The sequence below is a fragment of the Rhipicephalus sanguineus genome, chromosome 2, assembly GCF_013339695.2.
Source record: "Rhipicephalus sanguineus isolate Rsan-2018 chromosome 2, BIME_Rsan_1.4, whole genome shotgun sequence".
In the NCBI taxonomy this organism is placed as follows: Eukaryota; Metazoa; Arthropoda; class Arachnida; order Ixodida; family Ixodidae; genus Rhipicephalus; species Rhipicephalus sanguineus.
This window is the reverse complement of record NC_051177.1, coordinates 86,432,553-86,576,731: the sequence shown is the minus strand read 5'-3', so window position 1 is coordinate 86,576,731 and position 144,179 is coordinate 86,432,553. Positions and strand designations below refer to the sequence as shown.

The window sequence follows — 144,179 nt, the reverse complement described above, 5'->3', positions numbered from 1 at the left end:
ATCGGGTGACCTGGCCTTGTTAAAACAACCATAGTCGAGTTTCCAGTTCCAAACAAAATATATCATCGACTAATGACTCTTCTATAAAATGGTCATAGAGCAATGCCATCAAACGTTTTCTTTCGTGAGAACATTTTGCCATTGGTCAATCCTATCCCTGATATTCCGTTCACTGCACCACTTGTTAAAGTGTTTTTTTTTTTTTTTAAGTGAACCACAAAAACGTATATATACAAGGTCACTCGTGAATCAGGCCGTACTCAGAAAAGACTCTTACGTATATAGTACGGCTCGTAAGCGCAAATTACGGACGCTCCTGGTACCCGGTATATGAACAAATTCTAAGCATATTGTCGAACGGAATTGAGGAAAAAACTGTAATGACGCAAAGAAGACGGGGACGAAGCGAAGACACGAACAGGCAGACATGGCGCCCGTGTCTGTCTGTTCGTGTCTTCGCTTCGTCCCCGTCTTCTTTGCGTCATTACAGTTTTTCCTCAAGTAATGAACCAACTAGCTCAGCAACAAGCCCTGTTGTCGAATGGAATCTTTGTGTGAAACTTCAAGCGTGCTTTGCACGTGTGTTGGGAGAAAAAAAAGAACGTCGCTTTGTTGACACGGGTTTAATGAATGACACTGAGGAGGGCGACTGACGTTCAAATGTTTGTTTGCTTCCGTGGAGTAAATAATTCCGGGACAAAGCGGCACGCAGTTGCATGCAGCGTGACACCGGCGCGCATTGCGCACCCATGCCGCGTTCGCTGTCGCATATCAGGGCCAAATCTGGCACCGTGCTGATTCCGTTTTCGTCGTTAACCTCGCGGTATAGCGACATCCGACGCATCTTAAAGCGCGACCATCGCTGGGACTCTTGTGTGTTTTTTTGTTTGCTCTTGTGTTTGTGTGTGTTTGCCTTCCTTGTGAATATATATATATGTCAAATACGGATAGGCTGACGTCTTCGTTCTTTTAACACGAAAGTGTTTTATGCCGGGGTCCACCACGGCACCACTGACGCATTTCCGTCACGGATATGACGTCGTAAAATATAAAGACTAACATCTGGGAAAGAAAAAACTATAAGAAAAAGTTCCGTCACCGGGAGTCGGACTTACGACCTCTCGATCGCCAGCGCGCAGCGCGAAACGATTCGGCCACAGGCGGCATGTTCTCTGTTATGCTAACGGCGAGCTATTTATGTACACCATTTGCCGGTGGCGGTACTCAGAGATCGGCGGTACAGCGTGTTTTCGTTATCACTAGCGAGATTGCGCGAAGGGCTCGAAGAGCGCACTTTAAAAGTCGTCCCCCACGCGGATTAGCGCGCGCCTCGACAGGGCGTGGTCGCTCGTGCGGGCGCTTATCTCGTGATCTCGATGATGGTTTGTACGTCTTGTGCTCTGCCTGCAAGTTTCCGTTGAGAGCACGAAGGTCACCTCGTTCACTGCATCGGCCGCTTTTGCGAAAGGAGTGCGCTGCTCACACAGAAATAAGTTACAACTATGACATTTCGCGCTCATCCTGTGTACGTTCCGCGCGTCCTTTCTGCTTGAGCAGCGCATTGCAGGTTTCGAGCGGCTTGCCGTTCTTCGCGTAACTTTACAATTTGATGCTGTAGCATTCATTCTTTCGCGCTTGGGTCGAAAGAATGCACAGCAAACGCTCAACTACGTCTGTGAAGACACGTTTCACTTTCGTGTTATACCGATTCCCATGACAGAGGGATCAGCCAAGGATTTTTTTTCAGCATTAACTGATTCTTCTTTAATGGAGGCTGTTGAGACGGAACCTACTTTAATGCTGAACACATCGGGCGACGTGGTCTATATGTAACTGAAAACGCGTCGTCGCTTTCAGATACAGCGGCCAGCAAACTTCTATAGAACAGTTCGTGTGTATGTATACAAGAGACGCTCAATCACATCGCGACAAGGAGCAGAAATGCGCTTATAGTAAGTCGTTTCTCGGAACACTGCACTGTTTCTCTATACGCGTGCTTTACAGTACAGAGACCTCGAGAAAGAAGGAAGGTGGCGTGGAGGTGAAACCGACATTCGCGCTTCACACCTATCACGCATTGTTCACGCTAGCAATCACGTGACTGCGGCGGCCAACACTCCGTGGCGCTGAAAGAAGCGGCGCCTCCTACGGAGGAGAAAAGTGATGAAAGATTTTCGCGGCTTTGAGCAGATTCGGCGCGCTTTCTTTTTTCTTCGTGTTTGTTGCTTTTGGGTCTTCACTTTCCTTTGTCTTCGTTCGTGACCGACGTGAAAGAAGCAAAAACTGAGGCAGCCATATATACTTGCGCGTTTTGAAATGAGTGATTTCTTTCACTTTCGTGAGAGACGCAGGCGATGGAGCGAGTTCACTGTGAGCCGAAAAAAAAAAAAAAGAGATGAATTTATCTGTGTGCGTATGCTGCCGTATACCAAAGGCGCTATAGAGAGGGCGTGTAAGAAGTAGTGCGAGCTTATTGGCTAGGTCATAGGTGTGCGCTCGTGTCCTGCGGCTGCGAAGAGCCTGACGATTTGTCGAATCGGCTGCTGACTCGCGGACGCCGAGGTAAAGAAGGGATAAAAGAGCCTCTCCGCAAAACTGCCGTGCAGGCTCGATATAGGTTCCTTTCCAATCGTGTTCTTTGTGCGTAGATATATAGAGCGGCGCCGCTTACTGAGCGCGCAGGAACCCGATGCGTGACTCCTTCAAGTTTGGCTCTCGTGACCACGTAATGAAGCACGGAAAATGGCAAGCACTGGTAATGTGTAACTATTGTTTACTATTCCTGCGGTACTTGAAAAAAACTTCATTGGGCGACCGCCTGTGAAACTCAGCACTGTGTGTGTGATGTGACATGTGTCTATCCTTCTCTCTCTCTTTTACTCCCTTATTCCTCCTGCCCATGTGTAGGGTAGCAAACCGGACGCATAGTCTAGTTAACCTCCCTGCCTTTCCTACATTCCTTCTCTCTCTCTCTACTATGCGATTCGCGCGATCTAGACATTATACATGGTAGACCCTACGGTATTACGACTTAACGCCACAGGTAAAGCAAGTATAGGGGAGTAAAAGAATAGGAGCGGAGATAGGAGATTGGAGTTTGAACCAACATGCGGGAGCCAGGTGTACGCACGTCGGCGACCTTCACCGACAAATCGACGAGAAACCTAATGGGACATCACCTCGGAGTGCAGACGCTCGTCTTGTATAGTGCTGTATAAAAAGATAAGAAAATTAGAGTGATTGTGATGATGATGGCGACAATTAGGTGTAGTACCAAGACTTTGTGTCCTTATAGGGGTATTCAGACGGGGGAGAAATGCTCGAGGGAGACGGGGGGATTGCGAATCACGTGACCGCGACGTCACGGATTAGCGAGTGGGCGTGACCCCCCGCGCCTCCTCGGGGGAGACGGGGACCTTTTCCCCGAAAGGACAAACGATCCCCCGGCGGTGGGGGATATGGCGGAATTTCGGGCTCTTGTTTGACCACATTGTTGCACTTGCTCCTGCAGAGAGCGGCAGCTGGTGCATAGTCTGCAGCCGCATGGTCGTCTGCAGCTCGTCGTCAGCAGCTCGTCAAACGGGTGGTGCAAGCCACCAGAGTAGTCTAGTAACATTGGTCTCCCCCTCCGTTCGCCTCGTCCGTGTGAGTGGGGGGCATTTGTGGAGACTTCTCCTCGCGAGCTGACGTCACTAGGCTCCGCCTTTACCCCCCGAGCATTTCTCCACCGTCCTCCGTCTGAATACCCCTTAACCGGCACAGATCTGCCATTTACACTGAGGGCGAGGAGTGTGCCGTGTTCATGCAAGTTTCTAGCAGCGGTGGTTGTACTCTGCAGCGTTGCGCCGTGGCTATGTCGCGTGTTCGATTCCCGACCACGGCAGCCGCATTTCGATGGGTGCGAAACGCAAAAAACACTTTTGCACTTATGTTTGGGGTTCCTGCTAGAGAATCCAAGGTGGTTAAAATTAACCCGTAGTCCCGCATCACGGCGTGCACCTCGTAATCATATCGTGGTCCTGGCCCGTAAAATCATGGAACCCCGGACTTAGCACGCGTGTCTTGCGGTTCACCGGCTGCTATAGCTATACAGACTTGACTGCTGACCCGAAGGTCGCGGGATCGAATCCTGGCCGCGGCGGCCGCATTTCGATGGAGACGAAATTCTAGAGGCCCGTGGGCCTCTAGAATTTTAGGTGCACGCTAAAGAACCCCAGGTGGTCCAAAATTTCCGGAGCCGTACACTATACGGCGTCTCTCATAACGATACCGTGGATTTGGGATGTAAAACTCTAACAATTAGATATGCATATATAGCTTTACAGAGTGCGAAAACAAACGCAACTCGCAGCGCCCGTCAGCCCTCGTCTGATAACACGGGAGGTCCACCGCTTTGCACAGCGCAGCTGTGCAGTCCCTTCAGCTTCCTCAGGCTTCGGGTGCGTGTGTACTTGTAACCCAGATGCGGTCACAAACAAACCTTTCTCGCGCCGTACATTCAGCGCGAGTGGGGCCACGCCGTGTTGCATGCGTTCACGATTGTCAGCTTTGACGTCAAGGCTGACGCCTCCTGACACGCAGACGCGCGCGCGAAAGAACGCTTTGCGAAGACGGCACTGGACTCTCGCGTGAAGGACTTGCAGTGCTGCCGCCGCCAGCGCAGCCGTATACGTCCGCCCGCGTGACATTTTGTTTGAAAACACCCATGACGTCACGGGACGTAAGTGTACTTTGAATGGCGGACTTGCGCACGCCGGCCTCGCCCCCTCGGCACAACCTCGTCTGCCTCTTTGATCAAGCCGCGCCGTCGCTGCGGTCTACAGAGCGTGATTAAATTTGATTTTGTTACGAAGGATCGCGGACTGCTGTCTGGCCCCATCATCGAGGAGTTAACCTTTTAACTCGCCTTTCACGAGTGTCTTATAGCCTCCCTTTTAACTGAGCGCGTTTGCGCCATCCAAACTCTACACAACCTCGCGCGTGAGGTCGCGGGTTTGTATACTCAGACGTCGCTGAATGACGTGCGAGAGAATCGAGATGATTTGCATAAACGTACGTCGGGCGCATGGTGTGTGCTCAACGTGACCATGTTTTCTCGAGTTCTACGTACGCACGGAAGAGCGCGAAAGTGACCCGAGACGCTTGACTACATAGAGCTGAACGTGCGCGTATATTGTAAATATCGGGACCAAAAAAAAAAAAAAAAAGCGTTGCGTTTCGCCAACAACTGATTGCCCTTACACGAGAATGATTATCGTTGATGACATACTTAATGGTTCACAGTTGTACCAAGCGGAGCAGTAATTACCTCAATTTACACCCCATTGAAATGCGAAAGTCACTATGGTAACCCAAGCCGCCACTATGCACGTATTCTGAAGCAGAATGTCAAAACAAGAAAACTTCATCTGTAGGAATTACGCCTCTACGTCTCTATAAATATCGTTCTTCGAATATTAATGTATCTGAAACGCTGCATACTCTTGATAACAGTGGCTCTTGCAATGAAACCCAGTTCCAAGTACTTATTGTATGCATTGTAAGTGTAAAAGATTCAAATAATGTGTGAAACGCCGCTATAGTTAAGTAAAATCACAATTTTCGCAAACATTTCCCACTTGACAGACTTCAGACGGGCACCTACCCATGCCCGGCGTTCCTGCACAAAATCTTTCCGGACGCGCATCTTGACAATGCGTGCCGCTTTTGTAAAGAAATAGCCAGTCTTGCTCACATGCTCTGGGGTTGCCCCCTGGCACCGGGGGCCAGGACCACCAAGGAAGAGTGGGACCGAGCTCTACGCAGCTCGGACCTTGAAGCACAGCTCTGGGCTGTCCATCGGGCCCGCGACGCGGCGGAGGGGCAAGGCCTCTCTGTCCCGACGTGGGAGCGGCCCGCTGCACGCTAATCGCGCGCACCGAAGGACTAAAATAAAGTTGTTCATCCATCCATCCATCCATAGCTGCAACTGAACGAGAGTTACTGTATAAGCTACATTTTGTTATGCGAGGGTGTTGCGGCTCACAATTCCACCGCTTGTGTCGGCGGAATCAGAATATACCGTTTCTTCTTTGGGCTCGCTCTGACGTAACATTCAGGGACGGCTAATCTCTGTATAGTTCACATTGCGCCACGCATTTCTCTTCTGCATTGGCGCTGCTGCCAAGATTTACCCAACCTCACGACTGTCGTCAAGGCATAGATGTGCGCCACGAGCATTTGCTCACGATTGCGCATAGACTAAACTGCAAGCATGTTTCTTCTGCCGCTCCATTCCTCCATAGCCGCGATGACATCTCAGTTGCGTGCAGTGTAATCTACAGTGTCATCCCAGAACTATGGAAGGAAAACGGGAGAGAGGAAAGACAGGGATGTTAACCAGTTTGGCATAACCGGTATGCTACCCTGTACAGGGGGAAGGGATGGGGGAGATTGAAAGAAGAGTAAAGAAAGAGAGAAAAAGAGGGAAACACACACTCACGCACACAACTTCACAGCGCAGAGCGGCAGTCTTGTGCGGTATGCGGCATCATTAAAAGGTCTACAGCCGCTCGTGTAAGTCTGTTGTCCTTAGGAATTTGAGCAATACCTTGGTTGCTTGAATTCTCGATGACTTATCAGGATGACATTAGAGAATTGTTTCTAGTGTCAACGGTCTGTTGTGAAGATGAGCGAGAGCGAATATCAGGGATCGTCTCTGCGCAGCGTAGCGAGGACAGTCGCAGAAGATATGCTGCAAGGTCTCCTCGGTGCCGCAGGCGTCGCAAAGAGCGTTGTCGGCCATCCCTATTCGAAACGAGTATGACTTCGTGAAAGCCACTCTTAGCCATAAGAGGCATAGCAGAGTGGCCACTCTTCGGCGGAATCCAGATGGTACTTGAAGTCGCCGCAACTCGTTTAGGCTGGTGCTGCCAATAGTTTTGGCTTCTTGAGGTATTCAGTCTGATGCTGCTGCCATGCTTCAAAGGATCGCGAAGAATATTTCGCACTCAACACTGAATACCCAGAACTATGACTGCAGATATGCCTTGCGCGTTGCAACCTCATCGAGTGCGATACCGAAACAGACCAAGTTCAAAGCGGAATTGCCCAGTAAGTCTGAGGAGGTCGTTAGTTGACGGCAGCTTTCATAAGCTGCTAATATATCTTACAGATGCCTCCTTTGTACGCGAAGGTACATTGTCATTTATGCCGTAGCTGTGCGTTTTTACCATCGTTAATTTATGCATATAGTTCTGCTCTTACCTGCATTTTTTCCCTTACCGGTCGGCCTCGTGAATCATCGAACCGACATTCGGAAGGCCGGAGAGCTACTCCGGTGTTAAGGACTCGAAGCCGTGTCACACACGAGCCGTTAGTTAGCAAACTATACGGCGTGCCCTGACGTGAACTTGGATGACGGCCAGGCGCGCGTAAGCTGCGCTCTTGCACATGTACACGATGATATGCTTCCGTATATTATTTCAAACGTGTATAAGCTTCAACTACTTGCCTCAGGTCGTGCGTGTCGATGGAAACCACACAATGACACCAACCACGCGATATACCTATCGTATTTCTGTCGTTTTCGCGGCGTGGACGTCGCTCGACGTCGGCGGGTGCATACGTTGCCATACATCATGACAAACACGCGGTAAACGCGGGCTGAAATTCGTTACATATGATTATCGATTAAAAAGAATGAACTGTAGTACGCGTCTACACCACGTGAGTAGCGCACAGCCAGTAGCGTCGACGCCTTAAGTTAAGTTTACTCCTGAAACGCGCTTTCACGTGGTTGAAGCTTCAGAGGACCCGCTCTGTATATGCACGCCGTTCTGCATATGGCTGACACGAAAATGACACCCGCATTGTTAGCTGCAAGCGTGCTCGTGGCTTCTGGGAGTTCGTGCGTTAATCTTCCGTACGCGTTTACTGCTGCCGGGAATCGACGCTGCCAGGCAGGCCGTCTGCGGCGGTGCACAACGAGGGAGCGGCGGCTAGCCGAGGTCCTCCGGCGCTAACCGGCGGCTCAGCGGGAGAAAGGAAGCCGACTGTGAAACTCTTTTTCGCGTTGTTCTTTGTCCTCTTTCTCTTCTCTTCTCCCTCGGAGCGGCTCGAGAGACAGAAAGAGAAAAAGCCGCCGCCAGCACAGCCCTTCATGCAGTTGGACGCCTTCCCGGTTTTCTCGAAACCGACGAGGAATCCTCTGGCTTCTCTCTCTTCTACGCCACGATGCACGGCGGGATAAGAAGGAACCCCATCGCTCTCTCTCTTTCTATCTCTATCTTTCTTTCTTTGTCACGAGAAAGGTCGTATTCACGCCAGGGACGAAAATACGCTTAGCGCATGTTATACTGGCGACCATTAGACAGACGTACGAATACCGAGGTATGAGGCATGTTCAATGACGTCTGCTGTCGCGATAGTTGGTGCATAGCTAAGAAGGAATTCATAGGCGCACACCAAGAACATGGACGATAGAAAGGACAAGAAAGGACACTTGTGCGCACGTCCGTGTCCTTTCTGTCGTCCATTTTCTTGGTCTGCGCCTATGAATTCGTTCTTAGTTGAGGTGTGTTCTGTATACGTTCAACGAATAAGCGACGACTCTCGCGCACTTGCTAAATTTTGTGATCACCGCTGCGCCGCATTGTGTTATAGAATAATAAAGCGCGTAAAGTGTTGGTGGTGTTGTTGATAATGAAGAATATGACGACGACTATGACGAACAGGAAGATGATGATTGAAACTGGCAGGACTGTAGGGTGCGTCAGTCCGGGCGTCAATGCATATGCTGGGGAACCTGGATCTGCCTAGTCATTCCTACTATCCTCTATTCTTTTTACCTGACACTAGCACCGTTATCAAAGCAATGATAACAAATCTGCGTTGTTCGTTTGTTTTACCTTGTTGCTAAAAGCTAGCTCACGCCCTCGTCTCCACACAGCACTGTCATGTTTCGCTTCTGTAACCGCGACGAAGCTCGACTACGGGCGAAGGAAAACGCGTGACAGCCAGACAGGGATATTTTTATTTATTTAACAAGATCTGCCACCGTGCTGCCCACGCGCGGTGAGAAATTATTCTCCGGTGCGCAGGGTATCTCTCTGGTGCGCCACTGTAAAACCACACCGCATTTCTCGCTGCGTGCTTCAGGCGCGCGTTGATATTTGGCCCGACGCTTGCGCGCCGTGTAAGGTGTGTTCAATTAATTCAAGGTCGGCGCGACAAGACAGGCTGAGCCGTCTGATGATCGATACACTTCCTGAGAGACGACGAAGTCCTCATGGATAGCCTTGATCATGGGCGAACTGTCTTGATCACGGTTAGACGGAAAGACACGGTCCGCCTCGTTAATAACTGGAACTGGTCAGTATGCATATAAAATGGCTCGCTAAGCAATCCGGTCCAACGCGATTGTTTCTACAAGTCTGGCCTCGAGTGGCTGATTAGCCGTCTTGTTACGCAGTCACTTCGAAAATAACTTAAAAAATGTAAAACAAAGGCAAGAAGCTTCGGAGTTTTATTTCCAACGTTATACTATATAGGCCGTGTGATTAACGGGTAAAAATGGCAACACAAGCGCACAAGTACAAGTTACTAGTACTGGTGTAGTGTGATTTTTTTTATTAAATGTGTAAAATGAGAGGTCGGTGCTAATGCGTGGCGTCGGCTACTCCTCTTCTATTGCACAATAGTTGTCGTCGCAAATTAGAAAACAAACACGAGGCTACGCAAATAGGCACGTGGACTTACGCTCACGCACTTAGTTCCAATTCTTCAATACAAACAACTGTCCACTCAACAGAAAAGTTCACAAAACACAAATATTCACACAAACGAAAGGTCAACACACAGCGTAAAAGTTATCCAAGATGTTGTCACAGCCGATCATTAGGCACTTGTAAATTGTCTCTGAAGTGCCGCACTCTAACTGCAACAGTTATGCTTGCGCAAACATATATGCTGCACAAGCACGAACAATTGCCTCTACAAAAAGTACACGAGCACATGGCTTATATGCTTACGTGCGCTCCGCATACGACTTTCTTTTTTTCATATTATCAAAAAAAAAAAAGTTCATTGTCCGCGGACCAGTCTTCCGCACCAGAATCGCATGAAAATATCGGTAAATTTCCGTAAAAAGCGGTCGTTAGCTCACTCGAAACGATAGCCCGGCAGTGACGTCAATTTGTACGGCTACATGACATGCAAACAATGCCGGTGAAAGACCTCGCATAAGTTATATTCGCATGTTTTTTTACTAACAAGACATGTATGGATAGTTAAGCAATCGATCGACATTGCCAACCCAGCGCTATCTGCGCATGCACTTACTGGAATGCGGTATTGTGCTTAGAAGAACGATGCATATTTAAAACAGTAGGCACGTTTGCATAAGTGAATAAACCTTACTTTGTAGAGATCGAGCTCTTGATGCGCGGAGAGGGGCAGACACCTTTATCATTCCAGATAGCCGTGAGTTTGTTCCGATAGCCTATAGCCCTGTTCACCAGCTGTAGCTGGTCCGAGGGACTTCAGGACATTAGCTATAGGCTTCCCACTTATCATCTGATGGTGCTCGTTGGCCGTGAGTTCTTGCGATATGGTGCAGGGCAGGGGCGTAGCCAAGGGGGTGGGGGGTGGGGGTGTTCAACCCCCCCCCCCCGAAATTTTTCAATTTTGCTTGCGCATATATACACGCACACATACAAACGCACGCACGAACATACATAAAGTATGGTTGAAATCCCCCCACCCCGAAAAAAATTTCTGGCTACGCCCCTGGTGCAGGGTGTCTGGCATACCGCATAATTGTGGAGGTAATTGCCCACTTCGCGTAGCCTCAGCATGACGGCTTCTTCCCTGCATTTCAAGCTTGCGCCATAGAAAATGACATAGAGTTAAATTAGCATCTTACATAGTCTTTTCGGTGAAGTCATAGTGACGTACTTGCACTCGCGTTTCGGCGCGAAATGCCGTATCATTAGTGAAGTTTGGTGGTGCTTTCCGGGTCAACGCCCCATAACGTGAAATTAAGTACGATGTAGTTTTGTATAGCTAAGGACAGTTTATTAGACTATACTGATTTAATATTCATCTCTTCAGCACCTCTGTTATAGGAGTATGAAGAAACCAAGGTCCAAGACATGTCATGGAAAGAAGTCAATGAACGCAGGCCGTGCCAACGAAGGTGAAGGCACAGAAACGCGCACGTGGATGCACTCATGCAAACAATGCGAAACTTTTTTTTTTCAAACACTGTCGTCTCTACCGCTACTGTTTCGCGCGTGAAAGCTTTCAAACATAAATTCCGCTGCAGCACATTTGTGTTTTACAGATCACTATAATCTGACCGCGTTGCCGTCAGTAACGTCTGAACGACACAGAAGGAATCATTAAAACTAGCGTCTCTTTTTCATTTTCTATCTCTTTTATGTCCCCTTCAACCCGCGCTGCCTTTAGTTAAGTATATAGTGCAAGAAGCTCACCTAATATCGACTTATATTTCGAAAAATGAGCAACACGTGTTTTTCACTGATCATGGTTTTGATCGACAAATGAGAAAATAGGTATTGAACAAATTCTTATTGTTCCGCAAAATGATATTAGTTTAACACTAATACCTGAATATTCGTATGCGAAGTATGATACAAATGCAGGTATACGCTTTCTGGCCCTACTCTCTCCCGCTTAATTCGCGTTATCACCAATTGATTGAACAGCGTGGAAAAATTTGACAAACGCGTCGTGTGACGCACAGAATTCGATATCATAGTAAGTTTTGGAGATTCGTCCGTGAATTAAATTCCCAGTAAGACATCGCCAAAGATCTTCCACGGGGTTAATTACCAAGCGTAGTCAGAGGCAACGCGACGTGCTTGAAATGTAATTTGTGGACGCGGCTTTGTAATGAAACCTTAGCATTGTATTTGCTACGCAGTATTTAAGGGACGGTACGCGAGAATGCCATTTTCGACTGATATACATGAATGAAGAGGCTCGCTTGTAAAAGTTAGTGGATATTGTTACGACGTGGATCGCCAACTTCCGTTCGCTATTACGCACTGACGCACCCCTCGTATTTACGATCGTGTGTCACATGACCCGCCATTCACATGCACCGTTGGTCTTCAGTGTTCGCCGCTTGCGCCTTCGAAATAACAACAAAAAAATTCCATGTCGCACATGTGTACGGCAGGGGAAATGGCTGCGCTACGAGTCCAGGTTCATCTGCCGTGATGCAACTGGCACGAAACACCTGTGACGAACTGGCAATGTACGCAGCGATTCACTGGGTCGACGTTAAGCCCTGCTCTCATAGCTCGTCGCGACTTCAAAAAAGAAAAAAAAAGGTAGTGCTCGTGCGCATCGTGCCGAGCGGAACTTTTTAATGAGACGACGTCTGGGTCTCTTGGTCGCTGCGTCGGTGTAGTACCTGTACAAAAGGCGCGCCGCCTGCCAAGAACTGCGGCGAGAAGCACGTGACTTCGAGCTGAGCACCTCCGAAGTATAGAGGGCCTCGCTTTTATTGACAGCCCCGCAGTCGGCGTTGTACGTTACTGTCGACAGCGACACACGTCGGGTCCCCGGGAGAAAGGAAGAAAGCAGTGGTGTTGTTCGAACAGTGCGCCTTTGTGACGCCGCGAGACGACCGCCGCAGCCTCGAGTACCCAACGCCACCTTCTTCGTGTGCCGTCGGCAGTGGACGTCGTCACGGCTGCATTAAGCGAAGTCCTTGTGAGCTAGACGGCAAACGTCGGAACATCAAGACAGTAACCGCAAGCGAGCTGCTGAAAGTTGCGCCATGCTGCGAGGCATACCCCAGTACTACTTCCTGAAGTCCAGCACCAAGGATGGGGACGAGGCCGACCACGAGCCGATGCTGGAGGTAATGCGCAGCGGCTGACTCCGCGAACAGGTCGTCATGTCCTGTTTGGATACGTAAGACTCGGTATGCAGTTTAGTGCGCCGTACATTGCTCGAATGGAGTGCAGCAGCAGGCAAGGTTTACGCTTAGGGCGTTGCTTTCGTGGGTATTCGCATTGTCCCGCTAACATCTTGCGGGAGCGTACGTGCGCTTGATAGTTCATATACCGCAGTATCCAAGCGCTTGAGTATTATTCCATTAGGGTTCCAGTAAAAAAAAAAAATCCGGCAGATCCTACTCACTGTGGGAAATAGATGTAATGCGAAGCAGCCAGCAAAGAGCTGCATACATCGCCTTGTTCGTCTTTGAGTCAAATGAAATCATTCATGCCATGACATCGAGTTCACCATATATCGCATGTTTCCCATGCACGCATGCATGCACAATCTGGTATATACCATGCCAATGAAACGTGTATTCTGGTATATACAATGCATGACCTGTCATTTATGTTCATCGCGCACTCCTGTCATGCCATACCAATTTTGGTATATATCCAGCTAACAAAACGGCCGGAAGCGCACCATGACAGTGTCATGTAAATCACACCGTACATGACATGCATAACATGATTCGCATGTTAACCACTGTCATTTATGTTCGTCATACAGTCACATCGCGAAGTACCAATTTTGGTGTATATCAAACGAACGAAATGGCCGCGAGTGCACCATGAGGTTGGCATGTAAATCATGCCATATATGACATGCATATCATGGTTTTCATGTTACCACCTGTCACTTATGTTCGTCATACAGTCACATCAGGCAATACCAATTTTGGTGTATGTCAAGCTAGCGGGAAAAAAAGTAATCAATAACGCAGTAGGCTATGATGTTCGTTGACAAAAATTTCTGCATTTGCTATAAAAATGTAGCGAGGCTTACCTCAAAGGTAACGTGCCTTCAAGACAACGTCCTTACGTGTGTGTTCCTTGGCTCAACACTTGCGTGTGTTGAAGGAAGGACAAACACGTATTTAAATGCTTTGTGCTAACAGCAATAAGCAGTGAGCTGCGACAATACGTTTTTGAAAGAAATAAAAAAAAAACTTGCGGCAGCGTGCAATACCTATATGGTATGCTCACTCTTGCACGAGGTGTCACGCAGATGAGCAGTTGGGTCAAACAAGAGAGCTATTGCTGATTTTGATAATTAACTACGATAGTTCCTGCAGCATTTTTTTTTTCGTTTTACTCGTCTCTACACCGGAAAGCGACTGCACTTTGAAGTATTGATCTTGCAGCAAAAGAAGAACTCTCCCTTCAATATTATTGTTATCAGTTTCCCAAGTTAAAAGCTCTGGCTCTTGAAGATGGGATGTACCGAAACGTGCAGATTCTCGTGTACTATAGGCTTTTCAATTGTATCACAGTAATGAATCAGTATTGTACGAAGTGTGCTGGATGACTTCCATGTTAGACTGCTCATTTCTTCATCTGTATGATACGTGTTCCGGTAGTAGTGATCGCTTAATTGTTGCTTTTATCACATCAACTAGGATTGATCTGTAATCGACAAAGGCTGCAACAGCCTGCTGCGAGAGCCGGTGAGCAATATTCCATGTGCGCGTGAACCACGTGATTTACGAAGTTAGAACGCGCTCGATTCAGTTTGTGCATTGCATAGTGATATCAGCCTAAATAGGGTGATCTCACTAAGAACCTGAATGAGAGTGCTGCGATTCGAAATCGAATCGGTGATACCGTGACTCACTAGCAGAACACCATGGTCATTGTTCCATCGAGGTGGGAACGTACTTCTTATTCCATTCCTGCACCTCTGTGGAAGCAAGGTTCGCTCTGTTATGGATCGAATGTGTCACGCACCTCTACTGCATCTTGTCAGCGATGCGAACAGTTCACATGACCAGACTTCTCGCATTCCTTGTACCTCACGGTTGAGTAACCCGACGTACAACTGCGTCATTTTTTCTCCTCAGCTCGATTGCTTTTATTAATGACTCGCTGTTTAACATACAATGCTTATGTCAAGAGGAGCGAGCAATCGAGATGCAACGATTAGCCAACTATGACAACCGCTTCTAGAGGATTCGCGTGCCTAAGCTCAGAAACATTTCATTAGGCACGCGCGGTACCGAGAACCGCCTCCACATTACGCGCGCCGTTTCAACTCCACTCTGCTGTTGTTCGATTAACGTTTGCACAACGAATGCATCGTAACTGACCGTACGACAATGTCAGTCAAGGTTAGGCGCGGCGATAATCATTTCTTCATGCCTGTAAAGTGATGTTGCTCTTCGTTATGTCACCTTGCGCCCCACTGTTACCGCTTTTGACAAACGACGCCAGACTCTACAGTGTACCTTGAGCAGACCCGATGATCGGTCTTCAAGGAGAGAAAGGATTCAGGGAGCCCGACCTCACAGTTGATCAGTGCAGAGAGTCATACGAGACCTTCTGGAATACTTGCAGACGACTGTCTTAAGTGCTAATCTGTGGCTACGGTGTGCGATGCGTGTGAATAGTTTAAATTCATGCTCTCTTCGTCTCTCCCACTACATGTTTCCTCTCTCCGTGTGTAGGGTAGCAAACTGGACGAAGTCTAACTCCCTGTCTTTTCTTCATTCCCACTTTCTTTCTTTCTCTCTATCCCCCCCTCTCTCTCTCTGTCGTCGTTATCTATCAATCGACGTTGTCATAGTAACGGCTTCTTTCTCCTTTTCCATGCAGCAGGCTAACGGTAACCACCACCACACCGTGGCGTTGCCACCGCCCCCGCCGGACATCCCCGAGGTGATCATCACGACCACGCGGGATGTGGACGAAAACAAGGAGCGTGGCAACTGGTCCTCGGGTGTCGAGTTCCTGCTGTCGTGCCTCAGTTACGCCGTCGGTCTCGGAAACATATGGCGGTTTCCTTACCTCTGCTACCGCAACGGAGGAGGTGAGAAAGAGCCAATCACTGCTTGCGCTTCCGGTTTCGCCTATCCTTCTTCTTCTTGTTTGCGTTACTCTCCACTTCTACAGAAATTTAGTGGCACAGAAGCGAAGAGAAGAGAAGAGAGAAGAAATAGTAGAGAAGGAAAGGCAGGGAGGTTAACCAGTATAGGACAACCGGTTTGCTACCCTACACATGGGGACAGGGAGATGGAGAGGAAAGAGAGAGAGAAAGATAGAAAGATAGCACATGACACAGCACACATAGAATCAGTCGGTCACTCTTGCGTGGTAGCATAGCACACATAGAAACAGTCGGTCACTCTTGCGTGGTAGTTGGTCACTCCTGCGTGGTACGCGACATTTCTGTCACAGGCGCTTGGCCAAGTTCGTCGCTCTCAAAAACCTCAGCAGTGCCTTCGTCGCCTTCAGTTGTGATGTCTTCTGTTGAAGTGCAGCTTGTTATAGGCCGCAGTAAAACTTGCAGACTCTCGTAACCTCGACCCTCTTCATTTGTGTACCAGCTTATGCCCGCGCGTACTCATGTCGCAAGTGTAACGTTGTCCTTATAGAGATCTCTGTCTGAGAATTTGCGTATAAAAAGACTGCTTTCTGCTTGTTCCTTAGACGCCACTTTTATAAGTGAATCATTTGTTTTCTGGGCATCTTCGCGTTGCTCTTGCTAAATGCGGCTCAGAATTGAGCACTGGTAGTCCACCGTTGCATTTGATTATGTAATTGCAGGAACGAAAGAGGGGGGATTTTAGGAGCTACAAGTAGGAGTTACAAGAACAGAAAAAGGAGTACGTACTGACTACGTACATACTGCATATGCCTACCGCGTATTGTTTTGCAGGCTGGTCGTCTCACTTTCCGTCATCGCTCACCTCGTATAAGTTTCCGTGGGAGATAGATCCAAGGGATCGTGGTCGCTTCAGCTTTGCATCTGTGGCGATTCAAAGTTCATGTTTCCCATATCTACAGTTGTCCCGCTATTTGTACGAAAATACTTACCTTTTTTTTGCTCAAGTTAATGCTGATACTAGTAAACATACGTTTTTTTTTTTGTTCTTACTCATTGAAATGGATGCTGCAGATTTCATCTCTCTCCTACGACTGAGCATTATTACTCGACCTTTGTTTCCAGTAAGCTAACTTATTGTTGATGTAATTTTCTGAGCAGATATGCCAACCGCAATTGAAGAAACCTGCCTGTATATTTGTATATATATTTTTTGTTTGTATGTCTAAGCAATACAGTCAGTGGTATCTTGCAAAAGCTTTCCTTTACAGGGTCAAAAAGGGCCACTAGCAAACTTTGGCTCGTAGTTAGTACGCGCTTAACTGCGTGCACAAATATAATCTTCTCTTTATATATTTCTTCGCGCAGGTGCCTTCCTCATCCCGTACAGCGTCATGCTGCTCTTCGTGGGGCTGCCTCTCTTCCTCATGGAGCTGTCGTTCGGCCAGTACGCCAGCGAAGGACCGATTACTATATGGAAGATATCGCCCTTATTTCAAGGTATACCACATCACTACTCATTCTCGTTAAATATCTTCGCGTTCAAAATTCCACTCAAAATAACGCGTATGAAAGGAACATCGCGTTGTCTTATACGCGAGGCATCATTGCGCATTGTAATTGGCGAGAGGCAACAATCTTTTACACCCTGCGTTCGTGGTCATGCAGTAGGTCTTGACTTCTCGCGCTACATAAACCGCTAAGCGCTTTTTCCGGAATCGAGTTCGGTAATCAAACACCTCCCTGTACCGTTACATACGCATACTCAGTGACTAACCTAGAATTCAGTTTAAGTTCACGCCCATGAAACCTCACTGAATTCGGGACACTGTCGAATTCCGCCATATTATCTAATTTTGTAATGGCGGCATTTTAAGCCAATCAGAGGCTCCGTAGCAGCCTTCTGGGCCAATTAGAGCCGACCAATAATGGTGGAATTCGGCAACATGTCGGAACTTGACAATGTCCAGCATGGCACTCTCGGTCTCGGCGTTCACGATCATAAACGAAGTCGAGCGAAAGGTACGCGGCTGATTTGAACTTATTTTGTTCGTCTCCGCTGTGACGACCCAGAAAGCCAACGAGTGTGATTGGATGACGCATGTATATGCACAAGGTGTCTGCGCTGGACAGTGGCGTTGTTGCCATTGACAACCTCAGCAGGCACGTAGCCAGGATTTTTTTTCGGGGGGGGGGGGGGGGGCCAAGGCCTAACTATTCGAAAGAAAGTCTTTTCATGGCAAAAAGAAAAAAATTGCCCGGGAACATAAAAGGCTGGACGAATTTCGGGGGGGGCCCGGGCCCCCCCGCCCCCCCCCCCCCCCTTGCCTACGTGCCTGAACCTCAGCATTATATACTTAGGTTGTCGCTTACTATTATTATTCGTGATTCTTTCACTATACTGCATATTATTGAAATGATGAGACATTGATGAGCGTTCGGTGTGCGATTTCTTTATAAGTTGTACAGAGCATATGGTATTACTATAAAGTGCGTATGAGTATGAGGTAGGTGTGGTGTGGAGCACCGCCTACTTTTCACAGGAGTTAATTAGAAAGCAAATAATGCAAGATCTTGCCAAGAAGCCACTATTTGTTACCAGTAAGAATGTTGATATGTAAATTCCTGTTGAAGTTCAGTATTTCTCTTTTTCCCATTTGTAGCTGTCGAAACAAAGCCTAATGCTTAATCACCTTTGCACGCGGTTTTCTACAGGAATTGGATACGCCATGTTCCTGATGACTGCGTTGGTAGGAGTGTATTACAATATGATTCTGGCCTGGTCGTTATTCTACTTGGGGTCATCTTTAACGACTACGCTGCCGTGGAGTTCCTGCAGCAACTGGTGGAACACTGATGGTAAGCTTTACGATGGTGCGGTTAAATGAGGTCGTTTTTAGGCTGTAAACAGAACGGACAAAGCTATACAGATGCATCGGAAGTATCGTTCATCTAGCGTAGGGCTATACCTACGCCTAATAGGCGACATCGGCGGGCTAAAAATTAAATAAATCTTTTTTTTTAAAATGACACCGGTGTTCATAGAATTAAGCGCACGTCTGCGTGCTAATAACACCCCCAGGTGGTCAAAATTAATTCGGAGTCCCCTATTGTGTATATCCTTGATTGTTCTACAGACAGGTGAAGGATAACTGTTTCCTGTCACAGACCTTCCGCCCCCTTGAGGGATTCCACAGAACTGATTTGGCAAATGCAAACAGGCGCGTGCGGGTCGCTTTTTGTGAAGCGTGGAAAATTAGTATAACTTGCCATGAACAGAAATGTAGTGTCTCTTCTGTTATCCACGAACTGTAACCCGCGCGTGACAACGAAAATTCATTTCACCATAGAAAGATATCGTTGGTTATAAGGACAGCGCGTCATAAACGAAACTCGGAGGGAGCAAACCGCAGAGTGAGCGCTGGTGGAATTACTCTTTCTGTGCTCATTTCTTTTTTTCTTTTCGAGCTGAGGTTCACTTAAAGAACTGTACTGGCTAACCCAGCTTTTCACCCTGCTTATATGAAGAAACTGAAGTGTTGCTGTCACAAACTCAATCGGTGATAACCATCAACAACAAACTCAATCTGCAGCGTGCCGGAGGTTCGACACGAAGAACTGCACGGCCCAAGGAGGAGTCCACCTGGCCAACGGTTCGTGCATCATCCAGAGTGAAGTGGACCCCGCTGTCTGGGATTCGGTCAAGAATTCTACGGACAACACGAAGATGGCCAGTGACGAATTCTTCCAGTAAGCGCCGCTTAACACGCTATCATTCTCACAGCAGTTCATCGCAGCAAGATATGTAGTGCGGCTACGGCTTCACTATATAAACTGATAGGGAGGTGCCGTGCGCGTTTTTGTTGGAATTTATGCCAACAAGAAATGCCTTGTTACTGAGACTAGCCTATTTTGTACATGAAATCACTTTCACCATTTTTATAAGGGGATCATGTACTTGCTAGCTCACCTAGCTGCAGTACTGAAGTTTAGCATGACGGTCGCCTGCCTTTGGTATTGAGTTCCAACGCATGTGAAAATAGACTGGGCATCCTTTTAGAGGACCGATTATATACACATAGTAGGACCTGCGCCACACGCATTGCTTTTTTTTTCAATTATTAATATATTTGACGCTTTGTCATTCCCCAGCCATGATGTAGATGGTTTTGAGTCTCTGTTTTCTTTTCTTTTTTTTTTTCACTCGCTTTTCTCACCATTGCGGCGCCAAATTTTCGTCCTGCATGCCACTTACCACCTTCGTATTCAAACGCCATTTCGCATGATCCTATTATTATCAAACGCGGCTGTTTTCGTAATTCCACAGAGCACTCAAATAATGCGTTATTATTACGAGCGACAAAGGTTTAAAAAAATGAAGAAGAGTGTGAGTTTGTGTCAACCCTATCGAAATGACTCACTTGATTCCAGCACCGTTGGCTATCGAGGTAATCGTAGGTCATTCTAGTTAGTCAAAGGTAACCACAACGCACTTCTGTCGCACTTAGCATAAATCTCAACCGAATTTTATTTGCCTATTTTTTATTCATTTTCAACCAAATAAGAATGTACGTCGCATTTTTTTTTCTTTTTTTCTGGGCGGTAAAGCACTTCTGGCACATAGCGGATGCTATCTTAGGTTTCCTGGAATGCGTGGACGTTGACTCTCGGCGTTCGCTCATTGCTATTCGCAGCAACTTTGTGCTGGACCTGACCGAAGGGCTGCACGACCTCGGCGGAGTGCGGTGGCAGCTGGCCCTGTGCCTTTTCGTCTGCTGGGTCATCGTGTTCTTCTGCTTGTACAGAGGCGTCAAGACAATGGGAAAAGTGAGTGCCGGCACTCTCGTTCTTACGTGTCAACTTAACTGGTTAGCGATGCCTAACGGATACCTCCACCGGTTACACTATACGCTGCTGCCAAAGCTATGCGGCTTGAGTCTCGGTCCTCCAAAACTGTATTACAAATCGATTCGACCCGCCGATGGGTTAACATTAGGAGTGTAGAAGTGGAGAAAAGTGTATGAAGCCTCGCGTGATGCGTACCACATTTACTCGTCTAATACCGGCGCTGTCATTAATGACAACGATCAAAGTAACTGAAGGTAATTAGAGATAAAGGTAATGCTAAAGCACTTCTCTCGCATTGACCACTAAATCGCCGCTTAATTAGTTAAACATTTCGCAGAATACAGTGGACTAAATGATGAACAAACGTTGACAGTCAGCGCTGCGTCCCGTTGTTTGTGTACCTTAACTTTTTCCGTCGTCCGTGTCACGCTGTATCGAAATGAACCAGTACTAACTATCCCAATTCACTGTGCTCCCGAACGTAAATGTTTGGGATGCGGGTATTAACTTCACCGAACCAAGAGATATCTTCACATTCCATGTATTGATGCCAGGCCCGTAGCCAGGAGGGGGGGGGGGGGGAAGGGGGGCTAGACCCCCCCCCTCACACCAAAATTTTGATGGAGGGGGTGTTTTACCGTAAATAAATGATGAAAATAGGCGTTTTTCTCAAATATTCAAGGCCTTCAACAAGTGCCCACCCCCCCCCCCCCCCCTCCAGAAAAAATTTCCTGGCTACGGGCCTGACTGATGCGTCAAACATGCTCGGTCGGGAATCGGCATCACTTTGGCGCTTGAGGCTTCAGCGCGAGCTTACCGCGATCTTATGTTTAGGGCTGTCTTTCTACTCCGACGTTTCGTCCGTTTCTTTCTTCTTCTTATGTGCTACGTTTTTTTCTTTATCTCGGTTTGCAGGTCGTCTACTTCACAGCCTTGTTTCCATACGTTGTTCTGGTCATTCTGCTGATCCGAAGCTGCACTCTCGAAGGCGCTTACGACGGCATTATGTTTTATCTGACGCCACAGTGGGAACGACTCATGGAAGCTAGGGTAAGACATCTCGTTTTGCTTTATACGTGCGTGTTTTCGCGCGATTTCTGAAGCCTCACGCTCTTTTAGAAATCGCGCGAACTGTACCAGTGATTTCTGAAGCCTTGCGAAGTAATAGCTTTGTATATCATTTCCAGTCCTGATTTTATACCTTGCTCTTGTGCTTGATCGTTAGCTTACATGTGAAAACTTTTAACACGTCAATAAAAATATCTTTAATAAACCGGCTTCATATCGCTGCAAACCTGAACAATAATATATCTTGAAACAAGCTTTAAATCAAAACTATCTGGATAAGGCAAAGTGTATCAGATAATAATAGCTCCTTGTTGTTGTTCAGACACCAGCATACGTTCACCGGAGCTTTTTCTTTGTGCTAGCTTTCTTTCAGTGTTTCTCTATATATTCTTTCTGAGACTGTTAGTGGCGCACCTGCAACTAACTGCTTCTTTTCAGGTACATTGGGTAAGTCCAGCGCGTTAATGCAAGTTCGTCGCTGGTGCGGAGTTTTAACAACTATAACTTGTCAATATAGCCATCGACTAACTCACCGTAGACACATTGCGACATAGCTGTAGATAAGGCGCGTTTCTCTCGTCCACTGAAAGAAACTTAAAAAAATAAAAGATAAAAAAAAAGAGAGGCTCTCACTTCCTTCCTGCCTTGCACAAGGGCACGCGAGTCTGGCGATGGCGCGCGAACTGCAGACAACCCTATTACGACTGCATAGATTCTTTTCCCTGTATCGTCTCAGGTCTGGGGTGACGCTGCAATGCAGATCTTCTTTTCCTTGTCTCCGTGCTGGGGAGGCCTTATTACTTTAGCCAGCTACAACCGTTTCCATAACAACTGCTACAGGTAAGCCACCTTCACGTGTAACTGCACGACTCTATCCTTCTTTTGTACTCCTTTGTTCCGCGTGGTGTGTGTATCATGAAGAACTGTAGTGTGTGGCGCAGCGCTTGTGTTTGATCTTTACCACGTGTGTCGATCTTGTGTTGAAATTGCCGTGTGTTCTTTGCATATCTCGCATTAGTCGCTGTTGAGTGACGTGTAGTTTTGCCTTTGTATTGCGATCGTGCATTGGTTGTTGGCGCAATGATGCGGTTGACACGATGTGTGCTTTTTGCTTCTCTTTGTGTGTTTGTGCTGGTCTCTCTACTTGGCAGGATCATTAGGCGGATCAGTGTGGGTTTGGCTGACCACCCTTCTCGTTTCTTTTGCACCTTCTCTTCGCAGGGACACGCTGTTCATCTGCTTCGGCAACTGCGGCACCAGCTTCTTCGCCGGATTTGTCATATTTAGCATAGTCGGTTTCATGGCACACAAGCTGGGTGTGAACGTGTCTGAAGTCGCTGCTCAAGGTAATTGCTACTCAGAGACACTGCAAACCTACTACTACTGCTATGCGTGTGCCTTTCGTTGTGACGTCCCGCAATTGGTCGTGCCGGCTGCTCACGCCAAAACAAACAAAAGCGGAATCGCATTGCTCAATGTCGTGATCGTTGAGATCGACGCGCCACCTGACGGGTGAGCGAGCGCACTTTGTGGTTGGCCCAGGGGCGATTGGCGCTGTAGCTACTCTGTGGAACACTGGCGGAAGTTGCTTTTCGTGCGCAGCACCTGCGGATCCATTGGTGGATGCCAGGCACCAGCTTAGCTGGGAAGCAGTGTTCTCGCTGCTTTCGCAGTGGCTAAGAGAAGTTTCGATGGGCTTTTCTCGCACCCCAGTCGTTGCCCAGGCCGCGACAGCTCACGAAGCTTCTGCGAACAGAAGCAACAACACAATGCCCACAGAGATCCAAATTCTCTCTCGTTCATTGGTACTAGCACACCTGTAAACGCCGTCAAATTTCGCATGGCAGGGCATGCACGATCGGAGAGAAATTTACTCTCGCCCGCTTATGGACGGCGGTGCTGCTCTAGAAAACCAAATCCTGCTATACAGAGAGTCAGTAAGAACACGTGAGCACGAAGGTAAGTCGCCGGCTAATATTTATAAGGCACGTACGCGACACGAGCCAGCAGAAGACAAGACCTGAAGATGATGGACGATGGAAGACATCAAGTGACCAGCAGTTCTGGCTCGTAGGGCAATGGCGCCCACGATCGAGCCAGTTATTATTTTTCTGATTTTTTTTTTGCCACGTCTGTATGATTGCTGAAGGTGATTAAAACTCTTGTTGTTCCAGACCGGCGTGTTTGGAATGATTTGAGTGCGCCCGATTCAGATGGTGATGAGAGCGTTGACAGCTTTTGGGCATCGATTCTCTGTCGTGTGTGTGTGTGTGTACGTACATGCGCTGGCTGAAAGCATTAAACTTTGTTCTTTCTGGCGATGTGTACTGATTGATTGCGCGCTTTGAAAGCGCCGAACGAAGCTTTCTGTTGTATCTGACAGAAGTATGAAACGCAAGGTAAGTGCCGGAAGTGACGGGTTATGGTTTCTCGAGTGGCACTGATTACCGGTCCACTATACTGCTTAAACTCTCAAACAGGCTTTCTATGCGGCCCTTTCTCCACGTTGTTAATGTCTGTGCTCATTACTTCATAACTGATGCTTCTGGGGCTCAGTGAGTCCTTCGTGCGCAGTGAACTCATCCGCTTTGTATCGTTTTAAACAGGACCCGGACTAGCGTTTGTGGCTTACCCTGAAGCGGTGACTCATTTACCCCTGCCACCTCTCTGGGCGTTCCTATTTTTCTTCATGCTGATGACCCTGGGAATGGGAACTCAGGTAATACTGTCTTCCACGCTACCCTTGAATGAATTACCTGGAGTTCAAATTCGCGATTTTCCAATTTGCGTTCGATTTACGACACGGGATGCACTTGAATTTTCACGTGGCCCTGGCTTACTTTAAGTGATGTTGAAATCATTTTGTTCTTGCTGTCTTTATCTCTGCTGTGCAGTTCACGATTATCGAGACCGTCGTTACAACCATCGTGGATACCTGGCCAGAGAAGCTTCAGCACAGAAAGCCTCTCGTGTTGCTCGGCGTCTGCACGACACTCTTCTTCGCGGGACTTATCATCTGCACAAACGTGAGTGATCGCCGAGTGATTTCCCCCCCAAACAATACATTAAGTCGCACGCGTTCCTGTTCTTGTGCTTATCTGTTTCGTTCTGCGCCGCACCTCTTTTTCTTTTATGGCGATAGCTATTATATGGACACCCTCAGCGCGGTTTTGTCTTCGCCGTTGGCGTCGGCACCGCCGTGATGTTCCGTATAAAGTCCAAATCGATAACGTGGCCCCGCGCGTCGTATGTTCTACGAGCGGGTGAAAGCGTGTGAGGCCAGGCGACGAACGCTTATTTAGCGAAGAGCGAAATACGGTGGAGGAGGGGCGGCTCTGTCGCTCCGCACTTTGCTCAGCCGGCACAGTCGCGCGCGTTTATCGTTACGGGCATCAGTACACGGGCTTATACATTTGTAAATGCTGGTCTCACCGCTAGGTTTGCGATGAATTGATCGACAGCACGAAGGTCGCTTCGCTCGCTGCGGCGGTCGCGTTTCCTCGCGCTGGCGCTTTCTTGAGTTACGACAGACTGGATGCTACAAGAGCTAGCCGCTACTTCGTCTAACATTCCAACGTGTTGCTGTCGCTTTCACTGCTTCTCTGTTGCGGCAAAACTTTTTGGTGTTTGGTGGTTTTTGATGTGGAAGCGTGGGGTTCAGCCTCATATCAGAAAGACATTCAATCAAGCAGCGTCCAAATAGAGCTGTATCCAACAACGCACGAAGTACACAGGAAGCAATTACTTCTCCGTCACTGTTTCACCTCTTGCTGCCATTCAGCATTGTTCAGACAGTGGTTTCTTGGTAGACACTGATGGAACACGTGAAACGGCAATTAAATCATTCCTGGTTCAGTGTTTAACTAAAACTAAGAGTCTTCCAGGCCCTCACTAGGTTCAGGAATAGAAACTTGTCGCTGTAGTCGATGTCATTATTGGCAAGGACTCCTCCCTCGGCATATTGCAGTAGATTACATTTTATAATTGAATTAAAATACAGCTTTTCATCTACAATGTTTTCGTGCAATGATGAAAGTACTTAGAGGGTTACAAAATAGTCGCTTGAACTCTCCGACGAGCACGTTACGCGTGTATATTGAGGCACAAACAATAGATCACAGTACGTCTCGCTCGCACCGTTGTTAATACGTCGTCCTTAACATTTTGTAAGAAACATGCACAACGACAACGTAAAAGATATGCCGAGTTTGTCATAACCATAGGGATATGGCATTTTATGAATAACTGTCGGATTGGCTGATACGTTCCCAATGAATGCGGCGCTATCCTGTCCCTTGTTCCATAACCGTTGACTAGCAGTACCACACTGGCAAACTAGTTATTGGTTCAAATCAGTGTGTTAGCTGGACGAGTTGTAAAGGATGCATACTTAGCGCATACGTCAGCGCTTGTGCTGCGCCTTTCTTCCTTTGTGTTCCGTCTTCCTTTCTTCATTTGCGTGGAAATCGGGCCTTTATCTTGAACAGTGCCTGTTTGTAATTTTCTGTTTTTAGGGTGGCATGTACGTGCTGCAGCTGATGGACAACTACTGCGCCAGCTTCTCGGCCTTGATGATCGGCTTGACAGAGATCATCGTGATAGCCTGGGTCTACGGTGAGCGACTGCACCCTTATGTCATGTTGGGCCTATAGTACAACCTTGTAAAATTTTGGTCAGTTAACAATAGCGTAGCCAATACTGCATATTATGCTCAAGCATTTCTGTCCGAGTGAATTTGTAGCAAGCTGTGACAATGGCAAGTATCGAGGTTTATTCTAATGCCTGCTCTGCGCTATGCGAAGGCAGCGCAGTTCGCACGCGACCAAGTTTCACATTTAGGTAATTGTACGTGAAGCAAAGCAGCTGTGTGAATAATAAAATCTCAGAAATTATATATCGCTCATTATTTATAAAGCTAAGAGACACAATGTTTCGGTCGCCGAAAACTTGTTTTGTGCACCTCTAAACAGGACGCTGTTTTCTGTCAGTTGACTTGTCGCGAAGCTCATTCTCGTTCTATTTTCGCAGGTGTCGATCGGTTTATGGAGGACATCAAGGTCATGTTGGGTCACTATCCTTTCCCCGTGCACTACTGGAGGGTGGTGTGGAAGTACCTGGTGCCCACGCTTATTTTGGTAAGCCGTTTGATTTGATATCTTTGCGAATACGCAAATACCGATAACAGACGATGCGAACGATCTCAATCAATAAGCGCCACTTTACGCCGACGAGAAAAAAATGGTGTTCACTTCGTGCGACTTGGCGTGTCACTACTACCTATAGCCCATGAGGTCTGTAACCGCTGGTCTCTCTGGCAGCTCACATCATTACAAGTGCAACCAACATCTGGCCTCGCTTGATTTTTATCCAGAGGTTCGTGGCAAAAACGTGGAATATACTTGTCGGCACGGATAGCTTCTATCAGCCGATACCTTGCTTCTATTATCGACGGACAAAGCTTCGCACTTGCGTTTTCGGCGTCTGTACGACACTATTCTTCGCGGGACTCGTCATCTGCACAAACTTGCCGTCAGTCTTAAATGACAACTCCCTCAAGAAAAACAAACTCTGTTGAGGCACGCGGCTCTCCTCACGTCGAAATGCCTAAAGCAACGTTATCTCACCTATATAAAATCAACTATATATTATGAGGAATCGCTTTATTCGAGTCGAGCTCGAGCTGACACACCTTTGATGATGACATATACAGATGAGGAAGTTGTACAAATGATGATTATATGTCCAGTTGACAAACAAGAGTCAGTGACCTGCGCTCACATTAATTCTCTCTCTCTCGCTGGAAGCGGCCGCCTGGCCGCGCGACAAAGAAGTGTGTCGTCTATACGGCTTCAACCGAGAAACATGCACGATTTTTGTCCCACGGCAACGGTGGTCGGAGGGAGGCCTAAGCGGTGAGACACGGTAATGAACGGGTGATGTTTGCTCAATGACCGTGTATAAGGTCCAATAAAGTGACTCCATGAATTTTTTGCATAAGCCGGGAACGCGCACCGGAGTCCGAAGAAGAAATTCGTCCCCAGGGGAAAAGGTGACAGCACGATGAGTCAAGTCGTAGTGAGATTTCCGAGCTTCCTGGAGGATCCCGGTGTTAATTTGTGCCAGGTGACGGCAGTGTGCGAGGCGAGCCGACAATTGTTCGGCTGAGGTTGCAGGAGCCGAAAGGAACGAGGTCTGCAGAGCGAAACTCGGTGAGCGACCATGGCCGACCTCACAATATATAAAAATATTACTCAATTGAGAAAAAAAATTACGCTTTTAACTAAATTGCAGAAACGTCACACACAGAGACAAGCAAAGAAAGTACACACATTGTAGTGTGTGTCTACGCTAGCCTATGGGCGCTGATATGGCGCCCATAGCCGCGGTGCGCACAGTCAATTGCCGCGATGTCCCCGTCAGGTCGCGATTGAGAGGTCCCTGCCTTGTTCCTTGACCACGTGTTCGGCGAAAGATAAACGCATTCAGGACGCTGAATTAATCACGTGACCCTCCGGTCGCAGGCCATCTTGGTGTTCTCATGGATCGACATGCCCTCGACCAAGTACGGCGACTACGAGTTTCCCGCCTGGGCCACCGCTGTGGGATTCCTCTTCTCGTTTGCCTCGGTCAGCGCCATCCCGATCGTGGCCATCATGAAGATCTACAACGCCAGGGGAACGTTAAAAGAGGTGAGTGCTATAGTGAATGCTGGCATTGTTCTACAAATAATAATGTCACGCACTCGCATATCAACGACAAAAAAAATTAAAAAATAAAGAATGCGTGATAGTTTTCTACAGCGACTGTAAACACGCTTTAAATGGACACTTAAACGTAATCGAAAGTTCATCATCATCATTTTCAGCCTATTTGAGTCCACTGCAGGACGAACACATCTCCCAATGATCTCGAACTATCCTGTGCGAGCTGATTCCATTTTATCCCTGCGAATCTAAATCTCTGCCTTCCTCGACTGTGTTTCGCATCTTTTGGTAACCATTCGGCTGCTCTTACTGTCTACCGGTTGTCTGTCCTACCCATTACATGGCCAGCTGAGGTTAACTGGTTAATCGAAAGTTAACTTGTGTTATCTAACTCGGCCTATAAAGATCACACGGTGAGAGTAGGCTCGGTAAGCAGGGGAAAACGCAAGAACGTAATACGGGTGGCGACGCCATCTTGAGGTTCCCACAGCTCGCTTACGCCATAAATTTTGACAATGCCTACTCGCGTCGTTTGGTTTATTGCTGGTAGATAAGAACCGATTACATTTCGTTTTAAAAGGCGCAAGAAGCCCAACGTGGCAAGTTTTCATAACTTTCTGAAACCCTCACGAATGCGGGCGAAAAATGCGCATGTTCGATACGTCACTTTGACGTAACAGCGCTAAAGTCTTGGCTTTATTTTTTCTGTTAGTTATTAAGCCGTTAACCTATTTCGCTAAAAGAACATAAATAAAGAGTTTTAAAGTAAAAAGTTCAACCAGTACAACGAACTTCTCTCTAAATGTATATTCTTTTATTATTATTCTCGTTTTCCCCCTCACCTTTCAATACCCTTCCTCGGTGCAGGGTAACCGACAGTGTCAAGCCTTGTCACTAGTAGTACCAATTGACGGAACGTTGCCACAACGTTGGGAATGTTGCTGTAACGTTGCCCCAACGTTGTTGCTACAATGCATGCTACTAGGGTATATATGTATTAGAATCTCTACCTTTTGCTTATGACTTTTCTCTCTCTCTATCTCACTTGCTCGTTCGGCCACACATACTCCTCTTCATGCAGCGCATCAAGATGCTGTCCCAACCAACGGCCGAGTGGGGACCCAAGCTGCAGATGCACCGAATGGAGACGCACAGCCCCAAGCACACGGACTCTCAGGTGCCTCTGGCGCTGCCCAGCTACAACCAGGACGGCGACGACGACGACGTCTTCCCCGTCTACTACAAGCCCGACAACGGCGACTCCGAGTCGGAAGCCGGCGGCATCAGCCTCAACATCCGGAAGAGCTCCTACGAGACGGGCCGATGAGGGCCGCCGTCTTGGGCTGCAATGCACGCAGAGAGCGCCAGCCACGGGGCCGCTCCGTGTCGCGACGCGGCCCCGACGTGTCTTCCTCCGCAAGTGCCACAGCAGCACCGTCTTCCACGGAGAGATTCGGGGCCGGCACCTCGGCTACCCAGACAGCCGGAGGTCGTTCACACCCTGTAGCTGTACTTGTAGCCAGTATCTCAGTTCTGTTTTTTTGGCTGCGAGGCGTATATTGCACGCCAGGCTGAGGTAAACCGAGTCGCCTGCCAAACGCCTGTTGTTGATAAGAGGCATTGGGGATTATCGGGACGTCGACAATACGACGTCCTTCTTTTCAATCTCCCAAAAGATCTCGCCTCCCAATGCCGAGGTGCAGTCTCGGCCGCCGTAGACTGTTGCCATGGGATCGATCCCTACCGAACCTAGAGTGACCAGTTGAAGTTCGCAAGAACAGGTTGACCTCTCCCATGTTGGGTATGTCGACGTCGATGACGTCATGCTGACTTCATCGACGAAAGCATGACGCTGTACCACATCGTCAGCTCTCACGTTTCTAATGTCTCGTGAATCGAACTTGCTGGACGAAGGGCAACTTAAATGGCGTTTATCGGGCGACTGGTTTACAGCTCCTGGACAAGAAACGTAACAACAGAGTCACATTGCCATCGAAGTGTGACGTAACGGCTCGAATGCACTTGGCCCTTAGGCTGATCGCGACCTGGCAATTGACACCAGCTCGCTAAGTGCCTCGGCCTCGATAAGTGCTAACAGGAACGAAAGGAAACGTTAACTTCAACTTTGTTTCATGTACAAAATCGCTTTGCAGCTACGTTGCAGTGAGCCTTCTTTATAATCGAGAAGCCGGCTGAGATCCGCCGGTGTGATAGGCAAGCCAAACCTGAGTCCCAAAGGATTTAAGTACTGATTGTGTCAGCTTGTTAGCTAGTATTGTGTACCTTGTAACAAGGTAATGCGTAGCCTGGGGAAGCTTTCGAAAACGAAGACGTTTTTTTTTTTGCTTTCCGAGTTTGCTTCTCGCAAACTGGTTACGTCATAGAAATGCGTGAGTGCGTCAATAAGACGACGCTTAGCAGCTTGACGCCGCAAGTGTCTATTATGAAAAAGAGAAGAAAAAAAAAAACATCTCTGGCATGGCCACACGACACGCGCATAAGCTGAGTATATAGTTCGGAAGTCGACATATTGCCGGTCCTTACTTTATCTGAGACGTTTACTTTGTTTCAGCCTGATATCTGATGCTGACATCTCTTTTTTAAGGAAAACTGTTGCAAATAAGGCCACGGAAGCCAATATGTGATAGGAAAATAAGATTAATTATGCAGCCTTAGTAGTAAAAGCATTATGACAGTAAGTGAATTGTTAGCAGGTTTCTGATTTTTAATGACAAATTTCGGCGAAAATTCAAACTTGCGAAGTGCTTTCTAGAATAACATAATGTTTCCTTGTCAAAAGGCAACAAAAGTCTCAGTGTTAGGCTGAAACGAAGTACACTCCTGCGAAGATGGTGCTCTGGGCATCTGTGTGTGTCCATGTATTATATAAATTGTTTAGTATAAGCGAATCCGTTGTACCAGATACGGAATTTCACTGATCACGCAAAATTCAGCTATTGTACATTGCGCTTATTGTATTGTTTGCAGGTTTGGTGCAATGGAAGAAAAAATTCACATTCACACACACACACACACATAGAGGAGACCTGTTTATACATAGAGTCACACATATCACTTTTTTCCCGTACAGTTTGTTTAGAAGTGAAGTCAACATTTTGATGGCTGCTGCACGTCATGAGTGTAAAAAGCAGATTCACGCATGTCAGCAACGCAACTAGCATAATATTACACGTGGAATGTGCAACACCTTTTTTCATGCACAAGATTGCGATTTGTTAATTATGCTTATTCTTCATGACATGAAGGCATAGGAAAAAGGGAAAGAAAGATGGCAAGAGGCCTGTCATGCCCGTCATTCGAAATGGCAATTCAATGCGCAAAATTAACTTTCCCACGTAAAACTTGACCATGCGAAAACGCTGCTTGGTATTTTGGTGTAATAATGGTACAAAAAGAAAGAAAATTAACGCTGTCTTCTCCCTAGGCTTTGTACTCCATGCAATTAACGGGAACTATTGCCATATTAATTGGTGAACAATAGATTCTCACTTTCCTGATGATTTTATGGCAGCATGCCTGTCGAAATACATGTTTTAATCAAAGCGGTGATTGCAGGAGCTGTTTGTTGAGGATATTAAGACCAACTTAGGTCGTGTTTGACTGGTTTGCACTGTTCACGAAACATTTTTCGGGTTATAACGTCCAGTTAATCGTTTATACTTGTAAACCATGGATTACAGTTCCCTTTTCGATTAGTTTTGAAGAGAGTGCAAATACATTTTGTCATTTTCGCAGTTCGTGACGGTGAAATGAGTATGAAATGTGAAACGCGTGCCGCACCTTTGCACGCTTTTCGAACGCAGTTTATGAGCATTTCTAGAGTACACACATGAACGTGAAGAGTGACGAACTCTAGCTGTGATGTTGCTTGCTCACGTCGTTGAAGAGAGATAGGAAATGTAAATTTATGAGAGTAGGGTGCGAAGGAAGAAGAAGAAAAAAAAACGTGCATGTGTTCGTGTCTTCCTCTGTCTGGCTTGGAACAGTATCCAGAGAGCAGTGATCAACTTTGTACATAGTCATACGTGTAGATTTTGTCATGAAACCGCATGGTTTGTACTTACACGTACCACGTCGTGATGTTCGCTTCTTTTCGTCGTCATTTCATTTACCCCCCATTATTTTGATCCTGTTGCTGTTGTTGCTTCACGCACGCTCTTTTTTGTTGCCGGGATGTTGTTAAGATGGACGAATGTGCTGTTCGCTGTCTGTCGTGGCGAGAGTTAGTGTACGAAGGCTTATCGATTATATATTGGAGTTGAGTGAAGAGAAAATTAACTGCTCTGACGTTCACAATAGTTAATTAGAACCAATTAACCTATATGTTGTAAAGAAGCAGTACAACAGGCAGAGATATAGGAGGTATTGCTTGACACTTATTGACCATTTGTCGTTTCGTAAATAGACGCCTGCAAAAATTTTGAACTCTAGTATGAACGCAGAAGGATGTCCAGAACTTTGCAGATCGTAACCCTCTTGGTTAGTTCCTGCTCTAGCTTGACAAAAGCGCCCTCTGTCGCTTCTCTGCTGGTCACCTAATGCGACGTTCAGCGTGTTTGTTCGTTCAATGCGAGTACTAGGGTGGTACCTTTAAAGGTATACTCCGTTGTCCCATGAATAACACCTTTATCTTTGCTGCTATAAAACTTTTATTATAAACTACAGCGAGCTCTAACTACATGTACGGTGAGAAAAAGGCGTCGTTAGAAACTTTGCAATGATTCTTCTGTCCACCTGGTATGTCCGGAAATATTTGGCACGAATAATTTGGCGGCGATAGATGCGAAAGTTTATTTTAGTATAAGTATAATCGTTACTTTCAATTAAAAGTAAAAATTGAAATTTGTTCCTACCCGCGATTCGAGCTTACCCCTTAAACGTGAGGGTGTTAGTCATGGGACAACTAAACACCATTTTGACACTTATAGGGGTGTTTTTAGTGTGTATACTCAACCCGTAAAGGTGCACCACGAATGTAATTGATCGAAGCTTACAAGAAGAAGCCGCACTGTAAAGTTGTATATACATCTATTTACACCGACGATTTTAGAGACACGTGACTGAATCCCCCTTTATCGTTATTTCTTTTTTGAGAGGTAGAGAGGGAGGGTCGCGAACATCTGTTGCGGCTACAGACAGGAAAAAACACACGACACGCGAGGATCGCTTCAAACCTATACACCGACTCTTGCGGACTTGTGCCAACTGGGACCCGGCGACTGTGTGTCACGAGTTTTTTTTTTGTTGTTGTCGCGTGTTGTTAAGCGTGGTTGCTAGTCATTTTAATGCCCGCGCGGCGAGCGCGTTCCTGTTGCATAGCAAGATCTGTCGTGCTCACGGTGTAGGGTCGCAACTGTGTGTACTTTCAATTCACGAGTCCTAAACGAGCCACCCGGCGTTTATAAACGTTTCGCAGTCGACGGTTATCGGAAACAAAACGAATATGGCACTACCTGTCTCAGTTTCATTTCATTAGATGAAATGTGCAACCTGACGAACAATTAAGCTGGTGTTTTATACTAACGAGCGCTCTCTCGCATTCTTGTGCCTCGGCTCGTATAAATTCCTGTAGTCAAACAGCTGAAATCCTTCGAAAGCACTGTTCTGTTGTAATCTGACTTCCACCATCGCTGCATTGATTGCTGGACAGTCTGCTGGTATTAAGGACGTAACACGGTTTGCCTTGCGCCGCCAAGGATATAGTCACATAAAACAGTGCTTTCGCTGCTGATAACATCTAACGTCGTTTTCCTACACCGTCGCCATTTATTAACTCCGAGCTTTGTAGAGGTAACTGGTTTCTGTCGCAGTGAATCCTTTTGTAAAACGTTTTCTACCGTTCACGTTTAAATTCTCACGACGTGCCGTGGTAATGATGAGAGAATGAACCCGTGGTATATATATATACATGACCAGAGAATCAGCTGAAGGCAGCTTCACTCTAGCCATATTCTAGCTTTTTGCAATTTAGGCTAGTGAAGATCACAATCGTTGTACCACTCACACGAATCCCTCTGTTTTAAAGGGATTTTTTTTTTACGCCCTTCGGGTTTTGAAACTTGCGCTATACTACATACGGGTCGTGATACCGCCATAAAGAAAGCTAGTGGAATAGAGTACGGTACTCTAGATTGTGCACGGTATTTCAACAATTGTACAAGCTTTCGTTTCTGTGTACAGTTGCGCGAACATGAGTTCGCTACAGCGATACGCTAAGTTCGAGAATTTCGTAGTTGTTACAGGCTTATTTCCAAATGTTCCTTCTCGCAATACTTTGTTTTGCAATAACCCGAGCTCCCGGCGTTCTCAACTGAAGACGCGCGAGACTACAGGAATTTTTTTTGTCATCCATCTGTTTTGTATAGCTTGATATAACCCAGCAATCGGTACTCGCAGTATACAACACCGGTGTCTATGCGCCGAATAACTGTCTGCTCAACGAAGTGTTTTCGAAAATGTCTCTTCCTTTTTTGTACATATACGTAACATAGAATGACTCATCACATTCATCCAGGTCCTGAAAACGTGCTTTAATGTTTTTTGTTTGTTTGTATGGCTTTCATTTCATCAACTCACGGCATTGAACTTGTTGCATGATTACATAATAAACATCTGGTGAGAACATCGTCTTTCTTCTTTATTTAATAGGTACGCTCGAGCCACGTACCAGCGAAATGTAGCGCGCTGCCTTGGCTCGGCTGCAGAGATGATTAAGCGGAATGGAAAGGCTAATCTTCTGCTGCGCCCAAACGCGCTGCTCGCCTCTGGAAAGCTCTTAACGTTTCACGGTCCGGCCGCGAATGCGCCGTCGATAGCAAGATAGCATGGCAACGCCAATCACGAGAACGCGCCTTGAGTGCTCATACAGTTTCTATCGCCATAAGATATGCAAATGTACACGAATACGCCTTTTTTAAACATGCGTAGTACTAAATGAACGCACAACAAACTAATAGACATCGTTGACGTTTCCTTTTTTTCGCAATGGACATCTCTATGCAAAGAAGCCCGCTTCTGTTTTGCAAGCGACTGCGCCGTTAGGGCTTCATCGGTTGTTTAATGTGCTTCGTGACGCCGTATGCTGACGAATGGCGGTTTTCGCATCGTCCAGCTACAAGGGACGAATACAGGAAGCTTTCAAATCGGTAAGAGCCAATTTTCATTGACCGGACAACCTTGACTAATGTTACGTTCGCTGTCTCGACTTGTCGGCGACCAGTCGAGCGTAACAGAGATTGTGAAAACGCAGAATAGCTGCGCAATCGACGGTGCTTCCAAAAGATGTTCATCGTGGAAGGCAATCGTGTAACGTGTACTTATCGCTTGTGATTGTCGAGGTTACATATGATGTAGGAAGGGATATTTCGCACGCATCGAAAGCAATCTTATGTGTGTCGAAATTCGGGTAAAGCCATTGGATGCGAACAGAGTAAGTATGTAATATGGCAGAAGAGAACGCTGCGGCCTGCCGCAGGAAATTCCGGAGGTTTCTTGGTTATCGCACAGCCATCCTACAGCTATGACAAGATAGAAAAAGCAGACACTCCTACGGCGGTACCTCTAGTTTCACCGCTCCAATCGCAATCAGCTTCTCACTTTTCAATACGTTAAGTAAAATAAAACCAAAGTGGCACCGTCTCTGCAATGGTAACCTCTTCAGTAACTCTAGAAAAGTAAGTTAACGAATCATAAGGCCTCCTATAATCACCGACCACCGACGACAGCATCAAAACCACCACTTCAGGAGGACTTTCACACAAGGTAACTATACAGGGTGATTCTTTTAGAACTGACCTATTTCATTGGGCTGCAGTTTTGTTACAAAGTGTCCGATTTTAATACGGTTTGCGGCGAAACATTCAGGGAGGACGAAAATTCAGTGGCCTGTCCCGTTTTCTTACTTGCAGCGCAAAGATACAAGAAGAGCTATGAAATAACGAAAACCGCGCGAAATGCTATACAGGGAGAGATGGCTTGTGCCCAGGGGCGTAGCCAAGGGGGGGGGGGGGTTGGGGGGGTTCAAACCCCCCCCGAAATTTTTCAGTTTTGCTTGCGTATATATACACGCACACATACAAACGCACGCACGAACACACATAAAGTATGGTTGAACCCCCCCCGAAAAAAATTTCTGGCTACGCCCCTGATAGCCTGCGCCTAGCCATGGTAACTGCTTTTTTGGGTGAAAACCGATCACATTAAAATAAAGTCATACGGTCCTTTATGCATTTGCCTCACACGACTGGAAGGTGAAACCCACAGTATAGTTTTAACGCGATAGCGTTAAAGAGCTCGTTTCGCAGAAATTCCGGTGTCAGCGTTGTCGGCTGGATTCCGAGGGGCCGCGGGTTTCAAACCCGCGACCTTCGGGTCAGCGGTTGAGCACCATAACCACTAGGTGACCGTGTCGGGTTGTTTACAATATAGCAAAACCTAGCTACAACGTAGCAAAATCTAGTTAAAACGTAGCAAAATTTACTTTCAACATAGCAAAACCTAGCAACAACCACTCACACTTAGCACCAACCGGCGCAAGCCTAACGACTTGAGGATCGACTAGCTTCGCCGTGCCAAGCGTTGCGCGACTTAGTGCAAGCTTCCCGCGTTTATTTCTTAACACGAAAGTGTTTTATGCCGGGGTCCACCAAGTCTTTGATGACGTATTTCCGTCATGGAAATACGTAAGCAAAATGTACGCGATCAGATGGAAAAGAACTTCCGTTGACGATTGTCGAATCCACAACCTCTCAGTCTGCGGCGATAACTTGCGGGTGTTTAAGCCACTGCGATAGCGTCGACCATATAAAAGAGGCTCCACGAACGCGTCTTTTATATCTTACACTTTCCTCTCGCAGTGCTTTTCACTCGTGGGGTGGTGTCACCGTCTGGAAGTGGATGAGTGCGTGGTCCCGGCAATTATCTCCGCCAACACGTTGTTGCTACGGCCGTTCCGATCGGCGTGTTTTCAAACGGACAAGTGCAACTTTGTCAATGCCTTAACACACTGCGAGGTGGCGGCTTTAGCCAAAGCCTCGCTCATAGCATCCGTCCTTACTAAATAATAGCTCTCCGACGCTCGCCTGGCTGTCACACCGCGTACCCCGCTCGCCCTGTGAAAAATCACGGCCAGGCTACACTGTAAAACCAGACCGTTATTTTTACGCCCAATATAGCGTAAAAAAGGCAGTGTCGCCATCGTAAACGTAAACTACGGTATTCTCACCGTATATGATTCCGCGCGCATGCGCATTGGCTTTTAGGAGAGAAGCAGGGGCGTAGCCAGAAATTTTTTTCGGGGGGGGGGGGGGGGGTTCAACCATACTTTATGTATGTTCGTGCGTGCGTTTGTATGTGTGCGTGCCTATATACGCAAGCAAAACTGAAAAATTTCGGGGGGGGGTTGAACCCTCCCCCCCCCCCCCCCCTTGGCTACGCCCCTGGAGAGAAGAATGGCAAGAGTAAAGAGGAGGAGCGGCGTCACGCGCTCGCCTTTCCTTTCCCGCCACTCCTGCCTCCTGCACGGTCCACGCGAGAAACCGGGCATGCGCAAAGCGGCGCAGATACGGCAAGGAACAGACGGCTCGGCGCCCGATGCATCACCAGTCTCGCCATTTTCGAAGGCTCTGCAATCGGTGCTGATTTGGAAGCAGTTAAGCCAGGTTTTGTACACCCGCTGCAGGTACGTCGCATTCTTTTATCAAAACTTAATCGCGCAGTGACGCGTGCGAATGATATGTGTGCTCTTGAAGTATCAGAAAGCCATTTCGTTTTACTGGGCTGGATTTCGTGCACTTGCTCGCATTACTTTCTTGAATAGACGTCTTGCTTAGTATTTGTATCGCATGCACTGCTGTATACTTCGCCTTGCATGAGTACGCGCCTACCAGGGGCGTAGCCAAGGGGGGGAGGGGGGGTTGGGGGGCGTTCAAACCCCCCCCCCCCCCCCGAAATTTTTCAATTTTGCTTGCGCATATATACACGCACACATACAAACGCACGCACGAACATACATAAAGTATGGTTGAACCCCCCCCCCCCCCCCCCCCCCGAAAAAAATGTCTGGCTACGCCCCTGCTTGTGCCTATAAAACGTTAAACAGTCTGATTGCAATGCGACATGTCAAACGTGACTACTAAAGGTCTGTAAAAGTTATATAGGTCTATAATCACTTATCCTATAGACAGTAGATGTTGAAATGACCACCTGAAACGTCAAACTGTTCTGAGTTGGCAACAGTATGCAGTCTCTCGTTGTATGCAATTTTCGCGGAAATGCGCGGTTTTCGTTAATTCTCATTTATTCTTTTTTTCTGCAGTGCACATCAAAAGACAGTGCTGGCCATTAAATTTTCGTCCTTCGTGAATCTTTTGCCGCAAACCGTATTGAAATCGGATTATTTGTAACAAAGGTGCAGCCCAACAAAATAGGTCAGTTCTGAACGAATCACCCTGTACAATGTCGAAACCAGCATGACATGCGTTTTCTTAGAGCAAATCCGCGGCTGTTTTGCCTTGTATATTAATACCATAACCCAAGCAAGAATTTCATTAATGTGCTCTCGTACGAAAACAGTTTTGCTGGTATATGAGCATGTAGAGGATGAACTTTGTCGATAATGCTCGAGGGTCAGCGTAACAATCTCTCGAAGTATCACGTAAAAAGTGCTCGCTGCTTGCTATTGTATAGACCAGGGGGTTCTCAAAATCTTTGGACTTCGGGAACCCCAACGGCTTTTCAAGAGTTCCGCGGAACCCCTAACTTTTTCTTGAGCATGGACACAAACGAAAGCAAAAAAGAAAGGGGGGAGGGGGGAGCGATATCGCTTCTCAACACGCGCAACCACAGTTAACACTGCTCGCGCTGGCCTGTTCTCTTTTTTCTTTAACATCTCCGTCGACGTAAAACTTCAATTGAGAGAGGCTTGGGAGGAGTACCTGCTCGGCTGCTCCACCTTGGATGCTCAACGCTTGGATACGCGCGCTCGGGCAGCGGCCAGCTCCATTGGCGTCCCGGAATAGGGTCTGGTCACTCAAGCATGCAGTGTCTCACACTGCAACTCTTTGGTTAATTTTCACTAATAAAAATGTTTTCTACCACCACCATCACCACCGCCAGTCGCGTAAAGTACCCGCCGACCTCACACTGCATGCTTTAGGCACTGCGCCACATAAGCAATTTGTTCACAAACGAAGCGTCGGCCGTACAGAGGCCTGTTTTATTTTCTGCAAAAGATAAACGGAGACATGCCAGTAGCACAGCGAAACGGCCGTCGACCGATACACCGGTTGTAAAGCAAGCTCGTGTAGCCCACAGCCGGCACGAAGCGACGCCTCTTACGGGTATCAAAGCTCTCGTTGCGCGTTCTGATTACAATACCTACATAGAGCAGTGGCAAATCATCTATGAAAACTGTGCCACATGATTGCCGACGCGCCATGAGCCACGTATAAAGCGCCGAAGTGCCCGTTAATGTCGTCTGAACGGGTTTGAACTCTCACGAGTATGAATTACCAGCGCCCCGCGCGTTCTGTCACCACGGGTCCGAAAATCATGCGTTTCATAGCGCGCACTAGACGACGAGTCTTTAGTGCTGCTATCACGTGCATAGGCGTGCGCAGGGTTCCCCATCAGGGGGGGCGAAGGTTCATCGCAGCGCCCCCCCCCCCACACTACTAAGTCAATGTATGGGGCAGATTTTGCGTCTTCCCCCCTCCTCTTAGGTGACTAGTAGGGTCAATGTGCGGGGCAGATTTTGCGCCCCCCTCATGGGTGATTAGGGAGGGCGGCCGCCCCCCCGCCCCCCCTTTGCGCTCGCCTATGATCACGTGGGTCTCTCGCTACCTGCAGACACCCGATGTGTGGATGCGGCGTGCGATGGCTTCGTTAAATGCAAAATGCAATGCAAATTTGCTTGTCTAAATAAATAAATTAGTTTCTAATAGGGTAAAACGGGAGCGGGTTGCATTCGTTCTGGCCGCTCGCGGAACTCTAAGATGCTCACGGAACCCCTGGGTTCCGCGGAATCCAGTTTGAGAACTCATGGTATAGACTCATTTTGGCATACCCGGTGTTTTTCATATACACCCAAATATAGGCAGGTCCGCAGGCGTTTCTCGAATTTCGTTAGGAATCGAACCAGCGGCCTCGCCTTCAGCATCAATACGCCTCAGCCATTGAGTTGTTATGACGAATGTCTCTCTCGATCGCATTATTTCGACCTTCTATATATTGCTACGATACTGTGGGGACGCATGGAAGAAGAGGAGGATGACGGGGGCACGAACTGTGATTGCACAGAATGACGAGCAAACAAGTGTACCCGATTCGCGTACTCGTCACGTGATTGACACAGGATCCGCTCGCCCTATCCGGCAGAAACCGTACCGTGTCTCATCTGCAGAGCGCAAGATCATTGCTGAACAGGTAGAAGAGATGTTAAAAGAAGTCACAGTTTCGCCGCAAGGGCGAAGCGATGAATATTCGATAGCAAGAATACTAATGCTATACGAAGTGAGGCTCGCCGATGGATACTATCAGTTTGAACAGCGCTCCTGTTGCAAAGGTGGCCGAAGCAGCGAAGGAAACTAGCGTGCTTCAAGTGTCGAGCGGTGACACTTGATAGTTCGCGCTCATCTTCTGTTTGTTCGTTTAGCGGCGTCCCTTGAGCTCGAGTGACTTTCGTACGCTCCGTAACATGAGCGCGGACATCACGGTGAAAGCTCGAAACATCCCTCTTCCCCTCACCACGAGATAACCGCGCTAGCAGACAGCGCAAGGGCAAGGTTCTCCCTGCGCAAATATAAGAAGCGAGCGAGCTCGCCGACGACTTAAATCCGCCCGTCGTGCTCCTCGCGCCATCTCGCTGGTGATGAAGAAACGCTTACAAGCGCCTCCCGTCTCTGAGTCCTGCCAGCGGTAAACGGTGTGTATATAACGCTCGCCGTTAGCGACCTGAAGGATCTGCGCTTTCTGGTGTAGTGGTTAGCGCCACGCGCTGCGGAACGATAGGTCGCTGGTTCAATTCCGCGCTTCGGAAGCTTTCTTCTGAATTATTTTTCTTTGGGACTTTGATATATATATATATATATATATATATATATATATATGTGTGTGTGTGTGTGTGTGTGTGTGTGTGTGTGTGTGTACACGGTGCATGACGGCGGCGACGACGACGGCAAAATTCAGTCGAGACTGTCCATATAATTGCTATCGCAATAAAAAAGGTCATCAGAGTCACGTAGCCCTTGGGCAGCCCCTGTGATTCTTGTCCGGAAGAAGGACAGTACATGGTGATTCTGCGTAGACTACAGACGCCTCAACTCCGTTACTAAAAGGATGTGTACCCGTTTCCCGGGATTGATGACGCCATTGATTGTTTGCATTCTGCGTCGTACTTCTCATCCGTGTATCTCAGGTCTGGATATTGGCAAATTCCCATGCATCCGAATGACAAAGAGAAAATGGCATTCATAATCCCAGATGGTCTCTTTGAATTTAATCTAATGCCTTTTGGCCTATGTAACGCTCCAGCCACGTTTGAGCGGATACTATTTTGCGTGGACTAAGTGGGAAGTTCGTCTTTTCTACCTTGATGACATTATAATTTTTGGCCGTATATTCGATGAGCACAACCGTCGTCTAGACATTGTTCCCACCTGCCTTGAGAGAGCTAAGCTCACCCTCAATTCTAAGAAGTGTCACTTTGGCAACCGTGAGACTCTGGTTCTCGGACACCTGGTTGATAAGCATGCAGTTCGACCCGACCCTCAGAAGGTCGCTGCAGTCAGCAGCTTCAAACCACCTCAGTCTGTACGAGAGTTGCGAAGCTTTTTGGGCTTAGGCTCGTACTTCCGTCGCTTCGTGCTCCTAATTCCGTCGTTCGCCGACCTCGCTTACCCTTTGACGTGCCTACTCAACAAGGACGTGCCTTTTCAGTGATCAACAAAATGCGAGTCATCGTTTTCGCAACTCAAGTTTGTCCTTACTTCAGGGCCCGTACTCGATCGCCACTATGACCCATCTGCTGCCACAGAAGTACATACCGACGCCAGTCGTGTAGGTCTCGGCGCCGTCTTGGTCCAACGCCATGGAGCTACTGAACACGTCGTTGCCTATGCCAGTCGTTGTTTAAGTTAACCGGAGCGCAACTACATTGTCACAGAGCAGGAATGCCTCGCGGTCGTATTCGCCGTCCACAAGTTTCGCTCGTATATCTACGGACGCCGATTTTCCATTATCACAGACCATCATGCTTTATGTTGGCTCACCGGACTACGTGACCCATCCGGTCGCCTTGCTCGTTGGGCGTTACGACTACAAGGACATGACTTCAAAGTTTGTTACAAGAGCATGTCGTCGTCATGCCGACGCCGATTGCCTCTCGCGGCTTCCACTTCCGACAACAGAGTGTGACGCAGACAACTTCGATGAATACTTAGCAGTTGTCGATGCCCCATTTCCTGACCTGACCATTTTTCGGGCAGAGCAACGCAGTGACAACAGCCTCGCCCCTTTCTTTATCTGCGGAACGAACGGTCAACGGCGTTTCGTCATAAAGGATGGCGTGCTTTACAAGAAGAATTATTCCGGCATAGGTGCCCGTTTACTTCTAGTTGTGCCAACAAGTTTGCGACGTCGCGTACTCCGAGCTATGCACGACGACCCCACGTCTGGACATATGGGACATTTCAGCGCACACAAGAACGCTTCTTTTGCCAAAAATGCGTCAAAGTGTGACTGCTTACGTTGCCAGCTGTGAGCAATGACAACGCTACAAGCGTCCGACAACCGAGCCGGCAGGACTTCTTCATCCCATAGCACCCCCTGATTCACCATTTGAGGTCGTTGGCGTTGACCTTCTCGGCCCTTTTCCGCGATCAACGAACTGCAACCGATGGATTATAGTGGGCGTCGACCACTTCACACGCTATGCCGAAACTGCGGCAATTCCTGCAGCAACGGCCACTCAAGTTTCGCAGTTCGTGCTGTGGCACATTATGTTACGCCATGGATCCCCACGTGTCATCATCAGTTATCGCGAGCGGCAATTTATTGCCTACGTATAGTTGAAGACCTGCTTCGTCTTGCTAAGTCTCATTTTCGTCACACCACCCCCGTATCACCCGCAGACTAACGGTTTAACCGAAAGAACCAACAGAACTCTCGTCAACATGATTTCCATGTATATTGATTCCGGACACAAAACGTGGGACGCCTGTCCTTTATAGCTTTTGCCTACAATACTGCACAGCACGAGGCGACCAGATACAGTCCATTTTATCTGCTCTACGTACGCCAACTCCGCACAGCTCTTGACACTGTTCTCCCGTTTTCTGAAACCGACCAACCTACTCTCGCCGAAACCCTTTGCTGTGCAGAAGAGGCCCGGCGTATCGTCCGCCTTCGTACTTTCGCTTCCCAGAAACGCTCTAAGAACCGTTACGATGGACGTCACCGACACGTATTGTATGAGAAAGGCGATTTGGTGTGGCTTTGGACGCCGCTTCGCAAGCGTGGCCTATGCCAAAAGTTCCTGGCCAACTACACTGGCCCCTTTGTTGTCTTGGCACGTCTCAGCGGTGTCACGTCGTCGCAACGAAACCTGACTCGCCCGGTGGGCATCGTCTGCAAAGGGGGAATATTGTTTTTGTTTTTTTGAACTTGAACTTGAACTTTATTTAGAATTGAAATACAAATGATAAATCGCATGTGTTGTATACAAATACAGAAGGAGGTCTCAAAGTCGCGAGACTGTGAGTGAGACCTCCTATAAAATCATTCATCAGAGATACAACGCAATAGTAAACAGTGGTAAGGATAGGAAAATTAAGATATACAAAATGTACAGATAAGCACGAAAATAGCGAACATAAGTTATACAAAATGTGTGGATAAGCACGAAAAAACTAACACAAAAATGCAATAACATTCACTGAGTATAATATCAAGCATTGTGACGGTAAGGAAAGAAAAATTGAGATATACAAAATGTACAGATAAGCACGAGAAAGCAAACATAAGTTATACAAAATATGCAGATAAGCACGAAAAAACACAAAAATGCAATTACATTCACTTCGTATAATATCAAGCACTATGAATGTAATAAGTGCGAACGCAAGCCTTTTTTAAACATTTCGAGGGATCTATTTTTGATCTCCAAAGGTAAAGAATTGCACAAGTATACAGACGAAAATTTTGTGGTAAACTTGCCATAATTAGTCCTGGGTTTGGCTAAAAGGAAGTTATTAGCCTTTTCAAAACGAGTCGAAGATGCCTGAGGAAATTGAATTGAGTTTAGTAAAGGAATGGGAAGTTTTCCATTCACATATTTGTAGATAAGAATGCCGAGAAAATATTTGGCCAGCTTTTGAACTGATAAAATTCCATGTAAACAGAGTAAGGATGATGTATTGGACATGAAGCTACTGAACGTTATTATTCTCCATGCTTGGTTTTGAAGATGTTGGATGGCTGATAAATGAGTGGCATGCGCATTTCCCCATGATGAAATGCAATAGATTATGTTGCTGGCAAAGAAAGCGTAGTAAAGTTTCAACAATGTTTCATAACGAAAGAAGGGGCGCACTTTTAGCAAGATTCGAATGGCATATGCGGCTTTCCGCGTAAGCTGTAACATATGTGAATTAAATTTTAAATGTTCATCAAGTTCGACCCCGAGAAACATTGTACTAGAGGTAGAGTGAATTTGAGTATCGCTTACGTAGACAGAGGGGTTCGTAGGTATAATTCGATTAGGTGACGAAAATACAACGAAGTTTGACTTTTTAGCATTTATATTTAATTTATTCTTATTGAACCATTTAACGATATTTATTAGGTCGGTATTTAGTTTAAACAACATCGGGTCAACCTCTTTATCTGTAGTTATTATAGTGGTATCGTCCGCATAGAGTATACAGGACGAATGTGCTAGACAATGAGGAAGATCGTTACGATACTGGGGGGACGCATGGAAGAAGAGGAGAACGACGGGGGCACGAACTGTGATCTGCTCGATCCCTGGAATCTCGCATCCACCATCTCTTGCAAATAAACCCATCTCAGCGTAACAATATGTATATATAATTTCCGCAGACCTAAGATATGACTAATTCGCTCCGTGAAAATTTACGAGGCGGACTCCTTCACGAAAGGGTGTAAATGTCATCCACCTGGAAATGGCATGAAGCTACAAGGAAAAACCGTGTGTATATATCAGAAAGAAATCTTCGCCATTGAGTAAAAAACGCCAGGCCTGCGCTGAAATCGCAGCACAGTCACAGCGAAAGCTCGAAGAGCGGCGTTTCTAGAGCCCGTTGTAAGCTCTCTTGGCGCTACAATAGAAGTACACTACAATGGTACCCACTACGCCATAAATCACAATTTTTGTGAAGTTGGGAAGCACCTACTGAGACATTATTCGTCATTCTGCGGAGAAGCGAGGCACCAGCTAGCTACACGTCTGTAAGGCATTATGTGCACTTTGTTCACGCGACGACTGGTGACGATGTAGAATTATGGCTCATGCGCTTATGGGCTTCCTTGGCAACCAATACAAGTGCACTTGCGAGGAACCCACTACGCTATAAATGATTGTAATTTTACTGAGACCCCGAGGAAATGGATCATGCGCTTATGGGCTTCCTTGGCAACCAATACAAGTGCACTTGCGAGGAACCCACTACGCTATAAATCATTGTAGTTTTTGAGAAGCAGGGCAGCAGGCACTGTGCCATTTTTCGTCATTCTACGGGTAGCCGTGGTACCTGCTAAACACATGTAAGGCATTATGCGCACTTTGTTGATGCTGTGCCTGATGACGACGAAGAATTATGGCAGAGCCCTTTGTAATGGGTTGGAAGCATTGAACAACCTACTCGTTGCGCAATTCGGATTGTGTGACGTCTGGTTACAGAATTCGCGTTGTGCGACGCTTGGTGCTTATTTTACTCTTCTACCACGCTATAGTGCATATGCTAATGTGGTTCCTTCCCGACATGAAGCCTGTATAGGACCTTTTTGCAAAGCAGTTTCAAGCACCGGCATGGCTCAGAGGTTGAATACTGGGCTCCCACGCAGAGGACCCAGGTTCGAACCTCGTTCCATCTTGGAATTTTTTTCTTATTTCGAGCGATACTGGTTACGGACACGGGCGGCGGCGGCGGCGGCGGCGGCGGACAACTACGGCGCCAAAAACGGCCGGTGAAATGATCTCATAACAGCTTTCGCTGTAAAATTCATAAATGGCAAGTACTTCCCATGTGATGACTATGCACAACCTGCAAAGCCACTTAACTTTGAAAGCGGGCTTTCCCTCGCAATATCTCTTACTGCAAAGAAGCCAGCTTTCAAGAAGGCTGGAACGTGCGTGCGGGCGTCCTGCAAACCGCCTCTGGTTTCCATAACTAAATTTGCCCCTGTTATATATAAGATGCGGGGTGTTAGCCGAATAAAACTTGCGATAGCTATTATTGCAGCGAAGTCAGAGTAAACGCGCCCAACACTTGTGTGCAGACACATTCAAAATCATGTCCACTGCTGCAACTCGCGCTAACTTTCAAGCAGACAATGAGGTGGTGACAATCAGCCCTTTTAATACGAAATCATTATATGCTCCATGAAGCGGAAGATATATACACTATTCTTTGACAAGAGCCCGGCAAGCGTCGGCGTTATCTCCCTATGCCGAGGAAACTCACCCGATCAAGTCGGGACGCCATGGTGACGACGCCGTGACTCAGACACTACTAAGGACTCGCCGTTTTGTACTCCTTTCGAAGGTTATTTCCGAGCAATACTCGGTAACTTATATGCAATATGTTTTTGAAATATCCTGTACAAGTCTGTCACACCAAAAAAGGAGGAAACAGAATAATTCTGAAGACTTCTCCGGGTGTGCTATTCTGGCAGGGGCAGCGCCAGTGGTGGGGGGGGGGGTGCTCCTGCCCCCCGAAAATTTCCGCCTGCCCCCCCCCCCCCCTTCCCTCTTCTTTGCCACCCCAAGAGCAAACATATTCAAAACACAACGCATAAGTTCCCAGCCTTCCTGCCCCCCTGAAGGAACTCGCTTGTCGTGGGTGCCCCCCCTCCCTTCCCGTAAAAAGATTCTGGCGCCGCCCCTGTATTCTGGACGCTGTCGAATTCCGCTATGTTGTCAAATTCACCAACTTGTCAACTCTTATTGGGACACTCGGATTGGCGTAGGTTGCTGCCATTATGAAATAGGATAATATGGAGGAATTTTACAGTGTCAAGAATAGCATCGCTGATATCATTATTGTATGCCGGTTAAGAAAAAGGTTAAATCGGTTAAAGAGAGCCTGAAACACTTTTTCAACATGGTCAGAAAACGCTGCCGATCGTTAGTCGAGGCTTCCGAGAACACGCGAGCCAAACATTACAGCACAGCACGCGGCCTGGAGTTTACAATTAATTCACAGTCAGCTAGAAATCGTTCCCTATTCTCTCGACAATTGATGGCATATACCCAAATGACCGCGCCATAATATACCCAGTTTCACGACCATTGGCTGATTTGAGCATCGCGAGCTGTATAGTTACCGCGACCGCCGCAGGAGGCCGCCACGCGCCCGCGATCACACTGAAAGTAAGCCGCGCGGTCAGAGAGAAAAAAAAAGTGCTCAAGGTCATGACGCGCGCATGTCGTAACTTCTTCCCCCGTGCCATTCCTCCCTGCTTAGCTTCCAGCACGCTCGTCAGGACGAGAGAAGAGAGAAAGCAATTACAGCGTGCGACAAATCTATGTAACTCCGCTCGTACTTGACGGATTGTAAAAAAAAATTTGAGGCGGTCGATTCGTCAGGTAATAAACTCCTTTAATAAAGCGACGGTTACTTGTAAAAGTGTTACAGGGCCCCTTTAAGAAAAAGTTTAAAAGAAACGGAAAGGGGCCTGTGGAAAATGAGTTTGCTTACGATGTCAGCACTGGAAACGTACAGAACTTTGAAGCGGTAAATTGTCAAAGAAAACATTTACGATAACTCTAGGTGTAGCTCTCTGTTGTTTGAAGCCAGGACGGGAGTATAGCAGAGTAAGACGTACCGAGCCAAGTACGAAGGGGTAGACACACCATGCAGTGCATGTAGAGAGGAGGAGGAAACGGCGGAACACGTGACACCTTTTTGTAAAGAGCTTCACCCTACAGTCCAATGCAATGGGGCCCTGTTCTTCAAAGCATTGTGGTTTACACTCAAAGAAAAAAATCGACTATTTGGGGAGTATTTCTGCCACACAACAATAATCATCATCTGGCTTGCTCGCGTTTCCTTTCTTAAAAACCCAGCTCTCGTCACTTACCTATCAAGAATGCTACGTCACGCTGATAACGCACGCGCCGTTCGTGATGGGGAAGCGCCGGGACCGCGGTGATAACGCGAGGAAAGTGCGTGAGGTGGATGACGATTATCGTTATGTGGCAGAAATACTCCCCAAATACTCGATTTTATTGCGATAGCAATTAGTTGGACAGTCTCGACGGGTTTTTGCCGTCGCCGTCATGTCCTTCTGGTATGATGTCCAAATTGATAAGATCCTCCCGCGCATTGTATGTTCTACAGCGGGTAAAAGCGCGCGAGCGGAGGCGACGAACGGGGCCGAAGCAGAGATCAAAGGAGCCGGCCCATTTCCGTAGCTCGGAGGGTGCATGCGGTAACATCACCCCGCTCGGGAGGCCTGCCGTCGAAGCAGACAGGAAACGCCCCGCCCGTCTTTAACGACTATGAAAAGACGCGTGGTGGGGGCGGGGCGGGGGGTTGTCGCGCGAGAAACCTCTTTGAACTTTGAATCTAAGGGCGCGGTCGCGATCGCTGGCGCGCGCGCTATCTCGAAAGCCATCCCAGCGGGCGGCTCGTATACCCTCCTACGTGCTGCGCTCTCAACGCGAAGTGACTATGCGGAGAGCATCTCTCCCTGGAGCGGCCGCATTCTCTTACACCAGCGTTTCGTAGTTACGCGAGATCGGATACAAAACAGTTAGCTGCCAGCCTCACTTCGTGTAACACTACACTTTGTTGCTATAGCATTCATTGCTTCGCCCTTGCGGTGAAACTGTGACTTTTTTTCTTGGAGTGTAGGGACAGTGAAGGCAAAATAGACTTTATGGAGGTAAATAATCAAGAGGAGGTTGTCTGATTAATGGCGAAAATCAAGGCAGGGGTGAAATTTAGCCTTTCACTATGAAGAGTTAGTACTTCATTGTGAGTTACGGCCAGGTGGCGTGAGCCTCCACCCGATCAATAGGGTACAGCCTTATCCATCCATCTGTCCATCCATCCATCCTTCACTACGCGTTCGCGCCGAGAGCGTAAAAGCGTAGTGTGCGAGCGCGAACGCGGTACCGAGCAGCGTCTGTGTGTTGTCTTTCACTGCAACTCGTTGACTCCCTTGTCGCGACGTGTAGTCAAAGCGCGTAGACTTCTCGTCGTCCCTGCCTAAACCAAGACACGCAGTGAATTTAAATCTCTGCAAACCATGGTATCGTTTTTCCAAAAATAATTAAAAACGAGCTATCACTCGACAAACTTAGTTCAACCCCGTTCACCCACGGCCTTTTTTTCTCTCTCTCTCTCTTATGTCAAAATGGATGTCGGCAACGTGCCTGCGCCTGGTCGTTCTCTTACGCACTATCACTAGCATTTGGGTGCACGTTTTCACAACACCCGTCGAAGAGCGCATAAAAGAAGAAAAAAGAAGATTGAAGCAGCTTCACTGAGTTACCGTCGGGCTGGTTAAACAGCGGAGCTGCCCACGAAACACAAAGCCTCTATAAAACGTTTTAAAAACGTTTTATAGAGAAGAATAACTTTTGTTGAGGGAAAGGGAATGGGTCTAGGAGCAAGATGGGTGGGGCCCTATGTCCAAGGCTCCGCTGGCTTGTGCCGCCAGCCGGACGTGGTCCAGAAGCGCTAGTTGCACCTCCGGGTCCGGGCTAGCGAGGAGTGCCTCCCATTGCTCCAAATAGTTTTCTATGCTGTACTTATGCTGCAGGCAGTTGAGGTTATTTGGCCTTTTACTGCAACCCCGTGAGATATGGTATAGGGTTGGTGGAGAGTCGCGACACCACAGACAATCGCTCTCATATACAACGTCGGAAAAATTTTGTGTAATAGCAACAAATTTCGATAGACCCCCGTTTGAATTCTACGGAGGTCCATTGCGCCTTCCCCTTTAAGAGATTTGCGGGGGGCGCCATATTTCTGCCGTGCGCATCGCTGATGAGCAAGAAGCTCTCGCGGAGCCATCCGAGCAGGGTCACTGTCTTCCTCCTCGCTCGGTTCGTGAGCGCTCGAGCTAGAGCGTCCGCCCTCTCGTTACCCTCTAGGGCTGCGCATGTCCTTAACGGGAGACGGCCTTTCGTAAACAGTCGGCACGCCTCTTGCGAATCCGAGATTATGGTGATGTACGCCTGCTCGACATTTCGCTCTCGATTTTTAATCGCCAATGCGATGGCGAAACACTCGGCCTTGGCGATCGAAAACGTGTGCAGGGATGCGCTGGATACCATGCTTCTCGTGTCGCTGCTCACTATTGTGACTACTGAGCTGGAAGCGTCCACGTATAGCACGTTCTCATTGCCTCTGACTACAATTTTCTGATACACTTTATGCGCTCCTCTCTCCTTTCTTTATGTCGTTCTTTGGTCATGTTTCTAGGATTGGAGCGATCGAGATATTCCTTCGAACTGGTTCTGGTATTTCTACCAGCCCCTCGCCCAAGTTTTGTGGGTGCGGTGGAATGCCCGCCCTTATCAGAATCTTCATTCGCGACTTCGTCTGGCTGAGACGGTTCCTCTGAGATATGAATGTAGCTGCCTTCAGCTCGGCGTACGTGATATGCACGCCGATCTCGAGCAGCAAGTCTGTCGGAGTGCCTATTGGTAAGCCTATAATGCCACCTTGTAAGCCCCTCTGATAAAAAAGTCCACTTGCCCTTCCTCTCTCTTGCTGAGCGTGTGGAATGGCAAACTGTAAGTGAACTTGCTCATTAAGAGCCAGGGGCGTAGCCAGAAATTTTTTTCGGGGGGGGGGGGGGGGGGGGGGTTCAACCACACTTCATGTATGTTCGTGCGTGCGTTTGTATGTGTGCGTGTATATATACGCAAGCAAAATTGAAAAATTTCGGGGGGGGGGGGGTTGAACCCCCCCCCCCCCCCCCCCCTTGGCTACGCCCCTGTTAAGAGCGCCTGCACTAAACGCACAGTGTCGTTTTCCTTCATGCCCTTTTTGTGGAAGGTGATCCTCTGAATATCCTAGCCACTTGTTTGGTTACCGATTTAAGGAGACTGATAGTGTGATTTGCCCTACCGTTGCTCTGAACCCAGTAGCCCAGGATAAGAGCGACGGTGACCTTTTCAATTTTCTGATTTTCGATTTCAATTTCTATTTTCCCGTTACTTTCGTAGCTCTAGTTTGCTATATATTAGGATCACCTCCGACTTTTCGGGGGCGCGACTGAGACCGCTGGTTCTGGCAAAGTTTTCTGCGGCCAGTGCCGCCTCTTGCAGAGTCTGCTCCTTGCTGGCCAGAGACCCCCGCGTGGCCCACAGAGTGATGTCATAGGTTTTGTGTATCATGGGTGGTGGCATCACATTGGTAGGCATATGGTCTGCATCAATATATACAAACGAGGCCATACGCATTTTCCTCCTGCTCTCCCAACCAAATGTCTTCCACAAAGTCTTTCTTTTTTTATTTTCTGTTTCTTTTTTTCTTTGTTTCTTTTTCTCTTTCTTTCTCTCTCTCTCTCTTTCTTCCTTTCTCTCTTTCTTTCTTTCACTCTGTCTTCCTTTCTTTGTTTTTTTTTCTTTCTCTCTTTCTTGTCTTATTTCTGTGGCGCATACCCGCTCAACCTTAAACAACTCCACTATTAATAAAAGAAGCTATAACAATCGCTCCCAGATATGACAGGACACGATGAGAACAACTCGATAGACGAAACTGACACAACTTAAAGGGACACTAAAGGCAAATAACAATTTATGTCAGAGTGAAAGCCCAATGTATGACAACTTCTAAAACGGCAATATTATCAACAGCAGTGCCCTACTTACCGAGAAATTAAGCTAAATGTATCACATGATGAGCGCCACGAGTGGGACATTTTCGAAGTGATCCCGATGACGTAGGGAAGTCGGCCTACAATAAATCACTAGTAATCAAACTAGCAGCAGTAAAAAAAGGACATTCCGAGCATCAAAAGACGTAACAAAATGCTGTTTGTTCGTTTCTGCTTGATTCATGGAAAACAAAACCTCCGTGGCGTTGCCAGGGAACGGCGCGCGTGGTTCAAAGGTTCCGTTTTCGCCGAACTGTGCCTCGCCCGTCTCAGTGGTAGTTTCGGGATTGCGTACTGCCGTGCGTGTTTTGCGCGCTCGTGAAAGTCGCTCTGACAGAAAGTTCGACAAAATTCCGCATGCGTGTGATATTGCCGGATGCCCGAATGGTGCACAACGCCAGTGCTGCAGCAAGGAAACCGGTGTGTCTTTTCACTGGGTGCCGCGGAATGAACACTTACGCTCGAAGTGGCTTAGTGTCATGCCGTTGCGCCAGTGTGCTAAACAGTCAAAACCTCTGCGTGTGTGCTCGCTGCACTTTCGTACTGAGGATTACGAGACCAACCGCAACTTGGTGACGGCTTTGAATGTGCCCATCCGAGCAAGTCTTTGCCGCAGCGCCGTTGTTGCTACTGTGGGTCCCGCTACTTCCGCTCGGCTGCTACTAGTGTCGGCGGCCGCGCAGTAAAAGCGGGCAACGTTGGGCACGGCAGCAGTGACGTATGAGAGTCGTATTTTCAGGCGGGAGATTTGAAGCGCGCTAACGCGATGCGGACCACTAAAAACGTGATTTTATTTCAAAATAAGCACTTCCTTGGCACAAAAGCAGCGCTACGAGGTTTCTGGACCGCTATTTCAACAATCAACGTCGACTTAATATTTGCCTTTAGTGTCCCTTTAAAAAGTGCATCTCTACTTTAAACCAGAAGAACATCCAAGCGGCTCATGCCTCAAGTAGCTGAAGACTTCAAGTGTTCTCTGCTAGTACACTCTCATTCAAGCATCATATGTTCAAGAGCGTTTCGTATTTCAAGCGTGGATAGGGTTGGCTCATGGAGGTCAGTGGTTGGCTCCGGTTGACTGCGTATTTAGGATATTGACAGGTGTGCCATCCGCGGCGTATTTCAAGAAAAACGAGAGGACCTCCTCAGCGATGAATTTGCGCAGAGGGCGCTCTTACATGGCCGCGCGCGCGACTTCCAAAGCTGGTGTGACAGGGACGATAGGGCTTACTCTTAAAACTTTACGTATAGTAGCCGTGGAGTTTCATACTGTTATGAAACTCTATGGTAGTAGCCCGTTCCAGCTTGTGTGCCAAATCTTTGAACCAAGGAGCTTAGTTCGAAGCCAGAAGTTGTACTGTAGTACATTTAGCTTTCACATGAGCTCTCCAGCTAAACTGTTGGTTCCTTTTCATCTGCGCTTTCTTTAACCGAATGGGGCAAAAATAGCTTCCAGGTGCAAGTGATGTTTGAAAGGGAATGCCCGCCTTTTGGGCCCTTTTATCCATTATGTGTGACTAAATTGTCGAGAAAAATTGACAGGAAAAATAAGTTTTGGGCGATGAGTGCAGTACGTGTGTCGCGACCTGCTGTTTCTTTTTTTTTTTTACTTTTGTCAATGTCTTATTCACAGTCATTATTTGGAAAAGGTACGTGCGTGCGGTTCAGATGTTGAAAAAATAATCCACTATATATCATTCGCAAATATCTTTGGAGGTTGAACGTAGTGATCCGATTGTTGAACGCTACAAAAATTACAGGAGAACAATATGAGTAAAAACTGTTTTTATTAGCTTATTTAGTTGGCGCTCAAACGAGAAAAAGTTGTAATTTATTGTGCCTTTCATTCATTTGATAAGCTTATGTTAACTTGTGAATACATTTTTATCAAGCAACGGAGGGGGCCGAGTTGGCCTTAATTTCGATCGAATTACCTATAAACATTCAATTGTAGTAGTGCTTGGTTTGTATGTGTTTTTTTGGTGCCAAACCCACTATAAAGAGCAAAAGCATCATCCAGATGCACTCACAGGCAGCTTCCGTGGTTAATGTCTATTGAGCAATGAAAAAAAAAAAAAAACGGATACTATACAAACACAAGCATACTAAATTTATTTGCTATAAATATATACGTGTAAACTGTTTAAGCAAATGTGTGAAATTTCCCCAGTGACATTTTAACGCGGTTCAGTGCTTGTTAATGTTTCTAAATTAAAAAAGACCAGGTTTAAATGGCGAAAACAGTGTATCACTGACTGCGATAAGGGCTTTCCTTCTACCCGCCCATTATCGCTACAGAGCTGCATAGGCCTTTTTTGCAAAAACCACAATTTATCATTGGTGGTCGTGGCAGTAGCTGATAACATAAACAAATGCACCTTCGCGACGACACGAAAATCATCCCCGTAGTCCACTCGCAAAGCTGTCAGACTCTCGTAGCGCTCCTGCAGCTGGCAGCGCCCTTTCATGCGGCGCGAAGCGGTCATCGCAGAAAGGAGCCGTCTTCTGGTGCTGTGTGGCTCACTTTTTGTATACTATCCAAAACATGGTTCGCACCTGTGATTGGTCGAATTTGTGTGTAACGGATAAAACCAACGGATAAATGGGTGTTCTCGTCACATCGCGAACCTGATGTTGCTGATGTTGTGTTCAGGGGCTGTGGCTCGGGAAGAATTTAATTCGGATTAGTTGTGTATGGATTTTTAATTTTGACCAAGCGTGCGACCTGGCTGTATTCGGGCATCAGTGATTCACAGACCGTTCGTCGATGCGACTTGTTTCGGTAAGTCGCGAAAACCTTTTGATGCTGTGCCTTCTGACCAATACTGAGCATTTGGTGAGCCAGTTCACAGTGTGTGTTGTTTCGTTGAATATTTCGTTCGTTCGATGTCAAGCGCGCAAAAACCGTTGCCTTCGTTATGCCTTCGTTTTCCTCGCCTGTCGTGTTTGTTAATGCAGCCGTGCGACGTGTTAACTGTGTGCGCAGAGTTCGTTAGCCGAGTTTTGAATTTTGACAGTCCGTCCAAGGTTCATTACAACTGGCTGGTTGCGGTGTATGCAGTTAAAACTGAGTACGCTGTTTCGGCTACGTATATAGACCGCCTTTGCAGCAACCTTTTAGGTTTCGTCTCCCTCTTGACAGTCATTTTACCGATGGCCGCCACGATTTTGACCGCAGTTCGTACGTAGGCGGGTGGCTTCTCGACGTGTCGTGCTACATATACCATAATCGATTGCACAAACGGTAACCCCGCCTTGACTTTTTTAGCGGTTTACCGTTTTCATTAAAGAAGCCGTGGGGAGTAGAAAATGACTCGTTCGGATAGTGCGGATTTTGCCCCGATCGATATCTAGCGCGCCAGGGTTTTCTTTCATTTGTTCCATTTTTTTTTCGCTAACTCGGTAGCAAATATCCCTGACCGCGCTCTTTCTGGGCGCTAAGGGCAAATACGACAGAAAATATCGATAAAATAACAAGCGCACACGAGACGCTGCTTCATTCCGCTATGTCTTTTGCGTTATAACACCGTCACGAGTGAGCAGGTTCTGAAATCACGGCATTGTTTCAAACCTTATTATATAATTTGACTGATTCGACCGGTAAGCGACTTCTCTGCCAACTTCAAAGCGCGTATGTTGACCTTGATGACCGCCGTGACAGCGCGCTGATTGCTTATGTTAATTTTTATTTGCGCTCGTTTCATCCGAGGCATCACCTGTTTTATCCGCTACATGGTGCCATGCGGAGAAGGGATCACTGTCGCCGCTCTTCCTGGATGACCGTTTGAAAGTAAACAAGTTCGTTTGTGACCTTTAAACGGAACGAAATCATCCCGTTCGTCACCGTTTTAGCGTAAATACTTTTTCGTCGAGAACGGAGAAATTCCGTTTTCTTTTTCGAGATGCGGATGTGGTGACCCTCTAGCTGGTAAAGTAGGCCACAGGCTCGGAGCGAGCATTGTTCCTGCGGCACTGGCTGCTTCTCGTTTTACGCTGAAAGAAAAAAAAAAAAATCGGCGGCCTCGCAAACTGTATGCCGCTGTCTTTTTTTTCGTTACCGTCGAATGACAGTTTGTGGAGGCTTTGCTTTACTGTGGAATCTGTGACGAGATTTAGGTCCTGCGCTGCTCGAAGGTGCGTGAGCTAGATGTAGTACGTTTCTGCTCTATTTTGACCTTTAATTCATTCCTTCAGAAGATCTGAGGCCGCTTAACCGTCGTAATAGACGAATTATCGTAATTATAATTACTGGAGCATGTATGTTCAGGAGCCATTCAGGTGTGAAGCGACGTTATGTGCATTAAATCGTCTTGCTCAGTGTGAAAATATAGAAAGGCTGGAGGACCGCGTTAGCGCCATTAGCTCGTTAAGTGGTTGTTTCTTTTGCAGTGCAGTCTGAAATGTACAGGCTTTTGAGGTAGCTTTCTGTTCTGATTTTTATAATGGTTGATTAATCTGTTATAGTCTGCAGCGTTACACATTTCATACTTGTTACAGTGTGCATGCTGAGACGTAATTCAGTGCAGTGAGTGCACTAAGGCTAATTGTTGCAGTTTAACTGTTCTTGAACCCAATGTTTTTACTGTTTCCGAACCTGTGTGATATCTCTTAAGTGCCAGAAAGTGCATCGATTTTTGAATATATTTGTATCCACTGCTTATATTGCAGCAGTGCTGGTTAATGCCATGAAATTTGCTATACATTGTGTTGAAGTGTACTTACTTATGCACTTGTAATAACCTGCCTACCTGTTGTGGTAACCTGCAAGGAAATTATGCTATGCATCACTCTCAAGCAAAAAATAACATGTTTTAGGGACCTTCTTGCATCACTTAATGGTAGTTTAAAGACAAATGTAAGGCAATTCTCGACTAGCAGATTGTTGACTCTCTCATATTTTATTTTTTAACTTGAAATGAATTAGATGTTATTTTCGGCATTGCATAAATTGAAAATGGATATAGTGTTATCGCTTCGTGAAACTGATAGTCGCAAGTGAAGTTTGATTTTGTGCGAACATTTCTGTCGCTGCTGTAGCTTACTGGGAATGTGTGACGGAAATGGCGACATCTCTACAAATAGAGGTTACACGGTGAAACATTGTTCACAGAAACAGATTTTCAAGTCAGAAAAGGCCTTCAGAGAGATTAAACAAGCTTTGGAAAGTTTGTACATACTGGTGCACCTGCCAGAAATAGTTTCCCAATTGTCATGTTGCGATATGTTGTGTGTGTGTGTGTGTGTGTGTGTGTGTGTGTGTGTGTGTGTGTGTGTGTGTGTGTGTGTGTGTGTGTGATGTATATCATGTGACTTACTGATTTGCGTAAATGTACTTTCCGACTTGCTCTCTTCTAACAGTGATCAAGAGTGCCTAGTAAACAAACAAAAAAAGCTTTAGCCTAGATTGCTTTGAATGAAGGAAGCCCTCTACAATACATTGCATTTTGCATGCCACTTGGATAGCAATTATTGGAATAGGTTGCAAAGATACAAGCAGTAAAGCAAGTACCTGCTGATTGCAATCAAAGGGAAAATAAATTTTCAAACTCCCTAGACTTGTAGTCTAAAATTTATTGGTACTGCTGGTGGTGCCAATTTTAGGCAGTTTGCATACAAAAGAAAACTCGTATTTCTTGGCGAATGATGTTTATGGCTGTATGTGCCTCTATGTTATTGTTGTCGATCTTTACTTTCATAAGCTTGACTGTTTTTATTTCAGAAAGTTCTAAATCGAAAACATGGCTGATGACACAGAGTACTTGAAGCTGTCTGTGGAGGACCGTTGTCAACATAAGGTATTGCTTTTGTTTGCTGCATTCACTACTCTACTCTGAATAATTAGGACACTCGACAAACATAGATGGAAAGACAGGTTGTCAAGCATTTCTACTACTACTGTCGCTGCTACTCTCGCTTGATATTAAATAGAAATATGGAATTCAATATGGGAAATATTTTTTTTACATTTATATGCTCCTATGCAAGAACTTTGTTGATATATGTGTGGTTCATACAGCTTGCCTTTTCTGACTCCTTATGGAGAACATTAAGCTTGACTTACCTGAATCAAGTTATATTTCCGTTGATAACATGGTTCTTTGCTTCCTTTGCTTCACTTTTGTTTTTGAACGTGGTGGTGGTTCTTACTGTGCATGCTTGCCTTACTGCCAAAAATGTGCAATGCTCTATCTGCTACTCATGTGTACTGGCGTTGCCACATCAGTATGTCTGTTTCATTTTCCTTCATTTCGAATTGCTCTTTCTGATCCCGTTCCTGACAGTGTAGTGTATTAGAATAACAGAGAGCTGAGTTAGTTGGTAAGTATACATTCTAAAAGGATAGGGCGTGCAAACGCGGACACAAGAAATAGACCCCACAAACGCCGACTAGTCGGCGTTTGTGGTGTCTTGACTTATTTCTTGTGTCCGTGTTTGCACGCCCTATCCTTTTAGAATGTAGTGTATTGTCTGCCAAGCTATCAAAACACTAATATGATAGATTTCGCATAGTCTGCAGCTTGCAAACTCCGGAATGTTTCGGAAGTACCTTATTGCTATTTAGTTAACTTACTACTATTCCCCTTTGTTATTTTTGCAGTTGTGGAAAGCTCGTCTTAGTGGGTACGAAGATGCCACCAAGCTTTTCGGTTCTGTCACAGACCCCAAGGGTCCAGAGTTTCAAAAGTTTCTGCCTCTCATCAAGAACTTCGTCACGGACAGCAATGCAGTGTCCCAGGAAAAGGGCCTCGCCGCTGTCCTATCGTTCGTTGAAAATGCCCAGCTGGCCAATCGCATATGCGGCGACGTCCTCACCGGGCTCATCACCAAATGCATTGCCGCGCCGAAGCAGAAGACGCGGGAACTGGCGCAGGAGATCATCTACATGTACGTCGAAATCGAGAAGCAGGAAGTGGTCGTGGAGGAACTTATCAAGGCACTGGACAACAAGAACCCGAAGATAGTGTCGGCATGCGTGGCAACACTGAGAGAGTGCTTGCGCCTGTTTGGCGCCCGCGTCATAGCCGTAAAGCCTCTCTTCAAGGCACTTCCAAAACTCCTCGAGGACAGGGACAAGACAGTGCGCGAAGAAAGCAAGTTGCTGACTGTCGAGCTCTACCGATGGATTGGAGATGCCCTGAAGCCACTGCTGCAGTCTCTGAAGCCCATTCAAGTGTCCGAACTCGAAGCAGAGTTTGCCAAGGTGGAGAAGGGCACTGCGACTCCCGAGCGTTACATCCGTTCGGAGCAGGCACGAAGAGCGCAGGCAGCCGAGGCTGGCACCGATGGCGTGGATGGTGTCGAAGAGGGCGAGGAGTGCGGTGGTGACGGGGGCGCCACTGTTGATGCGTACGACCTGCTGGAACCCGTTGACATCCTCTCTAAGCTTCCCAAGGACTTCTACGAGCAGTGCGAGGCCAAGAAATGGCAAGAGCGAAAAGAGGCGCTCGAGAAACTCCTCGAGCTCGCGAGCAATCCTAAGCTTGAACCTGGCGACTATGGTGATCTTGTCAAGGTGCTAAAGAGGATTGTGGCCAAGGACAGCAACGTAATAGTGGTGGCGCTCGCGGCCAAATGCCTGGCAGGGCTGGCAGCCGGTCTGAGGCAGAAGTTTCATCCGTACGCGAATTCGTGCATTTCAACGTACATAGAAAAGTTCAAGGAGAAGAAGCAGAATGTGGTGACTGCTCTGAGGGAGGCTCTGGACAATGCGTTCCAGGCCACAAACTTGGAAGCCATCTTGGAGGATGTGACAGGGGCTCTGGACAACAAGAATCCGCAGATAAAGGCGGAGACAACCCTGTTCTTGGCGCGTGTCTTCTCCAAATCCACACCGGCCATGTTGAACAAGAAGCTGCTGAAAGCATTGGTGACATCTTTGCTCAAGACGCTGAACGACTCTGACCCAGCCGTGAGGGAGGGTGCAAGCATGGCCTTGGGGACAGCGATGAAAGTGGTTGGTGAGAGGGTGATAACACCTTTTCTTGGTGACCTGGACAATCTCAAAATGGAGAAGGTAAGCTTTATATATTTTCTGACTCCACTGTTTATTTCACAGGCACAAAACATCCAACCCTACATATGAGGCCTGCTTTGTTCATGGCTAGCCCAGAACAGGGTTGTGTGGCTTAACTACTGTAATTGTTCCAGACTAACCGGTCTTGCTTACTCGCTCTGTGTTGTTTTCCGATACCATGTGTTGTTGATGCCATGACAATGAATCTGTGTGTAAAAAAACATGGCCTGGATGACAAGCACCTTTATGATGTGTGAAGATATAGGCTGTGCTGTCAGCGTGGTAATGCTTGGTAGTAGACTTTGGTTAAGAGCTTGTTTCTTTGTTAGACCAATGCCTCCTTGACTAGATGCCCGCCGCGTGGTCCGGTAACCCGGTTCCGTACCCTCTCCCTCTTTTTTTCTCCGCAGTCAGGCAACGAGCACCGCCTAAGTGCACGCCTGCAACGGATGCAATGGTTTTTTCTTCCTGTGGCGCTTAAAATGCCCGCCCTGTGTTAAAAGGGAATAGGAACACCATACTAACCTTACTTAATTATGTACTTACTAATGGAGGTCACGTGCTGGTGCCTCCGAGATTGCCATCACGCCTGATACAGTCTCGGAGATGCCAAACGCGACGCGCGGCGAAACTGACGACATAGTCTGCTGCGGTAAGCGTATTTCCACTGCCGCCGGAAGCCGGTCAGGCTACGAGCGCTGCCTCACGGATATTGTGGGGAACTGAGGGAACCGCCGCCGCAAGGGAAAGCGAGCGACGCGGCGGGCATCTAGTCAAGGAGGCATTGGTCAGACACAACCTAATTAAACCAACAGACAGTGACGTCAGGGCAGCCATAGGGTAGATTATTTGTATTTTTTAACGTAGTGTAGTATTTGGGACATAAATAAAAAAGGTATTGAAGTGGATGAAAAAACATCTTGCTGCAGGTAGAGACCGAACCTACAACCTTTGTCAGTGAAGTACGTTCACCAACATTTGCTTTTAACATGTGTGTACATTTCATTTTTTTTTCTCAATTTCATTTATTTCAATACCTTGTTCCGGGTGTTTGTATGTTACCATTTTGCCACTATTAAATTCAATATTAAGTCTGCTTTCTTTCTGTGTTCAATTTTCCTTCCATTTAGTCTCGGTTATCGTGTGCTGTTTCTTTTCCTAATGCAAGATTACCAACTTGCCTAACTTTCCATCCTTTTGGTTAAGGAACGATGTGGATGCCCCGGTTAAGCCATCGGAGGACAATCGTATAAAGGAATTTGCTAGGGGGCGAAAGGGGGGGGGGGGTAGATAATAAATTCGGTACAGTTGCCTATTTTAACCTGAACGTGCGAGCATCGACCGTTGAGTCGATAAGCACTCTATGATGGAACACAGCGGCGAAATGAACGAGTATATGTGCATGCGCACAGGGAACAGTCCTGTGCAGCTTTTGTCTGCCAGGCTGCTCTGCGAAACAGACTCAACTTCACCTGCTTTTCTGTCCTCGCTTTTTTTGTACTGTTTTTGCCTTGCAGTGGCAGATATCTTTTTTTGCCTCAGGGAAGTGCTGTGAGAACCACAGGAAAAGAGGGGGAGGGGGAAGAAATCTGATACACGCGTAACATAATCAGCGGTTGTGTATCACACCCCATCCATCTCTCATGCGACCTCTAGACTTTATAACTTGATGGCAGTGTTCAAAAAGGAAGAAAGGATTACTATAATGGCGCTCGAAAGAAGTGGGGGTGGTGTCCGGTTCCCGGAAACATAGTTTCCTACAATACTTACTAGAGGGAACTCTGGTGCTAGTGTACGTGGGAGCTGCAACGCATGGCGCTTCAGCCAGCATGGGAATGATGGGTAGTACACGGATTTGTCTAAACTTCGTACTTTCGGCTCCGTTTGGCTGGGCATCGCCTGCATCCGCTTTGTCGCAAGATGAAGTTCAGCAAACGTTCAACAGTTCCACTTCACCACTTAACTTTTTTAGGCTCACCAATTCAAATCTGGTCACAAAGTTCACAACGATCCATTCTTTTATCTGAAAGAAAACCAAAACACAGCAATAAACAAAGCCACAAGTGCGTTCGAAGCCCGCAAGTACAAAGACTAGGCAAATCCGTGTACTACCCATCATTCCCATGGTGGCTGAACGATCGCAGCGCCAGAGTTCCCTCTAGTTAATTTTAGGAAACTCTATGCCCGGAACAGCGTAGCAGAATACAGCTGCACAGGACTGTTCATCACGCGTATTCACATTCGTTTCGCCGCTGCGCTCCATTATACTGTGCTTATTGGCTCGGCGGTCAATGCTCGCTTGTTCAGGTTTAAAAAAATGGGCAGCTGTACATTAGAAACCACACAGTTGCTGTTCTGTTTGGTTACTGAAAATATATGGGTAGGCCCCACCATAGCGCAGCAAAACATGCGGAAAACTGTTTGCTGCTCATAGGAGCTAGCCATGAGTACTTATAAAAGCAAGCACTTATGTACTTAAAAAATGGGGTGCAAGGTTACGAACAAGAAGGAAGAGGAACCTTGCACCACATCTTCCAAGTAGCTATGCAACAACTAGCCCAACGTAGCTTGCTGTCAAGGTCTTACGGTTACCAAATCAATGTTATCATGGTTGCACTTCTTCGTGTCCTTATCATGTTCCTTAATGCAGCATATCGGCTTTTAATTATGCCCTTCTGCTGCAGATGTTGACATCTTTTATGGGAATGTTGCCCTGTCAAAACAGGTGAAAGAATGCTGCGAGAAAGCAGAAGTGGTCGCTGCCCCACCTCAAAAAGCCCCTCGCAAGCCTGCTGCTGCTGCTGCATCCCCTGGCAAGGGTAGTATGGAGTTGAAGCCGGAAGCACAGGCCCCCACGCAAAGGAAGGCCGCAACTACAGTGGCAAAGCCTCGTGGTGGTGCCCGGGTTGTGAGACCGGGGGCTGCTTCCTCCGCTGCACCGTCGTCTGCTCCTGCAAGAGCCACGCAAAAGGCCAAAGCGTCTGGAACTGCGAAAGCGCAGTCGGGCAGCAGTGCTTCTTCCAAGGTTTGTGCCACCCCTGCCTCTGTTACCCAGTGGCAGTAGAGTTTTGCCTTTGAGCTGAAGGTTGCACATTTGAAACCAGTCGCAATAGCCTCATTTTTAAGGAGTTTCAATGCAAAACCACTTGTTTTTAGAATTGAGGGTACCTTAAAAATCTTAGCTGGTCAAAATTAATTCGGAGCTCTCCACTACGGCACGCCTTGTAAACTCACCTTGATAATTGGCACATCTAAAAAAAAATCTAAATTTGTGGGGTTTTAAGGTGTGTAGTTGATCTTTCTTGCTTTTCATGTCTTGGTGAATGGTTGTTTTAGTCTTGGCTGTTCTTACAACATGATTGCAAAGATATATATATATATATATATATATATATATATATATATATATATATATATATGTGTGTGTGTGTGTGTGTGTGTTTATATATAAGTGTGTATATACGTATGTATATGTGTGCGTATAATTATTTTTTTTCACTGATCGTGACATGATGATGGATATGATTGCATGGATGCTTACTATCAGTAAGCTGGTTCGCAGCCACAGGGAGCGTTCTAATGACACAATAACAGCTGGGAAGGACTTCATGCGTTTTTCATGTACCAAATGCTCAACCTGAGCACACAGAGGGTGTGGCCATGACATCCAAATACACACGCACACAAACCACAAGAAATGCACACAGTCGCCTCATGTCGTTGCTGAAACACTGACACAACACTAAACTCAACTTAATCTGGGAGAAAACACCGCCGATGTATTCTGATATACCCCTTACAAAAATTGATAAGCTATTCGGCCTAATGGATGAAATAACAGAGCACACTCACTTGAGTTTCCGCTTCAATGTTTTTTTAGGGGCGGAGCTCCTTATAGCGAGACCTGGTCGGTTGTCTATCGTCTATCCATCCGGCATACCCCGTAGTGTTCCCTTATCGTACAATAGAGGGCGCTGTCCCATAGAGATGTATGCAAACTGCAGTTGGGTGACGATATACTAGATGGCGCTGTACGCATTCTGTGTCATCTCCATTTCTCGTCTCGTTTCCGAGAGGGCGCTGTCTCATAGACATGCGTACAATATGGCGGTTGGGTGAAGGTACGCTAGATGGCGTTGGCGGTGCAGCTGCTCTGCGCGGGCTGCGCGGGGATCTCTCATTCCCCGGATCGTCGCCGCACGAGTGAGCTTGCCGGATCATGCTGCTTGACGGACCATGGACAACGAGGAGCGCCGGATGCGGAAGGCCGCTGCGGCTCGTGCGAGCTCGAGAGGTCGCCGCGAAGTGAGTGCGGTGCCAGGCGGATCTCGAGGCGGTGCGCGACAAGGAGGCCACTGCGAAACGTGCGCAGCGAGAAGCGGACCCGGGACTGCGAGTGCGGGAAGCGGCTGCGAAACGTGCGCAGCGAGATTACTGCTGGGCGAAACCACTGAAGATTTCACGGTGTAACCATGATTGGCTTCAGGAGCTTCGCCCCAAACTCATCATTCAACCTGTGGATATGCTGTGATTTTTTTTATGTATAACCAGTTGATCTTTTTTAAACTCCTTTGGGATATTTCCTCTATTCACTTATATTAAATTGGCTTAACCCTTTGCGGTCCAAAACCTTTACCCACTTTCCGGCTCTAGCGGTCCGAAACTATTTCGCCAGTTTCTGGCGCCGCGAATAAAAACATAAGCTGTGGAAGAGAAACGCACAGGATATTTATTTTTGCTCCTGCATTCTGCAGGCAACTCTTTTAGTGATATTTGGGCAACGTATGATACCGCTCAAAGCATTCCCCTGTGTGCAGGCCAGGGTTATTACTGCAGGTTTCCACCGCCGCCGTCGTCGTCTTCGTCACTCACTTCTGTCGAATCACTGTCATCACTGTCTGGTGGAGGCACGTAATTCTCTTCCTCACTAAAGTCATCCTCGCTTTCGCTAAAAGCACCGCCGTAAAACGCACGCGGTGAAAACGTGGCCATGCTTCTCAGCGAACCGCGCGCGCGAGTGGGTACGCTCTAGGCCCCGTGCTGATCATAGTGCTGCACCCTAGTGTCAAAAAAGTAAAACCTCAACAAACAAAGCTCACTTATTCCTCAAGAGATGGCCCTTCATGTATACAAAAAATGCGCGCGACTCGCGGTGAGAAAACAGCAAAATTTAAACCACGAACACCCTTGTCGGGCGGGGCCCAACAGCGGACCGCTACGGCCGTGTTGCGTTGTCGGGCGCTGCCCGACAACGGACCGCAAAGGGTTAAGCCGGTTATAATCCTGGTCGTGTCTCTGCCCCCATTTCTTTTTGGTTATTTTTGCACATGGGGAGAGAGAAAAAAAAGCAAACACACACACACACCCTGGATGCACGCATACATTTACTGACTTCAGTGATGTTGCCTTCCTTGACTACTTCTGTTTCTCACCACAGGCTTGTATTCTTGAGAAGGGATCCTTCTTTCTCATCCTTTGCTGTTTTTGTCTTTGCAGCCTGTGTTCTCTGAAATGTCTCTGGCAGACGAAGAGGTTCAAGGCCGAGCTGCAGCCTTGTTCCCAGAGGAAACCCTTACGGCTTTGGGGAGCGCAAACTGGAAGGATCGCTTGGCTGCCATTGAGAAGATGAAAGAGGTTGTCGAGGCTATGGAAGGAAGCCTGCCTGTTCAAGTCATTGCAAAGACGCTGTGCCGTAAACCTGGACTTCGAGACACAAACTTCCAGGTTTGCAACTGTCCTTGATGACTGTTGGAAAGCATTTTGTTTTTTGCTTTCTGACACGTTGGTCATATCATGTGTGTGTACATGTGCATTTTTAAGCTTCATCAAAATTTCAAAGTTAGGCCTATATTGTTGTGATATTGTCACCTTGTGATCTCCAGGTTGCAGGGCTCTAGGTACAGAGTGACTTGTAAAATTTTGTGCGTAATTATCAGTCTGCTTAGCTTTTCAATTATAATCTTTGATAGATAAAGCAAATCAAGCGTTTGGAGCTCGCTGTCAAAATGATCTAGCTGAGCAAAGAAATTTTCATCGTCACTCTTCTAAGAGCTATGCAAAGAGATTTTCATGTGGGGAAAAAAAACTTTCTGAAAGAGGACCATTTTGCTTTCTGTTGGATCATTAGATGCCCATGAAATAGCCTTTCTTGAACTGCGGTTCCTAGATGACGCGCTGTGTTACTGTTCCTGCTTTTAACCTCTCTGCGTGCCAACTGATGTATGTCTGCGCAGGTGCTGAAGCTGAAGCTGGAAACTCTAGTGGTGGTGCTGGGTGGTGGACCTGTGTCCCTGTGTGTGGCCGATTGCTTGTTGCCGGACTTGGTGGACAAGGTCGGGGACATCAAGAACGGCCAGGGTGCCGCATCTGCCCTGACAGCCCTGGCGGAGGCCACCTCCCTAGACCATGTCGGCCAGGAGGTACTGGTGGCGCTCCCTACTCGCGCTCATTTGATTCTTGCTCGTTCATAACGCAAAATTCATGTGGACATCGCAGTTTACATCTGTACGCAGTGTTTGCTGCCTGCTGAACTGCCTTGTCATTGGGTAACTAGGTAGTGATGCCACAGTATTCGAACTTCAAGGAAACTGGGTAGTACCCGTTCTGAAACGCAGTTTGAACCTCTAGGTCTGGCTGTTCTTTCGTTTCTCTGCAAAGCTATAATGTCTTCATTCCGTAAATTTGTTGCTTGGGCGAAACGCATGACTATTCTAGTCTATTGCACTAAAGTACAACTCGTCGAAAGTAAAGGCCAATCAGTCGCTGTAGACAATGGCCAACTGTCCTTTGCTTTTTTTCGCAACATGCTGTGCATTACTAAGGTACATTCAAATTTACTGGAGCCAGTGCACAGAAAAAAGTGCTCAGCTGTAACTCTTTTTTTTTTTTTTTCAACCTCAATTTTGCGGTATTCTTCTTCAACAGAAGTCTGCAGGCCGAACTTTGCAGTATTCCGATTTCCCACATCCAAAAAAAAAATTAAGTTGTCTGAAATAGCTGCAGGTAATTCTGATGTACATTGCCAAATGGCCAAGACAAACATTGCAACGCACTAGTTGACTTCATCTTCATTCAGTTAAACCTCAATGTAATGAAGTCTGCAAGCTATGCAATGTACTTCATTATAGTATTGACACTTTCATTGAATTTTTACCTTTCATGCAAAGTATAATTGCCAACAGTCTTTTCTTTTCCACATGGAAGGTGTACAAAAGGTGTCCAAATCATAGGGCAGTATGGAAAAAGATAATTTCAGTAGCTTAAAAAAATCGGGATTGTTGAACATGCGAGCCAGTGACCAAAATTTAGTCTTTGATGCCATGCCAACAAAGACTTCCTCACAGCTGCCCTATGCCATGTGGAAAGTCAAAACAGGGCCAATGTACACGGCTTAACCAGCCTTGAGTTCTCAAGTGCTATTACTGTCGGTTCACTTGACTGTCAGAACTAGTACCTTAGTCTCTTGCGTTTGCTAGACACACTAACTGAACACATTAAGTGGATTATAAAATGGGCTTTACTGCAGCATCTCAAGCAAACCGGGTTAGCTCGGAAGCACTTTCAGAGCATGTAGTCATTAAAATTTTGAGCGAAAGTTTGCTGGATGCCAAAGTTTTAAGATTGCTTTATCTGTTTCTGTGAGATATTCTACCTTTTTTTTTCTTTCTCCAGGTTCTACAGCTTTGTTTTGCCCAGAAGAATCCGAAGAACCAAAGCGAGAGCCTGGTGTGGCTGGCCAATGCTATCAAAGAGTTTGGGCTCAAGTAAGTTTTTAGAAATTATGGCAATTGCTTTTTGACCACACTAGGTTTTTTTTCTTGTGCAGTCGGCTGTCTAATGTTGTTGCTTTGAAGCATCTCAACACTGTCAGACGTGCTTCAGTTGCCTAATGTTCACTTACCTGTTCCCTTCTACAGGGTTCCAGTGAAACCAGTCATAGAAAGTATCAAAAAAGGTCTTGCTGCTTCAAATCCTGTGAGTGTAAACTGGAGCTTTGTTTTTGGCTCTGTAATATATCTCTTTACCATTGCTGTCACATAAGCATTGCACTTTGTGTGTGAGCGCATGTGTGTAGGAGGGTTCAAAGAGGCCACAAATGATGAATGGTGTGACAATACAGCCAGGTGTTTAACCAGTGCAGGGTTGCTCAATGAATTGTGCTAAAGCACTGTGTAGTTGCCATTACGGCCATAGAAGCTTTCTATTGTTTTTGTGCAAAGGGTTTTCGGCACATTCATTAGAGACTCTTTGGTATTATAAACAAAAGTGGTTCCATCCTTATGAACTGTTGGTTACTTTGAACCATGCAAGTGTACAATCTTTTCTCTGCATTCATGTAGAAGTCCTAGCTGTATTTTGCATTATCATAGGAGCACTTCAGTAATGTTTAGTGACTGAATTTAACTCTTTCTGCGAACAGGCGGTGAGAACAGCATCCATCACACTGGCTGGTGTTCTGTACCTCTACATGGGCAAGACGCTGAGGACCTTGTTTGAAGGGGAGAAGGCCACCCTTGTGCAGCAGCTTGATGCGGAACTTGCAAAGGTTGGGGCTCTCGTTAGACTTCTCGTGGATGTTGATGGCATTTAGCTAGTGTGCTGGGTCCCGAACCACCCAGCGGTCAAAATTTATTTTTGGTGTTGCACTTGTGCAGAAGTCTGCAAAAAAACGTGTAGGTGGGAGAATTTTTCAAAACTGTGCCATAATAGTAGAGTTACACGTGTTTGATGATCCAAAAGCAGCCCTTTCCTGCTTCTTTCTTTTTTTCGCTACGCTCCATTCATCCGCTCGTCTTTACTCCTCGCCATGCAAGAAAGAGGAGTGGTGAGCATGCGTACCTGCGAGCAGACAAACTGGTTCTTTTTGTGGATGACATGACCATATGCAAATGGTGACGTGGCTGCCAACGCTGGGGATACTGAGATGCCCGGAGTGGACAAGGGATTGTTTTTTTCAGAACTTGTGGTGCGCCCGCAGCTCGTAGCACCGCCACGTTTGGCAGTGTTGATCGTGACAGCATTCTGAACTCGATGTGAATGTTTACTTGACATGTTAAAAACAATTTTTAATTATTCGTGATGGTTTGGGGCCCTTTAAGTGCATTTTAGATTTGCGTACTGTCGTGGACCTGCCAGGTTGCCCAATTTTTTTTCTTTTTCTTTTGTGAAGTCTACAAATTTGTGCTTGTTTTGCGAATGTTGCAAATGTTCTGCAAAGTTTCACGAATAATAAGTTCGCTTCGCAAAAGAGTCCTGCTCTTCAGTGTTTCACTTTGACTGTGAAAGGACTCTACGTGGTGTGCCTGTGTGGAGTCGCTTTATTTTTGTGGTGGTTGAGTAGAGAAAAAGCTGTAGTTAATATCTAAAAGAAGATTGAAAGAAGTTCAGGATTTGCTTTTTTACACATAAACATTCTAAGGACATTTAAAAAAAAAGGAAAACGATAAAACAGCTGTTGTTTTGGTACAAGATGCATAGTTGTTTTCTTCAAGTCATTACAGCTTTGCCATTTCAGTGCTCCAAATGCAATGTTTTCTTTCACACATCTTAGATGGAAGGCCAGAAACCTCCTGCCCCCATTCGCGGTGTGCCGACTTCCTTGGTCAACGAAGGGGGAGGTGATGCCACAGAGGGTGCACAGGAGGCGCAAGAGGCTGCTCTCGATATGGAGGACCTGGTTCCTCGAACGGACATCAGGCAAGTTGCCGGGAGGCATATGCTAGAACTAAGCCAAGCTGGAATGATGCATTCTACTGTTGATCTTGGGAACATTGTCAGTATTTAGTTAGTGAAATAATTTGAGGCATTAAATTTTTCAATTCACATCTATACAAAGGAACAAACGGTAAACCCAGAGAGAGCATATGGGAAGCTGTTTAATTGAACTACAGAAGTAAAAGTTACATTTTTCAACCAGACAACTCGTTGCAAGTGGAAGCCACAAACCCACAGCTGCGGCATTTGGCAAGCAGCGTCTTGTCTGTTCGGCTACTTTCATTCACTTTCAAGGGTGTTTGTGTACAAGATGGGAGTGCCTGCCGGTGCTTGCTGCTCATGGCCGTGAGTCTAGATGTAGCGCCTCCTCTTAATTCTAGGCATCAAGGCAATGTTTCAAGTCAAGGCCATTGGTATGAATTTAACTGCAGTATGTGGTCATTCGAACACTGTGGCAGCGCAGACTCTGCCTTGCGCACCACGTCTGTCGCACTGTGCACGCTTGTGGTGTGGCCTCCACTGAACTGCAGGAAACTATATTGGCATGAATGCTACCCGAACCTCGAATCGCAGAGGCAACCACATTATAGTGCATCCAGACCAAATGCGATTGCTTCTGCATTGTAAAACTTCTAACATGTATTTTGGGCTGCCAAGCAAAGAAATTTGTGCTTCACTATAACTGATTGGAAAAAAAATCGTTTTTAAATGTCTTTTTTGCCTTTTCAACTTTGTCATAACAGTAGCATACTCATTGAAATAGAGCATGCAATTTAGGCTTATCTCATTATATCTGGATTAATGTATCCTGATTAACTGATAGTATAGTGATAGTATAGTGAATACAGTGGTACCTGCGTATATAGTGAAACCTCGTAAATAGTACCTGCTGGGAACGCGGCATAGCTACAAGCTAAACAGTAGTATGCATTAACCAGCAAGTGCAAATTTGTATCTCCTGACATGCGCCATCGCCACCAACAAATAAATAAATACAGTGCCACAGAAGATATTGCCTCAAGTACCCACCACAACGCCTTTTCTTTTTTTGTGCGAAAGTGCAGAAAATATTCTGGCTCTCTCACACGACCGTCCAATAGCACGCGGTGGCGATGCCAAGGGGCATTTTGAAACTATTGAAGGGTCCAGGATACACAGCGACTGACATACTGACAGGGCAGACAGTACTGGCTTTCCGCATTACATGTGGACGTGTCTGCACTGTGATCTGCCACTAAGCGAAAAGTGGCAAAGTATATCATTGAAACACGGTACGGTCACGTGTAGCCAATCGTCCCTGGCTAGTTGCATGCAGCGTGTCGTGTACTCGGCTCGCGCCATTACTGCGGGGCAGCTTGCTGTACCATACGCATGCATTTGCCATGAGAGTGTTCTTTGTACCCACTCCGCTCCAGACCGTGCACAGATGTGGCGATTAGCTGGTTTGGTTATCGCAGCAACGACAAGCTTTCTGCAAGTGATGTGCACTCCGCACCTCCGCGATGCCCTAGCGGTCCTTGTAGCGGACGGAGGCGCGTTTGGGTGGCCACCTAATAAAAGTTAAAAAAAAAAGTGTTACGCTTGCTGTACCGTACGTGTGCGCTTGGCGTGACAATGTCAATGCAGCGAGGTTTCTCGGCACCCGTGAGTGTCAACTCGGCAACAGCAAGATGCTTTAGTTTCTACAAAGCAGCGCGCACTTCAACGCGGTCCCGCACAAGGCGGCAGCGATCAGCGGCCCAGTGCGCTCAGGTTTTCACCTATAAAAAGTGTGCAGTAGGCTTACAGTAGCGCAACGCCACATGCATGCCCAAGCAGATAGCTGAAGGTGACAGTTGTCGGCGATAAGTCGTACTGGTGCGTTCGTCGGCGACCACCATCATATCGTGCCTTCGTTCTTACTCAATGCTTATCCGCAAAGGCATCGCCGCAGTCACGCGGGTCGGAATCGTTGATCGAATCATTGATCTCTGTGATTCAAGAAAAGATGCAAGACCTTTTGTGGCACATTTTGGCGTCGGCATGTTCAGCGGCGTTGTCAACTTTTATGGCACACAAGAAGTTATCGCGGTATGCAGGGTACGCACTAACCGGTAGGCATAGGACAAACCACTATGCTTATGCGGTCAGCGAATGCATTAGGCTCTATGAGACTCGGTCGGGCATTCATTGCAACTACATTTTAACAGTTAGTACGTTTAAAACTGGTATATATTAACCAAGTTTTACTGTATTGAACCTGCATACGTATAACAAATTACTGTATATATCAAACAGTTATGTCCCCTTAAATATATCTTTGATATAAAAACTAATATATTGATTTAACTCTATAGAACTCTTTTTGTGATCCCCTTCAGATTTGATATATCCATGTTCGACTGTGTTGCACAAGGGATTGCTTGTACTGATGCCACGCGTTCAATCTCTCTCCTTGCCTTTGTCTCCACTCGAACAGTGGCCAGCTGACGGAGACCCTGCTGTCGGAACTGTCGGACAAGAATTGGAAGGTTCGCCAGGAGGCCCTCCAGAAGCTGGCAGCCATCGTAGATCAAGCCAAATTTATTTGCCCAGAGCTCGGTGATCTGCCTGGCTCACTACGAGCGCGGTTGCTCGACTCAAACAAAAACTTGGTGCGTGTCAAAGCCTGGTATATCGGGTGTTCATGTCTGCCCGACTGCATTAATGTTTTCGTTGAATCTGCACAGCTGCTGTTTTTTTTTTTTTTTTGTCGTTGTTGTTGTTTAGCCCTTTGTTTCCTGTTACGAAGCTGGGTACTTTCACTCATTGCCTACACCCACTACCGTCAACTAAGCGAAGTCCACGGCAAAATGTCGCAATTTGTTTTTGCCAATCAAAGACTATTTCAACAAGCCCATACTGTATTTTTTTTCTTTAGTGCAGAGGGTTATAAAATACGATGGGAATTTTTATGACTGAAAGCAAAACTTACTCAGTAAGCAAGCTGTGCAGTGAAGCTAAACATTTTTCTCTTTGTCTGAAAAAAATACTGTGTTAAACGTTTTTTTTTTCCTGTTCATTTAACATGCTTATCATATTCGAAAAACCACTGAAAACAAAAATCTGTATTTGGGAATGTTTCTTGAAAAATAATTTGGATTCTAATGGTTTGAAAACATGGCCTTGGTGCATTTGTGCAAAAGTGTAAGCTCAGCATGAAACTTTCTGTGAAATTTTTCTGCATTGAAAAGGCCCAAATATAGGAGAAAAAAAAAACTTCTATGCATTGCGTGCAGCTAACGAAGTCGGCTTGATTTGGGGGAAGGATTAAAAAATGTCAACTTCCTCATTTGTTTTCTGTGTTATTAATCGTCTATGCTTGGTGTACAGCAGCCGTTTTGGAGGATTTTTGAAGTATTGCCAGTTACAACTACCCAGAACATGAAATGAGATGACTTCACTGATGGAAAGATTGTCCGTAGCATTGACTCAAACCAACCCAGTTTTTTTCGTGAGAGATGATTTATATGTTCATTTCTTAATTGAAAGTCGCGAAAAATGACCTGTGGCGCCTCTGGCGGCAAAAACATGAATGATCCAACGAAACCGGCCACGTGACCGTTGACTGTTGTATGCGGTCGACGATTTGTTTGTTAGTATTGAAATATTGTTCGTTTCTTTATATTAAAAAGTATTACTTTATAAAAATGTACATATAGGCCTGCGTTAGTAGTATGCATTAAAGTGACGCTGCCTTTGCGTGATGTAATGATGCGTTGCTTGTCAGTGAGTCTTGAGCAACTTTCCAGCATGCTCATGCAACCGCGCACACAGTTTCCGTGTCGCTAAGATTTCGGAGCGACATAGTTTTGCTACCTATACTTCGTCTCGGAAATGACGCGCGCTGCTACTCGGCGCGGACCCGCATATGCGTAGTGATGTTTTCGATGACTTGGCTTGGCTCATGCATCGAGAGAGCAATGATGCTGTGACAAGCCACGCATTACACAGGCGCAGGCAATTGTAACAGCTTGTTATTTTCAAAAATAGTTGAAAAGCTCTAAATAAAGGTGGTTAAGCATAGTTACAGGAACTCCTGTGAAAGCAGAACGATAGCTTTCACAAATCGCGAGAAGGGCTGGCGGCATTGCTATCGATTCTTAGCGTTGCTGGAGGAAAGCTCCGTCCGTGTTTAGAGGCTTTCAGATCGAAAAATACTGCTTGTAAAATAACTAGGATTAACTACTGCAGCTATGAACACTGTGAAGGGTGAGCTTTCTGGTGCGCCGTAAAAAAATGGGTCGAGAAAAAACAGTTGTCAGTTCCTTTAAATTGGTGGGGAAGGTAATGGCAACGCAAATACAAAGATACAGGGCAATTTTTGTGTCCTGTTTGTATTGCCATCATTTTCCACGGTGTTTTAAAGCGTGCATTCACTCTAACTAGTGTAACTTCCTAGCTGATTGCCATTTGTATGTTTAAAGGTAGATTATAGTAGGGGCTCTTGGTCAATATTGTGTGTAAAATGCTCCATTTTTTATCATTATTCGTGGTTGGGAGTGATGACAAACCTGACACAACAAAGTAATTCTGCAACAGTTGCAGGCAATAAACCTTGGGATCATAGGCGTGCAGTAGTTTCTGGGAGATGCAGTGTTTTACTTATGCAAGCTTTATCAGTATTTGATTCACTACTGTCACCCATTTTACTAGGAACAGAATTTTGTGTGCATTGCTTGACGTACAGTGCCCACTGGGGGAACGATTGTAGACCACCACTAAATGTTCAGTCTTTTTCTTGCGCTGGTAAATCTATCTTCTTCAGCATAAAATCCCGAGCAAGTGCCCTTACCCAAGCAAGCACCCCCTCCCTTTTTTCTGGAGATTTGAAATATCCGCCAGTGGACCGAGCAAGTGCCCAACCCACGCCCCTACCCTCCTGGCATTTTCACTGCTTCATTCAGTGTTTTTATTCGCTTGATGAGGGCTAATAATGACAGTCGATGCATGCCTATTCAATAACGCATTTCATTGGAAGCACGCGCGGCTCGTCCGCAGCCATCTTGATTTTTGATCAGTGACCGAGCAAGGGCCCCCCTCCAAATCTTGTCGGATTATCTTTCGCTGTAAGGGGGCGCTTGCTTGGGATTTTATGGTAGGCTTATTTCAACCTGTGGATATCGGTGTACTTATTAACTATGTTCTGCATTGTATTTCAGGCTATCCAGGCTCTGAACATATGCCAGTGCCTGGGTGCAGCCCTAGGTCCCCACTGTGGACCCTATGTTCGTACTCTTGCACCCGGCATGTTTGCTGCCCTGGGTGACAGCAAGGTGGGTGTCCTAAAGACTCGGCTGTTCTTTTTTTCCAAGGAGGAACTGTCATTTACAATCGCCGTGATTATCACTTATTATTCACTTTTGTTATTGTCAGCTGTGCACACAAATACTGACACGCCACAACTGCAATTTTTTATTCTTTTGCACTCTCGTGGCTCAAAATGTCCAAGTCATAAGTACAGTAAAACCTCTGATTCTGAGCTCTATTTACTAAAACAACCTGTGTAATTTGGATTTCCCGATTTTATTTTTACGGGTCAACACTGGCTAGTTCGCATGCTGAAAATCTCTGGGAATTGGTTATCTTTCGTTCTAGCTTTATACTGTTTGTTTGTTTATTTATTTATTTATTGATTGATTGATTGATTGATTGATTGATTGATTGATTGTACCTTCATGGGCTGAAGGCATTACAGATGGCAGTGGGGATACATAAACAATACAATATAAACAGCAAGGCAAAACAAGAAAAAAAAACACAAACAGCCAAGGGACTTAAATTTGCAGTGGGGACACAGAAACAATTTTCAAACAGTAAGGGAAAAAATTATACAGTAACAAGCAGATATACATTTGGACAAAATAGGTTATTATTAGGGGTGTGCGAATATTCGAAATTGCGAATATTTTTCAAATAGTGTTTGCTATTCGATTCGATTCGCACTGGAATTTTACTATTCGAACTTCCCAAAATACAAATACAGTCAACGTCCGATTAAAAGTGACCCCTTCAGATTTTCAATATGCTTCACCTCGTTACACTCTCGTATTGCGGCAAAGCTGCCGTTCAAGCTCCATTACGGTCGAACTTTGCCAAGACACAGTCAACGTCCGATTGGAAGTGGTCTCTAGATTTTCGATGTGCTTCACCTCATCACACCCCGGTGTTGCGACAAAGCTGCCTTTCATGCTCTGCTACGGTCGCAAATGTACTAACTCAAGAAACGCTGGTTGCAACATGGAGATGAAAGATGTGGCAGAGGTGGGGGCTCAATTAATGCTGTTTTGGACCTGAAATTTGGGCAGGAAGTCCGAAAAATCGGAAGCTGAAGCTTTTTAGCATCCAAAATTTCAGATGTTCTTATATATCGACGTCTACAAGGCAGATTTGGAACTCCGGACTTAAAGGGAGCACACCCTTGTCTGCCACATCAGTTAGGCTTCCATAGAAGTTGAAGTTCCATAGAGAGGCTGGGGAAATGGCATCTTTGCCTATCACGTGTAAAGTGTTGTCGGCAACACTTTGGTTGCACCAAATCACGTACATAAATAGAATTCGACCTCTACATTGCCTCATTCTTGATAAGACAACTATGAAACGCCACCCTGCCAGTGCTTCAACAACCTAGTGAAAAGAAACACTTTCGTGTTGCTATCTCATAAGAATATGCTTAGCAATCCTCTCCAACTTTTTTTTTCTGCAATTTCGCTTTGAAGTATTCGAAAAATATTCTAGAGATATACGAAAAATATTCGATTCGATTCGCACTCACACTTCAATATTCGAATTCGCTTCGCACCCAAAATTTTGCTATTTGCACAGCTCTAGTTATGTTATATATAAGCAACATCATGGGGAAGGCGATTCCATTTGACAAAAGTTCTGGGTACAAATAAGTCGTGATAGCATGCAAGGCCCCACTCCCTGGTCTTTTGGTTGGGTGTGGTTAAAAAGATTGCCTGCACACAATGTATAGCAAGTGCTTTTTTTTTTTTTCTTCTTCTACCAGAACATGGTTCGTGCGGCTGCACTCTCCTGCCTTAACGAGTGGTCTTCCCATGCCAGCCTTGGGAGCTTCTTCGAAAACGAGATGCTCAAGGATGCGCTGAAAGCGGAAAACCCTCTGCTTCGGTCAGAGGTAAGCCCTTGTTTCGTCGATCAATCTAATCTTTATAAATCGTAGTAGGAAAAATAGTGATGTACAAACACGTCTTCACAATTCGTTGCGGGGAAGTGTGAGGGAAGGGGACAGGGGGAGAGCTTTCTTTTTTTCTACCGGAGCTTTTTTTTTTTCTTACCACATATTTTTCTTTGTATCCTGTGTCCGCATGACTTGTGCCCATCCATGCGCGAACCTCACTCGTGAGCTTCGTTTGCACTTAAAAGCAGAAATGGGATGTGCAGAGTTATGGAGCCAGGGAAGCAGGTTTGAACAGCACCGGTTGCCAACTATAGAGTCGCAAGGGTAATGGTTTCTTTTACTGCTTGCTATATGTTTCTCAATCCAGCGAAGGCTTGCAGTGTGAACATGGTAAAACAGCTTGTTGTTTTTCAAAGCTGCACGAGAGCCAAGAGATGAGGAATTCAAGAAAACGAGTGAAATTACTGTTATAAGGCGCCTCTTTTCGCGGTTATGCAAACAACTGGGCAAAATGCAGACAAGGACAAAGAACACTGTAGGCAGGAAAGTATCTGTGACCAACTAGCTCAAACCAAAGCTTTGTTTTTGTGGCTTTGTGTGGTTATAGTACTACGTGTCTAAAAAAAAAAACACCAAGCCAGTGGGTTCTCCTTATTTTTAATCTCGCTCACAGCATGTTGCTTTTGTAGCTCGAATTAACATTATTGATCGCTCAAGTGTCTTGCACAACCCTTGCTCTTTTTGTCCCCCCCCCCCTCTTTTTTTCTTTCTTTTCGCATGCTCTACAAAACAAAGGGTGGAAGTATGCTGTCAGGAAGTGTGACGCTTAACCTGTCCTTTTCCTTTCACCTTGTCGTGCAGTTGTTTGGCTGGCTAGCGGAGCGGCTGGGCGCTAGCGACGCCAAGGGAGTACCCGGTGCAGAGTTGGCTTCCTGCCTACCCCATCTGTACCAGTGCCTGGAAGACCGCAGCGGGGAGGTCCGCAAGAAGGCCCAGGACCTCCTCCTTCCGTGCATGCTTCACCTCGGCTACGAGTCCATGGCACGGGCTACATCCAAGCTCAAGGCTTCCTCGAAAACGCTAGTCATGGCGCAGCTCGACAAGGTGACTACTCTTTACACCTCCTCTGTCAGGGTTTCTAAAATGCTACCTGCTTTGAAATATGTCTATGTGCGGTTTTGAGTTTATGTTAACACGATAGCGTTAAAGAGCTCGTTTCGCAGAAATTCCGGCATCGGTGGCAGCGTCTTTGGTTGTGAGCGAAAAATCAGCATTGTCCATGAATGAATAGTCAAGGTGGATGCAAATAAAGAAATCGTTTTAAAATTTTCCGTTCGAGTGCGATCGGGGATTTGAACTTGTGACCCCTCTCTCTATGATACGATGCGTTTAGCCGCTCGGCAACCATGTATACATCCTCTGGCATAACGGTGAGCTATTTATATACACCATTTAGCGTTGGTGGTGCACACATCTCGGAGGTTCTTGACTATCACCCGCGAGATGGCGCAAAGGGCCCATAGGGCACGCTTTTAAATGGCATCGCTCCTCCGTGTGGCCGTGTTTCGTTGCGCTGCATGCATGGATATTGGTAGCTGGAGGGCATCCGCACTTTGGCTTTTCTTGCGGCACGGTTTAAGACTCCAACCAAGAAGCGAAGCCAGTCTAGCGATTGGGAAGACGATATGAACACGGTCCGATTACGCTATCGCATTCTACTCTTGAAAGCAAAGCTCAAGCCTCCTCCAAGTATTTTTACCCAGCTTACATATATTAACTTTAGCTGAGCATTGCTCACAGTCCACTTTATTCCCATTTCACATGCTCGAACACTGCAAAGAACGGTGCCAATTTCGCATTTTTAACAATTCTCCAAAAGGCACAAGTGTACGCTCTTGGCTTGGCTGCAAAACTACAAAGTGCACTTGGTTCAGCACCTCGGCTGTTGAGTGAAGGCAGCATTCTGCTTTCTTTTTACTGCTGGTGTAATAGTTGACGCAAGCGCATTAGCACTCGTGTTGAACAGGTGTATGTAAACGCTAGAGGAGTCGTGAACCACCCCTTGCGCTTGGTGAAAAAACTTGTACTGCAGAAAGCAGATGCTACTGGGAACAGCTCAGCCAAATCAATAAGTTGTTTTTGTGAAAAATGAACATTACAGCCCTATAAATGCTACCACAAAATCTGCAAAACATATTGTTTTGGTATCCAGGAGGTAGCGGCATTGCAACACTGGCTCATTTTGTTTTTGTAAACTCAATAGACAGGAGTGATATTTCCAATTTTCTTAATTTTTTTGAAGCAGTGTCATATATTTTGCTTTGTGTTCTACACAACATTGGCAAATCTTATTTTTCACAGTAACAGAGAGCTGAGCTAGTTGGTAGGTATTCGTGTTAAAAATACTGGGTGTGCAAACACGAACACGGGAGTAGTCTTTTGTCCGTGTTTGCATGCCCAGTCTTTTTTTCACAAATCTTATTGTTGCAGTGCCACAGTAAAGTCTATGACACCGCGTCTGACATTCTGAAACAAGTTGGAGATAAAAGTTAACGCATCTTACATTCCCCAATTTCTACGTTTTATCTTTTTTACATTTGAAAAGTGCGCATGTGGCAGAGTTTCTACAACTTCGAAGATAACTTCTTGTGCTACTTTTTAATGATCGCAGTGTTTAATTACACCGCTCACTGTAAATGCTACTTGAAAATTTCACAGGTCCGGCCGCAGCTTCCGGCCAAGGTTCCACCCAAGGGCAAGGCCACCATTCTCAGGGGTGGGAGCGCCCAGGCTGCCGCTGCGCCACCCCCGATGGCTGCTCAAGCACAGCAGGCGGCCTATCGTGTAGAGTCTGTCACGCCTGAGGAGGAACAGGGTGCAGTTGGTGGAAGTGCCGGTGGCCGCCTGCACAAGAGCAGCTCAAGGAGCAAGGTACAGTAAAACCTCATTAATTCGAACTCTGTTATTTCGAAATCTCGCTTGATTCGAAGGATTTCTGCAGTCCCGTATTTTGCAATGAAAATTTGAGTGGATAATTTGAAGCCGTGGTCAGTACCAGCCTGGTTAATTTAAAAGCTTTGTGGGTGCCATGTGCCAATTCCCGATTTCGCCACAGATCCACAGAAACGATGGCCCTTGGGAGCCACAAGGCAGTGCAGTGTAGCGATACTAATGAGTGACAGGTGGAGCACCCCAGCCTCGCTGCTGCTTGTGCAGAGAAGGGGGGGGGGGGGGGAATTACACCATCTCCCGCTAAAGGGGACCATTAGGCGATGCGAAGCCAGAGCACTTGCACAGTCGCATTCCGTTGACGTTTATTGGGCATGCTACCGACCTTGCGTCGTGTCTTCCCTCTAGCCTGGCCATTAATTCTCATATGGCGAGCAGGGAACGCGGTCGACAGGCGTGCGAGAGGGGGAAGCATAGAAGAGGCGAGAGAGGGGGAGGGGACGCGCATGCGCTGGCGCTCATCGCGGTGTTGCGCAGAAAAGAATGAGGCGCGCGAGAGGGGAGTGGAGAGGGGGTGTGTGGAGAGGGTTTGCGCAGTAAGGATGGTCACGCCGCACACCACCACCACCACCACCGGATTGAACTCCGCCATAAGATGCTTCGCATCTAAAAAAAGCTGTCTCTTGGTCAGCTAAAATGTCTGCCTGCGGAAAACACTTGCTTCATTGCAACACAGTGGTGAAACGCGGGCAGCATGACGTGTTCCTCTCACAACGTCAGCCCATTCTTTCTAGGAAAATAAAGAAATCAATAAATGATGGACTGACGGAATTTGCGATGTATGCGAACTTTCGGTTGGCGGTTGCTCCAGCAATTTGCACACGTGCACGGCTGGCGGAGTAATTGCTTGCAACACCTACTTCGAAAACTCTGTTTGAAGACGTCAGTGATCATGTTTTCCAGCCAGAATACATCGCGAATACAGTCATACTAGTCATTATTAAATTCTTTATTTTACCAGAAAAAATGGACGAATGGTCACATCATGACATGCTGCCCGCGTGTCACCACTGTGTTGCAGTGAAGCATGTTTTCTTTTCCGCAGGCGCCCATTTTAGTTGACCACGAATCCGTTTTTTTTTTTTCTTTTGCAGCAGCAAGGCTAACAGTTTTCCCAGCTTAGTGGTGAAATTGGGACCGGGTATTACTGGAAAACATAACCCTTGTAGCCACAAACTAGCAGGCACAGCAGACGACCACCTCTGATTACTCTAAGTAATTCAAAGTTCCTTGCATCCCACTTTTTGTATGTTTGGTTAATTCGAAAACCTGCTTGATTAGAAAATTTTTCACAGTCCCAGTGACTTTGAATTATAACGAGATTTTACTGTATGTGGTACACACCAGTGCAATATCTTGATGTAGTAATGTGACAAGTAATTGTGAAAGAAAACCAGCGCACAACCTTGACGTAGACAAGGACACCACTACGGCACTATGGCGGTGTCCTTTCTGGTCTAAATCATGATTGTGTGCTGTTTTTTTTTTTTTTTTTTTCACAAATGTTGAACCAACAAGCCCAAGTTTTCAATATCAATACAGTAAAAGCTTGTTAATTCGACACTCGTTAATTCGGAAAATCGAATCATACGGATTTGCTCCGTGGTCCCGGCCAGCATATGCACTGTTTATTGGTACGAAACTCTTGTTAAGGGGGGACATGGTGTGTGGAGATATTTTCTGTATCTTATGTCCAAACCTGATGAAATTAAATAGACTTGTTTGGTTTTTCATGCTGATTTCAAATATACAATAATTTTTCTTGTAAGCAAACTGGTTTACGAGATACACAAAGCTGCGTCTCTGTTGTTTCCGGAGACAATAGGAAAAAAGCCGTTCAGCAGAAAGTGAATATTATCAGATAGCTAGATACTACTATATGCAATAAGGGCAACGCTGCAAACAGTTTTCAGATCGGATCATAACTAGTCATTCTGCAGATGATCGAAATTCAATGTTCGTACCATGACTACCGTAAAGAAAAAACAAAATCAATTTTAAAAAATCTATGAGCAGAAAATTAGAATTCTGCTCTCAGCACTTTGTGATACACAGCTCGGGCTTTATGTTAAAAAAGTAATTACAGCTCTAGCTTTTCTAGATCATGAGATATCACTCCGACAAGCTAAATAAATGACCCAAAAACATTTAACTTTCAGCTCGTACTCGTTGCACAGATCTAAACTGCAGATGAAATACTGATCTTATAAGACTTCTCTTAGGCTTTACATGCGAAATAATAGCTGTAGATGTCAATAATATAATTTAAAAAACACTTTTTTCTTTGATGATTTTTTGGTCTCCACAAGCCATGTCCCCCCTTAATTCGGTTATATTTGGTCACGACCAGCTTAATTCAGACGATCCTTGAAGCACGCCGAGCGAGAAGGGTCCAAAAATGTTCAACTCAAAGGAACGAAAACTGCGTTCACAGGGAGCCGAAACAGCCGCGGTCTTTCAGAAAGGTGTGGTAGCCATCAACAATCACGTTTTGGTGCGTAATAAGGCTTTGCTTTGGTTCAGAGCACATTTCGGATTAGGACACGAGGGTTCACATTGTGAACGAAGTCGCAAATGACGAAAATTGCGGCTTTTGCCCCTCTCATACGCAAAATACTTACTGGATTGACTTATTCCTCAAGAAAAAAAATACATTAATGTAATAGGCATTACAGTAGAACCCCGCTGATACGTTTTTGAAGGGACCGTAGGAAATAAACGTAAGAGACGGGAAATGTAAGAGACGAAAAACAGGAAAAACGGCAAAATATTTATTGGTATGAATTTTATATCAATTCTTACGAGCAGCACGAAAATTGGCGCGCTCAGTCGCGATCTAGTCGATGGATAGAAACGCGGAGCTTAGGACGGCCTCATCCACAGAAATGTAATCAACGTATGTGACTTTTTTAACACCAACAGCTGTAGGCATGAAAGAACTAAGCACACGCAATCACGACCGGCGCGGCGAGTCCGACCGCGAACCGCACGCACGACCATGCGAGCATGCGAGCTCCAACCAGCTCGAACTCCTCCCGTTCTCCGACAAATAACGATGATGATGAGTCTACGCCAACGCGATGGCAGAAGTGAATGCCAATCTCGAAGGCCTTGCTTTCGCAAGCAGTTACGTCATACACGCCATGTTTGTGCAATACAAATCTCAAAGGCAATGCTTTTGTCAATAGTAAATGCCAATCTCGGAGGCCTTGCTTTCTCGAGCAGTTACGTCATAGACGCCATCTTTGCAATTTGAATCTCGGAAGGCCATGCTTTTGTTTGCCTCAATTGAAAGATTCTGTTGCTTGCGACTCTCATGCGGCTAATATTACGGTCAAACGAGGCCAAGCTGCGTGAAAATGCACCATGGCCGCTCTCTTTGGTAGTCACTCGGTCGGCTCCGAGCGCACTTCGCGACGTATCATACGGGAACGTCCGACAGTTACGACGTAACAGCGGGGTTCCCAATACATTGTATCCTATGGGAGCTATGCCGGGACCGGCGGAAAACGACGTAACAGCCGGGAAAATGCAGCAGTGAGGAACGCAACAGCGGGGTTCTAATGTAATGGCTAATTCAGACAGTTTTGCCGGTCCCATGAAATCCGAATTAACGAGCTCTTACTGAATATTGAAGTGACGGATCAGTTTAGCGGAAGTGAGGTTAACACCCACCGCTGTAGTCTAGTGGTTATAGTGCTCGACTGCTGACTTGAAGGTGGAGGGTTCGAATCCCGGTCGCAGTGGCCACATTTCTATGGTTGTGAAACGCTCGAGGCCCATGTACATAAGTGCATGTCAAAGAACCCCATGTTGTTGAAATTTCCATAGCCCTCCACAACAGTGTTCCACATAATCGCAGCGCGGTATTGGGGCGTAAACTCTTACAATTATTATTAGTGAGGGAGAAAGGGAGAATGGCCGTACACTCATTTGCAGCGCAAAGCTACAAAAAAAAAAATCCATACAGATTTCTTGGAAAGAGAGCTTCCCCACTTGACGAAAACCTGATAATGGGACACTGCCCTGTAAGCAACCAGGAGCATAAGTGACATATTGCAATGATCAGTGCATGTGGGCATTTAGAACAAGATTTTTGTCCGCAGAAACGTGCTTTATGAGCTCTTTTTGCTGCCCAAAATGCTCTAGCTATTGCCATCCATTGAGGAGGAAGCCTCTCAAGGCACCGTGTGTATACCATACAAGTGTAGATAAATATTGACGTACCTTCCTTGTATAGAAGGGGTAGGCGTGTTTAAAAACAAAAAAAAGTTGTATGTATGGGCAGTAAGGATGCAGCCTTTACTGTTAGATGTGTGAATTACACTTTTGTTACGTTTTATTTAGCCAATACATTGGTCATGTTGGTGCATATTCATGTTCTGGTGCATGAATCTTTTATTCCTGCAAGCGTCATGACTGCCATTTTGTTGCATATTTCATTAATAGTGTTCAAACTTCAAACTAATGCAGGTATGTCATGTTATTGACGTTAAATGCGTATTACTCAATTCTGCACTTGGAATGCAAGCTGTCTTCTGACATCTTTACATTCTTGGGCCCATCCTGTGCTTTTGTGTGGATGTAGGAATTCTATTATGTCTCATGTTTGTACCATTGAAATTATATTAAATAGTCTGACATGGCTGCACAAGGTTTTCTGTGGTATGCAGCGATTCCACTCCTGTGCCAAAGTGCGCCAAATTAGATTTACTGCGCCATCCTGATAAAATCTACATAAATTGCGCCAAACTGCACCAGAGTGTCAAGTTTAACGGTGTCTATCACCGGCCCTAGCATCAACGGCACTTCAATACATGTGCAGCTTGAGCTTGAGGCCACCAAAGTCACAGCCACAGATCAAAGATTATTCTATGGACGAAACAGCGCTCCCGCACAACGTTTACAGGTGGTAGACTGCATGCAGCCACACAACAGATGCAACGTTTAGATACGTTGCTCGCACGTGCATGCCGATTAAGCCACGAAGCCATACACTGTGCTTACTCGGCTTCTCTTGTGTTGTGCTTAATGTCGGGGGGGGTCTCTGGGATTCTCGGGCACCCCACCAATAGTGACAAGGCGAGTGAGACCTCCCTTGCTAGAATGTAGGGTTGTGTGTTTGCAAAATGTACAGGCTGCCATGCGCGCCATGGACCGCACCGCTGTTATATAAGTTCACTCCTCTCAAAAAAGCACGCACTATTTCTTTGGCGTTACTTGGTGTGGAGGGCTTCCTGTCCGATGTGTCTTGCGCTACTGAGTGTGGCACTTCAATTGCATGCGATGGCACTATCCGAAAACATTTGGGGACACTGCACGTGAGTCCTCACACTGGAATCATTCTGTGCAAGTTTCTGTCACACTTGACCGTCGAGACTGTTCAGAATAGCTACCTTTGTCCTTGATGTCATGATTGCTATAAAATAGTGGTTTCGCCAATAATACTACATATGTTACAACCGCCAAGGCTTTATTTACTTTGAGCTCTTTTACGTCTCATACTGCCGAGCAGCGTGACAGAGATTGGGGATCGCTTGTTTCAAGTCTGCGTCATTGATTGAGCAAGAGAAAAAAACACCTTTAAAATTTAGTTTGCCTGTTTGTATAGAACGATACTTAAAACAATGTAATAGCCATATTTTTCTCTCTCCCACTTTATTTTCCTCATCTTTCAGCCAGACTTTAAGCACTGCTGTTGTGCAAATCAGCTCGACACTCTCAGCAGAGGCTGGTGACGACCAGCCATGACGCCCTACCTTTTGCATAATCGTGTGAAATAATGAGTGCTATGAAAAAAATTTTTTTCCTTGAGATTTGCAACAAATCAAGATGTTTATCTGGCTCTTCATAAGAGCCCCATAATAATTATTCGGGTGTCTAAATGTAAATGCAACTTGCTCCTCCAATGTACTCCAGAATGTGAAATTAGCTGCTCCAGGAAACCCAGATGCAAAGTTACCTGCTCCAAAGTGCTCTAATATAGAATTTATTGCTGCGCCAAAGTGCACCAAAACGAAAGTTTTGCTGCTCCAGAAATTGCTCCATGTCGGAAGTCCTCGGTAGTACAACTGGGTATGGCTTACTAGGATGCCGGTTAAAGGCAGCAATTTCCTATATGAAACTTCCTTAGAAAATATCCATTGTTAAAACATAGGAGAACATTCTCTTCAAAGTTACTGGGTAGCATGCTTCAGGCTTGCAAAAGTATTATTGTGCCGACATGACTGGCCAAATTGTGGCCATGTCGTATGTGCTTTGGACAGCATATGTCTTTGCACCAGCACTTCTTCATATCGGCAACATATGAAAGAATAATTTTAAAAGATATGAGCTTCAATCAACTCCATTCTTTTCAAAGTGTATGTTATTTAATGGCCAGTGAAGAGTCAGTTTCACTGCAGCGATATTGTACAGGTAGCTGGGTTCTTACGTACAATGTATTTTTCATTGCACCTCGCAGAGGTACTCGTATACGGAATCAGCAGTAAGTGTACCCGCCAGCAAAGGCTGGGATAGTCTTTTTTATTCATACGTAACGCAAATGAGCACTGCGAAAAAAATAGACCTCTGCTTTGACACGCAGTGCACTCGTATTTTCTTTCATTGCACATAGCACCACTCGTGTCTTGGATCAGCGGTAAGCATGAGAGAAGTTTTAGAAACTTTCTTTTGCACGAACAAGTTTGGATGCCAGCTGCACTTGCAAGTTATACTCGTCCTCAATTTTGCCCTGATGCCATAGATGCCTGTGAAGCCTGCGAGCTCTGGCAAGTCGTCTCGGAAGGAGGAGGAGGTAGACTTGACGCCTCTTTTGTCCGCGAACAATTTGAAAGAGCAACGAATAGCCTTCGAAAGAGCCCTCAAGGTAAGCATCATGGCCATGCTTGGTGGCCGTGTCACAGTTACTGACATGACATTTCTGCCTTGTCGTTATTTTTGTTTTAAGTGGTTCAAAAGCTCGGTAGCCCAGGAAGGTAGTTGAAAGTTCTGGGGCACCAGGAGTAACTCGCTACGTATAATTCCCGTTTATATATAAACAAATTTGCCTGCGAGTCGCGCACCTTGCAGAAATGTGAAAGAAAAAAAATGCTATACTCCATTTCATGGATCTGGTGCTATGCTATAGGAAGTTAGCGAAACTTCTTGCAGTACATGCATTTGCACCAAGAAATAGTTCCATGATTTTATCACCTGCAATAAGATTTCTTTTCCCGTTATTAGACTGAGTAATAAATGAAGATGCTTTGTGCCTTAGTAATTAACCAACCCCAATATTTATACGGTTGTCAATAGTTTGTTCTGGGTCATTTAGCGACATTGTTTTCGTATTGTGGCCTCCGCGATCAGTTTGAGTAGTGCGCAGCCGGAGCCAATAGTGGAGGCCACGTTTACGACAACTAAACTTCTTGCATAGCTTCCACAGCATTGCACCTGATGTATGAAACAGAGTGTAGATTCCTATGAACTGTGTTGCTGGTGTAGTATTTCGAGAATCCCATGAACTGCCAAACAAATATTTTGACCATAAGAGATATCTTGTAAGAGAGTGCTGTTACATGGAAGAAAGAGGCTGCTCATATCAACTCTTTAACTGACAGTGAAAGTAGCTGCAACAGTGAGGCTTGGCTCTTTTTAAATCGGCTCTACCTGAAGGTGTTGACAGAACTGTTCATGAACTTCTAGTTCACAATCTAGTCTGTGATTATTACCAGATTGAAAATATTGACGTGCGTACTTCTTTTTCTGTTCATAATGACTGCGTTTTCAATGGCAAGAAATGTTATGTGTGTTATCGCACGGCACAGCTGATGCCTTCGTGTATCTGGATCTTCATGAATGTTGCTGCAGATTCTAATTGGACTGCATATGCAAAAGAAATAGCATGCAAAACTAATGGCAGTGTACATGGTATAACTTGCGAGCACACCAGCGATTATACTGGAATGTAGGATAACTCATTTATGAAGAGCCGGCACATTTCACCCGCAGATCAGATCACAAAGGCCAACATCTGTGTCCAACGCTACCGTACTTTGAGTGTTGTTTACTTTGCTGAGCGCAAGCTTGCGTAATCAAGAATTTAACGCTTTGACTGCGCAGTTCTTCACAACGTGACAATGTGGCATGTAAAACTCTTGTTTGGGGAGCACTTCCCTAGTGGGGTACAATTTTGTGGCTTGCAGCTGCTCAAGTGGAACTTCAGCACTCCACGAGAGGAATTCTACCAGCAACTGAAAGAGCAGATGGTGGCAGCCAACTGGGCTCCTGCTTTGGTGGCCAATTGCTTCAGTGCAGATTTCAAGATGCACATCAAGGCCATTGACATGCTTCTAGAGGTCAGTCTTTTCAAGGCGCTCTTCTCTCATTCTTAGACTCCTGTTCCATCTGTTTGCTCATTGCAGTGGCTTGATGTCTGTTGCATTATGCTCCTATAGTCGGTTACAACCTAAGAATAAATATAAGCTCCACCCCCAAAAATGTGGTGTGTTTGTCAATCACCTGTGTATGAGAGTCATGCAAGATTTCCTATCAAACCTTGAGTACCTTTTCTGTGAAAATTAAGTACCAAGCGTATCAAAAACTGAACGTTCGTCGCTCTTACCTAAAATGTCACCTTTGGCTAAGCAGTGACGTCAGAATCTCTGATAAAATTTGCCTAAACGTTCAAGTTTTCAACTTATAACCAGCAAAACGAACATGTGTCTGTATCAGAAATGAACTATCTGAAACACACGAAAATACGGAAGTGAGCAAATGTGATTCATTGGAATGTCTATGAAAGTTCACTCTGGGTGGAACATTGATGACGGTGGATGGAGTTTGTATTTATTCTGGGGTTGTAACAGACTATAGGTATGAGCACGGTGAGGCCAGAGCTTCAGTTCTTGGTTATTTAATATTCGTGGGAGGCAGTGCATGAAACGGTTCTCGCGTCACGATTTTGGTACAAATCCAACTGCCGAGTCTTTGTAATTGATCCAGAACCAACCTGTACAATGTAGCGCCTTATTCAAGGTGGACAACCCGCCATGATGTCTTAGCTGCTAAACTGCTGTGCTGCTAAGCACGAGAGTGTGGGTTCAATTGCTGACTACGTCAGAGTTTCGATAAGAGCGAAATTAAAAGGACGCCTGTTAAGTAGAGGCATACGAATATATTGGAACTTTCGAATACTTTTCGAATAATGTTTCCTATTTGATTTGCACCGGAATTTTACTATTCAAATTATTCGAACCTTCAGAAAATAAATTAACGGTCTATAATAACAATAACTCGGCGTGCTTGATCTTGCATTTTGGGGCGCCGACGTGCGAAGCTGCTAGCCACTTCCACTGGTGCTCCGAGCGGTCGCTGTACAAAGAGCTTGGCCGGGGGTCCGCTGCCGATGCTCAAAGTGCCCATCCACGATTCCGAGGAGCCATTGGGTGATGCGATTCGTTGCTTGTGACGAAGCGCATGGCAGCTTCTTCGCTTTCGCGAAAAAGCCGTAACTAGCGCGAGTTAGGCCTAGCTACGACTTCGAGCAGTACGCTTGGTCATGGTGTGCATGGCCGCGGTGCCCGATATTTCAAAGTATGTCGTACTCGATTACGAGTACAAAGAGTCGTCCAGCGATGGTCTTCATCACGAGGTCCGAGGTGCTGACAAGCAGAGCCTCTAACCGCGGTTCCCACGAGTTGGTCCAAGACACGCGTCTGTGATGTTTGCAACGAACACTGCGCACTGTCGTAATCTAGCTGATGATTGAGGTTCCGCTTGCAGCTGCCAAACTAAAGCGTAATTGCATTCTAAGTGATCGTCGACTCGGGAACACAGAATGAAGGAACGTGTCACTAAGTAGCGCGATTGTCGACAATCGTGACCCCTCGATGCGCAAGCAGCAGACGATGCTCTCCCGGAGCAAGCGTCGGACCAATAGCGAGGCGTGCTGGAGCAACATCGCGGACGCGGACTCAGCCAATGGGAGACCTCGAAACGAACTTTAAACATTTGCTTCTTGTATGCTTGTTTCTGAATGGAGGACCTATCTGAAGCGGGAAATTTGAAGACTGAGAAATGCTCTTTCCGACGAGCCCAAAATGGCGGTGCCACGTTATGCCATTGCGGAGCTATAATGTTTTAAAATATAATTTAGAATATGCTTAGGGACCCTCTGCAATTTTTTGTTTGTAATTTCTTTTCGAAGTATTCGAAAATTATTTGATTCGATTCACACTCAAACTTCTGTCAAGTTATCTAACCACATGTCGGGGAGCTTGATGTCGTCAACATTCATCCAGAGTTCCCTACTGTGGCTTGCCTCATTATCATGTTGTTGTTTTGGCACACGAAAATCTTGATGTTAACTTGTTTGAAGAACAGTGACAATTCCGCCCACCATGGTGGTCTACTGATTATGGTGCTCAACTGATTACCCGAAGGTCACGGGATCGAATCCTGGCTGCCGCGGCCGCATTTCGATGAAGGCGAAATGTTAGAGGCCCACATGCTTAGATTTAGGTGCATGTTACAGTGTCTCTTATACAGTGTTACAGGTTGTACAGTATACAGTGTTACAGTGTCTCTTACAATCGCATCATGGTTTTGGGACTTGAAACCCCAACTATTATTATTATTATTAGCAGTGGCGATCTCCAGTGGATACTAAGAAAATCGGTTGCTCTTGGATGGAGCGATTGTTTGCAGCCAGACTAGTCGTACGACAGCTGGATGATCTAATTTGTCATTGCATTGACTATACGATTCGATTGAATTCTATGAGTGAAGAACAAGTCTTTTTTTTTCTGAACTTTTTTTTTTCTGACCTAACTGGTCTCTCATGCAAGCAACTTTGTGGGTGCAATGATGCAGTTTCTTAGCTGTCCCGGTGGTGTTGAGGCCACCAGTGCCAATGTGGACCTGGTACTCAAATGGCTCACTCTTCGTTTCTTCGACACCAACCCGAGCGTGCTGCTGCGAGCCCTGGAGTACCTTCAGGCGCTGTTTCCAGCGCTGTACGAAGCGGGCTACAAGATGCACGACCTCGAGGCATCTTCCTTCCTGCCATACCTGATCCTCAAGGTACCTGTAAATGACATCTCATCTGTTGGGGCAGTAGTATTAAAGTGCAAGATTTTTCTGACTTTCCTCCCTACTGCCCTGTTTGCACTCTGCAATGCCAAGAACAATGTAGTCAAAGCTGGACAGAGCCACGGCCGGGCTAGACCGCACGCGCGCTTCTTTCCTTACGGCCTTCTCACCCGTCGCGAAAGCAATGGGAGAGTTTCTCAGTATGTTTCGCCGCCCGGCGGCGGTAGGGGCGCTGCGACCCTGACCGTGCATCTCCTGCGCCGCGCACACGGTACAAGAGTGTTGCTCGATGTGAAACCGCGGAATTGGGGTTCTCGACGGAGAAAGGGGAGGGAGATTATTCAAGAAGTCGGGGGTAGAGGGAGGATCGTCTCCTTTAAAAAAAAAACTAATGTTATCAGACGGCTCGCCGCATAATGTAGGTATGAATGTGCTCGTGGATAATACAAGCTTAAACTCAGTAAAACTGCGGAAGAATCGGCTAACGAGGCATAATGCAGGAGGGTAGCAAATTGGGCGAGTTGGAAAATGCTCATGATGGTTAGCGCAAACGCAACACGGAAGAAAAGAAGAAAAAACGACACAAGCGCTATCTAACAACTAACTGAATGTTTATTGGAAAAATCACATATATGTATAAGAAAGAGAAAAAACAACAAACCCGCACATTTGCCAAAGATAATTGACAGATAAAAACGTGTATGCTAACAAAACTACGCCCTTTCCAGGAAAGACACTTGATCATCAATCAAAGCGATAGAAGGGCAGCTCACGCAGTTCTCTTTCTTAGACATATATATTTGTGATTTTTCCAATAAACATTCAGTTGTTAGATAGCGCTTGTGTCGTCATTTTTTCTTCTTTTCGTCCGTGTTGCGTTTGCGCTAACCATCATGAGGCATAATGCAGGAGGCATAAAGCACTGGCAACGATCAGAGAGAGAGATAAACAAAGCTGCACCTGTTCTGCAAGCAGAGAGCACCAAATACCTTTGGCCCTTCGTCTCGTTGGACAATGAGGCCGCAATTAAGAGGTTGCCTTCCCTTTGCTAGCTATTTTCTATTTCTTTATTTTTCCAAATACACTTGGAGTGGTTTTCAGGGCTAAAAGTTGCGGTCTGCAGCTTGACAGCTCTTTGAAACACGTACGTGAGTTGTATCTCTAATGGTTGAAAATAACTGCGTATAGGGAGAAAGAAAGTAAAAAAAACACGAGAAGACTCTTGCTGCTGAATAACCCCTTCGGACGGCACGCCCCGAGAGTGGTACCTGGTGTTAACACCACCTGGAAACATTAATTCCGGGGACCCCGAGCTCTTTTGCGTTCCTTTTGTTAGCGTCAGGATGGCTGGGCCGTAAAATAAGACACAGTAAAAAACGCAACGCACGACACACAGTTAAAAGGGAAAAAGAAGTTTGACATTTAATTATCAATAACTTGGTTACAACGCAAAACTCATAACACAAAGTCGCATACGCATATTCGCTCAAATTGCACTGCTAACAACGCACAACCGCTCTAATCGCACCGCTAAAACGCACAACCGCTAAAATCGCTCGCACTTTTCAGACTCTCCTTGTCACTTATTATTATTATACAGACCTCGGATTTGACTCTTGCGCATCGCTGCTGACGACCAACAACAGGCAGCATCAGCTGTACACGCTACGGCGAGCACAAGACAGGAACGAACTACACGACCCGAGGACTGAGTTTCTATAGCTCTTTTGGTCAAGATAGTGGTCTTTTTCGATAAGGCCTCTGAACACCTGCCACGCAGGAATGTGCTAGAAGTTTTGGAAACAGCAGTCCAGCCTTACTTGCAACGCGCTCCTATCTTAAGCTGCCCTGAAGGCGTTTGACGACAGCCACTCCCGACGATCCTCAGATCTCATAGCCGAAAAATTCCTAAGTATTCTCCTCGTCAATCATTTAAACCAACTGACTGACGGAAACGACAAGCCTTCCACCTACGCACACAAGCCGACCATGAAGCATTTTAGGTTTGAACGAGACATTTGTGAAGTCCGGCAAAGTTTTCACTTGAAAGCGTTCAACTATTTGCGAGTGCTTATGAGGAATAAATATTTATTTCCAGACCTCAGAACGTCTACACGTTTGATGGCGGAGAGCTGTACTTTCGGCTCTAGCATTTAAACATTTTTCGATAAGCTTAAGCTCGATACACATTGCGCATACAAGAAGTCAGAATAAACCATTTGTGCGTCTTCAACGATTAGGCAACTTGTTTTTCAACGCGCGGTGAGTGAAGAAGCGCGCCCGAACTCATGTGCCGGCGTTGCGCGCGCTGCGCGGAGCGGCGGAGGAGGGTCAGGGTCGCAGCGCCCCCCTCAAAGCAGCGGCGAGAGGCATGTACTACACCCGATGCGAAGGCCGTAAGAAGCGAGCGCGCGCGTGCGGTCTAGCCCGGCCGTGACAGAGCTTGGAGGCATTGTGTACATAGCCGGATGCAGCTTTATGGGGCATCGAGCTTGATACCATTGCAGATTCTGTGACTTTTCTCAGGTGTGATGTGGTTTGTACAGTATGTCGCAATACATTATATATGTCTTGTAGCATTAGTTTCCAATAAGCTTTTAGCAACCAGTCTCGGCAGGTCTACCAGGAACCCATCACTCAGCTTATTCATCCTCTGATTGTTTTCGATTTTTCTGTATATTTTCTAAACATGCAAATTTTGGTAATTGTTCTTCTTTGGTTTCTACCCAACTTTCCTCTGAATTTTTAAAATGTAGTTGGCGATAAATTTCATACAATAGAAGACTTGGGTGTGTGTTGTGGCTTACATCTGCTACCAGGGTTAAGCTTCTGCTTGTTTCGGCTCCTTTCAGGCTGGTGATCCTAAGGACACGGTGCGCAAAGGGGTGCACGATATCTTCCGGCGCATCTACAAGGTCTTCCCAGGCATCAAGGTGTTCAACTACCTCATGCAGGGTTTGTCGTCCAAGAACGCCCGCCAACGGGCAGGTGCGTACTGCAACGAATCTCTTCCGCAGTTCGGCTCTCCTAGAATCTGTCGCTCGTTGCTTCTTTTGCGATTGTACAAGTCCATGTGTGTATGTGTGTATGTGTGTGTGAGAGAGAGAGACAGAGTGAAGCCCATTCCACAAAAAGGGGCATCTTACCCTTTGAAAAGCATGCCCAACCTTTGGCCAGAATCTTGTGCCTGTTCTGAAAGCAAACATTTTTGTTGCAGCCAGTTGGTTGAGGCTTGCGCTTGCGCCTCCTCTTCATCATGCAAGCATGAGCCATGACCAGTCGCTGGTAGCAAAACAAATGTTTGCTCATTTCTAGAATGGGTATTGCACCATGCTGGGGCTTTCATCATATAGGTAATCATCAGCCTGACTGCACCCACTGCAGGGCAAAGGCCTCTCCCATGTTTCACCAATCAACCTGGTCCTGTGCTTGCTGCGGACATGTTACCACCGCAAACTTCTTAATCACATCTGCCCCACCTAACTTTCTGCCTCCCCCTCGCGCACTTGCCTTCTCTTGGAATCCAGCCTCTTACTCTTAATGACCAGCGGTTATCTTGCCTTTGTGCTTCATGCCCTCCCCATGCCCATTTTCTTTGTCTTGATTTCAATAGGGGTTATCTTGCCTTTGTGCTTCATGCCCTCCCCATGCCCATTTTCTTTGTCTTGATTTCAATAGGGGATATTCATAATGCTTGGTGCTCCGGCAACACTGGGGCGCTTCCACCATTTTTTGTTGGGCGGCATAGCGGAATCGTCTGCTAGCGGCTTCATAAGGAAAAGCCACGGAGAATTTGAGCAGCAGACGTTGGCGTAGCTTTCGAGCAAAAAGAGAAATGCGGCCGTTTTCTTGGACACTCAGAGCCGAATGGTCAGAGGATCACTCTGTGCTGCCACAAATTGACGAGAACGCAATATCTGAGTTCTGCGCGCATAAGAACTCATCCGGACGGCAGCTGCAAGAGGCGCAATGCTTCACATAGCCGAACTGCCGTTCTCTAGTGGCGTGCACTTCCGATCAGAGGTAGGCGTCCAAGATAAGTGTTCGTTGCAGAGGAGATGTGACTGTCAAGCTCCTAAGATAACCTTGCACTGCAATACATCTCCATCGCACTTCCCACGGCGATTATGTACACGCGTCATAAGCACACGTCAGATGTCGACACCACGTTGTCTCTGCGCGACCTGAGCGGCGCTGTACTGCTTTCCTCGGCTCATTTTTTTTAAGCCACAAGTATCTCTACATCCTCCGCAGTAGTGTGTGTTCTAGTTTTTTCAAAATAAATGCGGCATGGAAATATGCATGAGCAGTGCGTCGCAAACCAAACAAAAATACTCATCCGCGTTTCAACTGTATACAAAGAGAGCGGCCCGAGTAATGCTCGTTTACGTGCGCACTGGTTGTTTATAATATTTTTTGGTCGTAATCTATGGCACCGATTTAGTATTGTTGCTCTGGTTTTCTTGAACGCTATACGTGTGCGCTCGTACACATATCTTTGTAAAATATTACGCTTTTTGCTTTCGCATCCCATGGCAGCTTGGGCCCGTGATCAGCGGAAAGATGAGTGCGGTGATCTATCGGACAAACAGCTCTACCTACTGTACAGCTCCGTAACTCTTGGCTCAGTGTTCGCAGCGCACGCTGTACTAAGAAAGCAAAAGAAAAATAAAAGGGGAGGGATAAAAGGAGGTGTAAAGCGAAGGGCAGACGCGGCATGCGGACTATGTACTGCGGCGCACGCTGCCTTGCGAAGCTTGCAAAGAGATGCCTGTTGGGATCTACGTTGCGCCGATCTAGTCTCGTGTGGCGGCACTGATTTTCCGCGAACGCGCGCAGCAGTGTCTGTGGCACTGCTTACACACGTTTACGTACGTAAATCCTTGTTTTCGTCGATCCTCAACATCTACAAACTAATGTTGATCAATCGTGCTCTCTCGCGCGTGTGCGACGTCTGCCATCGGTTTTACAATATATCGCGATATTGTTCTGCAAGTCTGCCTTATATTGCAGGCGCGCAACTAAATTGCACAGAGAATTAAGAACTGACGTTGAAGAGCGCTTTGCAGGCGTCGATAATTTCCGAACCAAAGCACAGTGCCGACCTTGTTGACGAAACAAGTTCGCGTTGGTACATTTGATTCTTTGTTCAGGTAACTGATAAATTCGATTAAAAATAGTGTTACTTTGCTCCCGGCATTGCCAGGGCTCCCTCGTTGCCTGAACAGCGCACGAAGCATTGGGAAGTCATCGCAGAACGAAGATAAAAAAACCAGTAGCTAGCACCTGAAAGGCTGCGATATGCGACTGGTTTCGATTTCGCGCCCAACAAAACATGGCGGATTGAGCTTATGGGATTGTTGACAGATGGCACTGTACATTTTGAATATCCCCTATTGATATGTCAAGAAGTCGAGATCAAGTGCTTGCAATCGTAATCGTATTCTAAAGAGCGGAACTGAAATGACGAGGACAGGACAGGGAGTAACACACACACAAGCGCTAACTTTCAACACTGATTTATTGGAAGCCGGATCAAACATATATGCATGAAAAATTGTGATCACTCAGGCATGCGCTCATATCACCACTCTCAAATGTGCATGTGTGTGCTTAAGGCTGCTAATGAAAAAAAAAAATGGCAAGGCAGGAGTGCCTGCAATTGTTTATTCTTGCTTAATAGTATTAAGAGTTCACTACTAGTTTAGCCAAAGTGACATATTGTTGCAGGTAACCTCGGAGCAAAACGGCAGTGGGAAAAAAATATTAATGAGAACTAACAGACGTTTTTCTCACAAAGAAAAACGAGCCCATAAAAGTAATCTTCTTTCCTTTATTCAGTGGGGAAAAAAGAAATTTAGTGCCTGTCTTCACAGTTAGACGAGTTTTTCCTGACAACTGTGCCTCTCTCCTTGTTCTTTAGAGTGCTTGGAAGAACTGGGCTTCCTTTTCGAGGTTCTCGGCCTCCCCATCTCGGAACCCACGCCTGCAGTGCTTCTCAAGGAAGTGGCCAGGCACATTTCGGACAGGGACAATGCTGTGAGGAACGCAGCGCTCAATTGCGTGGTGCAGGCCTACTTCCGCGAGGAGGAGAGGGTCTTCAAGTACATTGGCCAGGTAGGTTAGCGTTGATGTCCGTTGAGAGCACTTCTACTTGAGTCGGGAAATAGTGTGATGAACAGGGTGTCGTGAAGTTTTCTTTGTCCGATCTGTTGCACTTTCTTCCTGCTTTGAGTTGATCTGCGCAGAGCACATGTGTACTCATGTTCTTTCACTTACTAGATTGTGCACTGCAAAAATGATTTCTGGTTCTGGTTTCTGCATTTTGTAGATATGTATGATTGAGTTAGACTAGTAGCCTGTGAACTTTCATGCTTCGCTTAGTTCTGAAAGTAGAGGAACTTGGCAGTGAAAGTTACGCCTATTGCACGAAGTTCTCTTTCTAAAAAGAGACAGGGCGTGCAAACACGGACACAAGAAAGAGAACAGCACACCACAAACGCCGTCTAACAACTGAAGAGACGCACACAATGGCTGAAAAGAAAGAAGGCACGAAAACTTATCTGCGCATGCCCATGCTACCGGCGAACCAATCAATCCGGCACGCGTGGCGGTCTACGTGGAAGATAACTGTTAAGGCATTTGATTTCATCTTTATGCAAGTTAATCGACGGTTGGCTCACGCATGCGCTACCACTATTCTCGATATGCCATGATTCAATCATCAGGCGCGTTTCTTCATTTCTATACCGGTACAACACTGCTCATTCATCGAATTTTGGCGTGCACTTACAATCTCGACAATGTAAAGAAAGATTAGAAGGTGAGCCTCCTGTTAGCGATCTCTTATGTTCCAACAATCTCTGGTTAATGCATCGGCCCGTCTGTCCTACATAGAAGCGGCCGCAGCTGAAAGGGACTTTATATACCACACTCGTACGGCAATCAGTGAATTTGTTGGTGTGTTTTATGAAACAATTATCGGTCCGCTTCTTGTCTTTTACTCGCTCATTCTTCCTCTGCAAAGCGGCACAAATCTTACCTAGCTTATTGGCAGCCGTGAAAACAACATTAACGCCGTATCTACGTCCTACTTTCTTTAGCCTGTGAGATATGCAATGAATGTACGGAATACCTAGGACACGTTTCTTCCTATCGCTTTCTGCAACCATGCTCGGACTTGACACAACAGACTTCTTTAAACTAGCGTCTGTGGCCACTGCATCATGAGGATACCCTACATCTAAAAGACGCGTAACCTGTGCGCTAAAGCTATCACTCATTTTGTGCTCGCACGACTTGGTGAGGGCTGACTTAAGGCAAGACATGGCGATGCCGTTTTTTACAACCTTGGAGTGCTTCGACGAAAAATTTAACAGCGGTTTGGAAGATCTAGGAGAATACTGCCAGCACACGTGGTTCTTCTGGAACGTTAAAGGAAATGTCTAGAAATTGTATTCCATTATTTTGAGGCACCTCTTTAGTAAAGCTCAGCCCTCCTCCATTTAATTCAAATTTTTCGCTCACGGAAGTTACCACCTTTTGAAAGTCCTCATCACTACAAAAAATCAAGTAATCGTCCACATAACGAAAAACCTTAATAACCGAATTACCTAAGGCACCTTCCAAAAGATTGTCAATCTTGCTAAGGTATAAATCACTAAGAACCGGAGCAACCTTAGAACCAATACATATCCCTGATTTCTGCACATAAACGCCTTCCTTCCAACCTACCAGCGTCGACTATACATGGAAAGGATTTCTAGAAATGCCCCGGTAGAAACACCACATTTATCAGTGAAAACCGTCTGGTGCCCTTGTTCGTTAATACATTCATTAACACATTTTAACAACTCCTTATGCGGCAAAGGATAATATAGGTCTTCAATATCCATACTAAAAGCTTTACAACAGCCGGGGTTCTCCTCTGAGAGGAACTGAACTAGCGCCTGAGAATTACGCATACGAAAAGGGTCTGAAAAACTCAAAGAGGTTAAGCAGTTCTGCAAATAACTAGATACAGCGACTTGCCAGGTGCCTTGCTCTGAAACGATTGCTCGAAACGGAATCTCGTTCTTATGTGTTTTGGCTGAAAAAAAACAATTCTAAAGTAAGTGATTTAGCCTTCTTGACATTACAAGCTATTCTCTCAAGATTATGTCTTAACAAAAGGTCGACAGCACGTTGCCTAACTACCGATGGCTTAAGTTTTACCGTCCTAAAATTCTTTTATATGGCTGTTAATGCTTTTTCTGAGAACAAGCTGTCCGGCATAATTACAAAATACCCTTCCTTATCTGAAATTACTGGCCTGAGTTTCTTCTCGACACAGTAATTAACCAAAGGCCGGATAGGATCAGAACACTTGAGATGCATATTAGAACCCTTGATGCTAGCAACGCAGTCTGAAATGCAGTGGGAACGCTCTTCTTCAGAAACAAGTCTGGTGATAGTACGCGGCAAACTTGAAACGTCTATTGGTTTCAGGTTCGGCTTAAAACAGTATTTAGGACCTAAGGCTAGGGTTTTGCAGTGACTATCATCTAAGGCAGCTCCTCCAAGGACTAGCAAGTTATTTTGCGGTAAAACAGTAGAAATAATCTTCCTCTTACATGGTTGAAGTTCTCGAAGTTTTACCCTCCATATGAATTCGGCATGCTGGTTAGCTACCCTCATCCAATCGGCGTATATCTGCTTCTGGCGGTGGGCGTCACGTGAAGTCGAGCAACGGACCTTGAGGCATTCCTGGTAAAATCTCACTTGACGCCATGATTCCGCGGTCAATATGGCACATATCCTCCTGGCATGTCCGGTAGATGGTTGCAGAAAGCCGCACAAAAGCTGAACTTCAACTGGGCAAACTCTATTCTTAGAAAACCATGAAAAAGTTCTAGCACGGACCAAGCAAATAGCAATTAAAGAAGCCAAAGAGGCAGGATTGTTGATGAACGAAGTTCTCTAGTTTGTAATTTCTGCTTGTTCATATTTGCTTGATATCATTTCCATGAAGAATTTCAGCACTCTCTAAGATAATTTTCTGGGACACTCCTCTTTCAGTGTTTTTTTTTTGTGTGTGACTGATTTTTATGGAATTTGCTGAGTTTATGTACCTTTGTGTGCTGATTTCAAATATGCAGTTAGAATATGTAATTAAACATTTCATGTGCCTTGTTCGAGTACGATTTCTTTCTAAACTGAGAGCGTTACAAAGTAGATCAGCATATTGCAATAATTTAGAATGAGAACTGTATACAATCAAACGAGACTGGATGTTCTACACCCACCAAAACTTGTTTTCTGAAGGCATCTACTCTTAAATGCACCATTTTGATATTTAAGAGTTGAAATTGTAACATAGATACTATACGGGCTGTGTGACTGACAGATCTGGGTTCATTGCCATTGCACTTAAGAAATGTGTTGTCATAGGATATTTACAAGGAGACACCTTCTTCTCATGCCAAGGATATTGGCAAACCTCGTTTTATTCATTGTGCAACAGCCTATCGACACGCAACAATAACACGTTGTGATGCAACCAACTGTGCGCAGCTTTCGGACAAGGACAAGTCTCTGCTGGAAGAACGCATCAAGCGGGCATCGCGCTCACGCCGCTTGACTGTGTTGCCGCCCGAGGAGTCCCCGCCTGTCAAGAACCCGACGCCCCCACGTCCACAGTCAGCTGTGTTTGCATCCGCCACCACAATGGAGCCCGATCCTGAGCCAGAGGAAGTTGTACACAGGTGGGAAGCATTTCATAAATATCTCGAATACCGGCCGCCGTAGCCGCATTTCGATGGAGGCGAAATCCTAGGGGCCCATGTGCTTAGATTTAGGTGCACGTTAAAGAACCCCAGATGGTCGACATTTCCAGAGTCCTCCACTGCGGCGCCTCTCATAATCGTATCGTGGTTTTGGGATGTGAAACCCCTACAACTATTAAAAGCAGTATAATACTCTGCGCTTTATAATTTGCCATACTCGGCTTATATATGCCCATAACACATCCGTTATTCTAAAAAAAAATCTCGTAATGTGCAAACTTACCCTTATATGTAGTAAAGTACATCTATTTTCATTCATTTTGAATACTTGAAATCTTGGAAATTCTAAATACTAGGTTTGTGCGAATAGTAAATTTTAGGTTCGAAGCAAATTCGAAGCGAATACTGATTTTGGTCGAATAATATCGAATTGAATTCGAATAGTACATATCGCATATTATAAAGAAAAATGAGCATATTTGTCATGACCCAACTAATCTGCACAACGTTTTTTTTTTTAATTGTAACAAGGCATGTTCAAATGTCATTCTTTTTGGTTCAAAGGAAGTGTAAGCAACTTTTAATAGTAGCAGGATTTGGCTTTCGGTAGAATGCAAATGATAACCTGTAAAATATCTTATGTTTTAAAATTTACTATACTTGGAGCATATAAGCCGGTATAACAAGTTTTCAAACTTAAAAAATGATGAATCGATGTTAGGGAATATGTTCATTTAACCTTAAAGTGCGGCTTCGCAGCAGTGCGGATTTTTCCTGAAAAGGTGTATTCACGGTATAGCACCCCTCCACTGCAGTGAAACTACCTTTACAAAAAGTTACAAGCTAACAGTGCAAATTTCTCTTGGAAAGGTGTATTCACGGCATAGCATTCTTCCACTGCAGTGAAACCACCTTTACAGGGGGGTTATAAGCGGACTAATATACATCTATTCGTTCATTTGGAATACTTCGAAATTTTCAATAATTTAAATTCGAATTGAAGCGAATTCGAATACTGTATTATTCGTTCGAATATTTGAAGTGCTCGAATATTCGCACAAGCCTACTAAATACGTGTTGAAGCAAATTTGAATACTGTAATATTCAGCACAATAAGAAGTTGGATGAGTTGGTTTTGGTTTTTGATGTGACAAGGCACGACTAAAATGGCACACAGAATGGGACACGGGACGATGCGCTTGTCCTGTGCCCTTCTATCCGGGGCGCCTTTTTAGTCGCGCTTTTTCACATCTAATATTGTGGAATATTCGAACAACTTGAATATTTGCACAGGCGTTCCTATTACAATGCAATACAATGCGCTTTGCTTTCAGTCATTTTCAAAATTAACTGAAACAATTGCATAAAATCTTTCTATGTAAGCCTCTTCCATTCAGTTATACAATGTTGCAAGCTGAAGCATACTACTGCCTCCAGATTTTGTGAAAGCTAATGCTAACTTAAACCTCGAGGGCTGCATCATTGCAACGAAGGGCACATTTCAGATACTGCAACGTGACTTGAAAATCTGGAATGTGGCATCAGTATGTCAAATTAATATACACGTCAGTGTACGCAACTCTGTTTAAGCCAAGAAAAGCTATCTTTATGAGAAGGAACATGAAGAGATGGCTTCCTGGTTCATATACTGTAAATGCCAATGTCAGCTTTCGCATCTTATCATGCAGTTCGGAGAAAAAAAAAAAGTTATCTTTTCGTATTGGCAGCTGTGATGGAAAGAACGTGTCGTAGTGTGGGCCCAGGACCGCTCGCCAAGGAACACAATGGAGCCATGAGTGCACTCGCACAAATATATTTACAGGTAAAAAATGGACTGTTATAGAAATACACTCAAAAGTGGTATGACACATGCAGTCTTATTAGCTGCATTAAACGTCTCTACGAATGAGATTCTCTCTCGCCGTGTTTCACTTGGCTTGTGGCCTGTGGGGTCGTTGACACCGATTTCTCTGGGACGACTCGTTGTCTGGCACGTCGAAGTCTTCAGCGTGTGTCGGCCCATGCCATAGCACGGCTTTCTGCCGCAGCAGCAGCAGTACGGGCCACCCTGGTAGCTCGCCAGCAGAGTAGCTTCAGCTACCACGCTTGTCCCGGCAACACAGGGAGTCGGGCTAGCCACCTGGAACGGCAGCAGGAACAGCAGCCCACAGCACACCGGAACTGGATCAGCTGCTATGAACAGCAGTGAGCACAGTGGCACCTCACCTGTTCCCTGGGCCAATCAACCAGCAGGAGTCCATTAACAGGACAGCACCAAAAGGACGTTGGCCAGCTTCCCAGACCAGACGTCCAGCCGAGAACAGTCTGCCCTCGAACGCTGTCACGCGCTTCCCGCTACGATTACGTGCGCTCTTCGTTGTAGTCTTCTCTGGCGATAGCTCAGTTTCAGTTTCGCTGTTCTATCCTATATCGCAGTAACATACCAATTTGAAATAAAAATCAACTAGAGCTGTCTTTAGGTCCGAGGAGGATGTTGTAACTACACTCAAACCTCATCATAACAGTCTCATCTGACATGAAAATAAGTTCGTTATATAAGAAAATTCGTTATAAACGTATATTTTTAACACTGTATATACGACAAGACAATTCTTCATTTACTTTGTTATATTCGTGTTCGTTACATTGAGGTTTGAGTGTATTTTCTTGGCAGAAGTGATCTGAAAGGGGCCACCGACAGCTAAATCCAAGGTAATGGACCCTGGAAGGGATTTTAGTTATTTTTAACCCTTTACCCCTCCAAAATTCTTTACAAAAATAGAAAGCACAATTTCAAATGATATAATTATCTTTTTTTGGTCTGAGTAATCTCAACATTAAATAAGCACGACAGTTGCATTCAAAAAGATATTTTTGATTGCAGAACATGGAGAAAAAGAGCTTGTTGACTGTAGGAGAAGGTTGGCTTCCCTGCAAGCCATGCAGGCTTGCACTTTTCCTTGCAATGTTGTAGTGGAAAATGATATAATGGTATTGCAGCACCATCTGTGCACGAAGAGGAAAACTAAGATACATGGACCTGCACAGATAGTCTTTGGTAACATGGACAACCCCCGCTAGTCCAAGGTGGTGGGCATGCGAAATGTTTGGTCATGCCGAGCTTGTGTAGAGGAGGTAAAGGATTAATGAAAGTGAACAAAAATGTGTTCATGTTGTAAACTGGGCAGAGTTTGGAGAGATTCAGTATCGCACAAGTGGCTCCTCTCTTCGTGCTAGAGTATAGCGGGGTCAGCCTGCTTACATGCTGAACTTAGTGGCAGTTTTGAGCGTGGCGTGCCTTAGCTTTTTTGGAGTTTAGCATAAGACTCTAATGTTTACAAGACCCTTTAGCTTGGAAGATGTGGACAAGGCCTTGAATCAACGGCCGCCCGCTTCGCACCTGTCATCTCGTCCTACTGCCTTGTACAACTTGCTCGCACAGTGAATGTTGGTGCAGGTTGTCGCTTTGGTAATAGCCTACAGATGATAACACAGCACTGTTTTCAGTATCTATAGTCTGTCTAGCACACTCCTGTGCCTATGAAGTTTGGCACTTTATGGCTCACACCTACGCTTGTTTACACTATTCTAAATCTTTTTTTCAAACAGGCTTTTGCGAAAACTTGGTGTGCAGAACATGCAAACGCAAGTATTTTACGCAGTAATAAAACTCTTGCATTGAGGGTGCATTTTAATAGTGGTCCGTGCTGTACACCTTTGCGGCTGCCAGCTACTGCAGCGGCGTTGTCTCCACTACGTTGGCGCAGGCGTCCCAAGAGTGGCACTCCTTCTGGGGCACGTCCGCGGTCACTTGGTGTCACTCTGAGCTCTGACTTGGAACGCATGCTGGAGCAAGCAGCCGTGGCGCCACCCAAAGTCGCGGGCCTTCAAGAGGTGGATGTTGACGCCATCCTGGCGGAGCCGTCCATTCAGCTGCCGCCCCGCAGGCAAGCCCACCTACTGAGCCCCTTGCGACTTTTGTCGTTGCGTCTTCGATCTTCCCATTTCCCGCCACACTGGCATTGCTATCGTGTTTTCTGTTATTGGAATTCCATTGAAGCTTTGTGATGGTTAGTTTAGCAGTTATAGTTATCAACTCTGCCACCAGTACAGTACAGGGACCTCTTAACGAAACCTCGAGGGACCAGAAGAATGTGTTTCATTTTAACAGGAGTTCAATTTCAGCACATCCTTCACCAAGAAAGATGTGCGGGGATGCTTCAATATCTGTCGCACACACCGTCTTTATATTGTTGGATGTGTTAAGAATGAAGAAGTGAACATATCGGATCGGCTAGTTTGGTTCAGTGGTCTGGGGCAGTGTTGATGGATATTGGATAGACTAGGCTTCGTTATTGGCAGTTTCAAAGAGGTGCAAGTTATTTATTTTAAAAAAAAATCATACACTTAGCTATTGCTGCTTCAGTTGATGGCTGACTAATTCTTTTGTGCAGGGAGAATCTTTGTCGCTGCTTATTAGAGATAGTTTTCTGGATAGAAGGTGGTTGTTGCAAGAATATACTTCAGATTGTTTTTCTTCTGGAAAATTTCTTTGAGGCTACTGCGGTATTGTTTTAGAGTTCTGAAAATTTTGGTTCCAATCGGTGTAAATTATTTTCTAACGGAAGTACTAAACCAACCAATTAAGAAATTCCTGTTCACTTTGCGCAATTTTAATTACGGGAAATTCTACTGTGTGAGGTTCTACTAAAAGGGATAAATACTAACCTGTGTACATAGCATGTTTGTGAGCTTGCCAGTTCAGGCTGTGCTGGCAAGTTCTTTGTACTATATGCTATAATATGAATGAATAACCTGTAATATTAATGCAAGATGTTCAGTCTCTCCTGTGAGCTTATTCTCATAGCTTTAAGGACCGAACCTCGCTCACTCACTCAGTTAGCCTGCTGTCTATGCATATGTCACTGTATATTCTAGAGTTCACTAAAAATTTATTACTTATTTGATACAGTACATACATCTTGCTACAAGCAGTAGCTTAATAGTGTCTCTAATCCTATAAAATATGGGTGTACTGTACAATCTGTAGGTTGCTTAATGGCCACAGGACAGAAATGAATGCATGGATGACGAGAGTGCAAAATTCCCGATTCTAAATGGGCCCTGGCAAGGGGGTTAGACAATGCGTGGCAGTATGATAAATTCTGCCACAGTTCAACAGGATAGCGTACAACAGGACGAGTATGTTGGGGGCTTCGTGCTTTCTCGTGACGTTTTTTCTTTGAAACTGAATTTGAATTGAAATTGTAAATTTAATAATGTTCACACTCATATATTCACTGGGCTCTTCTCTGCCTCTGTGGATATTGCTATATTGTGGCTGCTTCACTTCACAAGTGCCTGCAACCCTTCCTCAATTTGTTCGTTCCTTTGCAGATGTCTCGAGAAAAGTGCCAGCCCTCCTAGCCATGCTCGTAGGCTGCCCCTAGACACAGACTCCCTGGGCCTCCTCATATCGCGGTTGTCATCGCAGGAAATTCCCATTGTGCTCGAAGGTCTGACCCAGGTACATACACAGCTTGTAACATCGCTTGTTGAACTGCTTCACTCCCACTTTTGATTGTGTGGCTACAGCAGTATGTTTATAGATTTTTAAAAGGACACTAAACCGAAACAATAAATTAGTTTTTACCGATAAATTGTACTCTGAAAACTCTAGTGTCATTAATTTGACCACTATAGCTTTATTAATAAGTCGAACCCACTTATAATGATCCCAGATATAACAATCGGTTATAACGATCATATTTGGGTGCACTTACGATTTTTCTATGCTAGACATTGAGCCTGTGTCCACATATAGTGAACATTTTTCAAAGCCTCCTACTTTTACAACGAACACTTCAGACACTGTTGCGGTAAAAATATGGCACATACGAAGTGAAAAGAAGTTCGAGCAGGCCTTCTAAAGCATGAGAAGGGCGCGTGCCCCGCTCCAGTTAACTCGCGACAAAGGTATTCTAGATTGGTGAGCACCGCACTCAGATTTTGGACGCTGCAAGCAAAGTCGCTCACATTCCAGACGTTTCATTTAGCAGAATGACAGTGAGGAAAAAATATGGGAGGCAGCATGAAGCCTTGCGGTCAGCTTTCGCACGGTAACCTTTTCTGACTCAGTTCTCTGCACCTACGACCGCCTACGATGAACCAAACAATGCCTTGGAATGCTAGAAGGCATAAATGCAAGAAGTGATAATTGCGATAACTTTTCATCCCATAAAGTTCACTGCGTCCCTAAACTCGTCGACGCCACAATGTGCCGCAAAAGGTCTTCAGTCTTTTCGGTAACGGCAGAGACCTGTCGATCAGTGATTATGACATCTGCGCGATTGCAGCGATGCCTTCGCGTATAAGCATCTGAAAAGAGCAAAGGCGAGGGGGCGGCCATCAATGCACGTGCCATTATGACTTATAGCCGACAACCTTATCACAATCATCTTCAGATATCTGCTAGGCTGTGCGTGTGAAGTACACTGTGGGAATTGACAGTGGTACGAGCGTGCCATGCTGCCATTTGCAAGTTGACCGCCACCGTGTCGTGCAAGACCACTGTAAAGTGCACATCTCTTTGTAGAAATGAAAGTAGCTCACTATCGTTGAGCGGCGCAGGCATCGAGAAACGTCGTTGCAATGACAGCGAGCCTATACTGAGTGTTTGAGTAGGGGACAACCCAAGTGCGCCGTGCATCGTTGTGCAGGACCGCGAGAGCATCGCGGAGACATAGTGCCCATTGCTTGCAAAATGCTTGTCTTCGACCTGTGCACGGTCCAGAGTGAAGCAGGCATGGAGAATGTACAAACGGTATGCAGCAAGCGGCCCGGCAGTTATGGTGTGAGCCGAGTAGGCAACACGCTGCACGCAACTAGCCAGGGATGATTGGCTCCACGTGGTGGCACCGTGCTTCGGTGAAACGGTGTCAGTTCATTGCAGAGGCGGTTAATTCACTCGTGAGCACGCAGCGGGCATCGCTTCACGACTCTAAAAGGTTTAACTTATCACTGGAGGGGTTTTTAGCACTTTTGTAAAAGTGCGCAGAAAAAAAAAGACTGCTTGGACGCTAAATGCACGTTTTTAAGGGCGAGTCCATATTCAACGAACTACTGATATAACAACCACTTTTTGCAACACTTTCGAGTTCGTTATAAACGAGTTCTACCGTAGATGAGAAACTCGATGTCAAAAGTTTCACTTTTAAATATTCCTCCGAAATCTCCGATGGTGACATCGCAGATTTCAAATAGTTTTTTTATATTTTGGTCACAATGTCTCGACGAAGTTTCCTGAAACTTGGTATGTTAAGTCTCTGGCTCCGTCAGAAGACAATGTACTTCATTTAAAAAGATTAGGAACTATGTAGACCCTAGTAGACATCAAAATCTATGATGACACGGCTACTGGTGTGGGAACTTCAAGGTGGCGTCGCCACCTGCACTTTTTTGTGTGCGTTTTCTCTCTTGCAAAGCATTTTGTTTTTGGTATTGTGAAAGAGTAATGTACTAATACGAGAATTTTTTTTCTTTTTAGTGTCCCTTTAAAAAGCTACTCTGCTTGAAATATGCACGCAGGTACTTGTCATGTTGCTTGCCCTTGTTGCTCATAATTAGGGATGGGCGAATATGCGGGCGTTTCGAATATTCGAACTCGCTTTGATACGGATTTAGATTATTCGAAATTTCGAAGTATTTGACATGACTGAATATATGCATGCATTTGACCGCACATAGCCCCCTGTAAAGGTGGTTTCACTGCGGCTTCTGGTTGCTGTGCCGTGAAACAACCCATCGAGGGGAAATCTGTACTGCCGCGAAGCCACACTTCAAGGTTAAATGTACATATTTTTTTAAAGGGACACTAAAGGCAAATAACAATTTATGTCAGAGTGAAAGCCCAATGTATGACAACTTCTAAAACGGCAATATTATCACCAGCAGTGCCCTACTTTCCGAGAAATTAAGCTAAATGTATCACATGACGAGCGCCACGAGTGGGACATTTTCGAAGTGATCCCGATGACGTAGGGAAGTCGGCCTGCAATAAATCACTAGTAATCAAACTAGCAGCAGTGAAAAAAGAACATTCCGAGCATCAAAAGACGTAATAAAATGCTGTTTGTTCGTTTCCGCTTGATTCATGGAAAACAAAACCTCCATGGCGTTGCCATGGGGAACGGCGCGCGTGGTTCAAAGGTACCGTTTTCGCCGAACTGCGCCTCGCCCGTCTCAGTGGTAGTTTCGGAATCGCGTACTGCCGTGCGTGTTTTGCGCGCTCGTGAAAGTCACTCTGACAGAAAGTTCGACAAAATGCCGCATGCATGTGATATTGCCGGATGCCCGAATGGTGCACAACGCCAGTGCTGCAGCAAGGGAACCGGTGTGTCTTTTCACTGGGTGCCGCGGAATGAACCCTTACGCTCGAAGTGGCTTAGTGTCATGCCATTGCGCCAGTGTGCTAAACAGTCAAAACCTCTGCGTGTGTGCTCGCTGCACTTTCGTACTGAGGATTACGAGACCAACCGCAACTTGGTGAAGGCTTTGAATGTGCCCATCCGAGCAAGTCTTTGCCGCAGCGCCGTTGTTGCTACTGTGGGTCCTGCTAGTTCCGCTCGGCTGCTACTAGTGTCGGCGGCCGCGCAGTAAAAGCGGGCAACGTTGGGCACGGCAGCAGTGACGTATGGAAGTCGTATTTTCAGGCGGGAGATTTGAAGCGCGCTAACGCGATGCAGACCATTAAAAACGTGATTTTATTTCAAAATAAGCACTTCCTTAGCACAAAAGCAGCACTACGAGGTTTCTGGACCGCTATTTCAACAATCAACGTCGACTTAATATTTGTCTTTAGTGTCCCTTTAAGTTTAAAAGCGTGTTATATGGGCTTATATGCGCTAAGTATAGTAATTTTTAAATTGTAACGTATTGCACCACTTATAACTTGCACCCTACTGCTATTCAAACCTTGATACTATTCAAGGCTGCTTCCACTTCATTTCAAACCCAAAAAGTGACATTCACTCATACCTAGTTCGAATCCTTAAAAATATTGTGCAAGAGTCATGACAAAAATGCTCATTTTTCTTAATAATTTGCGGTAAATGCTATTCGAACTATCTGATTCGAAATTATTCGACCAAATCACTATTCGCTTTGGATTCGCTTCGAACCTCAAATTTACTATTCGCCTATCCCTACTCATAATTAGTTCTTATATGTGGTGACATTGTTACCTCTGTTCTACAGAGATGCAGTGCATGTATTGAGTCTAACATATTGCACAAAGCTGAGACGCTAAATTTTCGCGACGTCTAACGTTGTAGCTAGTAGTGCATCATATTTGTCTTTCAGCTTGGGCTTGTTAAAAAGCAGCCTATGGGAGTGATAAATTTTGCTCGGAGTAATCATTGGATGGTTTTTCGAAGGACAAATTCCTGGCATTTATCCTTTTTTCTGTTCCAATGTGCAACTTTTTCTTGACCAACAAAGCAGTTATAATTGCCAAGTGGTTCGAATTTCAAGGTTTTTGAGTTACCGAGATTTCTCTCTACTGCTCGTGTAAATGTAGCCCAAGGTACAGTTTTGTTGTAGTTTGAGAAGCATTGATACCTTTGAACTTCGATGCAACTAATTTCGCCTGTGTAACTTGGATCAGGGACGTTGATTCTGTTACGCACTGCACTTGTATTGCAACATCCTCAACGTCCTCTTCTATTTGCAGCTGGACACAGTGCTTAGCACCGATGGCGGTTCTGCGTTGCTGGGTTGTGCTGACCAGCTGGTGAACATGTTGTCCCTGCAGTACCGGCTGCTCTACACTAAGCACATAACTGATGACTGCGTCGCCAAGGCAGATGTTGTCGAGCTGTACAGTCGGATTGCAGCTGTGCTCCTCAAGGTTGGTCGCATTGTTTCCATCGTACAGGTGCCACATGGTGTGATCTTAAAGGAGTACTGACACGATTTTGAAGTGCAGCAAAACGGACGTTTTTGGTTTCCTTGGCATGTAGTGTCAACGCTCTCCCCACACCGCATCCGGGAAACGTATAAATATTTAAGTTTGATTTTAAAGTTTTCATCGCCCAGCATCTGCAAGGCAGCTTCACCGCATGGAGAGCCATATGACGTTTCAAGTCAGCTCACTTGGTTTGCGAAATCTGGGTTCTGCATGCAGCCTAAATCACAGAAATCGCTGTCGGAGGCACTGTACGACAGTTCACTCATCATGAACCACATTCGACTGACAGCAAAGGACAGCAGGTGCATATTTCGTGGGTTGCAGTCTGCCCGTGACGTCACGGGCAGACTTGACACGTCACTATGAAGCCGCCCTCTCGAAACCGAAACCGAAACTGCTGGTTGAAAGAAGCGGTATTAAAAATATATGCAATGCATTCCCAGGCACCACAACACTCTTTTTAGGGTTCTCGACACCCGTGCTTTCATTTAGAGCAACAACCCGAAAAATTTTAAAATTCATGTCAGTACTCCTTTAAAAGGAGTATCAATGCAAAATTTTGAAGGCGAGGTAACTCGAGTGGTAGATTTGTGTCGACACACAAACATCTACAAAACATCGACAGCTAGTATAGCCATTAATATTTCATATCTAGCGGTTTAGGCACTTGAAACGACTGAAATGATTATTATTCACAGAATGCAACACACTCTTGAACACTATACAGTGGAACCTCGTTAATGCGTACCTGCCGGGAACGCCGCATAACTACGCACTAAACGGTAGTACGCATTAACCACAAAGTAAAAATTTGCATCTCCTCGCATACGCCATCGCTGCGAGCAAAGAAATAAATACAGTGCCACAGCAAATATTGCCTAAAGTACCCACTGCAAAGCATTTTCTTTCTTTTTCCCAAACTGGAGAAAAGATTCTGGTACTCTCGCACGACCATCCGATAGTGCCAATAGTGCGCGGTGACGACGCCAAGGAGCATTTCGGAACTATTACAGGGTCCGGTATACGCAGTGACCAACGTAGCGACAGAACGGACAGTGTCGGCTTTCCGCGATATATGTGTGTGCGTCTGTACCGCGATCTGCTACTAAATGAAAACTGACACAGTTCCAGTGAAACGCGGTACGGCTGCGTGGAGCCGATCGTCTCCTGGCTAGTTGCGTGCAGCGCGTCGCCTTCTCGGCTCACGGCGTCACTGCCGGGCCGCTTGCTGCACCGCACGCGCACATTTGTCGTGGGAGTGTTCTTGGTACCCACTTCACTCCAGACCGTGCACAGATGCGGCGATGAGCACAGATGAGCTTGTTCGGTTAACGCGGCGATGACGAACTTCCTGCAAGCGATGCGCACTCCGCGACGCTCTAGCGGTCCTGGCAGCGGACAGAAGCGCGTTTGGGTGGTCGCCCAATAAAAGCGTGCAGTATGGTTACAACAGCGCTACGCTTGCTGTACCGTACGCGTGTGTTTAGTGTGATAGCGTCTATGCAAAGAGGTTTCTCGTCGCCCACGACCAGCAACACTCAACTCCGCAACAGCGAGCTGCTTTCGTTTCTACAAAGCGGCGCGCGCTTGAACACGGCCCCGCACAACGAGGCGGCAGTGATCGGCGGCCCAGCGCGTCCAGGTTGTCGCCTATTAAAAGCGTGCAGTAGGCTTAAAGTAGTGCTGCGCCGCACGCGTGCCCGAGCAGATACCTGAAGATACTTATTGTGATAAGGTTGTCGGCGATAAGCCATGCTGGCGCGTTCGTCGGTGGCCGCTGCCTCACCTTCGTTCTTTCCCGATGCTTACCCGCAAAGGCATCGCCGCAATCGCGCGGAAGTCGGAATCGGTGATCGACCGATCTACGCACTTCTCAAAAAGACTGGAAACCTTTGGCGGCACATTGTGGCGTCGGGAAGTTCAGCGGCGCAGTAAAATTTTATGGCACAAAACGTTATCGCGGTACGCAGGGTACGCACTAACCGGTAGGCGTAGGGTGAAGCACTACGGCTTAAGCGGTCAGCGAATGCATTAGGCTCTATGAGACTCGGTCGGGGATTTGTCGCAACTACGTTTTAACCGTTAGTACGCTTAAAGCGGGTACGTATTAATGAGGTTCAACTGTAGTGGAACACTAGTTCTGGCTATTTAGGTGTTTTCCAAATAACGTTGGGCTTCATTAATGGAAAAGAGGGTTTATTTATATTACTGGAGACAATTAATGGCTGAACTTCAGCTCGTAGTGCTTGACATCCTGTCTTGGTATTTCATAAGTGTAATCTGCTAATGTTACCAGAATAAATATTTGTTTAGCACCTCCGTGTTTATGCCTGTATTGCAGTGCAAAAGAGATTGCTTTGTCAAAGAGTGAAGTTGATACAGAAGTGGATTATGCCAATCAATCCTTTATCTGTTAACCTGTACAAAATCTGCAGCAACGCTAGCAACTCAGACCCCCCCCCCTTTTTTTTAAGATGCGAAGCAGCTCTTTGACTAGCCTGTGTAACGCTGTCCCTCCGTCCGCACAAACGCGAGGCAACGCGCTTCCCTCGGCGCAGGTGTTGGAGTGGTGCCAAGTAGGTCACGCTGCTGCTGGGCGTTGACGTCACGCTACCTCGCACGCTTCCCTCGCAGGTGTGCGCGTACGTCACTCTGTCCCTCACCCACCGGAGCGCCCGCAGCTGCCGGCTCCAACGCCCGCTCGCCTCCCGTGTCTGCGTTTCAAACAAACGTTTACGCCAGTAAACGCTACACAGAGTTTCGCTTCAAACGCATCTTCCAGCGCTCACCGCAGCACCCGCGTTAGCGCCGTTCAACCCGTGACGCCACCCGTGCGCAACACTGCTGCTTCACATCCCATCAGGGTTCCCTTCGGGGAGATGGTCCAATTTTTTTCCTGTCTTAGCGTCGCACTGAAACCATGGCACCTTTAGTAATGCTTGTATTTATGTATAGGAAACCTGTGGCACTGGCAAGGAGGCACTTTGGCACTTTGTATCCTACAGATATATGATGATATTGTCCAATAGGGAACATCTTTGAAAATGACAGGTGCATGCCTGTATCCAGCCTTATAATGCCTGGCACATCCGGCCAACCTCTGTCAGTACTAGTACTGCATGTTTCGAGGAGTGCATGGGCTCCTATGTTTTTAACATGCCGCAGGGCATGTGGGCATCCAGGCGAGTGGCAAGCTTGCCGATGGGAAGTCATACCCTATTAAAAACCATTTTCCCCACCTGCTAGGCTCTGCAGCTCTGCTGTTGGCACAGTTTCAGCCCTGGCTGCCCATGTGTGCCTATTAAGCATGTCAAGACTTGAATATACACTACACTGTACATGGCCATTGCCTAGATGGAAGGATAATTGTTTTTCGTTCCTCCCCCATCAGGTGTTTGATGGCCGCACATTGGGGCGACGCGTGAGCACTGGCATTCTCAAGGAGCTGCTGCCTCAGCTGCTGATGGTACTGCTGGACAAGCGGATCACCGAGCTCCGCCACGGGCCTCACCTGCAGCGGACCGTCAACATCCTTGCTCTCCACATCATTCGAAATGGGAACCCCACCTGTGTTCTTAGGTGTGCACCTTTGCTGCTGGCTCCTTGATCATACCCCTGCAATTTTTTTTTCCTGCTGACAATTTATCTCTAAAGGAACATGAGACAAAAACTTCAGCCTAGAGTGAGAGACCATGCTCTTGATGACTTTCCAGCCTTTTGAAAAACAAGGTTTGAGCAAAGTCTTCTATCATGTTGTTAATAAGTTATTGTTATGGCAGGAATTTAAAAATCGTACTTTTCCTTTATACAATAGAATCTCGGTGATACAAACCTGGCTGATACGAATTCGTCAAATTCCCCCAGTTGAATTCCATTGTATCCAATGGGCCAAAATTCGGATGTTCCAAACATTTTTCAGCGTCTCAATGGGTGATACGAACTTGGGTACTGGAACCGCCGAGCGACGGCAGACAGAAGCATGCTCCGGAAGCTTCAAAAGTACATGCATGGCCAGCACACACGTAGTCAGAACTGTGGTTATCATTTCCCACAACCACTGTGGAAGAAGTCGGGATCGCTATGAATGCGATCATGTGTGGCGACAACGAAACTCCAAAAGTACACACACATCCAACACTCACCAAGTCAAAGTGTTGCTGCCTGCGGCAACCGCTGCGGAGAAAACTGCGATAGACTCAATCAAAGGTAGCAACGACATAGTTTTGAAGGCACGTGCACGGCCAGCGCACATGGGTTGAAAATGGAACTACCATTTGCCGCAACCGCTGCGCACGAAACCGTGGTCTCTATTGGCGAGATCATAGAGTGACTACACAGCTCCGAAGGTACGCAGCACCAGATTAAAGCCAATAAAGTCGTAAAAAGGCACAAAGTGTTTCTGCATTCGCATCATTCTTCACTTATGACTACGGTGGGGCGAACTTTGGCACTTTGTTTTCATTTGGACTAATGCAAAGCTCTGATGTGAGTGTTCTCAGCAGCCAGCTACACCGTCCCTTATTTATCTGTTCGCATGTGTCAGAAAGACATACGTTAGTTCTTTCGACGGCAATAAATGTTTTGTGCACATACCGTATTTACTCGATTCTACCGCGCCCTCGATTGTAACGTGCACTCTCTACCGCGACCAAGAAGAAAGTAATAAATCGATTGTAACGCGCACCCATTTTTCGTGAGAGAAAAGAACTAAAAAAGTCCGTAGGAGTCAAACTTCTCACATTCAGAAGAACAAGTATTTGGGTTTTAAAGAACTAAAGTTTCAAAAAAAGTAAAACACAGTCAAAAAGCAGGCCTTGTCGTAAAACTGTCACCATTACGGCGGCGATATGAGTCGCGTAATGGATCAGTCCTCGCCGCTGTCAGACAACTCCTTGTCTCTGTCAACGCTCTTCGATTTCGGGAAATCGGCGCTGTTTTGGTCGACTGAAACTTTTTCGTGAAGCTTTGCTGTAAAAAATCTGCTTCTGTTTGCGCCAGTCTCGCACGCAGGTTTCGGGAACTCCGAACGACCGCGATGCGGCCCGATTTCTGTCCGTCTTGCACATGTAATAACTAGGGGTGTGGGAATATTCGAAATTTCGAATATTTTTCGAATAGTGTTTGCTATTCGATTCGATTCGCACTGAAATTTTACTATTCGAACCATTCGAGCCTCCCAAAAACAAATACAGTCAACGTCAGATTGAAAGTGACCCCTTCAGATTTTCTATTTGCTTCACCTCGTCACACCTCGGTATTGTGGCAAAGTTGCCTTTCGAGCTCCATTACGGTCGAACTTTGCCAAGACACAGTCAACGTCCGATTGAAAGTGGTCCCTAGATTTTCAATATGCTTCACCTCATCACAGCCCGGCATTGCGGCAAAGCTGCCTTTCAAGCTCCATTACGGTCGAACTTTGCCAAGAGACAGTCAACGTCCGATTAAAAGTGGCCTTTGATTTTCAATATGCTTCACCTCATCACAGCCTGGTATTGCGGCAAAGCTGCCTTTTAAGCTCCGTTACGGTCGAACATTGCCAAGACACAGGCAACGTCCGATTGGAAGTGGTCCCTAGATTTTCAATATGCTTAACCTCATCACACCCCCGTATTGCGGCAAAGCTGCCTTTCAAGTTCCGCTACGGTCGCAAATGTATTAACTCGAGAAAACGCTGGTTCCAACATGGAGATGTAAGATGTGGCAGAGGTGGGGGCGCAATTTGGACCTAAAATTTGGGCAGGAAGTCCGAAAAATCGGAAGCCGAGGCTTTTTAGCATCCAGTATTTCAGATGTTCTTATATATCGACGTCTACGAGGCAGATTTGGAACTCCGGACTTGAAGGGAGCACATCCTTGTCCGCCATATCAGTTGGGCTTCCACAGAAGTTGAAAGAGGAGGAGAGGCTGAGGAAATGGCATCTTTGCCTATCACGTGTAAAGTGTTGTCGGCAACACTTTGGTTGCACCAAATCATGTACACAAATACAATACGGCCTCTACATTGCCTCATTTTTGATAAGACAACTATGAAACACCACTCCGCTGGTGCTTAATCAACCTAGCGAAAAGAAACACTTTCATGTTGCTATCTCATAAGAATATGCTTAGGAATCCTCTACAACTTTTTTTTCTGCAATTTCACTTCGAAGTATTCGAGAAAACATTCTAGAAATATTCGAAAAATATTAGATTCGATTCGCACTCACACTTCAACATTCGAATTCGCTTCGCACCCAAAATTTTGCTATTCGCACAGCACTGGTAATAACTATTCTTTTAAATGCGGCATTGTGGTGCACTCGTCGAGTATTTGCAGTCTGCACTTTCATGCTGCGATGCGAACGCAGAACGCAAATGGTCAAGGCGCGTAGGAGGAGGCCATTTTGAAATGTCGATGCAATATGATAAGTTTTTTTCTTTTTCTGTACTCGATTCTAACGCGCATGCGATTTTTGGACTCGTTTTACCAGAAAAAAGGTGTGCATTAGATTCGAGTAAATACGGTATATATCATGGTTTAAAAACTGATTTTGCTAGCTTTTTTTTTGGTGACAAGAAATTTTGAGTAATGCAAATATTTTCACTCCCTCGTGATATCCGTATCACCGAGATTCTACTGTAGTTCTGACTTGATATAAATGACATGGCATCATTTGTAGGTGTTGTGATATGTATGACATGCTGGCACAGTAGTGGACAAATGAAACAATAACAAGAAATTAAAAAGGAGAACAGCTTTTGCAAACAATAGCGTGACAGCACTGTCTCAACTTAGGCGTTGCGGTAAGAGGGCGTATCGTATAGACATTACATGTTCCGGCACAAACAAAAACAAAATGCATTTTAGCTAGGCTTAATGCATTCATTTTTCAATTGTACATGGTGATACATTCAAGTTGCATATCTAAGCTATAAAGTCCACTTGCCATGTTACAATTGTTGAAAGTTTGGAGAATTGCATCTTGTTTGACAAGCAAGATTGTAGTTTATTTAATTTTTAGCGAGCCACACACTGTGCTCTAAATGTGGCTTATCTATATTACTTCTTGATTAGTCTTGTCGTACTCGGCCCATCTGAGAAATCTATGGAAAGTCAGTCACACTGAGGGCATTCACTTTACACATTACAGTTGTTCACAGGCTGTCACAATGGTAACGTTTAGAGGCAGTTAATACAGTATGTCCTCACCAGCAAGTATACATACATTGGTGAAACTGTTCACTACATTGACACCCTACATCAGTACCTAGCAGCGTTTCAAAAAAAAAAAAACTCCTAACATTTCAGTCGTGGCTGAGTTGGCAGCAATTCCGAAACTAGTTTTTTGCTATTTCAAATTTCCCGCGCCACTTGAATTGGAAATTGCCATTTCTCATCTGCTTTTCAAGAGGTATCTCATATGTTAGGCATGCTGACATGTTGTCACGCTCGACACTTCACTTTCAAATGCTCGGTGCCGTGGATTAACTGCGGCATTGTCTTAACTTCTGATGAATGGACATAGTTCAACATCCTAATTTTTGCCTAAAATTACAAATATTTAATATAGTGACTGGATACTCATTGACAACACAATCGGGAATGACCACTGTAAGTGAGCAGTGCTACTATAAGAGTCTCTAATATCCATTTGCACAAGCAAATAATTAGACAGCTCGGTGTTGCATTCTAGTGATAAATGGCTCGAATTCCTAATACGAGCTTAGTCCATGAGGCCTCTGTGCCCTTGTTCCTTGTTGTAGACCCTGTTGTCTTGCATGATTGTTGTTTGGCTTCTTTTACAGTGCATTGATAACACACCTGCACGACTGCTTGGGCAACATGAGCACCCAGACATCCGAGAAGTACATTGACCTGGTTGTCAAGGCAAGCTTAGCTTCTTCTCGTCCTTTTTCATATGGCTTGTTAGCTTGTTTACTCTGTAGCATGTGCGTGGGAAGGGGGAAGAAGGGGGGGAAGGAACTTGTGAACTTTCATTTTTGTCACCATATACTGCTTACTACCTGTTGGTTCTAAGCCTCTTGAAGGTAAACGTTTGCAAATATATCAAAATTTTCAGTGCATATCATTTGTGAATTATAATTGGCTTTGAATATACCTCCATATGTAAAAAGTAGGCTTGTGCAAATAGTAAATTTTAGGTCCGAAGCGAATTCGAAGCGAATAGTGATTTGGTTGAAGCGAATTCGAATAGTTTATATCGCATATTACAGTCGATCCCGGATATATCGAACTCGAAGGGGATCGCGAAATAGTTCGATATATCGATAATTCGAAATACGAAATATGCGTATTTAAAAGCACTGCAGGCCTCGACACAGTTTTTCGAAATCGTAAAAAGCGCGAACATGACGATTCGCTCACATATGCTAAAGAACAAGGCGAGAACTTCTTTTGCAAGTTAGCGCACTTTATTTCGCATGAAAAAAGTCCGTCAACTTGTCTTGCTTCTTGCGCGCCGTGAATTCATCAAGTCATCGTCAATATTATTGAAGCTTTCCAAATAAGTAAATTCAGCACCTTCCGCCACAACAGCGGTGATCGACGCTGAACGCTGATGCGAGCTCTGTAGCGCGGTAAAGGGTTTGGCGGTGGCAGCGGCGGCTGGCATCTTCAAACCGCACGGGTCCATTTCCGCAGCACCGGCAACGTCAGTTATGATCTCGGCATCGATGCAGTCAGAAACAGCTACGTCGTTATCTGCACCGATGAAATCACTCGCTGTGCTCCCGTCCGATACGGCGCCCGGAAACGCTAAGTCGCAAAATTCACTGACGCACCGTACGCCGTAGTCGGCGGTCATGACGCGCCCGAAGTCGTCACCTGGTACCAAGGCCCGTAAGGAAACATTGCACGGCGGTGCTTTACTTGACGTCGTTTCAAGCGCCGGTCATCATTTTTATCGCTACGAGCGGGACAATGTTTAGTTCGACTTCCGAATGACGATTTATCAAGAACAAAGCGCGAAGTACACACAGTACACATTCTGCAAGAGACAACGCTGCACCGCTGCACGAAGAAACATTTCTCCTAACACTAATTTCTCCAACGTCGACATGTTAGCGATACCGATGGCACTTGTGCCTTTGCAGAAGGCAGCCGCTACTTTGGCGAGAAATGCGAAAAAAAGCATAGCCTCTGAGATCGGCGTTTTAAAACCGAAAACACTAAAAATACGTCACGAGGTTGCGGATCTCAAAGGCCATGCTTTGCGGGCCCGCATGCCATCGTGCGCGAAGAGACAATGAAGGGAATGCAAACATTACAACAAGACTGCGAAGTCACTTCGAATTCTCATTTTGGTGCCCTCGGGAATCAGCCTCTTTGAAAAACACTAGCCCATGCGTTAAAACCTGCGGACCGCGCGTCAAATATACCGGTGAACTGACAAGCGTTGCGCAACGAACTAGAGCAGCGCACTTTCGTCACCTGCGCGCGACGAGGGATTGGAACTTATAAGAACGCCGCCGAAAAATGATCAATTGTTGTTAGGAAAAATGCACTTTCTGGGCTTCGGCGCGGGGCAGCGTTCGATATAGCGGATGCTTCGCTGTGCGGGAGTTCGATATACGTGCACACCAACCCCATACTTTTGCATGGGAAATTCAAGGGGATTTCTCAACTGTTCGATATAGCCAATAATTCGATATATCCGAGTTCGATATACCCGGGATCGACTGTATAAAGAAAAATGAGCATATTTGTCATGACCCAACTAACAAGCACAGTATTTTTAAAGTTGAAACAAGGCATATGCATATGTCATTCTTTTTGGTTCAAAGGGAAGTGGAAGCAACTTCGAATAGTAGCAGGATTTGACTTTCGGTAGAATGCAAGTGATAACCTGTAAAATATGTTAAGTTTTAAAATTTACTATACTTAGAGCGTATAAGCCAATATAACAAGCTTTTAAACTTTAAAAATGATGAATCAATGTGAGGGTAATAGAGTAAAACCTCATTAATTCGAACTCGGTTATTTTGAAATCCCGCATAATTAGGATTTCTGCGGCCCCGTATTTTGCAATGTAAATTTGAGGGGATAATTTCAAGCGACGGTCAGTACCAGCCCGGTTAATTCGAATACCTTGGGTGCCATGTGCCCATTCCCGATCCCGATTTAGCGGCAAATCCGCAGAAACAATGGCCCTTAGGAGCCACAAGGCAGTGCAGTGTAGCGATGCTAATGGGTGACAAGTGAAGCATCCCAGCGTCGCTGCTGCCAGTGCAGGAAAAAAACAAAAGGCGATCATGTGGTCAGCTGAAATGTGCACCTGCGGAAAAGATGTGCTTCACTGCAACACAGCGGTGACATGCGGGCAGCATGACGCACGCTTCTCGCAACGTCAGCGTGTCATCATTTACCCATTCTTTCTGGGAAAATAGAGAAATTAATAAAGGGCGGTCTGGCGGAATTCACGATGTATGCGAACCTCCGACTGGTGGTTGTTCCAGCAGTTTGCGCAGTTGCACTGCTGGCGGAGTACTCGCCTGCAGCGCCTACTCCGAAAACTCTGTTCGAAAACTTCAATGATCATCTTTTCCACCCAGAACACATCTCGAATTCCGTCACACTGGTCATTATTAAATTCTTTATTTTACCAGATAGAATGGACGAATGGTCGCATCATGACGCGCTGATGCTGCGAGGAGCAGGTGGCATGCTGCCCGCGTGTCACCACTGTGTTGCAGCGAAGCACGACTTTTTTTTCCCCGGCCGCGCATTTCAGTTGATCACGAGACCGTTTTTTTTTCCTCTTTCTTTTTTTTCTTGCGCTGGCAGCAGCGAAGCCCGCCGTTTCCCCGGTTTAGTGGCAAATTAGGGGCCAGGTATTGCTGGAAAACATAACCCTTGTAGCCGCAAACTAGCAGGCACAGCAAACGGCCACCTCTGATTACTTCCAGTAATTCAGTTCCCTGCATCCCGCTTTTTGTATGTTTGGTTAATTCAAAAACCCGCTTAATTAGATTTTTCACAGTCCCAGTGACTTTGAATTAACGAGGTTTTACTTTATGTTAATTTAACCTTGAAGTGGGGCTTCGTGGCAGTGCGCATTTTTTCTGGAAAGGTGTATTCACGGTATAGCACACACTGCAGCGAAACCACTTTTACAGGGGGTAATATGCGGTTTACATATGTCTATTCATTCATTTCGAATACTTCGAAATTTCCTAGAATTTAAATTCGTTTTGAAGCGAATTCGAATACTGTAATATTCGTTCGAATACAGTAGAACCCCGCTGATACGTTTTTGAAGGGACCGTAGGAAATAAACGTAAGAGACAGGAAACGTAAGAGCCGAAAAACAGGAAAAACAGCAAAATATTTAGTGGTACAGAATTTTATTTCAATTCTTACGAGCAGCACGAAAATTGGTGCGCTCAGCCGCAATCTAGTCGATGAATAGAAACGCGGAGCTTAGGACGGCCTTATCCACAGAAATGTAATCAACGTATGTGATTTTTTTAACACCAACAGCTGTAGGCATGAAAGAACTAAGCACACGCAATCACGACCGGCGCGGCGAGTCCGACCGCGAACCGCACGCACGACCATGCGAGCTCCAACCAGCTCGAACTCCTCCCGTTCTCCGACAAATAACGATGATGATGAGTCTACGCCAACGCGATGGCAGAAGTGAATGCCAATCTCGAAGGCCTTGCTTTCGCAAGCAATTACGTCATACACGCCATGTTTGTGCAATGCAAATCTCGGAGGCTATGCTTTTGTCAATAGTAAACGCCAATCTCGAAGGCCTTGCTTTCGCGAGCAGTTACGTCATAGACGCCATCTTTGCAATTTGAATCTCGAAGGCCATGCTTTTGTTTGCATCAATTGAAAGATTCTGTTGCTTGCGCCTCTCATGCGGCTAATATTACGGTCAAACGAGGCCAAGCTGCGTGAAAATGCGTCATGGCCGCTCTCTTTGGTAGTCACTCGGTCGGCTCCAGGCGCACTTCGGGACGTATCATACGGGAACGGTCCGACAGTTACGACGTAACAGCGGGGTTCCCAATACATTGTATCCTATGGGAGCTATGCCGGGACCGGCGGAAAACGACGTAACAGCCGGGAAAACGCAGCAGTGAGGAACGTAACAGCGGGGTTCTACTGTATTCGAAGTGCTCGAATATTCGCACAAGCCTAGTAAAAAGCCAGAAGTTCACGCACAGATGGAAGCTTGCAGAGATGAAAAATTCATGAACACGGGGTGTCGCTGGAACGAACGCTTCGACAAGCGGGCTTGTCTTGAACACTGCAACAAGTGAGGCTGCAACAAAGTTGCGACCTCAAAGAAAACAAGACCACTTGTCAAAATGCTGGCTTCAGCGACACCCCGTGTTCATGGATTTTTCATCTGTACGTAATTAAGCATAGGTCAGCAAAACTCATTTCTTCTTTTCTGTCCGTCATTAACTTGAGCTGATATCCCCGAGTAGGAACCATTGATAACTTTCCCAATCCCATCCTACGTTCATGCCTTGCGTTTAGCGTTTCACTGACATGTATTCCCTCCCCCCACGGCTGCAGTGCTTGTGGAAGATGATGTCTTCGCTTGAGAACATTGTGGACGAGCTGAGCCTGGATATGGTCTTGTTGGACCTGCACCTGTTCCTGAAGGCGTACAGGGGTTCCTTCTGGGAGGGTCGGCCTTCAGACACACCATTGCGCACGGTGCGGACTATCATCTACAAGCTGGTCGGGCTCAAAGGTCACAAGGTAGGCCATGTTGCACCTTGAGTTTTCGGAACAAATATGTTACTCTGTTAATCAATCCTTAGTCGGTTACAACTTACCGTGTACACTCGCGTAATGAACCCACTTTTTTTCAGAAATGTTGATGCAAATTTTGGGGGAGGGTTCATTACGCGGAAAAAAAAAAATTGCGGTAGGTGTAAAAGTTGAAATTTCGCATGACAGTGTTCAGAAATTCAATAATTATACCTGAGTCTTTAAAAAGTAAGCGTTTGTACGCAATGTATGCGAAAAAAAAGCTTTATTGATGACGGCCACGTTTTGGCGCTCCTACTCGCTTCCATCGCCGTCAGTGTCTATCCTCGCTTATGTCGCTTGCTGCTCCCGCCTCGTCATCTCCAGACCACAGCACATCATCTTCTGTATCGTCCAGGCTATTGGAGATCAGTCTTCTGAAGCTCCGGACGATCATATCGCTCGGAATCTGGCTCCACGCCTCCAGAATCCAGCGGCACAGCATCTCGATGGATGGCCTCCTTATTTTACCGGCAGGAGTCAGGGCGTGGTTTCCGTCGGCCATCCACTCTGTGTACAGCCGCCGCACATTGTCCTTAAAAAACTTATTAATGGAAACGTGAAGGGGCTGCAGCACGGACGTCAGGCTGCCGGGGATCACCGTGATGTACTTGTCAGTTAATGCTATTGAAGGCTTACTAACTGAACCACGTTGCGAATGCATGGTGGTTCTGTCAAAAACATTTTTTTTTTCTAGGACCAAAGTGGGGGGTGGGTTCATTATGCGAGTGGGTTCATTACATGAGTAAATACGGTAGTTTCACATCAAGCTCCACCCACAAAACCACAGTAAGGGCTCACTCAGAAAAATGACTGTTGATGTCGTGGCCAAGGTGGTCGCAGTTGTTCTCTCGCACTTAAATCTCAAATTGGCTGCATGACGTCTGTCGCGCACTGTCACCAGCATGTAATGCAATGGAAGTAAAGGAAAACTCAACCAAACAAACACAATTTGAAGTTCCTTAGCCTGCACTTGACAGGAAAAACCTCAATCTTAGCTGCTCGGCAATATTTCGGCTGCAGTTTAAAATCCTTACAGAGATGCCGAGTACAGGGCAGCCCAGTAAGCACCACTGCACTAACAAAGTGAAGGTGCGTGAATAATTTAAGATTGCTGGGAGGGGTCTTCGACTTTCACTGGGCGCATATAAGGTTGTGGGGGTGATGACTATATCAAGAAAACTGGTGCATGCATTAGCTTGTGTTGTCTATGAACCCAAAGCTATCTCTGTAACTCTACTTGTATAGCTCAGATTTGTTGCAACCCAGGCAGGTAGTTCTAAATAACTCTGGGCATTCATTTTACCGTGCAGCTGCTGACGTATGCAGAAATGGTGCCAGGCCAAGAAGAGTCTTCCCTCGTGAATACGATCACCAAGATGCTGAAGATGCACGCTCGCAAAAGTGCAGAGATTTCTGCAAACAGGGGATTTTCTGATGACTCTCAGAACAAGGTATGTGTCGCTAAGGGTAAAATATTCATGTGCTTCTCTTTGTATCACCTCTAGAACTCTCTCTACCCCTCTCTTAAAGGGATCCTGAAACTGTTTTTTTTTTTAAGTTTTGTCAGCGTTTAGGCAGGAGCATCCCCAAATCATTCGCACCAGAAATTAAGTGACGCACCGTGTACCAAGGCTGCTACGGAATTTATATCTATATTCTCCTCCTCACCACTGCCTTGCACCCTCAACTCAGACACCCTGGCATCGCCGGCAATCGCAGCGCTCTCATGAGCGCACTCGATGGTTTGAGCTTCGCCCAGTCATGGCCTCAGATATTGCGTGCCGACGGGTTGCGCGCAATCTCGGAGGCCCAACAAAGACGAAGCTCGCGGAGTGGTTGATATCTGCTCCGACAGGTGCCGCCACACTACCAGCAGATCTTGTTTTATTCTCCTGTATGGCGACGATCTGCAAAAGCATGCAGACAAACAAAAATAATTCGAGAACGATCACCGATAAGCGTAAACTCGGGCAATGTGGTTGCGTCTTCAGGGGTGAAGTTACAGCCACAAAAACGTGGATCGTGGCGTTGAATCGATAGCGAGAGCGCGACGCTCATTGCAGCGATGAGCTGAAGGGATTCCACTCCCCAGATGCCTCATGAAAATTGCATGATGTCGCAGCTTTACAAGTCACAAATTGCTAGAAATTGCTAGATATGTGGTACGCAACACGGCTAGTGCAATTCATTGTGTCCAAGAAACCTCGAAATAAACACTGTCGCTCAGCTCATGTCAACACGGAGCACGTTGTAACACAGGTACACGACGCTCGCTGTTCACAGGAGGTTCAGTGATGTGGACTGGACATATCCAATCGGATCAGCCGCCTGCGTGACGTCGCGCTTCCACGACAACGCACACTGGAAATGGGCGGTTTGAAAACGCGTTTGGCTGAGCCGCTGTGATCGGTGGCGATTCGCAGCTTTAAGACCTTGCAATAAATTACACAGTTTACGCACAGAGCTTAAATCGGTCTGTAAATGATACTTGGGACTTGCTCTACCGGCTCAATGTGTTCGTACAAAATCGTCAAAATCGTTTCAGGGTCCCTTTAACTCTTTCGCTACCCCGCCTCTTCAAATCGATCACTGGTGATCGACACATTGAATTGTCGATTTTGGCATGTTGAAATTGTTTCTCGTGCACCTAGCACCTCCTACTAGTTCGTCCAGCCGCTGAACTTTCAGAATCAGTTTGTATTTGCTCATTTTGGCAACATAGTGATTTTTGAGACCTTTGTGCGAAATAATGTGCGTGTGTTGTTGGGAAAATGCGCTTGGCTGACAAACTTGAGAGAAATGCGTGCCGCTTGGGGTTATGCTTCAGTAACATCAAAGTTCTGTAACCAAAAGGACTTTTGCAAGTCAAATGTCAAATTATGGCATCAGCTTCACAATGTGACAGTGTTGAGCGGTAATAATGGCCTGAAATTTATGCCAGCTGTTCACTTGTAGTGTGCACGTATCTCACAGGAGTACGGCCACTAGCGTGTGTTCGGACTTAGCGAGCCACAGGGCTGCGTTTGCCGTCGCCTCGCGTGAACTAGCGCGCCGCTGCACACGTGCATTCGGGTGCAACGAAGGTGCCGAGCTCAGCACGGCAAGTACACAGTACTGCTCTCGAGATCCGCAACCCTGCGGCAACACCACAAACAGTACAACGCCCGCTCCCAAAGGCGGCGGAAGAAGCAAAACAGGCTTAACCACGCCACGGGCGAAAATACAACACAAAGGGTGTTGCTAGCACGTCTCCACGGGCAAAATGGCTCACAGCGACACACTGCTGAGGGAAATGGTCCCTCACGACTACACTGCGTACTCTCACGATCAATGACCACAGGGCCCGATCGCTCGAGCAAGGGCAAACTCCGCTCGCGTTGACTTCGATAGGTACGGGTCGGCGTAGTATGATTGCGTGCGAAACACCGCACCGCTCTTCGGCCTAGCGTTCGGAAAGGACAACGTAAGGTAAGCGCTCGCCGCTGGCGCAAGGCACCGTTAGCGAACTCCGTCTGAGCGAGCCCCAAGAACAAAGGAGCCGACGGACGGGAAAGAAAACGTGTGCTTACCCTATGAGGTCCAGAGAGCGTCTCTCTCCCCCCGCCACGCGAAACTCGAGCATGGCGCCACAGTCGAGAACCAGCGTCGGGGTGAGGGATGTTAACGTCACCCCTCCCCCTCACCCAGCACCGTAGGACCGCGGAGGAGGGGAGCGTCATGATAGGACATGCGGATGGCAGAACTAGGCGAAAAACCAGTGCAATGGCGGCGGGCAAGCCTCAATCCCCACACACTAGAGAGCTGTTGTTTGGAGTCGAGGAAGATTTATTTTACCAAAAGTTATTTCCGAAGGTCCGCCGCATGTATGACGTGTGGACGTGGCCTTTTCAGCCAGTTCCCAGCAGCTTCGGTTTCGCTTCTATTGTTATATCAGACACAAGGCCGCATCCCGTGTCGCTAGTCGCTCCTGTGGTGTCGTCGTTACGTGCACATGGGTGACGACGACACTTATCTGCGCCACAATAAACGTGCGCCGCTCGAAACTGTCTTGCAACCACACTTGAATTTAGTGACGACGAGCTTTGAGTCCTAAGATCACAGCACCTCAGCTTCAAGCTCTGATGCCGGCGCTATTTTGAGTCAGCCTGGAATATCCGCAGGCATTCAGGGGCTGGTTTCGTTTACGGCCTCGAGTGGTCTCCTCCTCCGGGACGCGTGCGTTGCTGCTGACTTTTGTGCATAATCTTAGAGCTAGTCTGGTCATGTGCGAGGTCCACACGTCGCTGGGGCACAATGTGCTGGTGCCGGCTGCAAAGCTTCTCCTCACAACACGAAGGCCGCTGGAGCAGATCTCGGCTCCGCACTACAGAGTGGCGAGAGACATTTTAGGACTGTGCGTGATTTTGTTCTTCTTTTTCAATACTATCTGCAAAAATACAAATAATTATGCTTGCATGCATATTTTGGAACGCCAACCTATGCGGAGAGAGGTGGCTCATGGAACGAGGTGACGCCAGACGAACTGGTGAAGTTCATTGCATATCTGATTTATATAGGTGTTGTTCACATCGCGGGCATCCATCAGGCTATTCTCGTAAAAAAAAAAAAAAAATTAAGCCAGAAGTGCACGAGTGCACTTGTGTCTTGCGAAAACCAGGAAATGCTTCACCGCATTGCACGAGCAGCGAAGCAGTACCTAGGTTCAGATGTTTTTGTATATTTTAATAGAAACATTGTGTAGAACATTTATTATTTTTTATACTATTCCTGGGTCATTTATCTTCAAAATGTATATTCTGTAGGCTTGTGCGAATAGTAAATTTTAGGTCCGAAGCGAATTCGAAGCGAATAGTGATTTGGTCGAAGCGAATTTCGAAGTGAATTCGAATAGTTTGTATCGCATATTATAAAGAAAAATGAGCATATCTGTCATGACCCAACTAACCAGCCCAATATTTTTGAAGTTGAAACAAGGCATATGCATATGTCATTCTTTTTGGTTCAAAGGGAAGTGGAAGCAACTTTGAGTAATAGCAGGATTTGACTTTCGCTAGAATGCAAGTCATAACCTGTAAAATATGTTACGTTTTAAAATTTACTATACTTAGAGCATATAAGCCGGTATAACAAGCTTTTAAACTTAAGAAATGATGAATTGATGTGAGGGTAATACAGTAAAACCTCATTAATTCGAACCCTGTTACAGCTCAGACCACTTATAACGTAACCGCTTACAGTGCAGTACCGGCTATAATGCAGTTTTTTCCGACTCCCATTTACCCTCCCATAGAACTCCATGTATACGCATACCGCTTATTGTGCAGTCCCCCGAGATGACAGACCGGTTATCATGCGGCTGCCGAAACGTTCTCAGAGATGCGAGGGAGCAAGTGTGCTTTTCAGTGGAGATGCGCCGGCGGGGGAGAGAACGGCGACGGCATTACAAAGGAGGAGGGGACACGGAACGAACGAACAAGAAGCAGGGGGAGAAAAAAAAAGCGATGGCGGTGGGAGGCAGCAGCCCGGCGCGGGTCCGCGGGTGCATGGTGTGAGGAGGGGGAGCGGTTGCGTGGCCAACTGAGAAGCCTTTGCCCCCTTCGGCCGCTTGACATTTGCGCTCCGCTACATACAGAACGGGCACCCGCGTCCGCATCAAGAGCGCGACCGCTGTTTGTCTCCGTCAGGAAAATACTAGTTGCTTCGTCGTAGAGCGCAGATATCGCGCGTGCAACCTCGATTCCCCCGCAAGTAGCAATGCTTTGAGACTAGATTGAGCTTTCGCCTTTGCCGCCAACAGGCGGACTTGCAAGCTTGAAAGACTTTTTCAGGATAGTTGTCGCAGCTGTTCTCCCGATGGCGAACCGAAACTTTGTTTCACGCGTGATGCCCTCGGCTCGCGAGTGAGATCTCTTCTACGCCCGATCTCAGTGTTGTCTAGGGCAAGCTTCTCGCGACGGCATGCCAAGTTGCAACGCGCACGCTAGGCATAACAAGCGCTAGCTGCCACGTCGGCGGCCGCGGACTACAGAAGTTGCGGTTTGGTGCCGAGTCAATGAAACATTTTGCAGTTGTTGCATTTAGAAGGGGTGGCTTACATCTTTAACGAAAACGCGGGCGTGCGTGTGTAACACTCGAGTGGTGGTTTGTGGTCGCCACCGTTTTCGACATCACGCACGCACTGTGTGTTACCGCGGCGACTTCTCGTGACGGCGCATTTTTTCCGCGTTCGCTATGTCGGCAACGCAGGTCCGCGGAGGCTAACCATTCAACATTTTAAAATGTAAGCATATGCAAACTTACGTCCCAGTCGCATGCCTCGATAGTCCGAATCGCGCGCCTGCCTGTTGGTCATGTTTTGTACACGTGCAACCTTTCAAAAATGTTGTTTTGGTTATAGTGCGGTACCGCTTATAGTGCAGATATTCACGACTCCGGCGACTTACGTTATAAGCAGTCTATGCTGTATTTCGAAATCATGCATAGTTGGAAGGATTTCCTTGGCCCCGTATTGTAATGTAAATTTGAATAATTTGAAGCAGCGGTCAGTACCAGCATGGTTAATTCGAAAACTTTGGGTGCCATGTGCCAATTCCCCAATCCCGATTTAGCCGCAAATCCGCAGAAACGATGGCCCTTAGTCGGCCTAGTAAAGGGTTTTTTAGTTTAGCTTGACTACGGGGCTACACAAACTTAACTATTGTAAATGGGTTTGCGGGATATGGCCCATGTGATCATGCTTATTTTGTTCGAACACTACTGTGCCGCTGGGAACCTAGAAGAGGACTTCCTTTAAAACATGGGGATGTGAATTCATTTGTCTCTCTCTGATGCCAGTGGAAAGCAACCAGTGCTCGTGTATCGAGGCTGGTTACAAGAAACCCCAGCTGGTCAAGCTCAATATATCGTATTTTCTCTCATATAACCCGTTCCTGGATATAGCCCATGCCCTTAACTACAAACTGCAGAAACATAAAAATGTTTTAAAATCCCCGCAAATTGCTGTGAAGCCAATTTGCACACCGAAATTCACGTAAACCCCGCACCCCGACTTTGGCTCCGAAATTTCTGTATCGTGTATGTGAGAAAATATAGTATAGCCCTCCATTTGCAGCATTCCTAATTAACTCTTGCATTTTCGCTTTGGGTTAGTGAACTACATCTGTAAACCCTGATTACTTTTGGTTTTTGTTTGTTACTTTAAAATCTGGCACAGCTAGGGGAAGCTAACGTGAACTTGTTTTCTTTTTCTCCCCCATTCCCCGCCGTTTCTTTCAGAGCAATGACGAATCCGAGCAGAAGAGCGTTCATCAGCAGTTCAAGAACGTCATGCTCAAGTTGAGCAGTGAAGACGACTTTGACGAGGTAGGCTTGACTGCCTTAACGCAGTCCTAAAACAAAAACCCCCTTGTGGCCAAACTCCCAAGAACTCTTTTGGCATTCCATTTTTTTTTTTCTGTGCTACGGACACTCTATGAAAGACTGTGCCTTGCCAAACGGTGCCTACTGTGATAAGCTAGAATGTCTGCCCCTTTTTTTTCTACTGCTTGTGGACTGTTACTCATCGTGTGTATCCCATGTGCGACAGCAAGTGTGCAGCATTAATTCTCGACCCATTACTGCAATGGGAATGCAAGGGCAGTTTGTATGGTAATCGTGCCAAGCCTTCTTGGTACTTTTTTTTTCCATTATGGAGCCCAAGAACAACTTCTCAGTGTTGAAAATCTCCTCTAATAAACGGACCCGCCATTACTGACACGAGCCATACACGGCTCACGCCATCACTTAGGCTTGAAGCTCATTGTCGTAGCACCATTTGGGGTTTAGGTACTATTTTAACTTTTATGTTTTTAGTATTAGTAAATGACTCAATATAAGAAGAGCCGTTAAGGAAAGTGTAGCTTCGTTGTCGCCTTAATTCACACTTCATTTAGGCTGCAAGTTTAGAACACAGTTGTGATGGTCCTCAAATGTATGGTCACAAGGCACAATTCAAGTAATGATTATCCCGTATGTCAAGCGAAACTTACTTGTGGAACAAGTTTCAGCTAGGTGGTAGTGATGCTACAGAAGTGCCACAGAAAGCGCTCGTTGTTTGAGCCAAATGTTATCGTGTGTTTTTCGACACGGTCACAGCTTTAATGGAGACTGCACAGCGCACACAGATGAGGTACTCCACTAGATATGTGCGCTATATTTTGTGGGATAATATTCTATGATTTATGTAGTTTTCTCCAAATCCATGGACTGTCTTTTTCACGAACACATGTGCTCTCTTGGGAGAGTAGTTAGTAGTACAAAATGAGCAAGCTAATTTTACAGAGGAAAAGTTGTAAGAAAGCCGTTACTGTAATTGTAGATTCCCGTATTTGGACAGTAGTCTCTTGGAACTTTTGCTTCCGCATTACTTGCACAGAGTGGCCTACACACACACGCAATGTACTATATAAAAATGTCTTTGTTTGAAGGCTTTCCAATAGTGTTCTGAAGGATGCTACCAATCGAGTTAGTATTCCGATCCCTAAGCACAGTATCCTTCAACGATACGAGAAACAGCGCGAAACACGGGACAGTGAATGAGGCAGACCAAGCTCTGTCTGTCTCATTGACTGCCCCGTGTTTTGCGCTGTTTCTCGTATCGTTGAACATGTACCAACCGGCCCAATTATGCGCCTTAGTACAGTATCGTTCTGCATAAATACTTCCACTCGCGAGTAATTCCACAATTTCACCTACTTAATTTCAAGGCAGCTTCAGGAATAGCTTCAATCAAAAGCACATGGAAAAGCTGTTGGCTACACTCCTACTATCGCCTCACTCATAATAATAGCCGCCCATGAAAAGCTAGCCTGCGTTGTTGTTTTTCATTTTGGTGAACGCTACGCGGTTGTTTTGTAAATAGTCCAATAAACTTCGTGCTTGTTATTTAAGCAACCTTGTTGGCTGATTTACTGCTTTAGCCATGTCCAGTGGATTGATGGGAAAAGGCCATTGGGTTTTATGGTCAACTCCTGAGTAGTAGCCCATGCTTACGTTTCTAACCTTTAGCATTTTAGCAAAGTACGGTACGGAACCATGTACAGCAGAGCGGGTGGTGATATTCTTGCGACTCTGTGCTCAACTGAGCTATACGGAACTCGTTATTTTGTCATGTGGCTGCCTCCTTTTTACTGCTAGCGAAAAAGTATATCTGTGTTGGGAACCTGTAGCCAAGTGTTGTTCCATCAAGAAGAGTTGCACAATAGAAAGACTTCCTTGTGCGTTCTAGCTTGAGCTCATGGTATCTGGCGACATTTTTTGATGTTCTCAGTGCTGCTATTCACTCTTCTTTTGGCTCTCCCTATTAACATTCACTAGAATTTTCTGGAGACAAAATATAAGAGCGATTGTATATACTTGGAATTAGGTGCACAAGAGAACCCCAGGCAGTAAATGCTAATGTGGTGTTCCTCACAGCAACATGTCTCGTACCTTTGGTTTTGGCACCAAATTTCACTAAATTAGCGTTAATGACTCTCCACCATGGCTGTTGTGTTGAACGGATTATTGCAAGGTTGCGTATCGGATTCCCCAACATGGTTGACGTAATCCAAGTATGTGTAAGTAATCGAAGTAATGCAAGAATTTTCGTGTACTGCACTGTCGGTGTGCATTAAGCAACCCCAGATGTAAAAAAAAAAAACAAATAAGCGCTCCACTAAAGTGTCCCTTCCCACCCAATATGTGCAGTTTCAGGACATTGAACCCTGACACATTAGTGCACGCACATCCAGGACAAATTAAAAAAGATCCTTATTGATCAGAATTTGTCCTTTAGCATAGTTAACTCCTCTGTGAAAGGTCTCATTTATGCCACTCAGTTGTATGGTGCATGTCTGAAGTGCTTTGTGTTTAAGACAAAATAAACCTGCCCGAATGCTGCCCCATTTTGTTTGTGGTCTTCGTCATGGCATGCTGATGTAATGTTTTGTAGAGTAGGAAGAGAACTGCGTTTGGGCATTGAAAAAGCCTGTGCTTCGACTAGCATTACTTGCAAGTTATGCTGTTGAGTGGTTGGAAAAATTTGCTTGATATAGGATATGTAATGACGAAAAGCAGGTAATAGGAACTTTTAAGGCTGTATTTCATGCATACATTTTGCCCCCTGAATATCATTCGCATCCCCGATTGCAGTCTTCAGGAAAAATTGAAAATGTGCATGTTTGATAAGCAAAAGAGTGCTGCTTGGAACAAAATTTCACAGTTTTTGATAAAGGCAGTCTGGCAGAACTGTTGGCCAGAAGTATGACCAGATTTTCCATTCCATTTTGTGTCCTTACTTCTTTCGTTGCTGCTTTCTGCAAAATATTACGTCGCCTGGCACATGTAAAAGGCCATAGAGGAGGGCGTGTCCACACTAGCATTGTTTTAGTTGTTAGGCTGTCTTTTTGTCCCTGGATGTTTTTGTTTTTTTGTTGTTCATGTAAAACTTCATGAGAACTTCATGTTCTCAAGTGTAAAAGTTAGCTTGGTGGTTTTACAGTGAACTTTTACACTGTTACATAAGCTTGGTAGTCTGCTACATAAAGCAATGATTGCAAGAGACTTGAACCATGGGACCTTGTCATGGGATCACTGATCTTGCCCAGGGCAAGCAAGCGACCTTTGCCAATATGTGTATGTATGTGCAGCTATATTTTTCATCGCATGCCTCTTCAGAGTTGCAGCTGCCAACTAAGTATTTATTGTTAGCCAGACTGTATTTTGTTTTATTGCCTTGCATTCTCTGTTTCTGAATGTTGCCATGCATGCATGAGCCTTTCGCAAGGTGTTCACCCTAATTTGCATTCGCTGTGGCGGTAACAGCTTTTGTGTACGCTCTATGCTGTGAATAATAAACTTGTACATGGATTCACTGGCTTGGTGGCTAATTGATTTACAATTTACCCAAAATGCTTGATGCGCAGGTTTTGCTGATTCTTACTGAAGACTCCTTCAGGGTCATTTGAAGGGTACAAGTATTGTTCGCTTCGGTGACAAATTGTTCAGTTCAGGCACTCTAACACATGCTGCTTGCAAAATTGCAATATGTGCTTTTGTTGTAGAATTCTATGCATTATGCTTTCTTAGTGCTCTAGCACTAGGACATTTAATCTGGCGAAAAGCCATAGTGAATCTGTCCATGCACTGCGCGAGCATGAAGAGCCAACGGCAGGAGCACAAACGGTGGATGGGGTGCAAGGAGTAGGTATATCATGCATAGGAGGAGACCAGTCTTCTGCAGCTAATGCTGCACTTCCGCCTTGCACGGCACAGCCAATCGGAGTGTGTGCCCCACAACAGCTCCAGCCAATGGGAAGCTCAACCACGGTTGCTACTGGTGTGGGGGAAGCACTGCATACTTTTCTCCTAGTCTCTCAGATAGCTTAGCAGCGCACTGTAACAAGCAGTGTCAGAGATGGGCCATGGATGAGTTGCTGGGTTCATCCGGGTAGCTTGACACAAAGCACCGGGTTCGACGAAACTCGCGACTACGGCTGAAACAACAATGTGAGCGTGCATTGACTGATCTTGACATTTTAGCTAAACGAGACAAGTTGGAAGAGGACATGTTCTAAAAAAAATTTGAGCGTGCAAGTGACTCGCAGGAACACCATCTCGTCTTGGCACTGATGCCAAGGACGCGAGAAATGTGTGGGTGAACAAAACTCTCAAACAGCGACAATGCGGCGTAGACACAAATGTTCAAGCTATGTGGACTTTAGCTTCATTTAAGCACAAACTATTGTGCAATTTACTCGTAAACTGTCCACCTCTTCTTTTTTTGCTAATGCTTTATTAATTGCTTAACCTATGTTTAACATGCTTTTGGACACCTAAACAAGTTTGCTTTCAGCAGTAACAAGTCTGGCTTCAAATATAAAGACACTTCACTCAGTGGCTGCCTTAGCAAAGCATATTCTACATTGAATTGCTCAATGTTCCTCTTACGAGTGCTTTGTTCATAGCACTGGACAAGAGCAATGTTTCAGTCTAACATGCACAATGTCATGCAGCAATTACTATTGTGCTAGTTAGTTTCCAGTTTGTCCTACAGATTGTATGATGTGCCAGTCAACATGGCCTTGCTAAACCACTGACAGTTTTTGGCAAGTTTGTAACCATGCCTGCTTTGTCTTGCATTTATTGCTGTCATTCCCTTTGTCTTGCATTTCCAGTGCTGCTGGTTGTTAACCGTGGAGGCATCAGTATAGGGGTACATCTATCCTGATCAATTGTGACCCTGTACTGTACAATTAGTGCTTATGAATATAATTCCACATTCACTGTTACATAGGATACACCAGTGCATAAGGGAACCACCCAGTCAGTGCTTGAGGTGCCATTACTGTAGAATTATGACCTCGCACATCACTTTCTGATATTTGCAAAGTGCTTGTTTTTCTTTAAGATTGTATGCCAAAGCACAGAGATCAGGTTCACAAGTGGAAAAAAGGGGTGTTTCATGTTCTCGAATATGTTACATGTTGTATAGGGGGAACCAGTGTAAGTGGAATCTGTTGATCCACATTCTTAGAAAAGAAAATATATTTTGCACCAGGTTTACTTGGACCAATGCTGTCAACTTCAGTTGCAGTTTAAGAACCGCAATCAATGTTTAAAGTTTTCGTTAGAATTGAAGCATGGTTTATATGTAACTAAAGTTTGACACGTGATTATCTCAACTGATAGTTTCGTTGATGGAAAGGAAGCCTTGTAGTGCTCTGGTGTTTTAGTTTGGCAGTATGCAAGTCTTCTTGGAGTGGAATGCTTTGTCTTTGTTTTTTCTTCCTTGTACAACTATGTTAATGTAAAGCTGCGTAGTACATGTACATCCTTTATTAGTTATCTGCATTGCTTCTTTGCTGCACTGTTTATCCACTGGATAAAGGCTGCAAGCTTGGCAGTCCCTTTTCTTTGATGTTTTTTGAAGCATGTGTAGCTTGTGGTTACTTATATTTGTATGTGATTGCATCAACAAATATGGGCTTCTAGAATGGCCCTTTCTAGAATGAACACCAGTATTGCCAGACATTGTACTCCCAGCAAACGTTAATGATCTCTGTAGATGGGCATATAAGATTGTGACATTTGAAATGGCCTTGGTGAATACATCCAATCTGCTTGCATAATTACATCAATAATTCTCAGTTTGTCAGATGCTGCCTAAGTGTAATGCCATATGAATAACTAAGTAAGGTACGGCCAATATTTTTCTTGTATGGTTGTCATAGAAAAATACAAAAATATTTGTAATAGTAGGTATCCAACATGATCATTCAGTGGCATTGGCATTGTGATGTTGAATGAGAGGTCAAGGGTTAGATTCCCACTGGTGGAGACCACAATCTGCAGGGGGCAAAATACTGTTTCCCAGTGTGGCATTTTCATAGCTCATGTGTTGCCTCGGGATGGTCAACCCTACAATTTTGGGTTTACGATCCCGATTCAGCCAATCTCTGCTGGTTGTCTTCCTCTTTCCTTTTGTGTGTGTTCTCTATTTTCTTGACCAAACGACTTACCCGACACAGTATGTTGTGTTGTAGTTACGATGAAGAACTCCACATGCACAATTGCAAGGTAGAGATTTAACTCCTGGTGGAGCAAAATTGTGCCCCTACACCCCCACCCAGTCCCTCTTCACTTACCTCGTAAAAATAGCAACATTCATATTGCGATAACAGTGAACACAATCCAACTGTGAACCGAAGCATCTTTGTCAGCATATTTATATATGCAATCTGTACATCTTTGAATGTGTACGAACACCAGCAATCTCTCTCAAATGTGCAAAATCATTTGCATTACATATACGCCATCTGATTGGAGAAGAGTGGCATAGAACTGGCAGCACTAAAAAATTTTGGGTGCAGTAGGTGGGTCTTGCACTTTAGCAATGACTTAACAGAGATAACACCGTGAAATTTCGTCGCCAGATAAGAGCAAAGAGGATGTGCACACGGCGGTACTCTCTTGGACAATCAATATTCGTGGATATTCTCTCAGGCAATTGAAAATGGGGAGCTTGAAGATATGTAGCTCTTTTTATCGCAGCGCTGTTGGAACATTTCGCAACTTATTCTCTGCCAGAGTTTTATTTATCTTCCTTTTCCAGCATATTCAGGTACTGCACCGGCTGTGTAAGAAGAACCCAGGCTTCAATCTGGACCGGCTTCTCAGCACCTGTTCGCCACACATCCGCGAGATAGTGCGAACAAGGCTAAACGAACTTGAAAAGCAACCTCCAGGCTCCAATGTAGCACATGTTCTTCCTCTGCGCATGAATGATACCAATCGCCACAGCTACTCCAGTAAGCAAAATGTTCAATTTTCACCTGCTTGCAACAATGTACAGTCTCTTCCAAGGCTTATTGCAGTGGCTTTATAGACTTTTCCTGCCATACAGCCAGTATTGCAAGCTTACTTGACGTGATGTGAAAGTAGACAATACATGTCATTCTTGTGCATTGAAGTCATAGTAAGCCACAGGGTAAGCCACATACACTGACTTTCCCATTGTGAGCTGTAGTACATGAGAGTGAAACCCTATACAGAAGTGTGAAATGATCGGCGCGACACTTTTGCAATTCCTGCGTGTGGTAGCCATGGCTCCTGGCCTGTGAGTGTGATCCAAGCAGATAAGGATTTCGCGACAATGTCTGAAAGATGTGTGCCATATTGGTCACACTTCCAGCAAAGCTTTGCATAAACTTTGCACTGAAAAGCCATGTGAAGTAATGTTGCAGCACATTTTTGTGTAGCATAAGGGCCTTACTTTGCTGCTGGCCATGTTTGCAGGAGTATGCTTTGTGCTTCGTTACCTCAGTCTCTCACGATGCTACGTGTTGGTGAATTGGTGGCTAAAATAGTGCTTATACTTAGTGTATAGTGCGGGCTTGACCTTGAATGAATTGTTGTTGGCGTGCAGCTTTAGTCTTTATTTTGGAACAGCGATGAATCGTCCAAGTCGGTTGACCTTTCATGGTTGGGAGTGACGGAAGGGAGAAAGATGAAGCAAGACTGACTTTGCATTTATTGCCTTGCTTCATTCGGCGTCATCCCTTGCACTGCTCCCCATTATAAATTTTCAGTTTCTTAAAACTATCTCGTTAGCCATTCACGAGTAATCATGCTGCAGTTTATCTTCAGTCACGTCACATTTTCTGTGCTTTTCCTATTTTCTAGGTAGTCCTCGGAAAGGAGACTTGTCGAAGCTGCCCAAGGACTACATCCACTGGAGTCGGAAGCAATGGGCAACTCGCCTTAATGCAGTCTTAGATCAGCTGAATGCCAAAAGGCGCTTCAATGTCGATGACTATCCCTCATCGGAAGAAATCCCCAACGTTAGTCAATTCTAACACTACTGTACTTCGTGTGCACCTGTGTGCTTGTGTGCTCATGAGAGCTGCAGTTCTGCTGCAACAGAACATTTAGAGGCCTTGGTCGTGTCAGCGGTATTTTTGCATGCCGAATGCCTCCGGAATGTCTCCGAAGGCTGTCTACCTTTCTTTAGAAGAGCATTTGAGGCAAAATTATCACTTTTGCAATTTGTAATTTATAGCGGTGAAGGAGTTTTCGTGAAATCAGTGACCACTTCATTTAACACTAGCGACTCGCATTTACAGAATTGAATCCAGTTATCACTCGTGGGATGGATGTAGACGGGTGTCCAAAGTTCCCAGGCCGCTATCTCATGTTATCCTACGGCAGCGTGGCCTGGGAACTTTTGAACACCCCTGTACGTAATTGGAGTTCATTCATTTCCAGTTTCACATATCGGGTTCTAGATAGCTGTGCATGTTTGTTGCATTGTGCACCAGTCCTCTAGCAAAAGTTTACAGGACGTGAAATTTTCGAGAAAGCTGTATTTCTTATTTGTCTGGGAACATGGCCTCCAACTAAATGTTCTAGCGTGTAGTAGCTCTTGCCACCTATACAGTTACCCACTAGATTAGAAGCGTTGTGCACTAACAGAGCATAAATTAGAATTTGGAGTGGAGCCCACGTCCCGTGAGCTTTTGCTTCTGGGTGGAAATTAGCATTTCACATGGTTATTCTCCCGTAAAGTCTTCTGTGTGCAATGCAGATTGAAACTGCAAAAACAGCAGTGTGTTTTATTTCTAAATTTGAGGTGTATCAAGTCAGTGGTAGTGTCTAGATATTCATATGGAGTAGGCGTGCCTTAATCATGGCAACTCTCAATTCGGCAGCCGCTGTATAAGTGCCAGAGCTGTTGTTAAAAGCTTTGTGAAACTTTCAAGTTTCTTATGGTAAACGTCACTTTCAGCGGAATGTAACTTTTGCAGGCCTAGGTTCACAGCATTTTTTTTTTCTTAAAGGAGTACTGACATGAATATTAAAATTTTTTGGGTTGTTGCTCTAAATGAAAGCACGGGTGTCGAGAACCCTAAAAAGAGTGTCGTGGTGCCTGGTGATGCATTGCGTATATTTTTAATACCGCTTCTTTCAACCAGCAGTTTCGGTTTCGGTTTCGAGAGGGCGGCTTCATAGTGACGTGTCAAGTCTGCCCGTGACGTCACGGGCAGACTGCAACCCACGAAATATGCACCTGCTGTCTTTTTCTGTCAGTCGAACGTGGTTCATGATGAGTGAACTGTCGTCCAGTGCCTCCGACAGTGATTTCTGTGATTTAGGCTGCATGCAGAACCCAGACTTCGCAAACCAAGTGAGCTGACTTGAAACGTCATAGGGCTCTCCGTGCGGTGAAGCTGCCTTGCAGATGCTGGGAGATGAAAACTTTAAAATCAAACTTAAATATTTATACGTGTTTCCCGGATGCGGTGTGGGGAGAGCGTTAACACTACATGCCAAGGAAACCAGAAACGTCCGTTTTGCTGCACTTCAAAATCGTGTCAGTACTCCTTTAGTTGGAGTAATCGAATCCTTATCTTATGTTTGCACAACAAAATATTAACCACTTTTGTAACTAAGATGCAAGTGCATACCTTTTCTTTTTTTTTTTTTGATGAAGAGATAATACAGATAAGACACTGATGCGCAAAACATTGCCAAATACTTTTAATAAACCTCTTAAAAATCAGGCTTACGATAAGGACTTGTTGTCATGGCATTGTAAAAACACACAATAATGGTTCAAGTAGAGATGCATTCTCGATTAAAAACGTACCCAGAAGGTATCGTGAAAGTGGAGCTTTCTTTTTCACAACCTTGGTGGCACAACTCAGCATCGATTGCTGCATTTTTAACTTTACAGACAAACACCAAACTTGGCACTTGTCAGTTTTCTGGAAACAAATAAATTAAGATTTAGGAAACAAATAAATTAAGATTTAGGCTTCTGTTTTCAGTTTATGTGTGCCATTACTGCTACCCCAAAAGGCTGGTGATTATAAAAGCAGCACTGGTGTAGCATTAAAACTTTATATCCAATGTTGCGAAAATGATAGAAGGGATATAAAAAGTTGTTCATCTTATTCCACTGATTCATCGGCACTTGCATTACACACAGAAGTAACATTTCGTGGTAGCATGTTGGGAAGAGTGTTTGGGCTTATGGACAAGCCCTCACTGTAGTAGTCGACGTTTAGACATAACATTTCAGACTGGTCTTTTTCTTTGTGCCTTATGTAAAGGTTCAAACCTTGCAAGTGCTGGAAAGTATCGGTGCAATCTGAAAATTATGCTTTTTTGTACCAATCAGTTGCAGTATCCAGGAAGGTGGTGCATTATAATGCGATTACAATCACTTGCTCCACTCCTACAAGTACTGTGATTGCCATATGCAAGATCAGCCAGACAAAAAATATGCATAGCAGTTTTGTTTGCTAGTAGTACATATCTTTAGGATTGTTGTCGTGCCTAGCTTCAGTGCTGTGCAACTTCTGAAAATATTCTGTCTCGATGTGGAGCTAAAGTTAATGATACCATGTCCAGGATTTTGAGACCAACTTTACCATCAAACTAAAATACCTTGCTTTTCCCAACCTTCACAACACTTGCTAAGCATCATCCCTTTACACATGAGGAACATGTGGTCAAGTTTATTTGTCTTGAAAATGTGCCATTATTTCAATAACAGTCTGCACTTGCCCTTTGCCGTTGTAACTTACAAGTTATTTCGTTTTATTACAGATATACAGTGAACCCCTGCATGTTCAAGAGGAAAGGTATCAGCAGATGATACAGCGGTCGGAGGACACGACAAAAACGGCGTTGCAGATAATCGCCGACTTTAGGAACCATGGTAGAAGTCGCGAGGACTCTCAATGCTGAGCAGCATGGCAGTTTTGAGTTCTTGTTTAGCAGACGGCGGGCTGTTTGGCCTGCACCACGCATTTGACGAATAACCAATGCATCCTGTGTAAATATATGTGGAGATTAAGGAACGCTAGTACCGATTAAGTTAGTCTTCATGAATGTGCTTTTAGTTTACCTGCTTTTAAATGTGCTTTTATTCGCGTGAATAAATTATTCCACCAATGGAGTGCCTGTGTTTATTTTCTTTAAAAAATTAAGCAAGGTAAACCTGTATTGCTACTGAAAACTGTGTTTACAGATGCAATATTTAAAAGGTTTTAGAGGGTTTTTATTTCCTTCGGAAGTGTGTGAAAAGGAGGAATGCATTATTTTGAACAGCTGGAAAGCACCATTGTGGTAAAGAGTTTAATGTGCTCACGTTACCTCTTGCCCTTTTAGAGTTGAAAGTCCCGTGGTTTTGGCATTAGTGGGTAAAGGTAAATTATTATGCTAATACCAGGCCACTAATGCTATGCTTGCACGCAGTGAAGAGTCTGTAACCTTCAGAATCTTCGTACGACATGACCAAGGGCCAGAAAGGAATATGTGCGTGTTTACCAATGTTATGAGCTGAAAGAATTGCTTGGCCTTAACACTTTGTGGCCCTGAATTTCTCTCTCATTATCACCGGTCCATACTGAAACTTTTTAGCTAATTCTAGGTGCTGTGCAAAAACACGCTCTCATATTCTCACGGGCAGCAAGATACTTATTTTTTCTCCGTTCTCTTTTATTGCAGTCCTTCAGCAGTACTACCCAGGTTTGAGCCCAGGTTTTTTGGGCGTGTAGATGCACCCATTGGAAGTTGCCATTTGCTGTGTTGTGTTCGTAATTGCTATCGTCGGAGCACTCCTCTGATGAGCTTTCTTCTGTATCAGGATGGAGGATGTGAATGGTGTTGTTGGAGTAGTTGTCTGGTGAGCTTTTTTCATCAGGACTGAGGATGTGAATGCTGTCGTCGGAGTACTCGTCTGATGAGCTTTCATCTTCGTCGGTATGGAGGGTGTGAAGGCTGTCGGAGCACTCGTCTCATGAGCTTTCGTCTTTGTCGAATGAAGGAACATAATTTTCCTCTTCATCACTTTTACAAAGCCAAAGGAATTTGTGCCACCGTGCACAAGAATAACACCGGCCGACAATATCATCCTCCTCTTTTTTTATGGTGCTGCCATCTCTGAAAAATGTGGTGGTGACATAACTGGTGCAAGCACTTGTGCTACCACAAATATTCTAAATAATAATGCGTGCAATTTAAAACTCCTTGGCAGACGCCTCCCAGCAGTGGACTGGACGAGCCGCTCGCTTCGTGTCAGCTGCTTTCTGGAAGCGGACCGCAAAAGGTGAATCGCGCTCCTCTAGGGTCCTCACAACCAACCCTGCTGACTGCATCTACACCACTCAACATCTCCTCCTGGCAAGCTTGATATTATTGGATCTCAGGATTCTATAAAAAAATATCACAGACTGTGTACCACAGTCATTGCTTTCTTTTTGTATTTGCATAGGCTGTCAACCATAGGTTCATTTGAGGGACCATTGGACTGCTTGCAGGCAAGTTACATTTAACCGTTGTTTTCAATGTTATGCCTAGAGTTGTGGATCAGCTATGTGGAGCACAGCTAGTATGGTACTGGAGTGTGTCTGTCCACATGCCTTTTGTTTCAGACGCACATGTTGCTGCCCATCCATGTGGAGGCAACTGCGGGAGTTTTCCTCCTAAGCCTCTTAAGATTTGAACATGGCACTACTCATCAGGCTTCGTGCTAGCGTGAGGGCAAAGTCTGATTGATGATGACTTCAGGATTCAGCCATCACTGAATTTCTAGCCGAGAGGCTAAATTGGATGTCTGTTCCGAGG

At 45.8% G+C, this 144,179-nt stretch overlaps 2 protein-coding genes across 7 annotated transcripts in view; both read left to right on the top strand.

Moving 5' to 3' along the window:
- The window catches only part of LOC119383296 (sodium- and chloride-dependent glycine transporter 1), an 87,115-nt gene extending 52,018 nt beyond the window's left edge, over positions 1 to 35,097 (top strand). The window contains exons 1-15 of one of the 6 annotated variants that reach the window (XM_037651364.2): positions 2,613 to 2,755; positions 15,606 to 15,819; positions 17,203 to 17,334; positions 18,550 to 18,693; positions 19,428 to 19,584; positions 20,529 to 20,661; positions 21,598 to 21,732; positions 22,487 to 22,590; positions 22,972 to 23,096; positions 24,357 to 24,469; positions 24,645 to 24,776; positions 26,265 to 26,364; positions 26,779 to 26,885; positions 28,272 to 28,439; positions 29,536 to 35,097. In XM_037651364.2, the coding sequence (XP_037507292.1) occupies positions 2,690 to 2,755; positions 15,606 to 15,819; positions 17,203 to 17,334; positions 18,550 to 18,693; positions 19,428 to 19,584; positions 20,529 to 20,661; positions 21,598 to 21,732; positions 22,487 to 22,590; positions 22,972 to 23,096; positions 24,357 to 24,469; positions 24,645 to 24,776; positions 26,265 to 26,364; positions 26,779 to 26,885; positions 28,272 to 28,439; positions 29,536 to 29,781 (2,076 nt within the window). In that variant the 5' untranslated portion in view covers positions 2,613 to 2,689 and the 3' untranslated portion in view covers positions 29,782 to 35,097. Of the gene's footprint in view, positions 1 to 2,612; positions 2,756 to 12,547; positions 12,875 to 15,605; positions 15,820 to 17,202; positions 17,335 to 18,549; positions 18,694 to 19,427; positions 19,585 to 20,528; positions 20,662 to 21,597; positions 21,733 to 22,486; positions 22,591 to 22,971; positions 23,097 to 24,356; positions 24,470 to 24,644; positions 24,777 to 26,264; positions 26,365 to 26,778; positions 26,886 to 28,271; positions 28,440 to 29,535 lie in introns of those variants that run through there. The other 5 variants (XM_049412473.1, XM_049412472.1, XM_037651363.2 and 2 more) reach the window with 5 other exon arrangements.
- Positions 35,098 to 55,108: 20,011 nt separating this feature from the next.
- Positions 55,109 to 142,509, top strand: LOC119383292 (cytoskeleton-associated protein 5). Its single transcript, XM_037651360.1, has 32 exons — positions 55,109 to 55,332; positions 58,270 to 58,345; positions 59,149 to 60,564; positions 63,290 to 63,589; positions 66,061 to 66,288; positions 66,798 to 66,983; positions 68,236 to 68,327; positions 68,481 to 68,538; positions 68,984 to 69,109; positions 70,115 to 70,260; positions 72,737 to 72,911; positions 75,459 to 75,572; positions 77,309 to 77,437; positions 78,302 to 78,544; positions 80,159 to 80,371; positions 87,195 to 87,317; positions 88,636 to 88,788; positions 91,304 to 91,513; positions 94,375 to 94,510; positions 97,446 to 97,639; positions 101,075 to 101,265; positions 105,054 to 105,233; positions 106,684 to 106,813; positions 111,017 to 111,193; positions 114,645 to 114,832; positions 119,039 to 119,120; positions 123,786 to 123,974; positions 125,339 to 125,479; positions 131,304 to 131,390; positions 138,160 to 138,355; positions 139,230 to 139,387; positions 142,158 to 142,509. Exons 2-32 carry the CDS (start codon positions 58,289 to 58,291, stop codon positions 142,296 to 142,298), a joined length of 6,159 nt encoding a protein of 2,052 aa, XP_037507288.1. The 5' UTR covers positions 55,109 to 55,332; positions 58,270 to 58,288; the 3' UTR covers positions 142,299 to 142,509.
- The last annotated feature ends 1,670 nt before the right edge of the window (positions 142,510 to 144,179 follow it).

What these genes read in the sequence shown, in the direction of transcription:
- LOC119383292 (XM_037651360.1), top strand. Translation starts at nt 58,289, where the DNA reads ATGGCTGATGACACAGAGTACTTGAAGCTGTCTGTGGAGGACCGTTGT. An exon ending in TAGACCATGTCGGCCAGGAG is followed by an intron (nt 66,984 to 68,235) that starts GTACTGGTGGCG and finishes TTCTTTCTCCAG; the next exon opens with GTTCTACAGCTTTGTTTTGC. An exon ending in ATTCAGCTGCCGCCCCGCAG is followed by an intron (nt 105,234 to 106,683) that starts GCAAGCCCACCT and finishes GTTCCTTTGCAG; the next exon opens with ATGTCTCGAGAAAAGTGCCA.